Source organism: Oenanthe melanoleuca, chromosome 1A (genome assembly GCF_029582105.1).
Source record: "Oenanthe melanoleuca isolate GR-GAL-2019-014 chromosome 1A, OMel1.0, whole genome shotgun sequence".
Taxonomy (NCBI): Eukaryota; Metazoa; Chordata; class Aves; order Passeriformes; family Muscicapidae; genus Oenanthe; species Oenanthe melanoleuca.
Window position 1 is genome coordinate 37,288,030 of NC_079334.1, and position 132,058 is coordinate 37,420,087.

The 132,058-nt window shown below is 39.7% G+C and overlaps 3 protein-coding genes across 3 annotated transcripts; all 3 read right to left on the minus strand.

Annotated features, from left to right (window-relative positions):
* Window positions 1-15,740: 15,740 nt before the first annotated feature.
* On the minus strand, window positions 15,741-21,949 carry SLC35E3 (solute carrier family 35 member E3). The gene is made up of 5 exons (XM_056482575.1): window positions 21,496-21,949; window positions 21,298-21,408; window positions 19,606-19,764; window positions 18,641-18,723; window positions 15,741-18,199 (listed from the first exon to the last, which is right to left on the minus strand). The coding sequence occupies exons 1-5, from the start codon at window positions 21,883-21,885 to the stop codon at window positions 18,013-18,015; spliced, it is 930 nt and encodes a 309-aa protein (XP_056338550.1). The 5' UTR covers window positions 21,886-21,949; the 3' UTR covers window positions 15,741-18,012.
* An 842-nt stretch (window positions 21,950-22,791) lies between these two features.
* Window positions 22,792-43,916, minus strand: NUP107 (nucleoporin 107). The gene is made up of 28 exons (XM_056516414.1): window positions 43,815-43,916; window positions 43,302-43,387; window positions 42,207-42,296; window positions 41,393-41,508; window positions 40,417-40,552; window positions 39,785-39,888; window positions 39,191-39,318; window positions 38,809-38,857; window positions 37,498-37,569; window positions 36,931-37,019; window positions 36,087-36,165; window positions 35,020-35,133; window positions 34,041-34,131; window positions 32,815-32,891; window positions 32,238-32,297; window positions 31,755-31,900; window positions 31,595-31,643; window positions 30,432-30,501; window positions 29,875-29,993; window positions 28,357-28,395; window positions 27,787-27,937; window positions 26,693-26,799; window positions 25,694-25,796; window positions 25,353-25,513; window positions 25,035-25,160; window positions 24,265-24,378; window positions 23,833-24,000; window positions 22,792-23,132 (listed from the first exon to the last, which is right to left on the minus strand). The coding sequence occupies exons 1-28, from the start codon at window positions 43,820-43,822 to the stop codon at window positions 23,025-23,027; spliced, it is 2,760 nt and encodes a 919-aa protein (XP_056372389.1). The 5' UTR covers window positions 43,823-43,916; the 3' UTR covers window positions 22,792-23,024.
* Window positions 43,917-46,863: 2,947 nt separating this feature from the next.
* On the minus strand, window positions 46,864-80,181 carry RAP1B (RAP1B, member of RAS oncogene family). Its single transcript, XM_056512832.1, has 8 exons — window positions 80,008-80,181; window positions 60,939-61,023; window positions 59,497-59,565; window positions 57,363-57,419; window positions 56,150-56,290; window positions 54,860-55,003; window positions 53,120-53,235; window positions 46,864-51,686 (listed from the first exon to the last, which is right to left on the minus strand). The coding sequence occupies exons 2-7, from the start codon at window positions 60,993-60,995 to the stop codon at window positions 53,149-53,151; spliced, it is 555 nt and encodes a 184-aa protein (XP_056368807.1). The 5' UTR covers window positions 60,996-61,023; window positions 80,008-80,181; the 3' UTR covers window positions 46,864-51,686; window positions 53,120-53,148.
* Window positions 80,182-132,058: the final 51,877 nt, after the last annotated feature.

Genomic DNA, 132,058 nt, shown 5'->3' on the forward strand with positions numbered 1-132,058 from the left:
ACAGGGGTGCCCGGACACGGGAATATCCCGACACGGGGGTGCCCGGACACGGGAATATCCCGACACGGGGGTGCCCGGACACGGGAATATCCCGGACACGGGAGTAGAGCCATACGGGGGTGCCTGGACACGGGAATAGCCCGACACGGAAATAGACCCGTACGGGAGTGCCCGGACACGGGAATAGCCCCACACAGGGGTGCCCGGACACGGGAATATCCCGGACACGGGAATAGCCCCACACAGGGGTGCCGGGACACGGGAATAGCCCCACACAGGGGTGCCTGGACACGGGAATATCCCGGACACAGGAGTAGAGCCATACGGGGGTGCCTGGACACGGGAATATCCCGGACACGGGAATAGACCTGTACGGGAGTGCCAAGACACGGGAATAGCCCTACACAGGGGTGCCTGGACACGGGAATATCCCGGACACGGGAATAGACCCGTACGGGGGTGCCCGGACATGGGAATAGCCCCACACAGGGGTGCCCGGACACGGGGGTATCCCGACACGGGTGTATCCCGACACGGGAATATCCCGACACGGGGGTGCCGAGGCTGCTGGGTCGCCCGCCGCATCCTTAACAGCGCCTCTGCGGACCAGTTCCTTTTCCAGCGGTCGCTCGCGCCTTCTAATTTTTATTTATTTTTTTTTTTTATTCAAGAGATGGAACGAGGAGAAAACTCTGCATCCAAAACCTGGAGGTTGTCGTCCTATGTTCTTATCATCTCCCATTCTATAATTTTCTGTATCTTTTAAATGTAGGGTGTTTGGAAGTATGTTACTTTCACACGTAGTTATTGGTTGCTACACTTCAACTCGAACTGTTTAGTTTTTAGTCCGACTGCCTTTTCTAATTCTCAGGCTTTTTCTTTGCTCATGGTGACATTTTGAAATTATTTCTGAATGATGAAAAGCTTTGTCAGAGAACATGAGCGCTGCAGACAGTGTCTAAAGATAGGCTAGAGCAGAGGGAGCGTAATGCTACTTTTCCATGACAACTAACTTGTCCAAACAAGCAGTGGATAACTGCCTGGACTTGTCTGTTGGCCAAATACAGCTTCTCAGCAACCACGGCACCCTGTAAAAATTCCAGCAACGGTTTCAATCTAGGTATTTGTGTGATGATGGATTTTCAAGATGACCCTGTTATCCCTCTAGAACGTAAAGCTCAAAGTCTAGTGAGGGACAACCAAGAAGCTGCCAGAATTTTGCAAAGTCTGCTCACCTCCTTTTAGTGCTGGGATTTCAAGGCAAACAGAAATCTCTTTCAGGTGGAGTCAAGAATGTCCTGCAGCAGACAACGTCAGATAGCTGCTCATTTCTACCCAGCACCCCAATTCCTGAGATCCTTAGCTAGCTAATTTAATTGTTAGGAGAAAACTCCATCTACACAAAAATGCAAGAGGATGGAAGTGAATGGCTACTAAACAGCTCTACTACAGATGCTCAATCTTGTCCTTATGCAGATGACACAAAAGCTGTTTAATTCCAAATCAAAATGTATTTTACTGAACTGAAACCAAACCAAACAAAACTGTTTATGTAGTTCTTCCCAAGCTATCACATTATTGATCCCCGTCTTAAGCACAGTATCATTTTGCCATGGCTGTGTGGAAATCTAAGAGCTTTTTAAAATTAGCAATACATTTTCTGCAGTCCAAGACTTGCCAAACTCATAACTATGACTTTCTTTTTCCTCTTCTCTACCAATAAGCATCTTGTGACCAATGGCTTTGAGACTGAGATTATTTAAACAATCAATTTAAATTCAAAAATTCATTAACTGATAAGGATAAAAAAACCCCAACAGTTTCTATCTAGAATTTTTATCAGTCTTCAAGGACAATCTTATCTCTTTTCTCTGACAGACTGATCTTAAGGGAGACTGCAAGTAGGTAAAATATGCTGTCTGTACTATCTTAGGGAAAGAAGGGGCTATTTTCTGATATGCTGTGCTGCAATGCTTGTTTGTCACTAATATAGCTGGTGTTGCTATGCCATCAACATACATGATTGTTTTCTTGTGCTTGATAATTCAGGACAAGTATAATTTAAAAGTTTTACTTGAAGGATGAGTAACAAACCTGTACAGTTATGAGAGCTGACTTCTCCTCTATTTGAGGTTTGTAAAAAGAAAAGGACATGTCCCCACACCTATGTATTTTACTTATAATGATATAGGAAATATCTGTAGCATTATAAATAAATACTTATATAACTCACTTTACATTGTGGTTAACTAACATTGTATGAGATCCTTTTTAATATAGGTTCAGATTCTAGCTCTAGACATTTCACTGTTTAATGCTTACAAGCTAAATTATTTCCTGAGATGGATCTGGTCTATGTATAGGCATGTGCCAGAGAAAAGGCAGGCCCCTGTGCTGCAGGAGTGCCCAACTTAAATGAATGAATGAACCATTAAAACACTTCAATTTCTGCTTTTTGTTCCTCACTGTAATTTTTTTCACCCCAACATGTCCTACTTACCCCTTCCTGGCAGCTACCTATACAGCATCCAGCACAATATGGTCCTTGCCAGATGTGGATCAGAGGCATAGGTGGCCTGGGCTTGTCAGGTCTCATCTCCAAGCCATTTGCTCTTAATCAGATAGAATAATGTCATACCTCTATGAATTTCTCCCAGACAAAAGAAATAAATTCAAAGCATCCCTCCAGGGCTTTGCACTCTGCTGATGTATCCTTTCTGAAGCCTTAGGCTGCACCTCTATTACTGTGATATAAAGGGGATCTGTTGTGTGGTGCAGATTGTCAGGCACCTCTAGGAAAAAGGACAAAGGAAGAAAGATGCTGAAATGCCCCCATGCAGCTGGAGCATGTGTTCCCTAATGTGGCTTTCTGCCATGTCTGCCTGCTGCAGCTGTGACCCCACGTGCCAGACAGTGGGTCAGCACAATTCTGTACAAATACAGGAAAAGGAGTTTAGTTGTTTTCTTGACACTCCTGTTGTGTAAGAAAAAGACAGTGATAAGAAATCCTCAAGCCAGTAATAGCATATTTGATTCAGGGAAATTATATTTCACAATATAACACCTATCCCAATGGAGAGGTATGTCAGCACTTCCACCAGAAATTCTTACTAGAAATGACAGTCAGGTTCTAAGTGAAAAGCAGATGCAGCCTTCCTGGGAGCAAGTTTGAACAGACAGGGGTCAAGAGTACGGCTCATAGCAGCAGTGGGAACCCAAAAACCACATGCAATGCTACTGCAGTAGTTTAACAAGGAACACTAAACTCACCTTGCTGTCCAGCTCGTGTTTTCCTGGTGTGCAGGAGCCACGTCTGAGCTTCCCAGGGCTGCACTGCCCTTCCCAACTACCCCAGTTACTCTGCAGGCTGGGTGGCACAGCAGGCACTGTACAGCTTCACCTGGGTGCACACCCGGGGCTGTGGTGTCTTATCACAGAATCACAGAATATTCTGATGTGGAAGGGAACCCAAAAGGATCATCAAAGTCAAACTCCTGGCCCTGCACAGGACACCTCCAAGAATCACACCATGTACCATGTGTCAGTTTCCTACATGTCCATAACTTCAGATGTTTATTTTGAAAAACGTAAAATTACTTCAGGTGTATTGGAAAAGAGGGTCTCAAAAATATTTTCCTAGCAGTTGTTTGTGAGCTCTTACCTCCCTCCCACAGGCACTTAGTTCAGGTGTATCTTCTCTTGAGCACGTTAACTACAGCTGCTTCAAAACCACCTGGAGGTGGAATAATCCCACATCAGAAAAGAGCAGTTCTGCTTTTCTTTAATTGGTATATTTATTCCTTCATCTATCTGGGAGACATTGGTAATTGTCTGCCCAAATCTGATTCCTATTTAGTGGTAGTGCAGTTAGCCACAAGCACAATTAAACAAAATAATAGTGTATGCCTTCTGAAGGGAAGCCAACTGGCAAAAATAGAAACCAAGTATTTTGCATTTCTGCTCAATATCTAACACAGAATTAAAGGTGTGTTTTCCCCCTTCTAGTTTTCTGTTTAGTCCCCACTTTTGAAAGACGCTCATGGAACAATTCTAAAGAAGTAAAAGGGAGAAATCTCAGCAAAAGACTCCTCTTACTGTCAAATAGTTTTTGTTAGGCACATCACAGAGAAGAAACATGCTTTTCTTCTTAAGCAGGGGTGAAATATGTGATTAGGTTATGGCTATATCCTGCTTTACTAAACTGTGAAAATTAAACAATCTGGTGATCTCTCCTTTCCTAGAAGTACTTGATTGTATGTAATTAGATCAGAAAAGCCCAAGTATAATCATGCTCATCTGTTTTCTTTAATCAAACTAGGATGATACCAATTCAGTTTAGAATTGTTCTTTTAATTCAGTGCTCATTTGTCATTCAAATGTGCTGTTCAGTCCTGCACAAAAAGCCGTTTCTGTTTAAGGGAGTGGCCCAGAAGGGTGGGTGGCGTGTGCACAAACTCATGAGAAACACTGAGGTGTCTTTCAGTCCGAAACTGAAACGTATTCAGGGATAATCTAGCTCCAGGAGAAGCTGAGAGCAAACACAGCATGCAATCCAAATCCAGTCTGTTTGGAATGCTGTGCATGGAGACAACTACAGCTGATGATGAGGTCACGCCTGAAGTACTATTCAAGTAAGGCTGCAGTCTAGTTAGAGGAAGAAAAGACAAAAAATTATTTTAAGTGTCTGGCTGTTACTTGAACTGTTTGTTTCTAACAATAAAACCCAGAAGGGATTTTATTACACAACCAGCTCCTTAACTCAGACCCATTCTATGTTCCTGATCATTTATCTCCCAGAATTGTCCCAGTCTTGCTGACCCAGTTGCCCACATCTCCTCTGCATGCTCCAAACTTGCTTTCTAGCTGCCTGTTATACAAAGAATATATGCTTTGCTTTGGATCACAGGTCCTTCCTTGCAGACCTTCGTGGGGTCCACTCCACAATTTAATGTTTGGGATGCAGTCTTACTGACTGGTATAGGATTTCACTTGTCACAGGATGAACCATCCATTCCTGAAAAAAGCCTCAGCCCTCTTCCTTTCCTAAACAAATGATTTACTGATGAAATACAAAGGCACCTTTCTGCTGGCTCTTTATGTTTGAGAGCACAGCTTCTTCAGTACAACTTTTGGCACACAGTTGTAGTAGCACATGCAGTTAAACAACAGTGCAACAAACAAGTAGTTTGGAGCATTTATTAGAGGCATTAATGTCTGATGTAGCCTTGACCTGAAACCCTCAAGCCTATTTTGAGTAGTTTCCCTCCAAGAGTTTGTTGCCATCACAAACAGGGCTAAGTTATCAACCTTGGGTGTATATTCTGAAGCCCACTTTGAAAGCAGATTTGCTGCAAGTTTCCTTGAGATTAAAATGTCCCCCCAAATGAGGCATAGATCCATATATCTCCCAAAATAAACTGATTTGTCTTCCTAACTCATCCTTCTAAAAAACCACATTGCTTACCCAGCCTGTCTTTTTTCTTTTGCCCGTATGCCCTCTCTTCATTCAGGTGGATCCTGATCACAAGCCACCTCAGCACCCAGGAGCTGGTATGCAATAACTTGGTGCCAAGGGAGCACAGTGCCCAGTTGCCTGCCCGTGAGTTAGTACCTGTTTAAACACAAACATGAAACAACTGCATGTAAGGAGCACATTCATGACACTTGAAACTGAAACAGTTGTCTCTGCAAGGGAATAGCAACCTCAGCACAGCACTCAGGAGAGAGGTGGTGTAGAACTGGGTGTTCCTGGGAGGAGTTTTGTGACCCACAGAGATGCAGCACAGCTCCACTGCAACAGCAGTGATGGTTTACCTGCTTTTTCTGAGCTGGATTCCAATGCCCTGGAATACAACAGTCACAGAAATCAAGGGAAAATGTCATGTTTTCCACCTGTTTTACATTCTCACATCTGCAGTAAGAAACACTAAGGAAATGGAACTTTGGCATCCTGCAGTTCAGGTGCCAGACACTGGTTGGGATGACCAGCACTGCCTTGCGCTTTTTTTACACATTCACCTCTGATTTTCTCCACTTTGCCTCCAACAGTGTTTTCTTCCTGGTACTTGCATATTCCTGTATCCCTCTCTCCTCCACATCATTTCTGCTTTTCAGATTTTGTTAGTATTTCCACAGTATATTATATATATTATATATATTATATTATATATATCTGCAATTACTCTTATGTGTCCTGATTTATGGTAGTTATATGTGAAAATGCTTGTAGAATTGGATCAACAAAGAAGCATATAGCAAGAGGGTTTGCTCCTTTTAAAAAGTGTTTTGATATCCATGTATTTCACACTCTGCTTTTCTCCTTTTATTGTAGAGTTTTAATTTTTCATAGCTTCCTCCCAAAACTCACCTGGTAGCAGTTTCCAATAGTAACAGGTGGTTGTTTCCCAAGTCCATGACTTGGTTTTGTTACCAGAATTGTTGTTGTTGTTGTTGTTGTTGTTTTTGTTTTGTTTTGTTTGTTTGTTTGGGGTTTTTTGTTTTTTACTAAATATGAACCAGTAAACTTAAGGGAAATCTGCCTTATGAATTGAAACCTCTTTCTAAGTACCAGTGGGCAGTACAGATCAGGATAGCATCCAGAGTCTATCAGGAAGGCAGTATTTGAAGAGAGGAAGTATTAAGCCAAATGAAATTCTGAAGGCGGTGCGTGCCACTGAACCTGTTTCTGTGCCACCTGCCCTGATTGCATTAGCCGGTGTGACAGTCACCGCTGCAGTTTCGGAGCCTTGGGGCTCAGAGCCCCCGCCCCGCTGGCCTCGGCAGGAGGCTCGCTGGTGATTGCGCCATCTGGTGCAGAAAAGGTTTTTTTCCATCTACAGCGCCCAAAAAAGGCTCTTGGATAAAAGTTGCACAAACCCATTGATGCCACTGGAAAAGCAGGACACAAACTAAGTTGTGACTGCAGATGATGAAGCCATACAAAATACTATTCTGTGCTCTGCTCGGTTCCATTGAAGCATTAATATCTCAGTTATCTCTTGCCTGCACAAAAAGCAAGTACATGGATTTTTCGGTATTCCTTATTTGAGCTGGTTTTGCAATATCCATCCTAGCATCTTAGTTTAAATCACCTTTGTAGTTTAAAAATAATTTGGCAAATTCTTCTGTGTTTGTGTATTTGGAGAGATAAACAGGCACTGAGCTTTGACTTCTGACCTACCTTGTTTATCTTAACAACTTGTTGTTGTTCAGCTATGAGCCAAGGCCAGAGGGTAGGACACCTTGAGAGAAATATACCATGTAGTGCTACTCACAAGGGAGAAAAATCCCAAATCCACTGTTGTGGGACTGTAAGATATAACTGCAGCATGCCTTTGCTGTCAGAGGACAGGCTGCAATTTGCTCACATAAGCAAAACAAGCATCACACAAACATACCCTGAAATGCACTGCAGTGAGAACACATCATCTGAGAGCACAGATCTGTTTTTCATGCCAAAATACAGTTTCAAAAAGATTCTCAAAAACACTTGTTTGCCCCCCATATCTATTGAAGAGAGTCTGTTAGAATACAGACTTTACTTTTTGGCAGATAATTGCTAATACTGATCTTTAACTCATTCAATGCAGAGAATTTGACAATATCTCATTTCCTCTTTCTTATTGCATGGGGTATAAGTAGAGCAGGGAGTCATTGACTTGGGCCTGTCCTACCCTCTCTATGATTCTTAATCAGCCATATTATGTGCTCTGCTCAAGAAATACAACAGTTGAGGGGCTTACTTAGCTGCAGAGCCAAACTCAAATGGTTGTGTTTAATGACATGATGATGAAGACTCAGCATGCATCCCTTTGTAAAGGGGTTGGTAGCATGTTACTTCAGAGAGATCTGTTCCCAGCCATTTCTTCCATTCTCTTGCTGCCCCTTCTGTTATTTGTGCACCTATGGTATGAAGTGGATAAAGTGACCTGGCACACCTGAGAAATAATGTGATTTTTTTTTCCTGTAGATCAGTTCCCTGAGGTAGTCCTGAGCAGCTATACAGCAGCTGGCCCAGGACATCACTGGAATGGCAGCACAAAGGTAGGCAGGGAAAAGGTGGGATCTGCTTCAGCTGTCTTACACAGCAGCATTACTGAGGAGGAAGATTACATTAAGCTTGGCTGATTTCAGGGTACACCACTTCGAGAGAGGTGTTCCATTCTCCTCATTGTCTCCTCAGGGCTGCAAGCTGATGATGAGAACGTTTTTGGAAGAAGTGTGGTGTTGGATTGTCTCAGCCTCCCTGTACTGTTTGGTGATGCAGCTGAGCCCATCAAATACCTCACCGAAAGAATGTCCCAAGCTCATCCAATGCTCTATTGAAACAATGGCCTTGCCAGGAGCTGTGCATTCCTAGCCAAGTATCTCTTTGAACTGACTCTGGCTGCTTTGACCACAGATTTATCTGATTCAACACCAGGATATTTACTTGTATTTGCTGCTAGTATGTCAGCTTGCTTTATCAAGAACACATAAGACATCATAAAGAAAGCAGCAGGGACACACAGCTGGAAGCAGAGAACTGGAGATAGAAATGGGGAAATAACTCCTTCTGAAGGCACTGAGCCCTTCCATGGTCTTTTCCTTATCATCTAACCACAACTTGAATGTTATCTCCTGTACCATTCACCTGGGTTAATAAACCAGTTAAAACTGGGACCATTTTCCCAGAAGTTTCCCTCAGGTGTTACTCAGGGAGAAGCAAAGAATGATTACTTTAGCTACCCAAAGCCAGCTTTTCCTGTGTTGCAAAGGAGCTGAAAGGTTTGCAAGATGAGTTGTGTTGATGATTCCAAAGGAGGCACTTCTGATGGTAATTTGCAGGCCGTTGTGTTTTATAACTCATTTGCTCTGTACTTCAAACTGCAAGTGTTCTTTTCTGTGAAAGCTGATTTAAAAATAAGAGACATCACTCCCTTCTGCTGTTGTTGGGACTTTGTGGCAAAAATTACTGCTTTTGCAACACAATTTAAGTTGGAGGGATTGTTGGAAATTATACAAGTTCTAACATTTTTAATGTCAGGGGTTTGTTTTTGCCCAGGGGGAGGGGAATTGAAGTCTGTCTTCAAAAGACGCTGTTTGGGTGGGGTCAGCTGAGCCTAACATCTACAGACGGAGAGTAGCCAGAAGATGCACAGGACACAAGCGAACATGAACGAACATTACCCGCCCCGGTGCGGTAGGAGACGCCTGGTCAGGGGAAAGATTGCTAAGACAGCCGAAGAATAAGGACCAAATTAGCATCGAAAGTGAAGGGATCAACAACCAATAGGAAACAGAATATTAAGTTTTGTGTAAGACCAATGAACGTGAATTTCTTTGGGATTAGTCTGTAGAAATATGTGAATTGTGTGGTGATAAACCATTTGTGATGGAATGATTTTCACTGCACAACCCAGGCACGTATGACGAAATAATTTTTATTGCACATCCTGGCTGACATAACATCTTGTCCAGAAAAAAGTATTGCCTTGATTCTCTAACAGTGCAGAGATGTTGGAGAGTTTCTGTTTTCCCGCAGTCTCGGTGACAGGATCGTTACCCATATCTCAGTTCTCACTTTGGCATGTTAAACTGGTACTCCAAGGATTGTATCCAAGGGAGACCACGGCATGGGCACACATTCCTCTTTGCTGACACCGACAGGAAAAGGACAATCGTCTCTGGAAAAGCAGAAGCCTGAAGCAGCTGAGGAGCAGTACTGATACACACCACTAGCAAGCTCTGCACACGGACTGGGTCCTTTTGGTTCATGCAGCCATACAATTGTTTTATGCAACAGTAAAACAATGAGTGCACTAGAGCTAAGAAAACGGTATGGTTTTATCTATGTTTTATATATTGCATATCAGCTCTCCATTTTTACTAGATTCTGGTTCCAGTTTCCAATGCAAGCAATCCCTCTTTAAAGCCCAGTGTGTCTAGCTTCTACTACAATCCAATCCTGCCAAACCACTTTTGCAGCAAACTCTTTACATATTTTTTTCTTCATCTCAGTCATTTTTAGCACCCCAAATTTAAATCTCATTAGACAATAAGGACATCACATCATAAAATAATTTCCTCAGACATCTTTGCATATGCTGATTTACATTCATTTTTAAAAGGAAGCTCTGAAGATGAGGGGACTTTTTAATCTTACTTTTACACTCAATGAAAACACTGAGAATACTTAACTTGAAGGCATTCAAATCCTGGCTTGCTTAGGGACAAATAACTGATTGGAAAATTAACCAGCCTTTATAAATAATATCTCTGTGATTTGTGTGACATCCAGTGAATTGCTATAGGCTATCAAAGCAGAAACAGATGATGTAGCACAGCCTGGTTCAGCTAAATAAAGCACGTTGAAAAATAGGATCAACATAGAATTTACATTCCAAAGATCTTCCATTTATACGGGGGACAAGGGGAATAGAGATCTGCCAGTCCACAGGAGGCTGCAGAGGCTGGAAGCAAACCACTGAGGCTCAGAGCCAGTCTCCCAAAGACTTCCAGACCACTTAAAGACTCATCAATATCTTGAGTGCTTAAGAAGCTCTTTGAGGGCTTCTGTCTGAGAAGCTGGTAGCTGTCCATGAAAATAGTGTTTTCTCACCATTTCGTTTATGTGTGACACTTCCTCCTTCAAAGCTTGTCTTCTGAGTCTGGGCGTGTGGTCGGTACATCCGTACCGTGGAGAGGCGCACCCCGCTCCGCCCCGTGTCCCCCGATCCTGTTTCTAGCCGTGTGGTGTCACCCTTCCCCCTTGTCCCTTGCCTGCCTGCACAGGAAGGCTCTGCAGCCACTCGTGGCTGTTCTGCCTAGCAGAGCGCCTTATAAACTTCCTATTTCAGACAGATCAAGGGGCAGAAGCAAAAGCCCAAGCTAGGTCCATAGGGAGACACGGGACCTGTGTCTTTAAGCAGAAACAGGACATTCCACTGATGTTGCCCTCTCATATAATGTGTGGTAGGAGCGTGTCTTCAACTACATCTGCTAATTTCCCAGTGTTTCTGAATTTACATTTCTGCATCCAAGATGAGGTTTGAATTACATCCAAATACTGGACAGTCTGGTTCTGTAAACTTGCATCTATTTCTATAAAAACAGCTTGGTGCAGGTGCTCAGCAATGCCAGCTCAGTGCCAACCTCCCACATGTCTATTCACACTGCTGTCAGCTGGAACTCTTTCAGACTGTAGGTTTAGGGGTATTGAAGGAAGATTTACATATCCATCCCAACAGAGATGAAGCTATGAATGAAATGGAAAATGCTTAGTCTTGCTTAGGCTTTGTTTGAGAAAAAAAATCTACCGCATCTCTGGGGAATGATACTAGCTGAAAAACATTGCTACATTGCTAATCCTGATCAGAAGAACCACCTTAACAGAAAAGCAAGACTGTATGTTTTCAGAAATGTATCATAATTTCCTGGAGAGCATATGATCACCACTGTTGGTTTCTTCTCTCAACTGGATTAACAAATAGGAAACCAGTTTCTGACTAACTTAACAAGTAAAGCACTTTGGATCCCAGACTTTAATGCTGCTTTGGACTCCCTGGAGAGAATAATCTATTTCACAGCTGTTGATGCTGTTTAATAGGAGCTGGAGAGACTTTTTCCATTCAGCTCAAAGACAGAAGCTTGATTAAGAAGATCTTAATCAAGTTTTTAATACACAGCTTTGGAGTATTGTAAAACAAAATGCATTCAGTCACTCAAACTAGAAAATAAAGTGCACAAATGGTTTCTTTTTCCCAGAGAGTAAGGAGGATTAAAAACATTGTGGGCAGAGTAAGGAAACGTAAAAAGGACTCAATTTATTGGTTGAGTTGGATACCTAATTTAGTTGGAGACAAAAAAATGTCAAACTTCTCAATTATTCAGCTTCCTTTTTGGAAGTGCTGAGCCAATGCCATTCTCTATCAAGTTCTCTTGAAAGGGAAGAAGTTCACACTGACAAATCTGGCACTCTTATTGAGCTGCCTAATTGTGGAGCTAAGCATCTAAACTTAGACCTTATACTTAAAAACCTGCCTAGATGTGTATGTGCTGTTTACTCTTCTCAGTTGTTTCTTAATCCATTGTCTCACTTCCTTTTCTTTCTTTAATCACAACCACCTCTATTCTATGGCCTCAGTATCCATGATTATTACACGTGCTTCAGAATGCAGCTCCTTTAAAGGAGTTTGCTTCTCAGTCTCTGCTTAGTAAGAAAGTAAAACAAGTTTTTTGTGCCAAGGTCATTAAAAATTACATTCTTTTGCTATGCTTCAACCAGAGATCTCCTCCCTGCACTTCCTGGATGAGACACAGCCATCTATGATTCTAAAATAATCCTACCCTTTTCTGACACGGTACTTGGCCTACATGTGCATCCTGCATGTGCATGTTACCCACACAGCCAACAGCCATGCTGGACTTCTTTGAGCTCCTTGAATATAACCACATGCCTTCAAATGAATGGCTTGTATTCATGTTCTAGTGAAGCCACAAACAGATCAGAAAATATCTTTGCAATGCCAATCCTCCAAGCAGCCTTTGGATTGTTCCCCCTACTTGCTTCTAAATAGGTAATTTACTTTAATTACATTATGTTTAATCTGCCCATGTCTGTTCCTGCCTATCCATTTTAAAGGCAGCACATTGTGCCTGTTTGATACTGAGCAAGTGCAGCTGGGGAGGCATGTACAACTCCTGAACTGACTAATTGCCTCTTAATTCAGGTAAACCTGACTCCTCCTGTATTTTAAGCAAATAATTTTTTTCTGATTGGATAGCAGACAAGGGCCCCCTATGTAAAAAAACCAGCAGCAGTGGGTGAGATCAATGTATTTATGCAAGCAGTGATAAAAATTCTGTCTCAATTCCAGAATTCCATAAACTGTATCATAACTACACAGAAAGGACAGACTGGAACAGGAAAGGGAGCTTATGCACTTACTAAAGGGAAATGACAAAGACTAAAATTGGAAAGTGTTAGAAACTGTGAGGCAACTAAAACAATGAAAAGGGATCACATTTCCCCCTTCTTTAGCCCTTGTACTGTAGATTGTAACTATGACCTCTTGGGCAGGGCTGGATTCCCTACTGCTGACAGGACACTGCAGCTACACAAGGCAGTGGAGCATGCTGCAGTCCCCAGGGTCACAGAATCATAGAACAGAATCGTTATGTCCATTAGACCTTTCGGGTCATTTTACACACATAAGGAAGAGGAGAACGATCCACGTCAGTCGGATGAAAGCAGAAACAGCAACTTCAGTGAGACAAGCCCCACAGGGAGAGGCGATGTGTTTTCATTGGACCAACTGATACAGCAGAAAAAAAGCAGAGCAGCTTTCAGGAACACAAACCCTCCTTCACCAAGTCCAGCACCATTGGAGCAGGGGAGAAACAACAATAGCTCCCTTCTCTCAAGGAAGGTTAATCACTGCCGTGGAACAAGCTTGGCAAAGATCTTATACTGTCTGAATCCAGCTTGCTGGTTTGGTTTTTTTTCCTGGCGTTTATATTTTCAATTTTATGTTATTAAAAACTACTTTATAGTGAATTTGTCGACTACTACAGCACAGCAAGAATGCAAACAATTAGCCTCTTGCATTCTTTGAAATACCTGCTTGGAGATGATACCCACACTCTCTGCCTGCTGCTTAGCACAGGCCTGTTAGGTAAGATGTCTCTGTGTCTTAAAGTAGGATTTCTCATCACTCAACATTATATCAGCTCCTGCTGATAGTTTTTTCCTTTGTGTTCTTAACCCTCTGCAGCTGACATCCCAATCATCTTTTGCAACAACTGAGCTGTCAAATGGAAGGCTGAGACTGCAATCAGAGGGAGAGCACCTGCAGGAAGAGAATGAATTTGTATGAAGCAGAAAAGCCGGTGCTTCTTTTCATCTGCCTGATTGTAACAGTAAAAAAAAAAAAAAAAAAAAAAAAAAAAAAAAAAAAAAGAGCTGTATCTTCAAAATTAGAAGTGAAATTCTTTTGCAAAACAAAACATTTTCACTATATATGTACAGTAGTCTTTTATTTATTAAAATAATGTTTTGTTTTCTTATTAAACAGGGAATTTGTGTTTTGAAAGGCTAAAATAAAATCTTAAGAGGAAAAAACCCTGTAACACAAACACCTGCAAGTCTTTCATCGTCTAGATAAGACATAACTATTTAACCGGAAGCAAAACTGACATCTTGAAGAAAAATCTTAATGTGAAAGGTCATATGGGGGACTAAGTCCTGCTCTCTGAATTCTCTCAACCTGCAAGCTTATTGTTAAAAGCAGGGACATAAAAAGCAGGAATTTAAAAAGCTCTCACCAATCAGTGAGCCCTTTTCCATCCCCAAGTACATTGGTGAATTTCAGGCCAGATGTTTCTTAGTCACTGCTAAACATCTGAACATTGTGCCAGTGTCCAGTTTTGCTCAAGAGCAGGCCTCTCCTCAGCAGCCCAACTGTACCAGTATATACAGTCAGCTAGGAAATCCAGCATCTTTTGACAGATTTTGAGGATTTGACAAACTAGATGTGGGTTAGACATTAGCTCAACTCCAAAATGTTAAAAACCGCTCTTCTGAAACTCTTATATAATAAGACGTTATTAAAAATGGGATTTTATCTTAATATTTAACCAGCATTGACTACCACTAATATTTTTTAAAAAGTTTAATAAAAAACTATGGGTAGCCTAAACAAAGTTTAAATGTTGCTTTAGCCCCAGGCCATCGCTGGGCATTAATTTCATGAAATGAGACATAGAGAGGATATAGTCCTGCTGAATTGCAGTTCTGTCCTGAATGTTGTAGACTTCCTGCAAGACAAACCTCCTTTTCATACATGTAACAGCAGTAAAGCATGCTCCTTCAACCTCAAGCCTGAGAGAGCAGCTGTTCACCCATCTACAGGAAAACTCCTCTGGCACTCTGCCCTGGAGTCTGCAAGAACTTAGCAAGTTGTACAAAACCCGAGGCAAAAACTGTCAAACAAGCACCAAGTTACCAAAGTTAAATGCAACACAAAGCTTTACACTGAGTATCTCTTAAACGAAGACATACTTTCTATTGCTTTGGGGGAAATGGGAAAACCTTGTGGATGTTGTTCTAAAGTGCTTTTGGGTACAAGGCTAGATGACTTACCACTTGTCACTCACATTTTAATCAGAATTATCTGCTCATTTTTAGATGCCATATTGGTATCTACAGTTCCATTTGAAGTACATCAATGGTAGCTTTTTAAAATATAGAATGTTAATATAGCAGCAAAGCACTGCATGGCAGAAAAGGACCAAAGCCTACCCTGTTACCATGGTTTAGTCATACAAAGGATGAACATAAAGTAAAAATGAAAAGCAGAAGGGTAACACTAGGGTGTGTATGGTACAGCTTCAATTGCAACAGCTCACACAGGGTGATGACTACACACTGCTGAAGAGGCAAGTCTCCAGTTTCTCTTTCAGGAAAGAAATTGAAATACACATTGAAATATACAAAGCTAGCAGGAGAACACATTCAAGTGATGTAGTGAAAAATGAATAAGCAAGTATAAGTGATTTTTATAAGACTCCAGTTTTACCTCAGGATTTAAAGTTCCTCTCATTTGAGCCATGAGTCCAAGAAGTTCAAACTCCCCACTGCATTCATGTGGACAGAAATCCACGTGGTACCATTTTGTCTTATGCACACCTAGACCCCCAAAGTTATGTAATTCAAAAGGAGGATGAAAAAAGACAACTCCCCTCTTCTGCAATAAGCAGGCATCAGACAAATGATTAAAAATTTATTCCCACCCTACACATGGTATCTAAAGAAACAATACATACAAAGATCTATTTATCCCACAATTGCACAACCATCCTGGATTCAATATTTTGAACCATATGACAAAGTTCAATATACTTTATTTATCAGATACAACAAGGAGATCTTCAAAGAGTTCTTGAATTCATGAAAAAAAATCACATCACTTAAGTGACTCCCACACACACCTTCCAGCACCAGATTATATTAATAATGTAGTTTTTAAATGATGCTGTTAACTTTCTCTTGCAGATTTGCTCCTCTCCTTACACAGTCTTTTGTATTTCCAGGCATGGTTGTAGAGTTCATTCTATCACTTATATATATATATTTACATTCATCTCATCTCAAGTATTTTTGTCATACAGGCATGTAATTCAGTTGTTTTCTAGCTGTTTTTCTGCAGTCTATCTACATCTCAAAAGAACTTGTGCACAGCACAAATTAATGCAAATGGCCTTCTCAGTGTACATACTGAAGGATATGCATCCAGAGCTTGACATCTGAACACATCTTTCAGTAGTCCAGGCTGTATTTTTAAACTAATTACACAGATCTACAAAACCATATTTAAAAAAAAAAAAATTCTTGGGCCAGTACAATGTCCAAGAAACAGTTGGCAAAGATGTAAAATTATTTAGGTATTTGTAACTCTGAAATGATAGAGTGTTACTGTATAAACCTAGGTTACACAGAGGAATAACTTTTTCTTAAATCAAGAACTCTGTAATAGAATAAATATTTTACAAGCTTGTGAAAAGTTGCATTGTTTCCAACACAAAGACTTCTTACCTCTATTGGAAAAAACTTAGAGGAACTAAATATTATTTGTCAGTGGCCGCACAACTTAAATACTTGGTTTTGTTCATACAATTCCCCTCTTTAAACCTAATAGAGGTAGATGAAGACAAAACAAACCCCAACAAGTAAGGATTAAGATACTGCAATTAAATTCTAACCCTGCAAAGCTAGTGAACATATGTTCTCACCATATTTATGGTTTTCTTCCCTTTTTTAAACTAGAACAGCACTGAACTTCTTCAATCCACATTGTCAAAACAAGTGCCTGATACTGTCATAAAATAATTTTCAAAGCATTTTTAATTAGAGCAGCAGGTCCCTTCTTGCACTCTTCAGTCATTCAGATACATTTCTGTTAGGGAAATGCTGCCTCACACCCAGCAATGTCCAGACAGCCCTGGGCCTCTCCCTAAAGCAATGACAACAGACAAACCTGCAGATCCCACCCAAGGTAACTCCTGGGGAAAGGCGTGGGAGCAAAGGGAGGTGGTGCTGAAGCCAAGAGAGAGAACTGGGCAACCTTCACACCCATTAAAGACTGTGACCTTTCCAAAGCCTTCTCAAAAATATTTTTTAGCATGGGTGTCTGCGTGCAAAGGCTGCAAAACATTTGATTACTACCACAAAACCAGAGCTTTTATTAGGCTCACAGGTATTTACAAGATCTTGTGTAAAGTATTGGTTTTGGCACAGAGAAATTATAAAGCAATAACAACATTTTTCAAAATGTCAATTACTTCATTAATGTCCTGACAAATGAAAAGAAAAAATTAAGATGAACCCTTTAGATCTGATTTCCTACTTTTCCACAGCTTGGCCTGTGGATTCAAGTTTTCTGCTTTCCTCTTCACCTATAATTTTATCTACTTTCTTCATCTAAAAATCTATCCCTCTGTTGAAGCCATAGATAAGAAAGCATATACAAGAAATAGGAATGAGTATGGCAGCCTTTTTTCAAAGTACTGGACAAAGTATGTTTCCCTCTTCTTTGTTCATCAGACAAAAATGAGGAAGAATCACTACACACCAGAACATAAAAGCACCTCCGAGTTGCTTCACAACAGCAATACTGATTTGATCACAGAGACAGGATTCTTTTTCTTTCTCTCTCTCTGTATTATAACTGTAGCCATCATGATCTCATTTGGTATGCAAAAAAATAATTACTTCAGTAATTTCCACAGCAATTTGAAGTGTGCCTTTTTCTCTTTTAAGTTAATGTTCTAATTTAATGAAAATGACAGGACAGACTGAGATGGCAAAATCCCAGCATTTTACATCCTTCAGTTTGTTTGGTTTAGTTACAGAATAACAATCCTGGCAGTTAAACTAAAACCATAGATCTAAGTGGATGAGGCAATTTTGTGCATTCTAAAATCAATGCACATTGAAATACTTTTCCTTCACAACAGTCTTCAGAAACTCTTGCTCTATGGACGCTGGACCAATTTACTCTTATTGCTTTCCTGCTCACTAAGCTTGAAGTGGGTGTAGGCTAAAATGCCAAACAGCGTGCACAGAATCCCAAGGCCTTGGTTAACAGACAATGGATCCTTAAATAAGAGGCACCCTCCCAGAAGGGTGATGCAGAACTTGAAATGTCCAAACATGTTATACCTAGACATCTGTTAAGGATAATAGCCAATACCAGTAGTATTTTTTGTAAAAAGAAACACGGAATTTTCATTAGTTCTACCCAAAGCATGCAATGGTACACTGCATTGACTCAACTCATACAGTTTTCCCAATCCCTGAGGCTGCAGTTACCTCCAGCTAAAGCCTTTCAGCCCTTTTCACTGCAGTCTGATGGACATGCCAACACTTCCTCAAGGCAGTCAAAGTGTGAGTTAACATTCCTTGCAGGTATGAAGGTTAGTGAGTGAACACCCATTACCTGTACAAATCCCAAAGAAACAAAATACACTAAAACATGAACATGCTTTTCCAGCTCCATCATTTAAAATAAACCAGGAAGGTTATCAAACAATTTTCCCACATAAATCAGCCCAACATAATTAATCTGGAAACAGGAGAAGCAACCAATGTTACAAAGGATACGTGACAGGTGACGTATTTCCAATGATCCAGTAAATGGACAAGTTTACCATAAAGGCTATGATTCCAGACAGCAGTACCATTATCTGTGGATTAATGGATACAGTCAGTAATCTGACTTGCTTTTGGCAATTTGTAGATACAGTCCAAGTTATTTATTTAGTTTCATTTACTTTTAAATGCAAAGTATCAGGCAAGAAAAACATATGGAGAATAAAAATAGAAAGAGTTTCAAATCAGTACAGACACTGGTGATGGGTATAAGCAGCTCAGGGTATGGCATCCATAAATATACATTGATAGTCACAGGCCTTTTCTCCTTTACTCTTGGTGAACATTTAAAAGTGATTTGGAAAATCTGGATACTCATTCACATAGAGGTTGCATTCTTTGAGATAAAGTCTTATTTATAGCCACAACAAAAACTATTTTAGCAAAATATCTAATTTTATTACTGTGAATACTTGCTATCCTGTTCATAAAATGCAAGGCTACAAGAAATGACCCATCACTGAGGGACACAATCAGCAGTAAGAATATGCCACTGTCTCTTTTTTGAACAGAATGATACAGAGAGAAACTATAGTTTTCCTGGTGAAAATAAACTAGTAATTCTAGAGAACAACCAATGTTGTTCCCTAGAAGAGAAGCTGAGAGTGTCTCTCTAAATGGACAGTCAGAGCTAGAACTAGAACACTTAATACACTAGGAGCAGCTTTTGACAGATTTTCCTGTTGTTCAGATGCTCTCTAAATAGAAACAAGAATAAGGAGATAAATCAACTGACAGACTCGCTCCTCTCAGAGGAAGTGGCCAGACTCAACAAGGGGCTTTTTGTCCTGCATGTGCCCCTCTCATCTCCACTTAGCCAACAGCTGTACAAAAATCTGTTTCAGAGAAAGAGATCTTAATATCAAATTTAGCTACATCAGTGATAATTATTTAAATAAAGTCAATAAAAGCCTTACCACAGCAGAAAGTGTCCAGGGCCCAAATATTCCCCCTTCTCCAAAGACTGGCTCGAAGAAGGGTATGATGAACAGCAACATAGCTGAGGACATTGGTGCCTGATAGTACAACAGCTGCATGGAGTTTACCTGCAACTCATGCTGCTTAGCACCTACCCACTAAAACCAAAAGAGAAAGCTGTTAAACATGAAGGAAAAAAACCCCCATAAATTGAAAAACTTGAGCAAAAGCAAACTGGCTACTAACAAAGTGTCTCATGTGGACAATACTACTTGAGTAGGCTGTTGAGCCTCACCTTTGCCTCACTGGAGGCCCCATGTGTTTGTCTCTTTCAAGTGAAAAAGCCAACAGGAGAAAATAAAATTGTATGCAGGGGGAGTGAAAGGAGTGCCTAAACTTTCCTTTTCCCATAGCCTGGGTGTAAAGTATCATGCTTGAGGAAGAACAAGTAGGTTGTGGAGCTGGGAAGAAAATAGCAGCACCCCTTCATTTTCAACACAAATTCCAGATCCTGCCTGCCTTGGAACTGAGTATCCTTGCCTAAGCAGGGACTGGATTCCATTCCTTTCTTCTCATTTTCCTCTACACACAAGCTAACAAAACCAGTACACTTTTGTCCTTTGTCAGTTTATTCCAGATTTAATGGATTTAATTTCAATATTGATTATAATTGACTCTAACTTCAATTTTTAAGGTTGCATGTTTTCACAAATACTACTTATCTATGGCTATGCAGATAGATGTTATAGCCAAAAGGACGTGTCTTTGTGTTGTGCTGAAAACTGACATTTAATACTTACTTAAATCACATTAACTGGTAACATGGATTCCAGCATATAAACTTGCTCAGGCTTTTTTAATCTATATAATTTTACCCATGTACCATTATTTTTTCAGTACACACATCATCAATAGGTATTATTATACAGCACCTCTTTCCTCCTCCTGCCCCCAAAACAGGTCAAGAGATCAATACTTACCATCTTACACACTACGGGTCAAAGAGCCCCACTCTTTTTTTTTTGAGGCACAGTACACCTCATACAAAGAAATTCACATTTAAATCTATCACATCAATATGACAGGAGTTTCTAATTTAGGAGGCTCTTACTGTCATGGTCAATAACAAATCCAGTGAGCTGATAGTACAATGTTACAGCAGAAAGGACTGAGGCAGTCCTTGGACATATGAATTTTTAAAATCATAATTATCCAGGGAGTTTGTATTGTGTATTTATGTATTAATTCACCTTCTACAAAACCACCTTAGAACGTGAATAGTCAAAACTGAAGAAGGATACTGATAAAACGTAAATAGCTCAAGGATAAACCATGGGATTGAAGGACTGGAAAACACCCTTTCTAGAGAAAAAGCTCAAACGCAAGGCACTTGTTTCTGCAAGAACATCTGCTCTCTCTAGAAAAAGAGGAGTTTTACCGCTAAAGCGATCTTCGCCCCTTGAAAATAACGCTCACTTTAAAGATGACACCTCAATTTTTACCAGCAAGGACTTTCAATTCCTTAATTTATCAGGGGTTATGGTGGATTACGATAATTCGGTGGTGGTTTAAAAAAAGCAATAAGGGAGCAGGGCAGGTTTCCCGGGAGGCTGGGTGCTGCTCCAGGCGGTCCAAGCAGGGCAGCAGCGGGAGCGCAGGCACCCAACGCCCCGGCCCGCGCCGTTACTCACCACCTGGTACACGGAGGTCACCAGCACGCCCAGGGTGGCGAACACCATCCCCAGAACGCTGAACTTCACGTCGTAGTAGGAGTTGAGGAAAACACCCAGCGTGATGGGGACCTGTGGAGGGAGACAAGCGGTTTTAGGCAGGGTCGCCGCCCTCAGCCTCGCCCCTCCCCGCTCCCCGCGGCCCCGCCGCCTCCTCACCAGGGTCAGCTTGATGCGCAGAGGGAAAGTCTTGCCGTAAGCCACGCTCTGGATGACCACGATGACCGGCGTGGTCATGGCCTTGGCCAGCTGGTAGGTACCGATGGTGTTGCTCTGCAGCGAGAGGTTGGTGAAGACGACGAAGCCGCAGAAGCTGAGGGCCAGCGGCAGCACCTGCGCGGGCTGCAGGCTCTTGGGGGAGAAGGCGCCGAGCGCCTGGCACAGGTAGAGGCCGAGCCAGGTGATGGCGAAGTGCACCAGGGTCAGGCTGAGGTTGGGGAAGCCCAGCCGCACGTACAGCCACTTGTTCAGGAAGACGATGCAGATGGAGGCGGCCAGATTGACCAGCAGCCCCGCGGCCAGGCGGCCCTGCGCCGGCAGCCAGCCCATGGCTGAGGCAGCCCGGCGGCCGCCAGCCCGCCCCCGGCCGGGCCCGCCGCCGCCCGCCCCGCCGCGACACGTGGGCTCGCGCCTTCCGGTGCGCCGCCCGCCCCAGCGGCTCCGCCCTCCCGGCCGGCGGCGCGGAGCGGCGGGCAGGGCCTGCGTGTGTATGTGTGTGTGTGTGTGTTTGTGTGTGTATGTATGTGTGTGTGTGTATGTGTCTGTGTGTGTATGTATGTGTGTGTCTCTGTGTGTGTGTGTGCGTGCCCCCACCTCCTGCCCCGCAGCCCCGGCGCGCAGAATCGCACCTCGGCGTTCCTCTCTCACAACTGGACCGCGCATTTCCGCGAACACAAACGCGACCTCGTACGGACGGATGGACAGCGCAAAGTACGTTCTTTGTCAGGTGGCAAGAGACACGGACTCGGGTGAAGGAGACAAAGTCCTTGCCTGACTGCACTACGTGCCCTCTGCACTCGTTAAGAGAAAGGCAGCTAAACGTGTGTATACACATGTAAACGAGGACAGAACAAGCCTTCAAAATAAACTACAAAATCTCAAGCGGGGGCGTTTCAATGTATGATCAGTTTTCCTCTGGTTCAGGATCTCATCAGCATTTTAGCGACTCCTTCACGTACAGAAGAATAGCACAAGCCATGGAACAAGGCTTCCTTCACTTCTGAAGGGCTGGAAGTAACCCCTCACCTTTGATTTTTTGGTTTTCCTTTCCTTCAGTGTGTCTGTTTTCTTCTCCCCTATTTTCTCCATACACCTTCCCCCTGTATCCATGCACATTTCACTGCTACATAATATTTCCAGTCTACAGGAAGCTCTTTTTGGCATGCAGCAAATAGATTAAGGAAGTTCATACAATCACCAAATTTATATGACATTTTGTATTAGAATGAACAAACATTTTCTATTTTTCAAGCACTTTTATTAGGAAAAAAAAAATGGAAAAGGTTGTATAACAAATAACATCTTTGAAGTTGGTCATAGTTTTTCAAGTTTAAAGTTGAAATCTGAAGGTTGGGGTTTTTTACCCCACAGAAAGAGAACACTTTGTCCAAGTAATGATGCTGTTGGTGTCTTTTGTTTTGTTAATAATGTCCATGCTCAGAAGTTTTTGCAAGTATCTACATGAAAACTTATGACTGAATTTCATATCCCAAAGGATCAAGGTCCTGGTCCAGAAGTATCAGAGAAGATTCCCTCAGCTTCTGTAGAAGCTTTCGGAGTTCTTCTTTTGAAAATACCTAAGAATAAATAATAAAAAAAACAAACATCATAAAGTTATATTTATTTGCAATGAATAGCACTCATACAGAGAAGTAAGTGGTGGTTAATTAAGTTACTATTTTTCTATTTGATCATTTATTTCTATTTAAGATAGTGTGGTCATCAGGCATTTCAGAAGGACATTTAGTAAGACATAGGAGATTAGTAACAGCATCCAAAACCTGTAGGTAGGCTCAAGATAGCTCTATCTCATTTTGGGGTTATTTTTCAGGCTTTTGGAGGCAAAGATGGTCATGGGTAAACCAAATGCTCTAAACCAAAGCCTGCTTATAGCATGTTTGAAATGTAATGGAAATAAAGAAATTGATTACAATTCTACAGCTGAATTAGAGTCATAGAATCATCCAGGCTGGTAAAGACATTTAAGATCATGAAGTTAAAATTCAATTGCCCCCATCCAAAACCTAGTAACTGCAGTACTCAGAACCGGTTGTCAGAACACTGGCCATTATCCTCAATGTTTCAAAGTTAACTCTTTGACTTTCCTTAAGTCATAGCACAAGGAAACCTTTTACAACTGCAGCGAATGGGAAGCCATAAAGAAACTTATGATCTTCAGGAACATATGGTATCTCCCTCTCTATATAAAGCTGTTTGCACAGCCAGCCCACAGAGCTTTTGATGCTTGCAGGCTGCTTGCAGCCCTGCCTGGCTCACCGTGTAGAGCTTGTGGCGCTCCGAGGCGACCATGTCGGCGAGGCGCAGGCACTCCTGGTGCTGCCCCGTGCTGTGCAGCACCGTGTGCAGCAAAAAGCACATCATGGGCAGACACAGCTTGCGCAGCAGGATCATCTGGTGGCTTCGCTCCGGGTCCTCCTCGGCATCCTTACCAGAGCAAAACAACGGATTAGTGTTATGAAAATCTACCTCTAACAGGCAGCTCAGCATAACCACGCCATTAGTACTGTCAGAGGCGGAAAGATGGCCTAAGCAGCCTGGAGTGGACTGTCACATATGATCTGTATGGGAACTAACGGGAGCAAGGCCAGACCAATTAAACAGGAACACATGAAACTAAACGGCACAAAGGTACAACTACACATGATCTGTGCTTTGTGGACTGCATCATGACATAAAAATTCACTTTACCTCTCTGACATCAACCATCCATCCTCCATCGACAAACAGCAACACATTGTACATTTTCTCCTTAACATCAGCTGTAAGAGCATCCAAGAGGCCTTTCCAAATGCCGTAATCCATCTGGCAAAGAAACAGAAAAAAAATTACTGCAGAACAGGATAATCTCCAAGGCTATTTTAAAACAGACTGCAACAGGCAGTGCAGCTCCAATTCAAATCAGAATCTTCAGCCAGTGGCTAAAACTTAAAAGCCTGCTAACAGCTATTTCCATCCTTGCTTAATGTCCTGTCCAAAGAGTCAGACAGGTTCTGAAGCAAAGCCAAGATAATTTTAAACAATCTATTCTGCCATGCTAATAAAATAAATGTTTATATTAACTGAATATGATATATTTTTACTGGCCAGACCTCCAAAAACAACTTCAGTCAAAACAAAACTGCAGCATCTTTTAGAAAACAAAAGGTAATAACAGAGTTAATAGCAAAATCAACTGCTCACGTTTATTAATAATACTGATAATCAATATGTGATCTTACATTACAATATTACTACCACATTACAATATTTTATGTAAAGCTGAGTCATTAAAAAAACAGAATTTACTGTGCACTGGCCTTATTATTCCACTGTCTCATACTCTCTCAACGTAAAAGTAATTTATAATAGAGTCCTTAAATAATATGAAATAGCAGTCTTCTACTCTGCTTCATTAAACTAGACTGCCTCTAAAGCAAGAACATAAAAGTTTACAGTAATTAAGGTGGACTTCCACCTACCTCATACTTCTTTTCTTTATGTTCATGGGCCACTTTTTCAGTGAAGCTTGCTTGTGGTAACAAAGATGGCTTCTGTGGAGCTGAGTTCATGTGTTTAAACCATTCATTAAAGGTTTCATGGGCTTCCTGGATTGCATTGGAAACAGTGTTTGGGTATTTTTGAGTCATCTAATAACCAGAATGTCATTACATGCACAGGTTTAATGCATCAAAGAATCAGAAGTTAAAACAAATGGACAAAGCTAAAGTTTCAGCACCAAGGCAAAGCCACCAGTGTTTCTGAACAATAACGTGGAATACTGCATATTTTAAACTCACCAAATATGCACGAATACATAAATGTTCCCGGATAGCATTGTCGTCTTCAGCTGGAAGTGGAGTATCCATTCCCTGTTCTTCCCACTGGTTATATATTTCTGCTATAGAGTCTTGGGGAATCTTCACAAACACATCTTTTGCAGCTTCATGTTTCTTGGATGCTACGAGAATGTGAACTGGGTATCAGAGCTTTGCAATTTCCATACCTTATCTTCTTAAGCTGGCAAACCCATGCTTTTTAATATACTAGATCCAAAATTATATCAAATGTAGTGCCAAGAGCCAATGAGAACAAAACCAACATTTAAAAATAAGTCTACAGTATTTGTGACGCTTAGTACCCAAGAACTTCCTCATGATTGCATTGCTTTGCTTAAGTGCTTCTGCCCTCTGTGCAGGATCGAATACGAGCCAGTCAATTACATCTATTTTCAGCTGATCCGCCTGTAAAAACCAACACAGAGATTCACCACCACTTCAAGCACACAGCTGATCTAACACACATTAGATATAATTGGAAATACACAAGTTTGGAAAGCATTACAACATAGTAACAAAGATCACTTTAGTCAAAACTTAGAAAATCTCTGCCATCTGGAATAATGAAAAAATTAACTTCTGAGTCTTGCCAAGATGTTCAGAGCATCATCTCTCAAGATTTTCTATGGATTATGAAGCATTTTCCCCAAATTTTAATACGAACACACTGTAGCAACATGTTTTATGGAGCTTTTGCTATAATCTTCAGAGGCACCAATCAGCCTGCAACCACAGTTTTCCAACTCTTGTGGATAAACTACCTTTTTGTCGTAAGGAGCTTAAACTTTGTAATGGACAACAAAAACATTACCATAAATTTGAAAATGATCAGTTGCTTTCTAAACAGTACTTTGATTAGAGCCTATTAACATTACCTTGCTGTCCCCTAAAGCACTGAGTTGGATCCAACCAATGCTCAATAGCAGTGACAAGGAAACTGCAAAAGCAGTATCTGCTGTAGCTAGAAACGCCACTTCAGCATCTTAAAAGGTACATCTGAGATCCAAAGTATTAATCCTCATATATCACAGAGGCTACAACAACATCCTACTCCCAGATACAACATAGGGTGCTGCAGTCATTTCAAGGGACCTTATCTTCACTTAATGCTTGCATACAGGTAGGGCTGCTGATAAGCACACACCCATAGAGCAAGGAGATTTGTGCAATACCCTCACTTGTTCATATGAACAGCACATTTCCCTCACAGGCTTTTTCAAGGCAATTTTCACCATTGTTGAAAGAAAAATATGGCTCATACGTGTTCAAAAACTGGACTATCTGCTCTGCAAAGCACTCACCTCTGTTGTGCCTGTGTCCAACACATGGTCATGGTGGCTGAACTCCCCAGCATCCTTCTTGCGGATGTTTTCAACAACAGTTTTTGTTATGGTTGCAACGTCCAGACCTGGGTTAAAAAACAACTGTGTAAGAACTATCATAAATTCAAGCTTGACACAAATTTGATTTCAGACTCCAGCTGTTGATCTTATTCCTTACTACTGGTAATTTTTATCAGACTGTTCACACATACATTGTCAGAATAAATGATAAGCTTTTGCACTATATAATTTATTGCAGGTATTTTACAAGAACGGAATTTGATATAACAGAGAATAGCAAATATCAGAATAAGACAACTACTAAGTTTTTCAGTCTGTGCTGAAGACAGTGTACAGATGTATCTGCTAAGATCACTGATTCCTACAATTCTGACAGCAAGACTATGATTTGACAGGAATGTACCAGGAAAAGCTCAGAATAGTTCTTTTACACATACTTAAGCAGGAAGTTTTATTTTTGAAACCTTAGCTGAGTTTAAAAGAATATGATTGAAAAATAACTGAAGAGAAGTTAAGATACTGAAATCTCAGGAAATCTGTTTCTTTGTGTATTCTGAGTGGCCCAGAGTCATTGTCAAGCAATGGACAGTGTGCTGCTTCATGTACAGGCCTGGAAGGAAGTTTACAATTAACGCAAGCAACCCACCACAGCTAAGCAAAAGCACTATAAACAGGACAAGAAATTTAAGATATTATAACCTTACTAAATCCACAAAGAAATAGGTATTTTTATAATTAGTTCTCTGAAATAATATGATTGTGTCAAGCTTCAGGACATATATTTGAGACAGGCAGCTGGCATTTACTTCCTGATGCTTTTGGACATAACCCAGAAGCAGTGATATTTACTGTAAACTATTCCAGGCTAATGAAAGCACACCTATACACCTACTTGAAGAAGTGATTAGCAAATTGATTTTACTTAACTGAAAAACACAGAGATAGGGGAAGGGAAGAGTATCATATTCATAGCTAGGTTTTGGAGCAAAAACTGCTGAAAGAGAAAATAACCCAGGATACGAAATGATAATTGGACTATCAGGGTCTCTCACCTGCTTCTTTTGCTAATTCAAGGCAGTGGTGGCGTTGCTCGCTCTCAGTGACATCTTCAAGAAACAAGGCGTACTGAGCCACAGCCAGCTCTGGGGGCAGGTGGCTGACATAAAATGCTATTAAATCTGTGTGCTTCTCAGACACCAACCGCTGCACAGTACGAAGCAAACATACAGAATGAGAAGAAAAGATACAAGATGCAAATATATAGAAGATATCCACTATATAACAGATATGCATACTATATTCCTTAGTGTAAACACAAAAGTGTTTACACTTAAGTAAAAACATGTACTGGGTAAACCCCAAAAGGTTAACAAATTTCTGATTAATTTATTCTGATACCGGAAGATTCCACTCAGCTTCTAAACAAGGATCAATAAAACAGTCTCTTATTTAAGAACTGCTGACAGAGACTTTGCATATTAGGCAAGCTTCCATGTATCTCTTGAGAAAAGAGCATTAGCTGCATCATAGCTCTTATCATCCTGTAACCTTAAGTTTGCTTTTCTTTCTCCTTTACATCTAAATCACATCAGAGAAAACAAACAATATTTTTGAAAGCTTACCTGAATGTAGGTCTTCAGGACTTCAACAGAAACTTCCTCCTTATTGCAAACAAATATAAATTCAATTTTAAATTAGATATTGTGGAAAATAAATAAAATATACTTGACAGGCTATCACTATTAAAACAGACATAAGGTTCTTTCCCTATTCCTGCTTCAGTAATCTACATAAACAGGCTCAACTGGAAGAATTGTTTCTCTTGGAGCATGATTAAAAAAGCATGTCTTCTGATTCAAAGATTTAGTGTTCCAAGGATTTTCTTTTTCAGCAACTGAATAATGTAGTTCTTGATCTAACTGTAATGTTACTTTTTATGTGATTTTTAGATATTTCCATTTTATCATGTTTCTTTTAAGTTAATAAACAGAAATGTCAGGTACACAAATTAGTATAGTGTACTACATGCCCTGTTTTATTATAGAGAATTATAATGTAACAGGGTATAAATATCACCTAACTCATCTGGAATAGCCTATACTAAACAACCACTATAGTCCAAGCACCTGAAACTGCTTTAGCCAATACTCAAGTGTTTGTTGCTGTCAGGAATTATCATTTTAATTTTATATGTGTAAACTGAAGACCTTAATCTAAGCATATATCTATATAAACTATATACAATCAATACACAATAAACATCATAAAAGCTTGTACTTCTGCCTCTTCCCTGTGAAGTCTACTGAGGGTCGATTGAGTAATCATACAATAAATTAATCCACTCCAAAACTGTAAGGGCAGAATCAACTGTTAGAAATTCCCACAATGGAATTCATGTAGCAAATTGCACCTTTTTTGTTCCCCTCTATCAAACATATGCTAATGGCTATTTCTACTGCACTTTAGCTTAAAGTCCTACTCCATAAAATTTTGAGTCTGGCTAAAATATTAGTACGTATACATACACACACACACACGAGGTTACATTCAGAAGCTTACTTGATTCATAACAGATTCTGAATTTTAAAATAGTAGAAAAGGACTACTACCCAAACTACTTGTGATATTGTCAGAAATGAGTAATTATAGCTATGTGACACATCAGGGTATTCAGTACAAATAGGCCAGGTAAGTAGTAGGCTATACTTACTTTATACTTGGAGATAATAATAAAGTTTCAGCCAGTACTAATTACCTCAAGCAAAAGCATTAGTGAGCTTACAGCAGCAATAGGTACAGTTTCAGCATTGTCTATAAGAACAGGTAATATTCAAGACATCTTGGCTGCTATGAATAAGCCTAACACTTGAAGTTTGGCTCAGGACCTTCTCAACAAACGGCTTCTGACTAAAATCAAATATCCTCAAAACCCAATTTTTAAGCTGGGCTGGAAGGGAGGATGATGCTCGTTTCTCCTTTAGGCTCCAAGATCAACAAATACACTATTTAAGCATGCAGCCCCTCCTCAGCCTGGTAGTAATTTACCATCACTCTATGTTGTCTATGTATTTGCACACAAGTATTTCTACTTCAAAGACTGGCTACTGCTATAAGAGCAAATCAAATACAAGTGAGCTGACCTTAGTCTGCATACCCAAAGTGCGGAAAAACAGAATAAGATGGGTCATGAAACGAAGGAGGTGTCCTGGGAGCACACTTCTATCTTTGGAAAGCCACCTGCTGACTTCTTCCATCAAACCTATAACCACCAAGGAAATGTCTGCATTAGCCACACCACACAGAAAAACAAAAAACCACCTAAGAAATATTTCAAAATTTTGCATTTATTCAATAAATGTAATTTAGTCTCAGAAGTCCAACATAACAGGACAGCAACAATTTCAGAAAGATGTAGCTGTTTGGCTTAAAAAAGAACTGTATATATTCCATCATTTCTCCGAAGAAGTTATAGCTATAGTCTGACATATATTCTGAAACGTTCAGATGATTTCATTACTTCTTTGAAAACTATCTTTTAGGTCAAATTGAGCCTACAGCTCTTGATTAGAGCATAGCTTTAATGCAGAGCTTGCCTACTGTGTGCTTCTAAAAATCTGTTCATACAGAAGTTTTTGGAAAGGTCCCTCAAAATAATGTAGCCAGTCAACAATAAAAAATCACTTAGGGAAGTGCTTACCATCCACATCTCCAAGTATAATGAATTTCTGAATCACATGATAATGCTCTTGATTCTCCTCTATAACCCTCTGGAGACAAAAAAGGAAAATTCAGACTTTGAATAAATCTTCTAGCATAATGTATGAAGGAAACAAACTTATAAATAAAGCAAAGGTTCCTCAGGGGAAAAAAGCTATCCTATTTCAAAGGGTATTCTTCATAAAGAGCAAGAGAAAAGGCACTTCCTGTCTCCACATCAAATTACAAGAACATTGACAAACTGAAAGAAAGAACTGGAATATAGATCTGTCCAGTTAATACTTTCATGGAAGATATCCAACACTAAGGGCTTTTTGCTCTGGGAACAAGAATAAACAATGATGTTACAGATAAGATTTACAAAAATCACAGAAGCAACAATGTGTATAAATCCTGAAAGAAAAGGCCCCTGAAAGTTACTTCAGGAAGGAATTCCACCCTCTCCCCAGAGGAGTGAATACATTAATGCATGAAATGCAATCCAAACACATCTCTACATTTGCTTTATGGTAAGAACTGCACCATGTTGCAATGTCAAATACAGCTGGGTGTATCTGTAGCTGACTGCATGTCTTTGTTTTAGCAATACGATAAATTCTATGTGTTCATTCCATAAAAAAAAAGTAAGCATAGTTTCAATTTAATCACTGCAAAATTAACCTTTACATCTTACATGAATTGAGTGTTTTGGGTGGTAAAAGTAACAAAGAATCACATTCAAAAAGCAAATATGCTTTTAAATTTTGAAAGGCTTGTTCTTAAATTGCACACAAATCTCCTATGAAGAAAATCAAATGCAATCGATTTTGAACATTTTATTGAAGTGTTGAATAGTTGATTTACTATGTCTGCTTTGTATGTCCGACAACATTTGACAGTCACCTGCTTCTTTAGCACACCAGCTAGTTCGGCAGATACAGGGCAGGGCACAAAACCTGTATCACTTTCACTGTTAAGAGGTAGTTGCATGAAGAAAAATCTATCTGAACTGCAAAGTCACACATTTTTGGGGATAGAAAATATGAAACAAATTAGTCATTGTGCATATTTAAGTATTTAATTAAAGAATACAGTAAAAAGTAGAACCTAGTGAATAATCAAAAATGTTGAGCAGTGAGGAGAAACACTGCAATTATTACATACCCTTTTGTCTGTTGCCTGAAGTTCTTCAAAAACTTTTTCTGAAGTCCAGCTTCAAAGCAAGAGAGAAAAGACAAATAATGTTACCTTCAATATTCCACACAGATTCCATACAGGATGTTCTGTTGACTGTAGTAGTGGCATAGTTTGACTTGAAACTTACTTTGTTTCTAAATATTCTCTAGGGAGCTCTTCCACCTCCTCTGCAGTAACTACTGAGGTTCGTATTTCCTGCTCGACTAGAGTGTCCACCATGACCCTGAAATATGCCCAAACAGTATCTTCCCAGGTATCACAAACTGGAAGAAGCTACATATTAAAAAAAAAAGAGTAAAAATTACCAAGAGATGGAGAAACATCAGAACCCAAATACAGCAACTATAATTTACATTTTCAGGCACCAAAGCTGTGTAGTAATCACCTTAAACAGCAGCCTTTCCTTGACTGAAAAGCCTAAGCCTAGCACATATTTAATTAAGACATCATATGACAAAGAGCATGTCTACTAAAGCAGCAATGTTTGCTATTGTTCTGTTTTCTAGATCTTTAAAATTACAGAAACCAGTAACTGCAATATTTCTGATGATACCATTGTCACACAGGAGAAAGCAAATGCACAACTACCAAACTAGGGGGCTTGACATACCTGTTTGAGGTTTCCACTCAGGGCTGCATAGATTGCTCTTTCATATCTATTAAACTGCTCCTAAAATAAACAGTAAAAACACCCAAACTTAAAATTACAAAGCATTTAAGTTTTCTAGTCACTTTACATTTTATTAGAGATTAATCCATCTTGCAAAGTGCTCCATCTAACAGATTCCCAGTAAAGTTGGAAAATCACAGGATACACAAGGAGCCAAAGTAAGAATAGCGAGTGACTTCCCCTTCACTAGCATCCCCTTGTAAATCAACTGAAAAATTTACATTGACCTGGAAAGAAAGCAGTATTTTCTCTTTCCCATTCAATTAAGTCAAGATGAAAGTCAGTGTCAGTGGTTTTATTTTCAACCATAAAAAAAAAGCAGACGTTTCCTGAAAAAGCGATGCTGATTATGCAGATTTCTCACAATACATAATATGATATTTCAGAAGTCCTCTTAGAAGCACTAATTGCAAATCCTCTAAGCAGCAAACACAGAGTCGGTATGTTTACTTAAAATCCCATTTTCAGAAAAGTTCAAATTTATTTATTAATAAAAAGAAGAGCAGCATTGTCTTACCTCTTCAGCCATGCGCCAACAACTTATTTTCCAAATGCATCTGTAGGGATTGCCTTCAACAGGCTCCAACTCTTTCCCTACATGCAAAGAATAATATAATAATAAAAAAAAAAAAAAAAAAAAAAAAAAGGGGGGAAAGGAAAAAGAGAGAAAGTGGAATTAAAAAGAAAGAATTTAATAACATCTAAAAAGTGGTAAAGTCTATTTTCTTTTCTTTTTCAATTTCAATTCTTTTGGAACTCTTCCTAAAGCATTTTGATGCTTCTGACTGGACAGCAAGGTGGCTTTTCTGGCTATTTGGTGAATTTACATCTGTAAGTTACAGTAATTTAAAATCTTGGCCGCTATCTAGCTTTTAAAAAATAATGCTTTTGACTGTAACATATCTACAGTGTCTAAATTTGGAAAAAGAAAACAAAGTTAAGGGGAAAAAAAGAAATTTTATATCTTAATCAAAACTTCTTAAAAATGTCACTGCTTCAGTGCTGCTATTTTGCATGCATCTGCATGGGCATTATACCTGTGTAACAACAGCTGAGATAGGCAGACACAAAAAAACGCTAGGACAGTGGTGTGGCATGCAGATAAAAGCAACAGGGTATCAGGATTTGAAAAGAATGAAAGCATTAAGCCTTCCACACCCAGCTATAAACAACACTTAGACCCATTCCTAAATTCCTTGCTAAATTCTGCAATGTACTGAACAGAGAGAAGCAAGGTACTGTGTTATAATGTGGAAGAATGTGCTAGGAATCAAGGAGAAAACTACTTTACAATTTTCAAATATTTTAAAAGCATCTCTTTCTCCTGCATTTACATTTGCTGAACTCTAGTTTTTGAAGCTGCGCATATAGTCCAATTTGAGTCTGTAAGCAACAAAATGTGTGCATGTGGCATAAGCCAGATGTTAAGAAAATACAGACCCAAGTATTACATGGAAGTGGGGATGATTTGTACAGAACTCTGAGACAACTATTTCCTAGTGATTACGTCTGACTTGAAGAAAGAAAGTGGCTTTAGCATGTCTAGATGGATTCAATGAACTTACCTTCAACTAAAATAATTTCATGTTAGTTTTCACATGCTCAACAGACAAGGTAAAATATTCCAGATACCAAAAAAGGCTCATCAAGTGAAAAGAAAGAGCTAGTTATCTTTGCTACAAACAGATACTATGAGATCTTAGTATTTCTGTATCTGTCTCAAGTGCACTTTGGAGCAGATACCTCCATTTATGTTAGGATCGTGATACAATTTCCAGCCTTCCAAAGTTGCAGCTCTCCAGGCCTGACCACATCGTTTGCATAAGCGCTGTGCCTGAAAAACAATGCATTTTCTCAGCCACACACTTCAAGGCAGGAACACCTCCAGCTGCTTCTTTAAAAATGGGAATATGATTAAAATAGTTAATTTGTGTAGAGATTCTACTATGTGAAAAATAAGCACAGAGGATCTTAAACTCAAAACAACTGAAAGATTTCAAAGTAAACATCATCATTTTTTCACAGAAATGTTTGGTTTTTCAGTCAGTATGTAAGAAATGTTCTACAGCCTCATCTTTGTTAGCTGAACAGCTGTTATGCATCATTCTGATAAGTTTAGTGTAAAGTGTAACCCTTTTACTTAGATGTTTAATCGTTGCCTTCATGCAGTCATCTATTTTCCCAGTTCACTTAGCCTTCCCAACCCCAACTGAAGCTGCATATTTCTATTCACATTTCCCTGCAGCAACATGCTCACGTTCCTGTACCATCAGAAAATGAATAGATGTGCACCATATTGGAACAGAATATGAGCAAGTAACTACAGTCCTCAGTTAAGGTCTTTGGCAGGAGAATCTCAAATCCCCTTTCCTCTCATTACTAAAATGTCATTATGTATACATGTCTGATAATCCACTGATGATTAGAGACACAATTAGGAAGCTCTTTAAAGTATTTGTCTTGTGTTTGTCTTGGCAGTATTTAGCATCAAAACACAACAGTGAAAAAATATTGTCAAACGATCCATACACTCAAAATGATTTTTTTTCTGTAACATCTATTTTACACCCAAGTTTGATTAAAATGCCGATTTGGCAGTCAATATTGACAACAAATGGAAAACTGAATCACTACAAACCAAATTTAAACAGACATTTTAGTACACAACTTACTGCCTTTAACAGTAAGATATTTATGTTTACTTAATTAAAACTTACACTACCTCATCTGTCATTCCTGCTCTGATTAGAGTGAAGAGATACTTCAATAACCTTGAATCATCTTCTTGGTCCAAATCATCAAGTGGCAGTTTCTGTCGAATAGGAGCATCTGGATCCTGCAAGGAAAATGTCATTACTTGTAAATACGATATCTATAGGTCTCTTCCAATTATGTCCTGCCCTGTTTTATCATTTGGAGTCACTTTTTCATGCAGGCACAACAATCAGTACAACCCATATAATATTGACCATGATACTTCTGTTTTTCCCCTAATTTCTTTTATTTCTCTTCTGTCACTGTTCCTATCAGAAGGAGTCAATGCAATTCATTTACTCCACTGCCTTATTATTTGCCTCAAATTTCTTATCTTCCAGCCCTTCTCACCTTCAAACATCCTTTGCCCTTCTCTCTATCTGTCTACCACTGTTTCTCCTCCTCCACCTTCTATCTGAGAAGGTTTTTCACAACAGCTGCACTTGCTTCTATTTAATCCAAAGAGATTTTTTAAGGCAAATCAATACCTCAGATCACTCCCCAGTTGAATCAATCTTCTACAGCTGCTTTGCTGTCACTGAGGCAGTTCATCACCTCGTTCTAATGGACAAGGTTCTTTTTTTCCTTGACTTCTCTTCTATTAGCTTTTATTGTAGAGCTCTCCAAATATTGCATTAGGACTTGGTTTCACTGTACTAATTACTACATAAAGACAGCATTCCCTTATCTGCAAGGGTTCCCAAAGAGTTTTATAAGCTTTTCTGGTTAGGAACATTAGTTTGTTTCAGACATAAAAAGTCATAATGAGGCCATTACTTCATCAAATAGATGACAAGTATTTGTGAGGATGAATGGGAGTATGGAAGTGATTGCTGAAAGAAAACACAAGTCCACAGTGATCCCAAAAAGAATTTTTGAGGTGTTCTGCCTCACAATTTCTGCGGCAATTTTTAGATACTACAACTACTTTTAGATAGCATAACTATCTAATAATTGGTGGGAATCTGTGATGATAGCACATACACTCTCTCTAGCCCACTTTGAAGCCAAGCCTTATTTTCATAAGATACTTACCAACTCTGTTACCAGAGGACGAGAACTTCCCATGTATGAATTTGACTGTCGTTGCTTCAGGGCATGTAGTGTGTTATCCCTGAAAGCAGAGAAATATTTTATAGAAAAATGGCTTTTTAAGCAAGCATCTTTTAATAAGACAAATATTGAAAGACATATTTTGTTACATGGGGTATGTTTATAGAACAGGTTTGGTTTGGTTTGGTTAATATATCAATGAACTCTGCTAGCATTGTGAAAATGGAACACTTCACAATAAGTAAAATATTATAATTAATGCACATATATTTGGTTTCTTTCAAAATAATCCGTTATTTCAGTCATTCATGTATTCAACTATTAACTGTTCTCTGCATAAGCAAACTTTCCCATTAGCATTCACTATAAAGTCAGTCTAGGACAGAAAACTAACTGAGAATAAACACTTGATTCCAAAAGCCTGTATTCATCAGCCATCAAAAGCAGGTTTATTCTAGGCATCTAGCATGAAAGGTAGTCGTTAGTCCATTCTGCCATAAAACTCATCACTGATAATACAGGTGACAATAACAGCTTCTGGTGAAGGGTCAATGACATAAAATGATAAGAACAAAATGATAATGTAAAAACTAAAGCCAGACAAAGATTAAATTAAAATGGTTTGATGTTTTTTTCCTTTCATCTTTGTCTTCCAAAAGGCACTAACTGACTTCTGAGATTTACTTCATGGATGGGTAAGAAGTCTCTGTTTTTACATGTATGAATTTAAAGACGTGAATGAAGAGAACAACCTAAAATGACCACTTCTTTTCAAGAGTGATTCTGTGACTGAATCTTATACTTGAAAGTAAAAGTCTGAACTCACCAATATACTGTTTTGGCGTAAAACTCAATATTATCGGAGAAGTCCCCAATTTCATCCTTAGCAATGCTCTCTAGCCAATCCACCACCAGCTGGAATAAAAATAAATTGCATTTTTAAAACAAATATGTAGCAAATAATACTTTTACTGCCTTTCTCTCATCTCTGGATCCACTTGCTATCTAAGTGGCAACCAAAAGGCCAACAGATCCAGAAGACTATTTCACTTGCATTTTAAGTATCCAATATGAAGGTGTTTGGCACTTGATCTCTCTTTCTCACTGGATACTGCAGTTTGATACATTGCTATTTAATAGCTTATCAACCACCATCAACAGCAATAGATGCTGCAAACGGGAACAGCTCTCATCCTTTTGTCCTCTGCAAAGTAGCCTGAAAAACCTTCTGCTCTTTAGCAACTATGGAGCATCATTTTTATGCATACAATTAATACACACTTGAATGAATATAAAAAAAAATATTAGAAAAAAACCCAGAAAGTGCATAGAGCATTAGTGTTATGAACATTTAATCTGTTTTCATTCTCATATTAAAAACTTTCCATCTTACCTGACTCTGTCGAACAAGAGAATCTTTCTGAAACAAGTTGTCTACAGTAGTTTTTTCACTAGCAGTTAAAGCCTATTTAAGAAAAAAACTGATTATTACTTGGGAAAAGAAAGTTTCCACAAAACCAGAAATACCAAATCGAACACATACTAATTCAGAAATTTGCTACAAATTTAGTATGCTGTCTTTCTCCTCCCTCTTTTCAAAAAGTACATGCCTTATATATTGTTTTATTTATCTTTTACATCCAGTTACACTAAAAACTATAAAAATGAGACTTAGAATATAATTCACAAATATATGAACACAGAGAGATTCCACACAGTAGACTCATTGACTCCTTGAGTGCCTGCATATTATCTTAAATCCCATTTGTTACTTTAAATTAAAAAAAAAACATCTTTCAAGGTCATACACACATTTAACATTAAGAAGTGTGAAAGACAAACCAAAAAACAAACAAACAAACAAACAAACAAACAAGCAAACAACTCCAGAGCCCTGATTCTTCTAACTGATCCCCTGTATTAATTTAGCTTTCATTAGACTTACAATAAAAAGAGAACAAAAGATGCATGTTCCTAAAAAACATGGTAGGAGGAAACTGGGTATTTTTGGCATAACAGTGTTTAACACTGACAACCTAGCAGTGGGAATTATATTTTATGACTGAGAAGAAAGACCTGCAATTACAAATTTTACAAAGGCAGAATCACTTTACTTATTGCTTTGTTTTCCTAGAGCATATTCTGGCAGCAAAGGCTGGAAGCACTGTATTGACATAGACAAGATGACTACAACTCTAACAGTAATGCTAGAAGATTTGGATTTCTTGTGAGATAAATTGGAATCAGGACTGCAAAGGCTAGACAGTTTGAGACCACATATTCTTCATTTAAGCAAAGCAAAATTATCTCTGACCTACGAGAACATCACTACTGATGTTCCTTTTAAAAATAAATAAGTTATTTCTAGTAAATTTAGGGTTGTCTTGTGCAGAGCAGGAGGAGGACTCAATGATCCTTGTGCATCCCTTCCAACTCAGGCTATTTAAGGAAACAAAACAAAGAACACTTTACAATAATTCTACATTAACATTCTCTCTTTAGAACTGAATACTTACATTTACTCTTCACAATAGATTAAATAATTTAATAATTGTCTTGATAAAAATCAGTCTCATTTTTCACTTTAGAATTTTGAGTGACTGCCACTTTGAGTTTGTAGAAGTAAAATACAAGCATTTAGCCTATATTTTGCTTATTTAGCTTCTTATATAACTTTAAAAAAGCCAAAAGAGTCCATGCTTACAGGGATGTCAAATGCAGTTTCATCTTCCAGTGCAGACTGTATTCTGTCTCTAGAAACAAAAGTGCAAACACTAAAGATTAAAACAAAAGCTGAGAAAATGTAGCAAAATGCCTAAATATAAATGCTTAAAAAATTTTACAAAAATGTTCTTGAAAAATACTAGAAGTTGCAAAGGTAATAAGAACACTCCTATTTACAACTTTCATTTTTGTAAATAAATAATGAATAGATGTATAGACCAGAACCTACTTCTAGAAACAGCTTATTAAAGCTTATTAACAGGTACTTAATTGCTTGCCTCCCTATTTATAAACTCAAAAAATTTATCCAAGAAAGTCTTCTCAGTACAAAAATGTAGTAGTGTGCTTTTCAAAGGAATTACCTATAAAGTGAGGACAGCAGTCTCCAAGTTACCATCTCCTGCTTGAGAAGCCACAAGACACTGGCAGTTCTGGAAAACTTCTGCTGTCCAGGAGTTGCCCGATAAACTATTTTCCCTAATATATTTACCTGAGGGAAATAATTTTATACAGAGTTAATATTGCCCATCAGTGTATTTTTTTCCTAAGCCATTACAGCTTATTAACCTGAATGTTTCCAACAGATGGATTTAATTACCATCTCTTCAAATGATGATCTTATTTATAAAATTATGATTTAATTTACTTATATATGAGTGAAATAAGTACATCTTAATCCACCTTATTAATAAAAACATTTATACATCTGCTAATGTTTATTGCCACTTGACACTTTCAGTGGAACACCAGCCAGATAATTTTAGTATTCAGCAAGCTACACCATGGGTATTCCTGTGCCAAAACAGTGTTTGAGGAAAGAGAGATATTACTCAATGCTAGAGTGCATAAGATGGAAGATTTAAAGTAAGTATGTTAAGCACTGTGACTTCATAGCAATACTGCTTTGGGAAGAAAATGTAAAATAAAGTAAATAAAAAAAACAAATAACTACTTACCTGACTATTACAAATATTTTCATACTCATCCACAAGATCAAAAATGGTAGTTGATGTATGCTTCAGAAAGGAATGCAGAAAGTCTGAGTACATGCTCATAGTAGCTAGGACAGAAATAAGAAGAAAGAGCCATATTAGTGAGGCATAACTCAGTAAAAAAGCCACTGGACTATGAAAACATCCTTCTCATGACAAGATATCTCATTTTTGCAAATTCAAATGAGTACAATGATGATATGAACTATCTCACAAAATCAGAAGTATTTATCAGCTAAGATAGTAAGATATACTGAAGCTATGAGCTATGTCAGTTATAAAACTTTTGCTGTAAATATGCCACCTGCAGGAATTTCAACAGCAAACTCATTTCTGTATCTCCACAAAATGCATCCAGTTTGCTTCCCACATCACTAGAGCATCACATTTGCTCCATCAGAACAGGTTCCACAGAAAGCACAAACTCACAAAACTCCAATAAACTGGAACAGAGTAATTTTCTGAACTTTTAAAACTAGACTGCTTTTGACTAAGAAATACCAGCAAAACAACACAGAAAATTTTTAAGGACACATATATTTATACCTCACAAATTAGAACTGATCAATTATTAGTAAAGCTTCAAATTGTCTCACCAGCTTCCCCAGGATCATCCTCACGCAACAACACAGCGCTCATAGTGACATCTTCTGTCATGTTGGACATGTCTGCATTCAGAAACATTCCTGTCTGCTGAGGCGACAGTGCCATTGTCCAGTTGCTTTCATCCAACTAAAGCCACAACAAGAATATAAAGAAAATGAATTGTAATCTCAGTTATTACAAGCCCAGCTACACCTTTTTTCCTTCTATATGAATGGTATATAAACAGAATCCTCAAAAACTAATAGTGAAAGAACTTCCTTTAGATAAGGTACAACCACACCTTAAAAAGTTACCAGTGCTAAGAGCTCTGTATGCAACTTAATCAACTAGGCCCCAGAAGCTGATAATTCATGAAGAAACAAATGACCTCTATCAAACTACAGAAACAACTAAAAAGGAGAAATGTAGATAATAAAAACACCTTAACTTTGAGTTAATTTAAAAATAAATGGAGATAAAGTAATTCAGAGTTCCCTACTGGTAACTTCACCAGTCAGTGTTTTTCCAAAGACATTTCAGTAGAAGATAATCAATGTAATCTAAAAAGTCATCAGAAGAGCTTGTTCTTTGATGTCTAAACTTCAACACTACAGTGAAGCCTAATACTGTAGAATGCTAAAATAACAAAAATCCCAAAGTTTCAACTTGCTGACATAAAACAATCATCTTTAAAGAATTAGTAAACAAGCATAGATAGGATTTCTGTAGTCACAAACTGATGTTATGAGGACTAGCTTAACACACATGGTGTATTTGGAAAGTCCTTTTAAACCTCTATTTTCCTCACTGCATGATCTTAAAGAATAACACAGTAATAAATAACACCAGCAGTAAACAGCAACAGCAGCACTAGCAAGCTTGTACCACTCACAGTTTGTCTTTGGAGGAAACAACACAGAAACATTAAATTTGTAGTTTCATATGTTTCACAGGACAAAAGAGAAAAGGATGCTCTAACCATCTTACCATTGACAGATTGCCAAGAAGTCCAGAAGTTGGTAGAATGAGAGGAGATTTCCCTCCTGCTCCCAGGATGGCAGACATATCTGATGGCTTCATGGAGCTGCGATGTAACGCAGCACCTGAAAGAGAAAGAGGCTTCTCTGAAAAGAAAAAGTTTTTAAAACTACTCTGCTCTACCCAGAAATTCCAGTAGAAATTTTTAACAGAGACTGAAGTACTTATGAAGTGCAGACAGAAGCCTGAAAGCAGGTTGTATACATGCACCAAATAGGCAACATACCTCCAGTTACTAGAGTTCATTGTAAACACACACAAGCATAAAGAACAGTACCTCTCCACTCATTCTTTCTTGGAAATTGGTCTCCAAACCCTTAAAGCAAAAGGCAGCCCAGAGGTGTGTCAACTAGAGAAGATTGCTCAGGATCTTGTCCTTTTATTTATCTCCAAGGACAGAGATTCCATGGACTATCTGGGCAACCAGTTCTAGCATTCAACCCCATTAGAGTAAAAAAGGGGGTGGATTTTTATATTTAAACAGAATTCCTTGTATATGCTGTTGTGTCTATTGCCTCTTGACTTTTCAGGGCAGCAAGAAAAACTTGGTTCTTTTTTCACTCCCTCCCAAATACTTACACATATTTACAAGATTCCCCAACCTCTTTCCCAGGATAAACAATCCCAGCTCAGTCTCTCCTCATATGTCAGATATTTAACCCACTAATCAACTTTGTGGGTTTTCACTGGATTACAGCACATCCGTGTCCTTCTTATGGATTGTTAATTATTAAGTAGCAAGCAAACAAGCAAGCAGTCTTACCTGGCTGGTGAAGTAATGAGTTAGGAGTTCGGGAAAGAAAGTGGCTTTTGGGAGTCATGTTTCCAATAGTGTCATCCAGGGATGTAAGAACTGATTAACAAAAGTTAAGAAACACTCTTCTAAACACACTTTTGGATCTATTCTAAATGACTATTTGAAAAGGAAAAATATTTTTTTTTTAACTCAAATGTTATGAACATTACACATCTTGTCTTTCAGAGTAAAGCAGAAAGTTTCATAAAATGTTTCATCAGAACCTTAAAAGCTGAAGAGTTAAAAGGACTACCACAAAGTGAAGTTCAGAAATATGAACACAATAGATCTGGGACTCCTCACAGTGGCTCAGATCAAAGAGAGAATCCTTCTGCCCCATAAGGAGCTGCTTCATGCTACATCAACCATAACAAGAAAATCTGAATCTGAATGCATTTTTTAAATTGTTCCCTCTCTCTCAGTTCCAGGTGCTCTGTTGCTCTACTTTTCCTCTTCCTGTCAGCAACCAGGTTCAGTGCTCTAGGTATGATTTACTAAGAAGTTGTATAAAAGTTACAGTAGCTTGTGCTGTTAGCATTCAGAAACATCTTGATTCTTAGGCACAATATAATCAGGACAAATATCTCACTAGCTTTATTTCAGATGCAAAGCCCAGAAGAACAAGCAAACGTACTGGATTCCTTTGTTATCATAACCATTAAAATACCTTTATCATAGCTGTCAAACTACATGGTATGGGGGGGTCTATTATAGTAAAAAAAACAGGGGAGACAATTGCTATGGAAATTTAAATCTGTCTGTGCACTACTCTTGCTGTTACAATGGATGGATACAGTTGATAAAGTACACTACATCATCATAATACTCTGATATTACAATACCTGCACATAAGCACAACCCATAAAATTAAGATATAATGAAGAAAACTTTTTTTTTTTTTTTTTTAAAGCTGTGAAATGGAGTCAGCTATGGCTCACATAGTTCTCTGGGTGGACAACCACTTGAGTTCATACACCCAGGAAAATCAAAGCACTATTAAAAATACACACACTTGGTGAGCACAGCAGCTATAGACAAAAGTTATTTACAGTGAAAGGATACTAGAAACTCTTTTCTGAGAGCCTTGCTTCCGTCCAGGCCTGACCATCTCTGGATCATGGGGGGATGACATGTCGTCAAAACCATTTCTACAAAATAGCAAGACAGAAAACAATCAACTGAATTCAAGAACTACATGATTCTTCCCTTCGGACAAGGCAACCACCACAGACTGGGAGAGCCCACGTGCCCTGTCGGAGGGAAAATGCCCATTCCAGTTACTGGGAGCAGAGGACCCGCTCCCGGCGGGCTGCGGAGGCAGCTCGGCCTCAGCAGGCCTGGCTAAGGCCCGGCCCCGCGCCCCTCACCAACTCACAGCTCCCGGTCTATCCAAACATACACCAAAAATGCAACAGACGGACTTAAAGCTCCGGGTGGCAAAAAGCCTGCGGCAGGCTCAGAAGCGCGGCAGGCCCGCTGCGTTTCGCAGCCCGCACTGTGCCCCCGCTCCCCGCCCCCGGCCGCGTCTCACGGCGGGCGCGGCCCCGGGAAGGGGCTCCGGCCGCCGCCCCTCACCTGTCCATGGCGGGGCCCCGGCGCGGCTCGGCCCGGCCCGGGCTCAGGCTCAGCCTTCCCGCCGCCGCCAGCGCCCGCCCGCGGCCCGGAAGGACACGGGCGCTTCCGCCGCCCCGCCTGCGCCCCGCCCGGCCGCGCTGGGGCCGCGCTGGGGTCGCGCTGGGCCGGCGGGGAGCGGCTCCCGGCTGCTCTGCGCTGACTGTGCGCGGGCGTTGAGTCACCGCTGAAAAAAACCCCGTAGCGTGAAAGCGTCAGGTGCTATTGGCGTTATCTCGCCGCACAGAAAAGGACTAATCAGACGCGCAGAGTGTTTCATACATTCGGCTGGAGCAGCCGCCGTCCCGGCCTTTGCAATGATGAGTTTGTTTCACCGAGTTGCAAACGCGCGTCTGTTTCTTCCCCGTTTCTCCCAGTGTAACTCAGTCTGCTGGCACCAACGTTAAAGGGTAAAATAAGCACCATGCAGGATCACTCAACCCTGCAAGGCTGGATAAATTAATGGAATTATGAAATCAGCTCTTCCTTTCCTTCCCCGAATGAATTCTGCGTACTTTTTAACTACAGAAAAACCCTGTTACTACTTTAGAAGACCAAACCTACAACTCACCTGGTTCGTTTAGTTGTGCTCTAGGACAAGGAAAGCTGTCTAAACTGTTTCTTTTCATGTAGACAGGCGAATTCTGAAAAACACTTCAAGTACTCGGGTATTTTTAGGGCTACAGTTACAGTGGGGTACTTCAAGCACATTAGACAGAAGTGTTGCCATTTGATTAAATAAACCGTATTAAGATAGTAGTAAACCTTAATAGTTGACATTAGTTGACATTAGTAGTAGTTATGCTAAGGCTTGATAGGCTGCATTTAACCTGTAGATGAACTCTTATAGCCAATTTCGAAATGTAAGCAGTGTAGTTAAGAAATAATTACTTATCTTAAGGAGTGTATCCATTTATCTAGAGAATGTACCTTTTGGCAGAAATTTAAATGTCAGAGAGATTATGGTACCAGGTATTGAGAATGAAGTAAGAATTTGTTATGATGAAGAAATCATGTAAAGAAACATATAAAAACCCTGTGAATTTGCTGTGAGATGGGGCTCTGTCTTTGGACGTTAGTCCACAGGCTCCCGGGCCCTCAATAAAGCACCGCATAAACGACTTCGGTTGTTTGTGTCTTCTTCGGATCGGGCAACAGAAGGATACACCCGACAACAGCTGCAAAAGGCAGCAGAAGTGCAAGACATGTCCTGATGTCCTCAGCTTGCTTGAGATACTAATAAAATACACGATGCCCAAACATAAGGTGTCACCGAAGCTGACAGAGAGCCTAACTTCAGAAGGCTTCTCGAGAAGCAAGATAATGAAGACTAGGTATGCAAAACACAAGCAAGAGAAGACCTATAGAGAGTAGATTAGTCACTCCGGAAACGTAATTTTGGATTTAAAAAAAAAAAAAAATTAAATCTGAAAACAACCACAACAACAACAAAAAAACCTAACATTAAAAGCTTGTCCTTCTATCTTGAAGACTATCAAGAAAGCACAAAGGCAACAACCTTCACGATATAAAACTAAGAACGTTAAAGGAATTATTACATCCTAGTTCAGTACTATATATTGAATAGAATTTACTTCTCAACACATCCTACTGAAACAGTGTAGCATTATTGTCTCTAGTGCAGTGGGAAATTCAGGGTAATGCAATAGAAATCAGTATCTGGTTCAATCGTTTGCTAACAGCTCGCACCCTTAGGCTAGCCCTGCCTCAGGGCAGAGAGCAAACAAGTGAGAAATGTAATGACAGAGAAGATGCTTCCTTTGCGTGCCGTCTCAAGTTTACTCAAAGCGATGACAGATGAGAACAAAGGAAAGGAAATAAATCTGAAGAGAAACTGAGAGGGCAGAACGCATACTCTTAAAAAAACCCCAAACCCAACAAGCCTTTAAATGTATATGAAAAATTGGGGCCTTTAAGAGAACTTGCCTTAGAATGTACAGCCTCTCTTAAGCGCAGACTGGGGGAGCACCTTAGAGGCTCCGGTAAAGGAGGCAAGGCAGGGGCAACTGGGTAAAAACCTGGAGGTGTGTTTCATTACTTTTTGAAATAGCATCCCATTTCATATTTATCTACCAAGACAGAAATAGGGGGAAAAAAATGAAGAATTAACTGAAAATCTCATAAAAGCATCTTATGCTTCCAAGAAGCAGAAAGGAATATTTTTTTTCCAGTCAGTGATATAAAGGACTCTAAACTCAAATTTATAATTAAAATTCCTGAATCTTACAGTTTCGCATATTTGCATCAGACACACTGATCTTAACTTCCTTTGTTGCCATAATATGAAGGGAGGCAGCAACGCTCCTTGCTTAGAGGCAGGACACCCAAAGATGACCCTGCAGCCAGCATAACACAGAAACCTGGCATATTTATTGCCAATGCCTAAGGTTCCCCTGCTCCCTACTACCTTTCTGCAAAGTTAACAGAGCTTACAGGATGTACTAGGTTAATTTACATCTAGTATATCCTGTATTTTAAACAAGTAAACTAATTCAAAATTCCCATTACCCTTCACAAAATACATTTAAAGACAGCTCATAAATTAAATAGTTTTTCTTAGTGCCCTAAGCATACATGCCATCTGTATATACAAAATTGTTAATTCGGAATTACCAAAAGCAAGAGCTTTTGCAATACGTGACAAGGTCACAACTGTACTCAGTACAAAGAAAACTGGAAAGAAACTACACTATACCTTGCCTTTTTGTAAGAGAAGAAAAAACTTCATGTTTTAGCCCATCTTTTTCTAGCTGAAACACATTCCTGGAAGTGCGTACATTTTAATTTTTTTTAATTTAAATGCATGGAAACTTTTAAAAACTATCTCAAGAATTTAAGTAAACTGTTCATGTGATTGCTTAGTATTTAAATACATGTTGACTCTCACAATGTTTGCTCAGGTTCTTATCGAAACAAATTGATTCTCACGCTCTTTCTATTGAGGCATCTCAGCTGAAACCATTTTTTTTATTAAACAGGAAAAAGAAGGAGACAAATTTGTAACTCATTTTATTTGTGTCTGAAAATCATGACAGTACTGCCAAGGGTCTTTGTTGCTATTGGGTGCATTACAAGCAGTAAACCCAGCTGATGTGAGCTGGGATTTCACATGAAGAGATTTTTTTGTACTTAGTATAGGAGTGAAGCTACTCAGTCCTCCCTACTAGATTTGGAAGGTTAAAATGCCACATAGTATGAAAAGGTAAAGTATACTGACAAAAGAAGGAACTGTAACGCCCACTAGGATTTCACTCAGTATTCAAGGTTGCAGAAATGTCCCATGCCTCCAAGTTCATGGTAAACAAAAGACATTACAAAAACTAGTTAGAAATTACAATGATGCTCAAATGAAGTTCACCTCAGTTACAACTTCAAAGAAAACAAATCCTGGTGGTAGTAAACTTTCTTAAAACAACGAAGCTGTAGCGCTTGTTGTTTGGCAGAACTAGGATCTCTTGAGACTGAAGTGAGTACAGTGGAACTGCAAAGACATTCTTTCATCCATTAACAAATCTCTCCCTAAAGACAACTCTTTGAAAACAGGAAGTCACTCTCTGCTTGATGACTCAGACTTCTGAAAATAAATGGCTTTGGAGGTTAAACAAACAAACAAACAAACCCCAAAAATCCCAAACACAGAAAACACAGCAAAATCCACATTTATATGTTGTTTGAAGCCCAGATATTGAAACACTGTAAACAATAAGACTATGAAACAACTTTGCTTGTCTTTCAGTTCGAGACTCAGAATGTAGTTTTCCACAAATACAAGTGTCATTCCAGAGTTTACTTTATAAAATGGAAAAGGTAGATGTGGTTTTAGAAATCATCAAGTTGTTCATAAGCCTGTGAAAGAAAAGCATAATGTGCTTGAGATTCAGAAATAAAAGCCTAATTTAATAACTGGTACTCTAATGCTACCTTAGAGAACAACTTACAATTGCATTTGTTATATATTTAATCAACTTTTTATTTCTTTATCCTCCTCCCCACACACAGGCAAAATAAAAGCAATAAATTGAAATATAGCCTAATGCTGTTGGGACAGCAGTTTAAAATTGAACAAAAAGCTTTTTGTCTACGCTTGGCTGCATCATCAGATTACAATTTTAAAAGTGCTACATAGCTGTACACAGACTATTTTTGACCAGTCATATCTAGTATAACTTTCTACTGTTGGTATATCTAAACTGAAGTCTTTCTAGAACTAGTACAGTATTGTGGCCAAACTTCTTCCCAACTAAGCTATTTTCAAAACTGGCAAAGTTTAGAAAACTTCGGGACAAAATTCATGATTCATCCAGTTTGTTGACAGCATTTTAAAAGAAGAAAAATTCTCAACATTTTAATCCCAGTTTCAAACTCCTGCCACCCTTCATTTCTAGTATCATAGAATCAGTATGCCTTATGAAAGAACTGTAATATCTAACTCCACAATACTTTTCCAGAATTTAAGTCCCTTGTTCAGGACAGCAGTAGTAGTTTGAGCTTACACAGTTTATCTGGACATATGAAAACATCTTGCCATGTCTCAAAATAGTCTTCTAAGTTAGGCAAGTAACATTCATTTCACAGAATAATTTGAGAATAAAAAAGGGTACTAGGATAAGGTAAGATACAAGACAAATTTATATTGCAAGGAAAGAGTCTTAATAGGAAGAGTGCAATTCCATTAAATAATACTTCTGTATTTCAGGACATAAATACTACTTTTTCCATAGAAGGCTCAGACTTTAAATACTGACATCTATCAGTTTCAGATTAGAGAGGAAATTAAGCAGTATGCACTGTAGGCATAAGCTAACTATACAAGCAGTAACACATGTATTAACAGCAAATTTGCAAAAATGCCTGCATTACTTCTCAAAATGTGAGTTATGAATGTTTTCATTCAAAGCTCTAAGAGAAGTGTTCCGTTTCTGTACAAGTACTTCAAGCATGAACTTTGTAAGCATTGATACATAATGGCATTGTCTTGAAGATACCTACAAGTTTGTTAAAAAATCTCACCAGACAGGATTTTTTTCTAGATTTGGTAACTGCTTACATAGTCCCAATTCCCATAGGCAACTGGGTGCTCACTTCCACAGTGGAAACAGCTTTTTACACCACAATTATTTAGACATGAAGAGAATTCTTATGTGGTTTTTTGCACTTCATCATTTCATTTGCAACATTTTGTCCAGTAACTTCCCTTTAAAAATCAGGACTGCTCCCTTCAAGCTTGCCTAAATTTTCAAGAATATTGGGATTTAGGTGTTACCTGGGTTACAGTGTGCTGGCTTTACACGTCTGATGTAAGTTCTAAATATGGGGGAGGGGGAAGGATATTCCCCATCTTTAGCACAATCTTTAGATGCTAAAGCCTAGAGATTCTGAAAATTTTACTTCCTTGTCAATAGTATTCTTTGGCTGGACACCAAGACCAGACCAAGGCCCTTTCTACGACGTTCTCAAAGAATTTTCTCTCACTCCCACCCAATGCCATCTGTACAGCTGCCTGGAAAAGAAACACATTAAAAAGACCAATAAAAGGACAGCCAGGACATATAAGTGTTACAAGACCTGAAAAAGTAGAGGTTGGAAATGAAGGGAAGAAAAATTCTGATTAGCTCACCAAAGGTAGGTACCAAGTAAAAAAAGAACTAGGGCATCTAGTGCTGCAATCTCCTCTACTCTGGGGACCAAGAATGATGGGGATCATCTTACAGTTTTTAATGATAAATGAAAAATAATTTCAATCTTAAATCTGGCTCTGCACAGTAGAAGTGTATTACCTCCATTAAACAATGGTGATGACTGATGAAACTACCAGCAGAAAGGATCAGCTGGACTCCTTAATTCATTTTGGGCAACATAAACTATCTCAAAGCTTACCAGTATTAGCTAACCTAGTCTGATTGAATTTTCAGGAATGAACTTGAACAAGCTCTCTGATAATTCTGTGCCAGAGAAACAGGAGGTACCAAGTATTTGGGTGTGACATTAATTTTCAGCAGCACAGCCAAGATCAGGAAATCATCTACAGTCCATGCATTCCACTTCTCAGTCCAACACTATTAATAGGTATTTCAAGTCTGCAAAATTCTACAGTCAATACTGCAAGAATGCTCTTCTGCAGATTTCCTTAAAACCAAACAAATAAAGTTTGGTTCATGCAAAAATCATGCAGAAAAATCATTCTGTCTCCCAAGATAATTTTTTTGCTAGACTAAGTAAATTTTAACAATTCATTCTCCCTGGAAAGAAAGGAAAATAGCAGGCAACACATTTTCAAGTTTCCAAAACAGCCACTGAGAGTGTAACCTTTGAAGACAGCTATTTTTCTGTTAAGACTTTTCCTTTTGCTAAAGCTTGGAATATTCCAAGTCCAGAAATGGAATTTCATTCAGTCAGAAATTCATTCACACTAACACATGGGATACTATTAGAAGAAATATCTATGGCATGTATTTGTCAGAAGACAAAGACATAGGGGTTCCTCTTCATCCTAAGATGTACGAATCTGCACTGTGCAAGAGATTTAAAAATCAATATTTACTAGCACTACTAAAACACAAAACATTCAAGTAGTATAACTGTAATGCAAGCCCTTGCATGGCAATCCAAATTTATTGAACTACTGATGCTAAGTCATACAAAATTGCACCACTTTAATTAAGGCTTTTAGTTTACATTTGGCCACCTCAAAGCAGTTGTAACATTAGGTTGGTCAATTTAAATACTGTGGCTCCCTGTTGGATATACACACAATCTTTACACCCAAACGTTAATGCATACAAAGCAACAAGGCATTGTTAAATAAATCAGCAAAAGTTAATTACTGCAACTTAGGCCCTGTGACCAATTACACATGATTAAAATTACTTCCCACATTCACATCCACAGTACTCTTCCACCATTTAACATCTCAACCAAAACGTTACACATGTAAAACAATCACTAACAGGCAAAAGTACTAAACCTGTATATTTGGTATTGCAAATACACTTATGCATGAGCAAGCAAGGGAATTCACAGTGAGAATCTACAGCTGCAGAAGCCCGAAAATGATTTACAAAAAATTGTTAAATCATTAAAAAATTGTTTTAAAATATACACTTCTTGTTGTAGACCCCCACTGTACACACAACTATAAACATTGTTCCCTATGTAAACAAGGAAAAGGAAACATACAATAAAAGGTTGAAAAGTCTGGACATTTCCTTCCCAACAGATATTAAAGGCCATGTCTTTAGTCAGACGTTATACTGAAAGGACTCTTAAAGACTAGGTCACTGTCTCCACAGGTTTTTCCTAAAATTAAAAAACTATATAGCCGTTGTGTTAATCAAAGCGCTTTTGTACAATACGATGATGATGATGATCCTGTACTTCTTTAAAAAAGTTACAATAAGCTACAAATACCGATGAAGCAAAGTTATCTGGAGTAGTCTATATAGGAGCTCTTTGGACTTTCTTTTATTATGCTAAAATAGTGGTGCTTTTAGGATTTACATTATTGTACTCTCCAATAGAAAGTGGGGATTGTTGAAGTATACAGTACACAGTTTTCATACATGTACAACATTGGTGGATGAACAATGTCTCTTATCAGTAATACTGGATGTAGGCTCTGGTTTTACCAGTTGCATACACAGAATATTTAGAAGTAAAAATCTCTCATGACACTGGAAAGTGATAGAATGTGCAAACTGATGTAGCTTTCATCCATTTCTTAAAGGGTACCACCACAGGAAAGTCCATTTAAGATGTTGGTAGGTTTAATAAAGTTGGAATGCTGGCACTGTTGAATTGGGCAACAGTTCTTCAGACCTGTAACAACAAAACAAGGGATTAGTATTAGTAACAACTATTTGTCCTTGCTCTTTACTTAGAACAGCTACAGCAGGAACTAGCAAAGTTCTTGACAAACAGAAAACAACCTTAACACTTCTCTAATCATACACTTCCTACCATACACATACAAATAACAGACTATCTCAATTACTATCCTAACTGGATTAGAATACATAGAGAAATCCAGGCTGAAGTAATATTTGATTGATAGGACTAGTTTTGCTTATAGCAAGACCATTCCCATGGCTTTAAAAACAAACACAATTGAAGGATCAAAGCTCCTGAATCAGAAAAGTCCCATTAAGGAAATGGAGAAACCATTTCTGCCACCCTCAGCTAATGATTTTGGAACCATCTTAATCTTACTTTTAACTGATCTAAGCTGTTCAAACTGAGGAGGTTTTAATATACCAAAAAAGAGTTACATATGGCACTACCTGATTTTTAATAAAAGCCTATGATTTCTGACAGTGAGATGCCCTACTAGGATCCTTCAGTATATTCAATAGGTCTATTGGATGACAAAATAACAGATCACAGTACTGAAGTAACTGCACCACTGTACATTCAATAACTCTGAAGGAAAGGGAGGTAACAGGTAACTTTGATGATGTCAGGTCAATCAAGACAGACTTCTGTCCATACTAAGGCGTGGAGATGGAAAGAGGGAAACACCTGCCCAGAAATAAAAAATAAAAAAAAAATTGCAGAAAAAAATCCACTCCTCCTAACTAACTTCTGGAAAGGCTTGCTTAAAGAGCAGGCTGGAGCTTGCTTTATCCTTCAGCACCATTCTTTGTGCACATAGTAAGGCACGTAGCAATTTAGCCAACTGCAAACAAGTAAGAAATTGATCTAGTAACCCATAGCTTCAGGTCAAATATTTGAAGTGTTACAATGATCACTTCACCTTTCTCATCCAAATATAGTAATTACAATTTGGCCTCCAAAAATATATCCACACAGTCTCAAGAAAGGAATCACACAAGCATATGCAGAAGTTCAAAGCAGAAAGAGACACCAGCATGCAGACTATAATATTGTACTGTCTGCATTCCAGGTAACTAAGCTCTTGCAGTAAACTCTATCAGGCCTTAAAAGAGAAAACTCTGTTTCCTAAAGCTTTGAAGTATCTGAGGAAGCACTCTTAATTTGATCTCTATCAACACCTTAAAGCTTTAACCCCCCTCCCCCCCCAAACTATTGTGAACAGTCTATCTTGCACATTATTTGTAGTTCTGACTTTGAAATGGCAAAATTAAAATCATAAACATTTCTGTGATCGTGTAAATGAAAAATTTTCAATGCTATTCTGCATCAACAGCTACTACAACTGTTTAAGGTTCTTTTACTTGCTGTTTTGTTTGTTTTGAATAGCCATAATGCACAGAAAAGTCTGAAATGTTTACCTGGCTCAGAGCTACAGTACAGCTATGCATTAAAGTAGCTGGCATGATGACTTTTTGCGTGCTTTTCCAGGCACTGGAGTTTTTCTGTTAATTTGTCGCACAAGGTCATAAAAGATCTGAAAAGATAGAAATAAGTTGATTATGGATATTAGGAGGATATTCTCTTAAAACCTTAAGCCTCGAATCTTCACACACTATACACTCACATACTCAAGAACCCCTGAAAATATTTAGTTCCCACAAGCTATAAAGTTAAATTGTATACTTATTTAATAACTGGTTGTGTTTCTTTTCTTGCTTAAGATCATTGTCTGCCAAGGGTTCAGTTTCAATAAAGCAAACTGGAAAGACATCTATAACCCATAGCTATTTAATCTCAAGGTCAAACTCATCTGAACTCACATGAAAAATGCCACAGTGATCAACTACTCTATGGTATTACTTTGCAGGTTAGCAGTAAGGTCAAGAAACAGGTCACAGTTTTCTTCTAACTCAAATCACTCTTAGGATATTCTTTTAAAGAAAATTCTAGTAAGTTTTAACTACACACATGACAGCATAAAATTTCTTAGAAAAGTAACTCATTTATGGGACTCTCACACTTTGAGTCCCCTAGTATTCTAGTAAGAACATGATTTTTTTGAAAGGCTGATTTAAAACAAATCAACATGCAAAATTTCAACAGCATCTGTTTCATTAATAATTGACATTGCTCCAATTACTACTTCATCTTGAAAACTAAGGAAATCCTCATGCTAAAGCCATCCTGGCACTTTCCTAAGCACTGGCTGCAAAGCAACAAGGGCTTATAGAATTTGCTGAAAGTTCTAGTTTATTGAATGTATGACTTTTATACAGTTATGGTGATTAATTCAAATTTTAAAAAAAGTCAATAGCTTCCAGAAATTCCCAACTAATTAAACACACATTACTTATTTTAAAAATCAGCTGTGTTAACACCACCATACTGTTTTGATTACTTGCAAGTCTTGCACAGAGGCCCTTTCAACTTGACTGATGCTGCCAACAATGTTTTCCAGATGACCTAATGAACTGTAGGATTTATCATAAAATTCAAGCTGTTCCAGAAATGTAAATACTTACACAGCTTCTTTTTTCTAAAATTTTTGTATCCCTTTCTTTATACTGGCACACCCTACTGGATGAAGAGGCATGCATTATGGCAGATCTCCAAAATGCATGCATTTGATTAATGATCTATCTCCAGTTAAACAAACAAGTAAATACATAGTAGAGAGGCTTTTGCATCCCTTTTACTTTACAGAGCAGCTAATTTTAACTAAGCTTTTAATAGTTTTTGTACTTACCATCTCAAATAGTGTTTATACCAAATAACTTAAATCAAATAGTTTTAGTAACTTAACTCCCTTAAAGGTCTTTTTTTAAAAAAAGTCTAGCAGTATAATCTCAACTGATAGAGATTATATCAACTAAGGAATGGAACATAAGAGAAACATTTATCCCAAATTCATACAAAGATAATTTAAAAAGTACATTAACTACACTAAAATCAATATAGTTTGAAAGAAACCTCATGTCAAAATTAAGTACATCCCTTAACATAATCATCTCACAATAGCAGGGTACAGTTTTGTTCATTATGGTGAATATCATTCATGATTTTGTTAGTTTTTCCTTGACAAACAGTAAATGGTTATCAGGACAGTGTCCCATTCTTCTACCCTGACACCTCTCCCCACCACAGGTAATATGCCTTACCTCGTTAACATTTATCTTTGATTTTGCAGAAGACTCTAAGAATGCACAGTTATTCCATTGCCTTGCTAGGTTCTGACCTTGTTCCTTTCCCACAACTCTTTCATCTTCCAAGTCACACTTATTGCCAACCAGAATCATAGGCACCTAAAGAACAATTCAATGCCAGAAAAGAAAGAATTAAAATTTTATAATGGCACAATGCAAATGCACACCTAAAAGGCATCTGATTCCTTAGAGGATCTGGACTTCCAGAATAATTAACCTCTGGTATAACTGAAACTTAAGTTTACAGCTGTGTGATATTTCAATCTTCAAATGAAAGTGACTGCATTTTGACTGGCTTTTGGCAGGGCAATAATGGTTTGAGGATTTAGTACACTGCCAGTTGAGCAAACTTCATGGGTTTTTTTAGAGGACTTAATGAGATTTCATTTTTAGATGTTTGAGGCATCAAGAAGTCTACGAAGAATTTACCAAATGATTCTTACAAATTCCAAAATCCTGGAAACAGTGTCCTGTGCTGGGTACCATGATGACAGATGCTAAAGCTCCTTTCACCTTTCCTCTACTCTCATTATATCACACAGTTCTTATTAGCAAGCTACAGCACAGAAAGAAAAGGAACATGCTACCTTACCAGCATCCCGACTAATGGTGAATTGACCTTTGTAGCAAGAAAATGCTATAATCTACACACACTCTTACTGCTGATTTCACATTTGAAATATTTCTTTCCTTTATTAGGGGACCAAGCATTCACTTCCTCCAATTGCTGTAAGGTTCTTTTCACATTTATAAAATATGATGTTTTAGCCTCACTTTATAGCTTTAATAACGCAAAGGGATGCATAACAGAAATTGTGTGGAAATAGGATGACCAAACTTAATTGCAAGCAGACAAAATGTAGATGCTACATAATGTGCAAGTTTAAAGGCTACAACTTAAAATTTTATGCTTTTAAAATACCATAAACAGTAGGGATATTGAGCAGAAAACTTCACTGATAGTAATTAAGGCAACAATAGTTGCTTTAGAAATGTTTGCTGCAGTCTAATGAATAAGGTTGTACCCAGTTTCAATTACGGTATTTTAAAGAAAGATTAAACAATTCTCCATAAAACACATGGCAAGTTACATTTCTTCAGTTTACCTTAAGAGTTGCATTTCTTTACTATGCATCTACTAGTTCACACATTTTAACTTAAAACTTGGAGACCACCTGACCCCAGTGTGTTCACTGCAACATGCTAATGAAAACTTTAAGTATTAAGAATTTTTAGAGATCTTACATCATCAGTGTCTTTGACTCGAAGAATCTGTTCTCTTAGATCCTGTAAATCATTAAATGTGGACTGAGCTGTGATGGAATATACTAATGCAAAACCTTGTCCATTTTTCATGTACAGATCTCTCATTGCTGTAAACTGTTCCTGTAATTAAAAAAAAAGATACAGATGTTGCATCCAATTTGCATTTTACTTGCACAAATTTCTATAAACTTTACGTCTAGTTTAGAGAAACTAGATTAATTTCACAGGAGGGAAGTACAGTAGAAGGTACACTGTAATCTGTAGATTACAGAACCTAAACTCCTCCTGAATCTCTCCTAACACACCATCTTCTCCATATCCTGATAGTTCCTTAAAATGGATCATAAAGTAAATGCATCATTTTCACCCCAATTTTGTAGTCTAAGCTATTTCCTATGTTAAATTCTACATAAATTTTCAAGGAGATGGACTAGAGGATGGAGACACTCAATAGACTTGTCACATTTCTGTGACTTCAGTGACAACTGATATTGCATATAAAGAGTTGTTGGTGCACTCTTACCAGTACAACTGTAGAATGGCATGTGCCTCTTTCGCATTGGTGACTTGGCTATCTGGTGCCTGATCAATCACTCCCTGTCCCTTGCTGTATGTCAGATGAAAAGTGCAATTTATTTCTAGAAAACAGCCACTCTATCTTACTGCATATTTACAGAGTATTAGTCTAATAGGGAATTTAAATAAGTTATTATTGGACCAGATTACTGCCATACTTCAGAGAACACATATTAAAATCCTAGAGTCTTTTAAACTCACTGGAATCAATAAAGGAAATTACTGGTTTCAGTAATTTTTGAACTTGTCAGAGAAAAACCTGACCAGTATGCAAAGGGTCAGCATAACCCTTGTGCTTTGAGCTCCTATAAGCTGACGGAAGCAACACTATTTTTATCCCAATGTCAGAGTACATCTCACACACAAAAGAAAAAGGACATCAGAAGAAAGCATGTATTCTCTACAGCAACAAAAATCAAATCTCAGTGTCCAATGGGTCCTGATTTTTTTCTGGGCAACAAACTTAAAACAAGAGCATAATCTTTTTAAATGCTTTATTTCTTTCCTATTACAGCATATGAGCTCATGGGAAACTTGCAATTAGTTTTCTGCTGCAATACTCAAGTTTTTTAAAAAATATGCTGTATATCAGTATTTAGAAAAGTTTTTTACTTACCGTTCCTGCAGTATCTAAGATTTCAAGCATACACTGCTGTGCATCTACTTCAACTTGCTGTCAAGAGAGAAAGATATGGTTATAATTTTTTCCCCTTGTAACTCTCCCCTCCAAAGACATCAGAAATTGTGTGATTTTTTTATAAGCAAATTCATAATGCATAAAGCAACATAATGGCTTAAGAAGACTATGGATATACACTTTGAAAACAGCAGGAAGAAGCCTTTCAAAGAGCCCCAGTGACATTTTCAAAAGCAGTGTCAGCAGCCAAGTACCACTTTGCAAAGTGATTAGGGATTTTCGATTATTTAAAAGGAGGCTGCTAAATTTGTAATGATGGTTATCAGCAACTAGCACAACTAATTTCCACTTGTTTCATGGATCATCACAGATTGAAAGAAAAGTACAAGTGAAATGGAGAAAACTGGATTGGCAAACTGAGGCTCACTTAATAGTAATTTACATCAACAAGAGAGTAAGAAGGACACAGCAAATGATTAAACAGCCACCACTGAAAGTGGTGTCCCCAAAACAAGCCTTTAGGAACACTAATTAGAAAATTGACCCAGCTTGGAAAAGTTTGCAAAAAATGGAAGGTTTAAGAAGACAGAACAATTTTTGTATTCATTTCAGAGTTCCTCTATCTAGTGGAAATACTTCAAGGAACGGGCCCTGAGGGCATCAAAAGACATGGAAGTGCCCTCAAGCTGACTACCCACATTTAATTTTTTTTTTTTTTTCCTTTCAAGCTATTGGCAAACTTCCCTTGTTTCCATCTGCATGTGAAATTCCTAGTTAACAGATTATCTCTTCTCCATTTATGCACTGTCAGTAATTTGCAGCTTTTCTTCTGTAACTAGAATTGAGCTGGGAACAGAGAAGGGGAGTATTTCCCCTCCTTTCACACCTTTCCCATGTCTCCTATGGACTGTGATTCCTTAAAAATAATCACAATTTTAACAGGTATTGTTACTGAAGTTATTCAGCTAATTAAGCAGCATTTCTTCACTTTATGAAGAAATATTTAGGGAGTAAACCAAAGCATAAAGTTTCAAGACTACAAACTCAATTATTTAGATGAACAAGTCACATCCTCTCAATTTTAAATATTATAAAATTACATTTAGCATAAATAGCATAGAATTTCAGAAGATATTCTGGTGACTGTAGGCTGCAGCAGCTCTTAATGCACCACCTTTGTTCCAATACATATGTAGCTCAGTGCTGAAAGATGAGGTCTTGCAGTTTGCCCATTCCCAGCTAGGGTTTGTGCATCTTGCTTCCCTTGTATAGACACCAACATTTTTGTGGCCACATGATGAGCAACATGAGAGTATGTGAATATGAAAAGTAATTCAGCTAAAAAAGATAGATAAAGAAACTGACACAGCCAAGAACTTATTTCTTGCACCAAATGGTTAATGGTAGCAGTTAGGATATAAATTATCTTAGTCTGGAATCTTAATCATGGTCTCAGGTGAAACTGAAAAGTGAGCAATATGGAGATTTAAGATGATGCAAGCAGAATCAGACCTTTCAGCCTGTCATGATGAAGACAGGAAGAGAGAAACTAACAGGCCACTTGCTGTAAATGCTTGTTCATTTATGACAGGTTTGTGTTAACTTATTAATAAAACAACAACCCATCTAATGGAAGCATATATAGCTATCATTTAAATTGTTATGAGTACAGTATAATAGATACCCCCGGTGTTCTAAGGGTGCGAGGTTGTTTTTAGCTCTTTTTTCTAGTAGCAAAACAGCTTAGTAGCTCCAAGTCCAAATCCACCTGCATATACTAACACACAAACAAACTAATAATAAATATTGTAACATTGAAAAGTGGTAATGTTTTTTGCATTTTTTTTTCTTCAATCCATGTTCCCAACTCTGACAATGAAATAACCATTTTTTACTGACTAGCCAGCAAGGTATTATGCTTAAACATTAAAAAGCTAGTCTTGAATTATTCCTTTTAAACAAACTTTAGGAGAACATTTATATTTCAAACTTATTATCTGATTTAATATGGCATTACAAAGCATATCTATTTTCAAGCACTAACTCAAATATTTGACCATATGTATTACAGCTTTAAGTTTCTGTAACACTAGAGAGGGTCTTTTGTATATACCTTTCTGTAGGAGTCTTCTATCGTAGGATCGTATTTTTCAACAAATATTCCTTGAACAAACTGTACAGTCTGCAACACAAAAGTTCTTGTAAGATTCTCTTGCGTAGTGACATTTTTGTAAACACTGTACACAATTCACTATTCTAGGTGGATATACTCTGTTATCCATAACATTTTTAAAGCAAATCAAATGACTGTCATAACTATAATTTTAAGAAACAAAGGTATGTGTGTATGCCTATTTAACCATTAGATGAAGCAATACTACATTTTCCTTTATCCATTGTCACATGGAAGGTAAGAATTAAAGCATGCATTGATTTAAGGTTTGCTTAACTCTTAGAACCAGTATTAGTTTCTAGTTGACCAAGATACAATACAGCTGCACAGCTTTTACACTTGTATTTAGAACTACTTCATCCTCTGCTACTTATCTGCCAGAACAGGAATTAGACAAAAAACAGCTGCCAGACTTAACTACATTCAGTAGGCTGTTCCTGTGTACCTAGCATGAAGGACGTTTTTAGCACAAGTCAAATGGAACTTAAGACTCAATGGTCAAGTCAGAGCAGGCACATTCAAATCCAGAAATGCTGTAGTGAGATAAAGAATTCAGAAGTGAACAAAAATGTTCTTTCACAATCTAACATGATTTGTCATTTAAGTTTTTTGTTATGAACTGCTGTGTAAGAGAATACTTCTTACTCAAGGGAGTAGGTAATCTCTGGAGCTTACTTTATGGTAAGGTGCACAATTAAATGGAAAGATGCAAAATTCTAAGGTAGGCTGAGAACATGATACTTTGTGATTTTTTTCAATTCTAGTCTAGGTCAGACTAAACTGTTCTGTAATCATTTAATTGTAAATAAAAGAGGTAATGCATTTTAATAATCTACCTGCAACAGCTATTTACCTAGTCTCACAGAAAGAATGGAGCAAACACATTAAACTTCCTACCAATAGGCAGATATGTATTTCTATCCACATAAAAATATTAGTGCTAAAGACACTGCTATCAAACATTAAGCAAACAGCAGCCTGAAGACCTTTCTAGAGACAGGATTTACAGAGGCAAGCTAGTTCATATCCTTTGAGAGATTCACAAAGGAGCTTGATTTCCCACTGACAGATAGCTGGTTTATCTGTCAAAGCCAGACACCCCCATAATGCTGAAGCTCTGCACCTCGCTGCATGAGCCTGATGAAGCACCATCAACCAAACTCATATGAAAACAGCAGCATGTGAGAGTGCACCAATGGATGCACGCAGAAAAGGATCTGCCTACTAGTCATGATGCCTCACTGGGCATTACTAACACTATTTATTTGTGCACACTTACATAAAGAATCTCTACTTAATTAGAAAGTGTATTAGAGAAAAAAAAAAAAAACAATAAACCTAAAAAAAAAAAAATATATATACTTGAACTGCCTCATACTTACCAGAGCAGACTTTCCAACACCTCCAGAACCAAGAACCACTAGCTTGTATTCACGCATGATGCAAGAGATAAATCACCCTCAATACCTAAAACACATGAAACAACAGTCAGATTAAAACTTAACCTATATGCAGGAAGTACAATAATGACACCACCATCCAGTTCCCTAAGCAGGGTTTGATAAAAATTCCCTAGTTAACTTCTTTAATACAGCAGGTATTTTCTAACTATCAACTCTTAATGCAGCTACAATAAAAGGCTGCAAACCATCAGATGTGGTATTAGCTATACTTCATTACTGGTTCTCCCATAAATATTGAATAAAACCTACTATACTAAAGCTAACCGTTACTATTCATAAGAAATAATTATGCAAGAGGAGATAGCATGAATTTTATCATTCTGAAACACTTAAGCACTAAATAAAGAATCACAGAGACTTTTACAAGAAAATTAAAGCTTCTCCTTCCCAGCAAACAAATACTTCTTTAAAAGAACAGCAGGATCCCAGAAAGCATTTTTCCAAAAAAATCCCTTTCTTAGTCTGAAAACTGTTTGATGTTCCACTAGATGTATTATGACTCACTTCAAGAGCAAGTGGAAGCAACTAAAATAGTATTTTGAGGCTATACCTCTTCTACAAGCTAGATCTGCTTCTCTGTTCCACACTAGCTGAGGTGGCTACCAACAGTAAACTATGAGATCTGCTTGCTCATCTTTGTTGGAAACTGACCTGTCAAAGCAAAACAAGGCCACAGATTTCTGGACATGTCTTTGGGTCATACAGCTCAAAAACCCACACCACCTCTCACAGTCCTGCTGACAACTGAGCTAGCAGGGCTGTTACTGCTTCCCTGAGAGGAAGGTCTCAGTTCCTTTCCTGCAGGGACTCCAGCACTTACCAGATTGAGTTACCCGTTTTCTCCCCTCTCCACCCCCAAAGAAAGATGAAACCCTCCCCAACTAATGAATAATCTACAGGCCAGGGAAAAGAGAAAGTGTAAGGATCCAACACTTGTAAAAGGCAAGCAGGGAGGAAAGTAAGGTAAGAAAGATCCTTCTTATCAGCAGTAATTTGACAGCACCTCTGAAATCTCTGAAACACCACCTGTTAGGTGCTGAGCACAAAAAGCTAAGATGATTTACGTAGAAATTAAACCACCATGGTACTGACTTTACCATCACTGATTAAATCTACCGATTGTCAGAAGACTGAGAAATCAAGAGACCAGGTCCTGTTTCTTCTTGAAAATGCATAATCTTTCAATTTATCTAAACTGTCCCTCACAAGAGAAACACAAAGGAAATAATTAACGTGATGTCTGGCAAAAGAGATGCCTCCACAGGCTTCCATTACCAATACATTTTGAGACTCCTCAGTGATTTTCACACCTAATAGGACATCTTCTCACTCCTGACTTAGAAATGCTTTCCCTCCCTACAAAATTTTTTCAAGCACAGATCATGAGAACTATTAACACCACAAGTTTTATCTACCTGGCACCACTGTAAATGCTGTAAGGTCCACAAATCTGTAAATTGTCCAGTCTTTCTATAAACAGGAGTGTTTCTAACTGCCCTGGAAGACACCTCTCAAACTCATGATCAGTTAAGCCTATAACTACATTATTGTCACTTCTTTAAAACAAACACTCAATTACCCTTTTATTTTTAGAAGGGTATCACTAGAATGACATAGACATAGTGGATGTAGTGGGTATCCCAGTACAGTAATCCGGGTGAACTGCAGCAATTTCACTGTCTTTAAAAGAAAAGTTTATGAATTTTTCAGCCCTCAGACTGAAGTCAGCAACTAAGTATGGAGATATCAATAATGAAGGCTGACAGTAATTTAAAAGTAACAGAACTTCAGCAGCAGGTACCACATATCTGTTTTAAGTTATTTCTGACTTTTTCTTACTCAATGATCTAAAATTCCAAAGAAAATTCCAAATCCTGAAATAAACTAACTTGGTTTTAGTGAGAGACTGCCAATTTCATTTTTGGCTCTGAAACAGCAATTCAGGAATTTAATGCAAGCTGAAGCTTCTTTCAGCATCCAGATTTAGAAGTTCAACCCTAAATATTCAATCACTGTACAACATTCTGGAGCTGATTTTCCTGCTTTAGGTGGTGGCACACAATTAAAGCATATATACACAGTATTACAGCTTAGGCAATCTTCTTAATCAGTGAACACCTAAGCAAAAAGCTTTTAAACATCTTTGAAGACAAAGCCAAATTGCAGTAGAGGTTAAACATTTCTCTGACCTTGCCTCCAAACTTGGGCAATGGACAACACAAGTACTAACTTCTTTCACCATGACAATTTTTCGCCATTTGTACAGTTACTATTTAACTCACCAAGAGCACACAGTAATGCTTTATATATGCACACATCTATATAGCATAGAGGTAGCTTGGCATCCCTGCACAGGTGTTATCATCTGGCCATTACACCATGGAATGGAACACAAACAAATGTATCCTCTAAAATACTTCTAAGAAAGCTAACCTGGACATCCCTAACATAGCAGGCAGCAGAAGCACCATCTATAGTCTGCTGCCACTTACATCTACCACCCCCACTGCCTTTGAGCAACAGTACTAATGTCACTTCACCTTTCTCTTACTGTTTTCTAACAGAAAAAGAAAACCTCAACTCATAGCTAAAAGAGCTTTCCTAAGAAAATTTTCCTGCTTGCAGGTCTTTGCCTCCTCATCCAAGAAATCACTGGATCATGTAGGACACAAATAGTGTCTGCTACACTATTTGACATTGCTAAAGCCTAGCACACACTTTTTCAGTGACCAGTATGACTGATGGCTCCAAGCATGCCTCATACTGACCTTTGGCTCTGATCCTTCCTGAGCTTGCCTTTACAGTGCTTCCCAGATAACCTGACCTGGCTCTGCTCTTGATCAAACCTACTTTTCCATATCAGATCTTGTAGAAACTGATGACCTCTCAATCACACTCTTACTTTATTTTTCAGGTGACACAATGCTTGACTCTGGAACTAATAATGTATCCAGATTCATCTAGTGCCAACATAATTTCCTTTTGACTCATTAATGACAAGTGAGTGGGAGAAAAGCAGAAGACAGAGCCTAAGAGGAGGCTTAAGCCATAACACACGATATCTGTCTGGCATTTCTAGAATAAGTTAGGGTCAAGTCCAACAACAGCATCTGTCTGTAGTCCCCCAGTCACTTCAGCGATACAAAATGAGTATACTTAAACAGGCACAGCAGAAATAAAGATACTAAGATATGTGAGCAACAGATAAGCAAGATGTCCCCAGATTTATTGGACACTTGGGAAGTATCTACCTAACTACCCAACAATTAGATACAAGTAAGTTTAAACTTATTCCTAGTGAATAAGTAACTTGTTTGAATGCCCCTCATCATTTAATGGAGTTTATTTTAAAGAGAAATTTTGCTTTAAAGGCTGTCTACCTATAAGGTGATACGCAAAAAATGAGAGCAATGCCAACTTTCCTTTGCTTTCTTATTTTTCCATTCCCCCATCTTTAGGCAGGAAAATACTGTCAACTTTGGCCCCTATTCAGAAACTAAAGAGCAAGAAGATAGGAAGCATGCAAAAAATAAGACCTTTATTTCCATTTCAGTTGGAGAAGGTACTGCCTTTCAACAGCTGAATTGAGCATTTATATGCACAGATATAGGTGACATAACTGTACTGTAGAGATGCCTAATGTAAGATTTAGCTGGAAAAAATGAGGGAAGCTACTCTTTAAAAAACTGTACTATCACAAACTCGATTTTAATGCTGTCTCAAGTATACAATCTCTCAAAAGTACAGAGCTCAATTCTATATTGACTCCATTAACTGCCAGTGACGCCCTAGGAACTGCCTTGCACACTTCCTGAGATGCAACTGTCCATAAAATCACTGTCTGTGCAGCCTATCTCACTGGTCTGTTCATATTACTTTTTGTACTTAATGTATTAGTGCAGTGTATTAAGCTAACTGCTTAATTCTACTTCTTCATGGCATGCTTAAAATTAAAGTACTTGATAAACTAGAAGAGCACATGCACATGCTTGATATGCACATGGACACTTTCCCCAGTAAAGATTCCCTCTGAAGAATGAGCAGCACATCTTTGAATAAGCCCATTAGAACAGAAGAAAGGCTAACCACGACAAGTCACTGAAAATGCAGCATTTCCAAAGTTTCACATCTGACAAAGACTGTGAATAAGGAACTTGCTTTCTACTTCTGTCCTTCTCAGACAAACCAGGAAAAAGTGCCTCCTGGACATTTTCTTCAATAGTTTCTTGAAGCATGTCTCCAGAAAAACGCAAACCAAAGATGATGATAAAGAAGTTGAGAAAGAAGTAACCTTACTACAGAAGTGAATGGAAAAAACTGCACTTACTGCTTGTAAAGCTTTTCTAAAAAGCAACCACGCAATGAAGAATTCAAGGAAACTCATATACCATTGTTAATTGGGCTTGATATGATAGTTGTGGAAGTGGGGTGGGTTTTTAATTTTTTATTTAGTTTTCTTTCAATTCCTTCCGCTTCAAATTTTGGGTTCTAACTGAACTTTGTTATCTAAGGGATGGGAAATATAAAAATCCTATTTTTTCAAGTGGTATTAAGCCATTTGAAACTGTAACTGGAGCTCAGCCCCAGGCCAAAGACATGAACTAAGTACAGTCACTAAATTGAAGATATCCCCAAGACTTGCTTATATGAACTAGTTGTTTAGGTATGGAATCAAATAAAATGGCCCTCCCAGAAGCCTTATTTTCAGAAGGGATCATGATTATTTAGCATTTCATAGACACCATGATTCTTGATCAGACCCTGACATTTTGGTTGCGCTGTATTCACTAAAATTTCCCCAATACTTTTGACTCAGAACATTTACCTCTCTGGAAAAAAGACTTTGTTAGAAACACCTTGAGAACAGCACTCCTAAATCAATCTCAACTATTTGCATGAGAAAAAGAAGATTCAAACACCAGATTGACAGATGAAACAAACTTAACTGACTGGTTTTCCTGCTTACAATTAGCAGCAGTGGGGAAAAAATCCAATCTTTTTCTCAGAAAGAGGATACTAGTCCTGAGAAGAAACAAGATAATAATGGTCAGACACTTGGAAAAATAGCACTAGCTCAGTCACGAGACCAGCCAAGCTTAGAGGATTATGTCTTTCCAGAGATGTTTCCCTATTCTGATACTGGCGTAGTCTTAGATGGCCAAACCATCCAGATTCCACTATGCTTTGAATCTCCTGATTTAGAACCTTCTCTTCAGGTCAACAACTAATTAAGAGATGATGTGTGCTGTTCTTAATATTCCCAAATACTTACATGTGAGATGTCCTAAATTCTTATCTCTCAGTTCTGAGGAGGGTTCTGCCTCCCGAATAATTTCAATGCCTAAGCAGAACTTTGACAACATACCCCAAAGTGAAAGCCTGTTCATTTTCACCAACTTTTAGAGGCTTTAGAAATTAAAGCAATTCAGATAACCCTTACTCAACAAAGTAAGTGTATCTCTTATAAAAGAGAAATTAAAATACTCCATAGCTGACTTTGACACATTTATAAAAATTTATAAAAAACATTCAGAAATCAATTCTGAAAAGTTGATTGGGGTCTAATAAAGACTTCCATATTCAAGATTCCTATAAGTACAGCTATTTCATTACTAATGCAGATATTCTGGAAGCAAATCAACTGTTCAGTAAACAAAGCTAGAAGCAATTTTTATTTCTAGTTTTTACCTGCTTTTGATAGTTTCTGATCTTGACAAACATGTATTTCATCAGTTGAACAGCTAGTTCTTCTGGGCAATAATACTGTAGTTTTTCTGGGACAAAAATAGCTCTTCAATTATGTTAAAATATTTTAACTGATGTTAGACAATCTTCAGAGGATTTTCAAAAAGCTGTTTGGGTGGTTAAGCTTATTCAGTGACATGAAATCATACTAACCACCTAAGAAATAGTCACAGACCTGCAAATAAGCTACTGCAGCACAAACATGGCACCAAGGTTTAACCTGCTCTTTGAACACTCCACAGGGACACTTACACAGAAAAAGCTTATCTAAGTTTTCCTCCTTCCACTGAAGGGAGCTACCTTGATTAATATTGCACACAGGGACCATTTCTGCAAAGCAGCTAACAGCATCTGACCTTGTGAGACTAGTTCCACTGTCTATAAATAGTATAGCTGAATAAAAACTGATTTTTTTCTTAAGCCAAAGTTTAGTCCCAGCTAGATCTTAAATTTAAACATAAATTTAATGATGTTGTAAGGGTAAAAACTGCCTACTTAAAGTCACTGATATCTCAAGATGGAAGTTTCCTGATGTGAGAGACTAGCAATCATGTGCAACTTGCAGTAGATTCACACAAAATATAAAAAGCATCTTCAAAGCAAGTGATGTAATGAACATTCTTATGCTACTAAGAATATGCTATGCTTCAACACTTACTGAGTTCAAGTTTCAACTTCATGCAGAAATTCTAATGTGTCAATTCAAATGTGGAGTACTTCATAAGGCCTATGTTATAGAATCTATTTAAGTTCCAAATGGAATTTGCAACACTTATCAGATATATTCTTATTTATTGTGGGTGTTTGCCATGATTTTTCATTTTCTCCCTATTCCTGTCTAATATTTACCATCCCCAGGAAAGTTGTTTGTGAATGCCCTACCAGTCAGACTTACAGTTAAAATTATGACCTCAGAATTCCTGAAGAAACTGAATTGCAAATAGTTTTTATGCTTGAAAGAAAATCCAGGCAGGCAATAAACAGAAACAACACACAGATTTTAAAAACTACTACAAGTATATTAAATTCAGAGAATGTATAATTACCATGTTACTATACCCTGCTATGCATAAGCTAGATATTCAACTATAAAGCAAGTTCTGAGACCTGAGCCAGCAATTTGATGTTGTGAATTTGGCTCTATTGTCATTACAGAGAAGGATCAGTATCTACCACTACAATTTTTCCAAGTTAATGGATTGCCACATCGTGGTATTCACAACATGCTTTACCTGATATGCATCCTTCTGATTAAAAGCAGATGTAAATATTTGTTTGTCTCCATAATCATTCCACTAAATTTTATCTTTAAAGCTTCAAAACAAGGTAAAACCCAGCAGGATGACAAGTAAGGCATGGAAGTTTTCTGAGTTAAGGTATTTCTTTTGTAAGTGCAGTTTGAAAGTTACTTTAAGCTTGCCAGCTGGCTTAATATCTTAATATCTCTTCTTTGGAAAAAGGCATCTTAATTTCTCTTTCAGAAGCAAGACCTAGTCTCAGATTCCATCTGGTATCTGCTTAATATCTAGCAATCCTAGCTCTACTTTGATTGTGACACTGGCTGCTGAACGAGTAAAGCCTTGTATCAGGTTTCCTTCTACAGATGTAAGCCAATGCTGGGTTTAACTGCAATTCCAGGATCACCTTTTGTCTCTCCTGGTTATTTTTCTCCATAACCTACACATCATACACACCCCTGGCAATGCCAGAGCTTGCACGCCAATGTATCGTTACCTGTAGTGTATTCACTATAAGAAGTTTGGGTTTTATTCAGGTTTAGATTACTAACACATCATCAAGCTACAGACACAAAGATTTCCTTCATCATTATATGATGTTTTGTTACTGGCCATTTAAACACAGCTAGTGTAGGCCCTTTATGTACAAAGTACCCATCCACAGTACAATTTACAGTAATTCTATTACCCATTAGGTTGGTAGCCAGAGAGAAGTCTTACAAATTCCCATAAGTCATTTTAATTAAGATTAGTTTTATCTGTTGAAAAGACACTGATTCTGTGCATATTGAGACTACTCACTACTAGCATTCATTAACAAGAAAAAAATTAGCTCTTTCATGATAACTGAACCATACCAGCAAAGTCCCAAGTAATTGCAACTCATGTTAAAACTCTGTTTTGACTCTCAATTGACACTTCTCTAATAGACACACGGTATTTGAACATAAGCAACAAACCTCAATCAAAGTCACCAATGGTTCTTTTGTTACAGCTTCAGACATCTGTCCTGAGGGTAACCTGAAAATGGCATACACTGACACCCAGTAACAACTACTAGTTTCTGCCACATGGTTTTGCTACTTGTGCAATGATGGAGGTGCAACTTTAACTGCTTCTTTTCACAATTTACTTCATTAGCTAATAAACATGAGTCTGACATACTTAACTGAAGAGGGTGAAACTTGGGCAAAGCATTCTGTTCTGTTTCTGGCAGCAAGGCAGTAGCACTTTGAACCTAGGGATGGCTGCTCCACAGACAATGTCCAACCCAGAAGCAAACCTTAACTGTAAGATGACAACTGCAGATGTTGACCTTCACCCACCTCTGCCCATAAGGAGATGCACAGACAACTTGGTTGTTCCTTAGGCAAATAAGTTGCCACAAGCTTCAGAAGAGCGTATTTAAGAAAAGCTTCAAACACAAAAAACCTTCAACCAATTAAACCTAAATCCCACAGAAAAAAATCCCACCCACTTAACCAATTCTCCATTTCCATATCCCCCACAAAAAAAACAACCAACAAAAAAAACCCCAACCCAAAACACAAACAGCCCCATAAAAAACAAATTCTAGCTAATGCAAGGCTGTGAGCTGCCATAGCTCTGCATCTGCTCTGTGAGCGGCTAATACACCTTAGCTCCCCAGAACTCACATTTAATGGGTCACAAATTTTCAGGAGGTGAAAGATCTGTAAGTTAGGAGCATAACCCCAAAGGTAATCAATTCACACTTGCAAGCCTGAGCTCATGTCCTCTCCCATGAGGACATCTACACAAAAAGCTGAATAATTTTAACCAAATGAATTTGAATCACACTCATCCCCACATCACTTTCAATTACATGGACTAGATCTTTAGTACAGAGGTACCAAATTAATGAGGGTTAAGCTTGTTTAATCAAGTCTCCACAAGATTCTATTTGAATCTTCTTAAGATCACTCTAGTTCATGTTTAGACCATAATTCTTGGTTCCTCTGCATCTTCAAAGCTTGCCATTTTCTGGAGAAACCTGTCAAACCTCAAGACTCACTTTGCTAGAAGTCAAATTTTATTTGGTTTGCATGGCAATGTTTTGTTAGCTAGGTGGCTTCTGTGAGAGGCTGCCAGAAGCTTCCCCCATGTCCAATGCCAGATGGGCTCCAGGACAGACCCACTGCAGACCAAGGCTGAGTCCATTAGCAACAGTAGTACTTCTGGAACAATATACTTAAGAAGCAGGTTGGAGGGTTCAACTGCTGGAGCAACAACAGCAGCAGAGAAAGGAGTGAGAATATGTAAGACCAACAATTCTGCAAACCCCAAAGTGAAGTGAAGGAGGGGGAGGAGGTGCTGCAGGTGCTGGTCACAGATTCCCCTGCAGCCCATGGTGAGACAGGCTGTCCCCTGCAGCCCATGGAAGTGCACAGTGCAGCAGAGATCCACTGGCAGCCCAGGCCAGAGTAGATAAAGAGTTGAAAGAGGCTGTAACACTACAGGAATGACATGCTGGAGCAGTTTGTTCCCAAAGGACTGCACCCCCAGAAGGGACTGCCACTGGAGAAGTTTGTGAAGGACTATCTCCCATGGGAGAGACCCCATACTGGAGCAGAGGAAGAGTGTGTGGGTGTGGAGTCCTCCTACTGAGGAAGGAAGAGCAGCAGAGACAACATGTACATTACTGATTGTAGTTCACATTCCCTATATCACTGTGCCTCTAAGAGAGAAGTGGTAGAAAATGCAGGTGCAAAGTTCCCAAAGCCTGGGAAGAAGGTGTTATTAAGATTTGGGTTTATTTCTCAATATACTACTCTGATACGATTTGCAATAAATTAAACTGATTTCCCCAAGTTGAGTCTATTTTATCCTCACAACTGGCAAGCGGTCTTCCCGCTTTATCTTGACCCACAAAGTCCTTTATCTTGACCCACAATCCTTGTTCTGTATTGTTTCTATCTGTAGTGAGTTGACCTTGGCTGGATGCCAGACACCCACCAAAGATTCTTTACCACTATTCTCCGGCCTGGACAAGGGAGAGGAAATATAATGAAAGGCTGATGAGCTGAGGTAAGGACCAGAAGAGATCACTTACCCAAATCAAATCAGAGGCAAAACAGGCTGAAATTAGAGATTTTAACTGAATTCCTGGCTAACAAAATCAGAGCAGGATAATGAGAAGTAAAGTAAGACCTTAAAACACCTTTCCCACACCCCTCCCTCCTTCCTAAACTCTACCTCCTTCCCAGCAGCACAGGGGAATGGGGGCTATGGTCAGTTCACCACAGGTTGTTTCTTCCATTGCTCAGGGAGTTAAGTCCTTCCCCAGCTCCAGTGTGGAGTTCCTCCCCCAGGAGATAGTTTACCACTAATTTCTCCAATATGAGTCCATCTCACAAACAACAGATCTCCACAAATGGCTGCAATACAAGTCCTTTCCATAGGCAAACTGTTGCAGCAAGGATCACTCTTCCACGGGGTGCAGTCTTTCAAGCACAGGCTGCTCCAGCATTGGTCCCCCACAGAGCCAAAGGACCAGGACAGTTCTCCATTGAGGGCTGCTCTCTCCATCAGTCTGCAAGTCCCTGGCAGGAGCCTGCTGCAGTTGGGCCTCCCTTGGGCTCACAGTCTCCTCTCAGGAATCCACCTGCTCTGGTGTGGGTCTCCTGCACGTGCTGCAGGTGGATCTCTGCATCCTCGTGCTCCTCCATGGGCTGCAGGGGCACAGCAGCATCACCATGGGCTGCACCACAGGCTGCAAAGCATTCCCAGCTTTGGTGCTTGGAGCACATCCCGCCCCTCCTTCTCTACTGACCTTGGTGTTTGCAGAGCTGTTCCTCTCACATATTCTCACCCTGCTCTTCTCTGGCTGCAATTGTGACTGTGCAATAACTTCTTTTTTTCTTTCTTCTTCCTAAATCTGTTATCACAGAGGCATTACCACCATTTCTAACTGGCCAAGCTTTGACTAGTGGCATGTTCATCTTCAGAGCTACCAGAGACTGACTCTGCCAGACATAGAAGAATCTTCTGGCAGCTTCTCACAGGAGATAAGGCCCTATAGACTACACACTACCAAACCTTGGCTGTGCAAACACAACGCACTACCCCATATAGCTGAGTAATATAGCAACTTTGGTGGGCACCTGATGTCCACCCAGGGTCAACCCACAACAAATCAAACACACTGATAAGGTAACAAAAGATGTTCAAAGGATACTGAAATGTAAAATTGACTCTAGGGTTTTGGATGGGCAGACCTTTCTAAATAAAATCTGCATGTCTGTCATCTAAGAGTCATCTATTATTTAGGCTATGACAATCACAATCACCACAACATTTGAATGAGCATCACCACTACATCCTTAGTCTTTCACTGAAGAGTTTCAGCAAATTAAATACAAGCATCTCAAAACAATCTGTATTTTGGGCAAAGTCTAAGCAGAAGACCCTGACTGCCCTGACTGTTCCAGAGAAGCAAGTTTATCCTTCAGGAAACTAGTCTCTCATTCCCACATTGCTTAAGGTACCTGCAGTTTACCAAATGCTTATTCTGTTTAGGTTCTTGTGATCTATCACATCAACCTATAGGCAAGTCTGTGAACAGTTTATTTTCACTTCTACCACAGCAGATTCAGCATTCACCTCAGAAGAGAGGCTTCAGCTTTCCTCTGTGAAACTTATAGCACCAAATTTCATTTGAAAAGTAGTCTAACAATAAGATTAAGTAACAGACGAATTGCATTACCTGTAAATACAAATATTTTTAAATTGACATGTTTTTCTTTGAGAAACATTTTTGCAAACTGCATCTTAAAATCTTGCCTATGGCTAGAAGCAGAACTAGTTAGCAAGACTGCATATTGTTCGAAATATTGGTTACTGCAGTTTAATTATTTTCAAACTAATGTGTACTTAATGTTGTTTCTTCGCTAAACAGGACACATATTTTTAGCAAAAAAGGAGAACTTCAGGACTTTTTCGTTCTTCAAGCATAAAACTGGACAACCTACCAGATCTTTCTGTTCCAGGCTCCACATGAAATATTCTTATTTTCTCACTCTAATTTTTACTTACATTGATACAGCACTCTTCTTCTGAGATTACTCTTAAGAGTTTGATGAAAAGCAACACACAGATCAAAAGGATGCCAAAAACAAGCACAATACAGTGGCCTAAAGCACTTAATTGTAAGACCTCATTTTCAACTCATCAGTCTGCAGAATTTGAGCTACCACACTTAAGTTTTCTATGCAACATCTCTGGCTGAAGCTCAGTTTAGCTCTGGGCAATTCCTGAAATAAAAGGTTTAGGGAGATCAGGACAAAGAACAGAGGATCTTTAAAAATATAAGCAAATACAAAATCTTAAGCTCAAATATAAAGAAAAATGAAAAGGTAACAATAAAATAAGGACATACAATAAGTACAGGTATACATAGCTATGATTCAGAAATGCTTGCTTCCCTCTCTAGTATTCAGATTTAAAAGCAAGTAGAAAATTTACACAAAAGTAAGAACATTTGAAGACCAAGCATCCAGATAAAAAACTAGTTTTGAGTAGTTGCTTATTATAGTATTACAGCTTCTCTCTATTCATCTTACTCAATGCCCACAGAGATTAAGTGCCAGGGTGTCTCTTTTTTGGTGAAATCCCATCTAATCTGCGACTAAGTCAAAAAAGATGTATCAGAAAAATGGAAGAGTGATATTCTCCAGCATGACAGTCAGTTATTCTTGCTTCTTTCAGTGCTCCTTCATGCCACAGGACTACTACAGTCTCTTTGATTCCACCAAGTGAAAATTTGACAATTTGGCATCAGTTTCTAGAAGCATGGCATATTCTGAAATAACTCATCTTGGTAGAGGTTGGATTTTTGAACATACAATATTTCACAGCATGCAAAGAATGCAATTCCAAGGCATCTCGAACTGTATACCTGTGGATATAAAACTACCTTGGAAATTTATCTATGGATTATTATTATATTTTTAAGAGTTCTGGAGGTGAGTTCACACTTGCCACAAACTCATTTTTGATGCTCCTCATCATAAAACCCACAAAATCACATTGCATTTTCTGTATGCTTCTACCAATATAAACAGCAAAACAAGTAAAAAGCAAAAGGACCATCCCTAGAATGGCAATAAAATTGCACTCACAGAATGTCTACTGCCCATCAGATCTCCATTTTAAACAAGTCAGAAGGGTCACAAAAAGACAGTATGATATATCCTTATTCATACTAACTATATAAATGTAACTCCAGAAGTGCAAGAGTCAAGATTTTGAAAGCTGTATTAATTTATACACTCTCCCAACCAAAAGAAAATCCTTCAGCAATATTTTATGCAAAAAGCAATCATATGAAGCCAAGTAGGTGACATTTATGGGTCAACTTGTACATCGAGCTTTCAGAATGTTATCTTGTAGGTAGCTGCACAGTGAAAGATGACAGGAGGGTTACTGACCACATCTTACAAACTAACAATCCCCCATAACTGCCTCACATCTACAAGATTAATAAAAGAGGTTCCTGTACGTTGTTGGGCTGCCCCCATATATACCTGGACACAGCCACGCACACTGAATGGCTTGAGTAGAAAAGGACCTAAAAGATGATGTAATTCCATCAGCCATAGACAGGGATACCACCCCTCAGATGAGGTGGCTCAGGGCCCCATCCAGCCTGACTTTGAACATTTCCAGTGATCAGGCATCCACAACTCAGTATCAACAGCAAATGTCACCCATATAAATAAATCAATCTAGTACTAAACACTGTATTGCAGAGAGTAAGATTTTTTGGTAACTTTCACTTCTGCATTCCAGTTTACCCTTCTGAAACAGTTTGCAACTTTCCACTAGCCTTCTACCAAATCAATTCTAGGGGAGGTATTACACAAGATGTTATAGAAGTTTGATTAACTGCAAACAAGGATTGTACAGCTTCACAACTTAACTATCACTGTTATCTGGGTTCTGATGCAGTCTAACTGTTCAGCATGCTACCTTCATCTCAAATAAAAAATATTGACCATACATGAAACCTCTTAAAAAAAAAAAAAAACCACACACACACACACACAAAAAACCAAAATAAAACAAACAAAAAAATCAAAGTAGTTGGTCTGACTCTGCAATTACCAAAAACACTCTCACTTCTGTAGTGCTGAAGTGTCACTTCTAGTAACAGGTCCTAGTAACTATGTCCTGTACCTCCTCTCTGGAACTCCACACGGATACCTCACAATTGTCTGTGGCTCATCCTTGACAGAGATGTGGTGGTACCGTTTTGGTTATTTTTTTGTTTTTTGCTTCCTCCTGATATACAAAGCATGCTTTTAAGAACCTTTTCTTCACTGCAGACATAAAAAAAAGTGAAGGCACAATTGGTAAGTTTCAGAAACAGACTGTGAGTGAGAAAAATAGAACAAAACTTCAAACACTAAAACAACTAATGCAGAGAAACAAAAAGAAATAGTTACAGGGACTATCTGTGCTCACAAATTATTTCAGATTAACTGAAGATGGGGTTAGACTACATACATTATCTGGGCAATAGTTAAGTTAATTTAAGAAAAGACTTCTGCCATCTAATGTCACAAAAAGTCATAGAGTAAACCACACTAATGGAAATGCTGAATTACATACTTTTCTTTAATCCAGATTACCTACTGAAATTAGGTAAAAATAACAGCTATAATTACAGCAAGTAAGAGTCACTTCAATGTCAACAAATCCTGATGCAGAGAACGCATTCTCCTGAGTTTCCATGAAAAAAATTTAACTACAGAGCCTTGCTTTGTCTTCATGTTATAAAACTCTTCTCCTGTTCCAGGTGTTCAAGATTGTCCAAAATTTTAATGATGTAAGGTTTCTCACAGCCCTACAATTAGAGTTGCATTGAAAATTATTTCATGAATGAGTAATAGTGGCACACAATATCTTTTTCGCAGAAGACCTGGTCAAGTCATTCAGATTTAGGCCAGCTTCCTGTGTTGCAACAGCTGCAGGAATGATACCAAGTGATCTAAGAAAGTACAGATTTCCTGAAGAGAATTTCAAGCTGGGGAGAAACATGAGATGTTGCTTGTCTGCCATAGGATGCAAACACCAATCCACTAGGGCTAGGCTGTCCTACTCCTGCCCTATGGTCTAGCCTTTCTCCCTTGCTCAGGAATGAACTAACCAAGTGGACTTACTTGGCAGTCTTTTTCATAGTTGCATAGCAAGGATTTACTTCAAATAACATCAAGTCCTTAGATTAATAACTATAGAGTGCTGCCTGGGACAGTATACAATATGTTATCAAATGCCTCTTCTTCCTGGCTCACCTCTAAAAAGTTTCTGTAATTCTGTAATACACATTCCTCTAGGGTGTTATAGTGACTTTCACTCTAATGTTTCAGTAGTAAAAATCACTATTAAAACACCGTTCTTGAAAAAGAAGCACCCTGAATAGGTAGAGGGCCCCCATATAATTTTTATTTCAAAAGTTGCCTAATAGGCAGATTTCCAACCTGGTGTTTATAGCCTTCCTCCCTTTCCTTGCTGCTAGAAGAGAGGAACATGCAGTATGTCAGGAGCTTACAGCAGCATGCATGAGCAGGCACATATAAAAATAAAAAACTTTCACTTTTAGCTGTCCAGTGTTTCTTGACACATGCTAAAACTCAAGAGATAAGAGTTTCAAGCCATAACCTACTGCTACTTTTGAAGGTAACCTCATTCAACTGCTTCATGAAGAAACAGCCTTTACCAGAAGACAAGGTCTTTGACTTTCTCCAAATAGCATTTGCCCACTACAAGCAAACTTTATAACGTCATCAAAACATTACTTCTACTATGCCTGTCTCACACAGTTGCCTCATGGATGACAGGCCTTAAGGAAAAAGCCATACATTAGATGCTCTAAGGTACTCAAGATCTACTACACTCAACTGTTAAACAACTTTGAAAACTCACTCAACTTGAAAACAGGTCTATTAATGGCATTCAAATACAAAAGCACTTCTTTTTTTCTCCTGCTTTATGCAAGAAGAATATCTTAACCACATCTGAGCAGGAAAACAAAGTTTGCCTTGAAATATGAAGGTGTAGTTACGGTAGATACTCCTTTAATCTCTCTGAACAAGGAGGCTGTCTAAAATATCCCTCTACCTGACCTAGATGCAACAGAACACAGCAGAAACCTGCCCCAACTCAGCAGGGATTCAGCACACTGACACCACACAGTGCACTTCGGTCTGCTTTTGGATTTGTTCTGAGGTAAAGGAGTGGCAGCACTCACAACCACAAGCTAAACATGGATTTCTGTCACACAGCTTATGCTGAGGGATCTGTTTTACTAAGAGAGCAATTTTGATTAAAACTCTCAACTTGAGCCTAACCTGATGAACACTCTCAAATGTCAGCTAGGTATCTGAAAGTCATCTAAGCATTACTTAGAAAAGCCAATTCATAAAGGATCCGCCCACCCTCTCAGCATACATCCAAGGACAAGAGGACCCGTTTTTATCAGCAAGATATTCTTATCTTTAAGAGCACCTCTCTGTACCTAACCCTGAGCAGCTAGCAGAGCTCTGTGGATGACAGGATTGGCACGGTAGCAGTAAGCATCAAGTCCTCAAGTACTTCTGTGACTCTTGCACTTCCCACATCCCAGATGATAGGTGGACAACTGTTTATTTTAGTTCCCTGTCACAGTTACTAACTGTGAGATCACAAGCTACAATGTAGCCTTCAGCACACTTCCTTCCTCAGCCACAGAAGCAATTTCTTTCTCCTTTTGTAGTCCCTCACCTAGATTCCCATCTGTTTGCCTCTGCTCCAGAAAGGCTCTCAATTAAAAAGACAGTCAGTTTTACTCTGCAAAAACTGGCACAGCACAAAAAGAACTGTCATGGCTCACTTCAGATTTATTTTTGATGAACTGTCCTACAGGAGAGCTTTGGAACAAAATAGCACAATTTAATTCCGCTCAGAAAACTTATCTGGTGCACGTATATAGTTACAGAAGCACAGGTACAGACAGTAAAAATCCTATTGGTCTTTTCCCCCCATATAAAAGTTCTGGTTTTACTTTTCTTTTGGTCTTTCAACTCTGTTTTGCAGATTATTTCATCCCCAGGGAGACAGGTGCTCTGAGTATGATCATCTTTGCTGCAAAAAAGATCCATGGCACTTATATTGCAGAGTAATTCCAAACTGAGTTACTTGGGTACAGATAATAATATGGTTTTACACTACAGCTCTAAGTTAAACCTGAAGTAGCTCATATCACTACAAGAAGCATCCCTGAAAACACACAGGTACCAAAGGAATAAAACATTACATCTAATTAGTTAAAGCTTATTTCTGCAAAGCTTTTAATGTGAATAGTATAAGTATCCCCCACTATTCACTCAGTTTATTTCTATCTAGAATGAAGTCTACAGGATAGATTTTGAGCAAGAGTAAAAAAAAAATGCAATGAATAATAAAAATGAAAAGACTCAACTCTACCAAGTTTGGTTGGGTTTTTTCCATCCCAAAAGCTTGTGATTTTAATATAGAGGCAAGTAATCCAAAAGGTAATAACTAAAATAATGTTCAAAGTTTTTCATACAGATAAGAGAGTCTTTCCAAACGGAAATACACTTGTTTTTGAATGGTTATTCTTGAAGGCAACGTGATTGCTTCATTGCCTTTTAATTATAATTCATGGAAAGGAAGAGTGTTATTTGTCTCCTCTTCTTGTAACAGTAATTTCAACATATACTTCACTGTGAAAGAGTACTGAAAAGTCTTTGTCATACACTGTCTACACACCTCATCCTGGGGTAAGATGTAGCTGCTATAAGCAGAAAATTACAATTATACTAATCAAAACATCTAAATGCAAGAACTCGTACACAATCTACAGGATTTTCAGGCTGGGCATTTCCAATATACCCTCTCTCTTGGAACTGTTCTGCCTTACTATCGTACCCCAAAGCAGTATAGAGAAAGACTTTCCTTTTTTTGTTTAGTTTACCCCAAGCAGCATAACCCACGACTTCAAGATGGAAATGGGAGTAAAAGCACGCTGTTCTTTTTCCACAGAAAACCTTGTTTTCTCATTCTCTTTTGTAATCTAGGGCCAATGCTAGAACAGTCAGATTTGGTTTTATTCTCCCCTCTGCAAACTTTGTTTTCCTTCCACCACTTCTTCACCAACGCACGTAGAAGGGAACAAGGATCCCAGGCTCATTAGACGGGTTCGGCGCAGGAAGTGTCAGTCAAATTCTTCCATTTGCTTTGACACGGGTGATGGTGGGGTGTTCAGACGAGGCGCACATCCCTGTCATTTCCTTTTCATTTTGTGATAAGCAGGCAGGGAACTCGCAGGCCACCGCGCTGTCTACTTGTCCCGCTCCGCGGCCACCCCAGGCACAAGCCCCGGCCGGCCGCGCCCGGCCTGACCCCCCCGCCTCGCCCCCACACCGGCCGGAAAGAGCGAGCGGCTCCTCTCCCGCGGCCGGACTAGGTGGGGCTCGCCTCGGACTTCCCGCTGACAACGCGGGCGGCCGCCGGGCACCGGCCCCTTCCCCGCCCGCGGCGGGGCCGAGCCGGGCGTCACCCGCCCCTCCCCGCGCCCGTCCGGGCCCCACGTCGCGGCCCCGACCCGCGGGGTTACAACTTTCCGCTTCCGCTCCAACTTCTGCTCCGAGCACCGGCGGGCGGGGGGGCGGCGGCGAGCGGCAGGGCCGGGCCCCGGGCCCTGCCGCGACGGCTGCCGCTCAGCGCCCCGCTCCCCCCACCGCTCGGGGTCCCACCACGCCTGAGGCCGGACGAGGCGGCGGCTCCCGGTTCCCCTTCCGCCATGTTCCAGGCTGGTGCCCCTTCTCTCAGAGCGCGCCGCTCCCCGCCGTCGCCGCCGCCGCCACCACCTCCCTCTCGCCGCCGCCCCCACCCACCCCGCCCCGCCACCTGTACCGGAGACGCCGCGCCGCTCCCCGCCACAGCGGCGCGGTGCGGCCCGGCCCGCGCCGCCCGCCGCTACCCACCGGACAGCGACAGCGCCTCCGCTCCCCGCCGACCGCGCGCTGCCGCCTCGCCGGCCGATCCCGCTGCGCCGCGCCCGCCGCGCTCCGCTCGGCTCCGCTCGGCTCCGCTCGCCGCCTGTGCCGGGGCGCGGCTCGGGGCCGTCGCCGTGACGCCGCACGCCCAGCCTCGCTCTGGCGCGGCGGGGGCGGAGGGAGGGGCGGGAGCGGGGAGGGCTGACCCCGCGCGCCGCCCCCTGCGCACGCGCGCGGCCGCCCCGCCCCGCCCCGCCCGGCCCGGCGCGGAGCTGTGAGGGGCGCAGGGGGCCGGGGCTCGTGGGGGATCATCGCTGCTCCCCGAGTTCTTGTGTGCTCCAGGTGCCGGCTGTGCCTCGGTCACAGCTCAAAGGTTCGCCAAAAGCACGCTAAGGCTGCCTCGAGTCAATTAACAAGTAAAGAGCTGGAAAAGTAAATCCCGGAGCAGCATTTCTTGCGTCTCCAAAAGGGTGTTGAGATCCGCCGGTGAAGGGTGTTTCAGAGATGCCGCAAACCGCTGGTTTTATGTGGGTCATTGTGCCTCTGGACGTGAACGGTCTATCATTAATCTTGCCGATACAAAGCAGGATTCCCAACGCCTGCAAAAATTATTGCGGTATTAGCTTTTCTGTTATTTTAGTCCTAAAATATGTAAATCACTCCCCCCCCCCCCCCTCCCCAGCCCGAGTGTCACTCATATTTGCCAGTTACAAAGGGTTTCGCTGAGAAAGATTAGAAATAAATGAGCATTTGTGTTTCTAGGAAACACTTAGTAAGCAAATAGTTAACGTGGCGCTTTCAGATAAAAGTTGTGCTCAGGAAGTGCACGGCACTTCCACACTTACACAAGAGTGCATAAAACTGACAGGAAGTTGCAGTGAGGCTTCTGGCGAGGAGAGTGGGTGTGGAGGAAGCAGAGGCTTTCTGCCTGTGGGACAGAGATAGAAAAGGGACCCCATCTGACTTCAGCGAGTCTGTGGGAGATGCTAAAGCTCAGAGCAGGGTCTGAGGGTGACCAGTGAAATGAGCTGACCTAGGTAGGGAAGACTTCATCGAGATACAGGGCATCCAGAATGCGGTGCACTTCAAAAATATTTTTCAGTGTTGCTCCCAAATCCTGAACGTCATAAAACCTCTTCCAAAGTCCAGACAAATCTCTTGGTGTTTTACAGCTTAAACCTGTGTGCAGTCATTTGATGATGAATCCCTGTAAAGGATGGATAATGCAAGAGAGCTCTGGTTGTGAGAAATCAAGTCCATAGAAACCAGTTCTTTCTCAGCAAGGCATCCTATGCAGGACAAAAATCATTAATGAGATGAGTAGGTGAAATACAGCCTTTCAAGTGAAAATCAGAAGAGCATTTCTTGCAATTTTTAGCTGTGTAGCATATTAGCTCACCAGACAGAAAAATACCTGTGTTCTTATTTTTTTCTGTCACTAGATATTATTATCAGAACCCAGAAATACTCAGAGGAAAAGAACAAAGATATATACCCTCAGCCCCCCTACAACTTTCTTCAGTGAACTAAGTTAATCACAAAAAACCCCCAGTGTTCCAGGAGCAGATACATGACACTAATGTAATAGTATTTTAGAGTGTACCTTTAATTGTTCTGTGTTTTATAGGCTCTGGAGCAAATCTTCCTCTTCGCTATGTCATAAGAAAAGAGGAAGGTGCCTTTGGGAGTCTCGAGTAGATCTCTGTGAGCAGTTCCTGCTGTTTTGAGTTTCATGTAGGGGGATCTGGATCTTAGTATTTTACAAGAAGTGTTTAGACACATATATAAACATATGGTTTGCTTAATATAGACATGTTTGGAGATTGTTCACTGTAACCAGAAGAAATAGTGAATTAGGATTCATTCTAAGCAAGAGACCAAGCGTTCCCCCTCTCCAGCTCTATCAGCCACATAGCTTGAATGCAAATTGGGCCCTTAATTTTGGATTTTCCTATGAATCATGCAGCTAATCCTCAGCACAGTTCCTAAACCAGCTTTACTCATATCAGTATGACTGGCAAATAGCAATTGGTGTGCTTGTTAAGCATACTCACCTGGTACTTCACAGGGCTTGTTCTGCTCAGCTTGCTCAGAGTTTCTACATGCCTAATCACTGATGGTCACTGAAGCAGCTGAACAAGTGCTGAGGTTTCCCTGTGATAGAGCAGCTCCCCAGAGAACTAGGAGTATGGGTGAAATGAGGGGGACATGGCCGCAGTGCTGTTGTGTTGGATAGGAACAACACAGATCCATCAGCTTGCTTTAGTGGGCCTGCCTGTGCCCAGCACTGATCTGGAATTTTTAACAGAAGGAAGGTCAAATACTCAGCCTTTTACTCAACAAAAAGCAGTAGAGACCAGCTTATGCACAGGAACCTTAACATCAAATAGATGTTTCTTCTTCACCTTTCTAAAGCACTGTAGCACTTGTCCTTTGTACTGTAATCTCTGTCTCCCAATTTGCCAGTTGTCTGCATGTACTTCAAACCCCTTTTATTTCAATGACCAGGTAGTTCAGTCTGCTTATCACTAACACAGTAAGCCATCTGATAATGTCATGGTTCTTGTGAGGAGCAAGAGAAGATGGAAGATCCCCTCGAAGGGAAGATGAGGAGGAAAATACTGGCAGTTTCGTGGAATTACTGGCGGACTAAGGTGGGGGTCAATAGATTATTTGGGGGAAACAAAGTAATATTTTTTAAATGATTCTTTAATAGAAGCTTGGCAGGACAGACTTTGGTCTCTTCCATGTAATTTTCCTAACTTTGCCTGCATTGTTTTCACTGGGACTGCATGGGTGTTGGAGTGAAGAATGTGGCACTATGTGTATTGCAGTTTCATTACTGCTGAAACACAGCCATCTCTGGGACAGAATGCAGAGCTGGCTTGTGCCAGCGAACTCTAAAGTTAAATGGGTGTGTGGTGCCAGGGAATACAGTGCTGCCTGCATTCCAGCTAGCAATGAGCTTTTCTAGAAATTTGTCCTGAAGGGAAAAGAAGCATCATTTGGTAAATCCTAAGAGGATGCTTTGCTTTCAGAGGGGAAGCAAATTTCTCATCTTTTAAGGGGAATGCACTGAAAGGAGTCAGTTCTTAGCTCTACAACTCAGCTGTTCCAGCAAGAGAATGGTTACTAGATCAGAATGTTCTTTGGATTATAAGAGCAATAAAGAGAAAGCTTCTTCAACACTAAAGAAAAATAACATATTTTTGAGATATAGGTATGTGAGATTTTTTTTTTTTATTATTATTTTGTATCATTCAACATGATTTTCATTTGTTATTTCTCCATACTCAGAAGATTTAGTCACACAGAGATTTAGCCACACAGACAGACCTGTCTGTCTGGATAGAACCTTGAGATGTTTCAGGGATGTGTCTTCCCTTCCAGACTCTGTGCAATTTCTCTGTGTCTTCATATCTGTTGATACAGCCTGAGGTTTTTCATCTGATAATTATCAGTTCTACTCCTTCATCATCTTCCCTTCAGACATGGCTTCCATTATGCAGTTCTTAATGTCTCTTCATTGCATCTTCTTGATGTATTGCAATTTGCTAATCAAAGTTGTTTAATCATTGTTTTAATTACAAGCTTGACTGAAACTTAATATAAAGATTTTTTCTCAACTTTTTTTTAACTTCCTGTACATTTACCTCATTGTCGAGGAAAATTCTGTCACTTTGCTCCTCTTCCTCCTCTAAACTATCTTTAGTTAATGCTTTTTCTTATCTCTAAGTGATGGTCCATGAGTCCTCAATTTATCTGCCAAAATCTCTTACTGAACTAACCCTTTTCCTTATCCTTGGCCAAAATCCTATTATTTTTTCAAACAATATAGTCCTCCCTTTATCTTGTGATTTGTCTCCTTCCCTGTGATAACTGCTTTGAGGAGCAAAATTTACCTTTGTTTTTTTAAGCTGGGAAAGAACAGGGAATGCACACTACTGCAATTTGAATTGTAAATGTCAGCATTTATTTACAGGGGTCTAATTTTTAAATCGATTTTCTCTGTCTTTGAGGGACTACTTTTATATCACCGCAGTTACTTCAGATAAAGCAAGGAATAGTTATTTCACAACATAGCTGTTGTGAAAGCACAGTCCTCTGAATTGCAGAGGGCTTCAAGAAAATGTCCCGAGCTCTGGAATTTAACCTCTTAAGAATAAGGATTCATTTGGTAAAAGGAAAAGCCTACTTTATTTTATCCTCTGTGGAAAAGATCTTTTAAATTTCTTTGGACAACCAGCTCATCAGATAAGGAACAAGATTGTCACAGCACTATAAGTGCTTTAAAAGTGTAAATGAGGAATAATGTATGTACTTTAAACTAGAGAAGGAATGTAATTACCTGGAGGAAAATCTGTCCAGGATATGGATGACTATTTCTCTCAAAAAAAGGCAAAAGTCACTCACGCATTTTCAGTTTCAAAGCTTCAGAAGCTTTACTTCCCTGCTTTTCCAGGAGAGCACTTCTAGCAGTGCAGGATGCAGAAAGGAGGTTCCTATCTTCTGAATCACCAGCTGCTCTGATACTTGGATAGTTCTTCAAAGTCTTCCCTAAAAGGGCTGGGTGCAATGGCATTGTGATGACTGATGACAATGTGCCAGTATAAAGTTGTAAACTAACAGTTTCCTCATTCATAATTCGGCACTATTCCCGAGAATGTCCTTCTTCACCCCATTACCAGATATTTTTGAATAATGCATTGAGCAAAATAGAGCAGCCTGATCAAAGATAGCACTGGGTCCATAGTGCTAGTACTATCAAGAACGGGAAAGTGGGTACTTTTCACTCTGCTTTATGAGAACATGAAACTACAGAATTTTTACTTGATAAAAACATGTTTATAATTATAACCGAATGTCAGTAACAACATTTTAAGTGTTGTACCCTTCTTTTGTTTTTTGATTATTTTTTCCTTTTTCATTGCTACTTGTTTTTAGTATACTCATTTATATCCAGATTCTGACTGCTGGAAATGGAAGAAAGGTTCCTGTTGATTTTAATGAGCTTTATACCAGGACCTAAATTCAGCCCTTGAGGAATGTGCAACATTTAGTAACACTTGCATTTAAAATATATATTCACTTCTGGTTCATGTCAATATTAAGACAGGAACAAATATATTTAACAATGACAGGCCTAAAAATAGTCCATGTTTTTGTCCTGCTTTCCCTAGCAGCCAAATTATATCCCAATTAATACAGCAATTTACACTGACATATAGACATGGAAGTGACTTTTCATGCTTCTTTTTTGTTTCTGTCCACTTCAGAATCAAGTCTTAATTAACACAATGGGCCTAAAGCATTAATGGGAAAGTAATTGTTTACATTAGTAGTTCATTAGTTTTGGTACTTAATTTGGTTAGAAAAACAAAATGTACAGCACAGGAAGGAGAATTTATTTCATAACTCTGCCAGATCATTTTCTTTTTAGCTTTCTCTGGGTATGTGGCCTTGTTCTGCCATATCTTTCCTCTGGCCATGGAAACTGTTGCTGAAGCTACAATCATGAGAAGGTCTTAATGAGTATAGTTAAAATCTACACCAAGGGATAGCCTTTTAAAGCTAGCCAAAAAGCAGGTTAATTTTTTCCTTTCTTTTTCTTCAATATGAATTCATTGTGGGTTTTTAGCTGATAAAAATATATTCGTTTTACTCCTTTCTTAAAAAGTCCCTAAATTGCAAACCTCTGAAATAGTAATTTTATTAAGGTGTTTACCACTAATCCAATGGTATCTATTATAGTTAGAAAAAAATATTTTAGTGAAATTTTGTATACTCTAAATAACCAATGTAAAAATAGGAAAATGTTGCTTTTGAGTAAGTGCATGTATTCAGAGCATCTCCAGATAAGACGTTACATCCAGCACAGGCCATGGTTCACAGTCTGGATGTTTTTTCCAGCTGTGCAGTGGGTGCAGTGATAATCAATGGCATCAGACCTGTGCAGAGACATAGGGGTGCCCCACTTTGCCTCCTCTCATCATACTCTGCAGCTTGTTTGATTCACCTTAGCCCAACTTTCAGGGTGGTTTATCAGCTAGTAGGCCTATAAAATATTTGCCCATTTCTTTTGACAGCTTTACAAGGACTCAGGGGTTCAAATCCCTTCTTGTTCCTTAACTGTCCTGAAAGACTGAATACAAGATCTGTGCAATAGATTTATTTTATAGATACTTTCATTTTACTTCTGCTGTTCTATGCGATTCTGTTGAACTTCAAATTGAAGATTTCATAATATAATATTCACATGAGATATCGTTGTTATATTCACTTTTTGTCAATAAAAACATGCATTTGAAATGAAAATGCTGTCCTCTCCCTTGCTTAGTAATTCAGGAGACCCAAGATTTTTTTATTGCCTCTGCACTATACAGAATCTTCTGTTTCAACCTCAAGCAGCATAAAATTTGAGCTCCAGACAGGATTTTAACATTCAGAGAAGGCTGGTGAAGAGGAGGCCTGTGAATCACTACCAAAGATAGGGGCAGAATGGAAGCTGTTGTCCTGGTGTTACATTTCCTTCTGTGAAAATGATACTCCTGTTGCCCTGGTGCTGTGTTTCACATGCTAAGGTGATACCCCACGGGCTATGCTAGTTGTGCAGCCTGTTTGTGTACCTTGTCTGGCATTTCCAAATTCAATTCAAATTAAAGAAGACACAGGGCCATGATTTTAATGATGTGACAAAATAAAAATTCTAATTTGTTTTAATGGTGTTGCCACCTGAATTGTTAGTTTCCCTTCCTGCTTTTCCTAATTTTTGTTGTTTTCTACATTTTTCCTTTTCTATTCTTCCTTTAAAAAAATCATCAAATTATATGTGTCTCAGACCCCACTGAGGCCACAATGAATTAAAGTAATGGTTTTCATGCTCTCTTTCTCATACTCCTATAATTGTGTCTATCCTTTATTCTACAGAATCTTATTATTTTATAAAACAGCAAGTTTTCCTTTCTCCCTTCTCTTTATCTTTTGTCTCCCTTTTTGCTTTAACACAGTAGTTTAAAGACTTCAAGTTAGTTCTAGGGTGGAGTTGTGTGATATAATCAACTTCAAAATAGTATTTAAATTTCCTTTCCTTCACTACAATACTGAAATTTCTGCTCTGTATTTTTTAATGTTCATAAAGAGAGGAGTGTAGCTTTTTTTTCTGCCTGAAAACACTCTTATATTAGTACCTTGTTATTTAACAATTCTGGTACATAACAGGATATTCAGAGAAAGAGCAGTGCCTTGTAGATAACAGTCATTTTATAGCCAGTTCTTGTGAATAGCTTTTTATCATTTAAGTGATTTTTTTTTTCTGTCTCTGACATTCAGTAATGGAGGAAAAGTCCTCAGGGGGTAATCCTTCCTTTTATAAAAGAAATTCTGAGGTGCTTCAGGCCTTCCCAAGTTAGCCCATTTCCTACTCTCCCTGCCCTGTTTCAGGCATAACATTGTATTTTAGTTCCCAGAAATATTCAGTGCATGGTTTAGGCTGCTCATGAAGGCACATGGACTCCAGAAAGTGAACACAATTGCCTACAGTATTTAAGGTACAGAGAATGCTGAGTGCCAACAAGTCACAGGGCCAGTAATTCTCAGAATTTTCCACACACAGGATTTTTGCTCATCTAGCCAAAGTGTGATTAGATGGCTCTCTCAGATGATGATGTAGGGAGGGCACTCAGTCATAACTCCTTGCCACATACGTGCCACCCATGATAAGAAGCTGAGTGTGTTCTTGTCCAAGTTACACTCTGGGGATATATTTTTTAATGCTCTATAATAACCTACCTGTGCACAACAGAGTCATGAACCATCCTGTCATAGAGATGCCTCTCAGCTTGCTACAGCTTGTTCCAGGTTTGCTAGTATATGTCCAAGGCAGCTTCATCCACAATTAGGAATCCTAAACACAGCTAATAAATCTCAGCCCCGTTTTCTTTCAGAGTATATCAGTGACAAAAAGCTCGCCAGCTGAATCCATACAGAAGCTACAATTACTCTAAAAGACAATTAAAAACATATTATATACTCAGTGTCCTGTGGTTTGGTATCAGTATCTCATAAAACAGGTTCCATGTAATAACATGGAATTTGTAAGATGAACAGATGAACTTCAGTTCTGCCCTCCCATATAAGCAATAGCATAATATGTAAGCGAATTACAAAATTAAAATGATATTTTTAAATACGTCTACAAAGTGAAATTGATTTGGTTATTTGCTTACCCACACACTTCATAAGCATATACATGTAGGCAAAAGAACAAATGCACAATTTTGATACATCAGTTTCCTAATAATTTGTCTGCAGTCTAATAGGTTTTCAGTGACAACATAATAATATTTGGGAAAATGCATTCTACCTATATAATGTAAACATTTAGTTAGAATCGTTCTGGGAATCCTATTTTTGAATTTCCACCCTTCTTTGCAATGCAATGTTTGACCTTCATGATGTATTAACATAGAGGGTTTTTTTTAATTTAATATACCGATGAAATTGGGGCAGAGAACACAGATGACTGCCTCTGAGCCCTCAGGCTCCTGATTATCTCAGGATAACTGTGCCTTCCTGGAGTTGCTCAACTGCTGCATTAACAGCCTTTACTGTGAAGAAAGCAGTGTTAGATAAACATCATTCAGAAGGGTATCTCTAATTGTTTGAGCCTATGGAAATGATGTGCCCCAAGCATCAGCAGTAGATAGGTGTGGTTTTCACATCATCAAGAAATATCTTTGGCTAGTATCAGCTCAGTGCTGTGTCATCCTCCTGCTTTAATTGACACTGAGTGTATCACTTGCTCATTCTAATGTATTTACAAATCTTGATTAAGTCACAATAGTTAAATGTCAATATATTCCTAGCAGCTTTATAGGCTAGGGAGTTACCTGCCCTTTTTTGTGTTTGAATACCTCATGCAGAGACAGTGAAAGACACTTATTTATGCCTGAGTATTGGCTAGTGCCAGCAACAGCTGCCAGCAGCTGAGGGTGGCACTAGGAAGTTGCAACACACAACAGAGGCATCCCAGCAGGTACCGTCACTGCCCAGCTGAGCAGCTTTCAAAGCCGCCATCCCTGTGCTTGCAGTCATTACAGCGAGCAAATCCAGGGAGTGAGGAGCAGAAGCCATTCAGAGCCACCACACGGGTCTGAAACGGGGCAATAACTCCACTGGAGCTGTGGACCTTGTGGTACCCTCTCTGTGTGTTGTTGACAAGGAGTGTGTTAAAGATGACCTTCTTTGCCTTTTGCATCTTCAGTGTGTTTGTTCTCTTTTACAGATCCACCATCTTATCCTCCTGCATATGTCACCACAAACTTTTCATAATTATCCTGCAATTCTTCTTGCTTGACTGCAGAGGCTGTGCACCCTGTGTCACTACATCTGCAGTTCACACCTCCTGTAACTCCAGCACAGAAAATAGATATATATACCCTGTAGGAAGCTTGGTGAAATTAAAGTTTTGGGGTGCTTGGAACCTCCAACTGGAAGGTCTGTCCCACATAAATGAGGCCACTATTCCAGTAAATTGCATCTATTTCTGCTGTGCAAAACTAGGGAAATGTGGTTTCTTGGGACCTTGCCATCCTTCCAGATTAATTGCATCCAAATTAAATAGAAGGTGCTGATATTACACTGGCAATATCAGATGGTCATGTTTCATTTACTGAATATACATATACAAGTTCTGTTATATCTCCTCATGAATGACAAGTTCCTAAATAGGTTGGAATCTATCTGAATACAGTAAAAATTAAAGTTATTCTAAGGGGAAAATAAAAGAAAATATAGCTTGATTGTTGATTATGGTTTTATTTTTTTTGTGTAGTTTTATCCTAACTTGTCATCAAAAATACTTTATCGTTAGCAATTTGGATATTGATAGAGTATCTTTACCATAGCTCCTTTTTCTTATTTCTCAAATTTTTATTCATATGTGCCTCAAACTGTGATACTCTGTGTAGAAGTACCCATCACTGCCTTGTGCATATATGTATCAAATAATATATATATCCACTAATATTTACTATTTACTTATACAACACTTTATATACATTAGTACATTGTTACATAATACATTATTGTAACAACATCATACATATACTAACACATACCTATACCATATGCAATTATTATACAGGGCTATGTAATAATAATAATTGCAATTGTGTATAAATTGTGCGTGACGAGAAAGATCATAAAAGGATCATATCGACATCCTAGCTATTGCTAGTGGTACTTCTTTACAAGGAGAAAGCTAATTAAAATAGCTGAAGTGGATTATGGGTGCCTGAAAAAGTCGTTTGGACTTGGCATAATTTACTTTAATCCAGAAAAATGTTACTAGGTACAGAAATCTCCTTGTTATTACTAATAGCTTCCCCACAAGTCGTGGAATGGATGCAGTGAACATTTATCAGCCGACAGAAGTTACTGTACTTGTTACCAAGACAGCACAGAACCACAAAAAGGCGTTAACACTTCAGCTCTAACACTGTGGTCTGTGAACACTGATGGTTTCTGAAGCCTCTCCTCTTTCCAGGGCAAACACTGCTGTAAGAAGAGATAAATACTTCAATCCTAGCCTGCTTCCACTCCTCCGAATGGCTCATTCAGTAGCACTTGGCTTTACAGGCATTTTATCCTGAGGCTTTTATCGCTGAAAGGAAGGGGGACTTGATTTCCCTGTTCCCACTGCCAGCTCCCCAGTTGCACACAGATCTGCTGCTGCAGTAGGCTGTAGTCATGTTTCAGCAGCAAGCATGAAACAGGCCATAGCTACAACTAATAGAGAAAGAGGAATAATAATAATAACAACCCTGGCTGTTCTCAAGCTGAAATAGATCCATGAAGTGCTGCTGGTATTTTGGTTGCAAGATAATGATACATGAACTTGTTAAAATGATACAAGGTAATCCCCTGTAATTATACTGATTAAAATGGGAAGAATGCAGACCAGGCATCTTGCATCACAGATATTGTGTGTGAAGTTTTAAGGTTTGAAAAGAATTTGTTCTATCTTAAAAAAAGAGTTTCTATCAGTGCAAAGTTTAGCAGTTTAATGACACCTTCATTCTATGCAGCACACAGTCCTCTATTTAAACACACCAAGGGTCTGATCACATATTTACAACCAAGCTACAACTTTCAGAGCTCAGAGTGCACAAGGAATGTATAATCAGATTTTGGGAGACTCAGTTCTACAGCTCACAGCTGCCTTGAGTATCCCTTAACAACATATATTCCTAAGCCTTCCTCCCTGCTCAGATGGAGAGGAAAAGATTTTAATTAAGGGTGCTATGCCAGCTCGTACCAGACTGAGATCCAACCTAATAGTTATAGTCCACAATAGAAACAGGAGTCTTGATGGAGATCTCCAAGATACAGATGCTAATTACCCTGAAGATAATTACTGGGTGCAATGGTAGAAGATGATGAGTATTCTTAACTCACAGGAACCTGTGGGCCAAATGTAAAATGGTGCTGGCTCCATTCCTACAGTTGGTGAAGTATGAGAATCACAGATACTCAGCAGTGCTAAGGAAAAAGCCCTGTATGAAAACTGCATATACATTAACCAGCAGCTCTTTGGAGCAGAGCAGGAAAGTTCATATTTATATTGATAGTAAAAATGGGTGCAAGAAACTGCCTGTTGGATTTTAAGTAGTGAAAACTTTATCCCTTTCTCCTCCCATGTCACAGTAATCTAGTAGTTTTTCTGTGTTTCTTCAGTCCTTGTGTTCTATATTGTGCTCACAAGGTTTTCTCTTGAAATCAGAGATGTCAATCTGCTGAAAGGATTCCTCTGAATGCTCATGTAAATTGGAACCTTATTTTATTAACTGAGCTGCTGAAAACATATCTCCTTGTCTGCCATGCTCATTTAAAGGATTCTGGCAAAAAATAAAAAATCACATCCAGAATATTTTCCACTCCCCAGGGATCACACAGCACCTCCAAAGTCTCTTTTACTGTCATTCTCCCAATCTATTTTGCACTTCTGTTGAACGGAGCTGGTAGCTAGGAGCAGTTCTTCCAGGATATTACATGACATGTATAGGTTCTCCTGTTGTTTTGTTTATCTTGAACTTAATGCTCCAGGACATAAACAGATTTGCCATTGAGAGTAAATGCAGTAGAAGGTGATATCAGTACAACTGCAGGAAAAATTAGAAATAAATCTACATTGTAGGAGAAATGAAGCTGTAAATTATTTAGAATTCATTGCCTGTGTTGGACAGTAGAACTTTGTGACTTATTTAAAGGTTGATTTTATTTTTAATTTTGTTTCCAACTTAAACAATTATTTCAATCACCCCTATAGGCCTTTCAGCCCCACACCCTGCACACAGCTCTGCCCTGCAGGCGCAGTTTCAGGGAAAACCACAATCCTTTTATAAGCTATATATTATTGAAAGATAAGCCTACACCATGGGCAGAGTTCTTCCTAGTTTTGCTGTGTGTGAGAAAATGCCAATGCTCTCAGCTTTTCAGTATCTCCTCCATTGCAGAGGGAAGTTGGACTTGAGTCCTTGTTTCCTCCCCAGTGAGGGAGCATACCTGCTGCTCCATGCAGTAAAAATAAATACTCCCTGTGCAAGACCTTCTTTTAATTTTTTACTAGGGTATCATGGGAAGGTCAGATGAAATCTGGCCCTACAGCATTTAATCTGACTCATTTTTTTGTACAGCTTCTTTCTTGTAAACAGTACAGTAAAACACTTTGCAGGACAAAGGAGTATTTGAGAGGCCTGCTAAAGATGTTGAGTTCATTAGATTCACATAAGGCCAAATTCTGTTCTTCAGGACACACCTTTCACTAGGAGTTAGATCATGCATCTGGGGAATGGAAATGATCTTTTAATGCAGTCATATCAAAGAGATTCCATTTGACAGTTTTCTCATTTATTTCCACAATTAGAAATGCTAGCAAAAGCCCTAGAACAACTTCATTTTTCCTTTGATTTATTCCATGTCTCAAGCTTGTTGCTTAATTTTTAAATAATTCTGTATGACCATAGGAGAGCCCTGTTTCTGTTGGCAACTTGCAAATGGCTGATTTTCCTCTCCTGCCTTTGCTCTTCCACAGAAACCAGTTCTTCAGTGTCAAACTATTTCTTGGAAGAAGAAATGTTGCAGAACAGGAAGGAAGACATTGTTCTGGGAAGGGACCCATATGCTCTCACTCATGTCCCAGGGTCAGTCTCTGAGTCAGCTGGGCCTTCCTCACAAAGATGATGGAGTTGGGAAGGACTGTTGTGCTACACAAGGGATATGAGAGGTTGAAAAGGTGGAATATATCAGCAGGACAAAAAGAGATGAGGCAGATTTGCACATAAAAATGTCAGTAAACATGCTAACAGCACCAGGCAATGCACCATCAGATGTGCTACAACAACAATTCTCTTGGTGGGAGACATAAAAGAATGGAAGGCAGAAACTGTCTAGACTCACATGTCCACCATGAAGAACATCTTCCAGTGAAGGCATCTTCCACTGGAGACAAAATACTGAAAAGGATGTGTCATTAATTTGACTTCATGGGACATTTCTGGTGTTTTTGATTAGGACCAGATATTTGAAATAATTATTGTTTTTCAGTGAAATTTTCATAGAACTTGGATTGTAATAACCATCAGGAATCAAATAGCCAAAAGTTGTGTTTGTCCTAGTTTTTATTGCCACAGGATGTATTTCTGTCTTGTAGGTGTTTTGTACTCTTCATTTACAGCACATCATGTAACAACTATAGAAGCCTCAGTCTGTATTTCAGGGGCAGGGTAGTGGTGCTCTAAAAGCCACGTCTTGATGGAGAAGAAGGGAGAGTGAGAGAGCAGGAGACAGATAATGTACCAGATGTGGGCTCTTTCTTGTAAAATCCAAAATTTCTATTCCAATTAACAGAAAATCTATGTTTTATTCCAGGTGGAGGGTGATCTAGTCTGACACACTGAGTTTTTTCAGACTCGTATTCTGTTATCAATTTGATTTACCTCACTTAATCCCTTTGGAAACTGTATCTGACCTAATTTTTTCTGCAGTGACTCTTACGGCAGGAACAAATAATAGGGGTGACCCTGTGCATTCCTGCCATATCTCTTTCTCTGTAATGTGGATCACTCTAGTTTCAATTCACATTTGTCTATGAAGAGACAAAGTCAAAGAGCAGTTCAAAGCAGCTGATACATTCTCGCAAATTCACATTTGGCAGCGCCCTAAGTGGGTAAATATTGCCAACATGTATTGATTGCTTTTTCTGCTTCAGCCAACAGACCCGAAGTTATCTGCCAAATATTTTTTTTTTTTTGTAAAATGACACCTCATATTGCCTGATGTTGCATGAGCTGTATCAATTTACTGTGAACCTCACCTGCTCTGAGAGTGTTGGCTCTATAGGGGATTCTTCTTTTTTTGACAACAGATTTTGTGATTTCCTCTTTAATACAAATTTAGCAAAGAAACAGTCTGCTAGCAGTGAGGCTTCCAATTATGGCCATTTGCCACATTTTAGGAAGCTGTCTGTCTTTGAATTTGCTATGACACTGCAAGGTGGGACATTATAAATTACTTTTTTCTCTCTTGGGCCTCTGTTACTTTTCCTGTGTGTGTGCACTTGTGTGTGAGAGTCTACGTGTACTTGTGTGTGTGTGTGACTGATAGGACGCCCTAAAGTCTGTTCTGGTAATAGCCTTGTTGCTCCTGCTGCAGCCAGCAGCCAGGCTGCCCTCACTGCTTGTGGTGGGTGATGGAGAATGCTTAGAATGCAACAAGTGTCTGCTGGCTCAGCTGCTTTTTTATCCACAGCAAAAGCAGGCTTGCAGTGTGGAGAAAAGTGTGCTGTGCTCCAAGGAGCAATATTCCAGGCTGCTCGTGGTGTTGAGGGAGAGGCTCTCTTGGATTCAATGACAGATGGAAACAAACCAAAATGTTCTCCCAAAGAAGTTCCTTCTCTTTGTCAGAAACAGGTCTGCTTAATGAAAGAACTGTGGGGCTGGATGCTGTTGCATCACCAGATATGAAAGCTTAGATAAGGAAATAATTTTTATGCAGTTATAATGTACTTACAAGGATTATAAAATAATTACTCTTTCTACTAATGAGGTCTAATAGGTCTAATATCAATATCCTAGGAACTACAGAGACATGGCAGAGACATAACCTGTTTTAAGGAAAACACAGGCCATTTCAAGAAGATGTGGAAATCCATTATTGCTGCTTTTGACATGACATTAGTGGTTATTGTGAAGACCTATATGAATAAACAGTCAATAATGCAATGTGAATGCCTCCCTTTAACAGCAACCACTGCATGAAGTAGTTTATTTCAGAATGCTTTGCCAGACTGGAAGGTATACAGTGACTTATAAATGCTTTCACTGCTGGTTCGTTTTCTGCCATGATCATTAATCAACTAAAAGTCTCATTTAGCTTACTGTTATGAGGAGAATTATGCCTCTTGTATTGCAATAGCTGCAGTTTGATGGGGAGCTTCAGACTGTTCCTTCTCTCAGCAAACTCTTCCTCTGTGGCTCTGTTCAGTGACTTAGTAGCTCCTGGCCCAGAGACTATTACTTGCATTAGTTAGTGGTACTGAGAATTACCCATCAGAGACATCAACTGGAAAAGGCTTGAACAACACCCCTTCACCTCACCCCACAGTTTTTCTGTTCCCCATTCCCAACATATGGGCTTGAATTAGCAGCAGTTTAATTCTGTAATGACATTCCTATTGATTGGATCGGTCTCTCAAACAGAAAAAATATCATCTTCAAATTTAAAATATTTGTAGTGCTAAATTCCTGGGTTTGATTTTTATTTTATTTTTAAATGAAGGGAAACTGAGGCAGAAGGGAACAGTAGCATGAGGGACAGAAGTTCAAGGCTTCAGTAGAGTGGTGCTCCCTTCATTTTTGTGCAGTGGGATACAGAGCTCCTCATGTGGGGTCCTTGTGATAGGATGGATAGTGCAAGCTGCTGATTGACTGTTTTGAACAGGCTTACATGTCTGCAGTTGGAGGGCTAATGGTAAGGAATAATTACCTGCTCTTGGATCTCAATTATGCAAGTTTTTCCCCTGGTCTTCTGTGAAGCAAGAAAATTGAAGCAGAAATGAAATTTATTAGCTGCTTTATGAATGTGGTAAATGCTGATGTCTTATTGCAAATGAGGCATTTGCTAAATAGAAATGCTTTTAAAAGAGTATAATCCTTCACTGTCCCTCCAGGACAAACAACTGGAGAGCAGTGATTGCAGAAATCATTTAGGCCATGCAAATCAAACTCCAGCAGCAGTGTTTCATGCAGTGAGAAGGGAAAGCTAGACTGTCTTATTAAGAACCCTTACAATGATAAACATTATTAAAATATCTTAGGAGAAATTACCAAGTGGGGGTCAAGAAGGGCTAAAAAGGGCAAGTTGATCATGGCAATGTGTTTTTAAGTGGACTAATTCCAAAGAAGTATGTTTATCATAGTCACACATAAATGGCTGAACAACAAACACACCAAAAAGATGCAAAAATCATAGCCCTTATAAATTCTGAGGGTAGTTTAGTAGCCTTTTATAGACAAAGCTGATTTACATCAAGTGACATAGGGGCCTAAAATTCTCACGTAATGTTTTCACAAAAGATGACAATCAAAGCTTTCTTCTGGACTTAAATATAAATGTCACTTGGAGGAATATCAAGTTACCCAATATTGTACAGTGTAAGCAGAATGTAATGAAATGTACTGCAGTTAATGCTGCTGTACTAAGCTGTATTGTACAGGGGCCAGCTCTATCATTTGGACATCCTGGAGATGAATTCCTTTACAGTGGTTCTGGTCCACCAGTGCAGCTGAATGAAGACAGTAATTGTTTTCTTTGATGGGGCTAAGTAATCTGGGGTAGTTTTTATGTGTGAATGAAGACAGTAATTGTTTTCTTTGACGGGGCTAAGTAACCTGGGGTAGTTTTTATGTGTGGTAGTACCTGGAGGAAATGTATCATCAACCAAACTGTTTGGTTACAACAGGCTGTGCACGGATCCTTTGCCACTTGGAGAGCACTGAATCCTCAGTGATACTGCACAGCAGAGCTGGGAAGTACCTCTTTATAGGCTAATGGTTAGAAACCAGATTGAACAGCAAGCTGTCTCTTGGCAAGCACAGAGGAGCATGTCTGTTTCTTCTCCTGCCTCCTTCCCAGCCACCCCTTGTTTCACTTCTCAGAATTATTTCTATTTCCATCTTTCACAGGTTTTGGTCCTGTGGGCCCAAGGGTGGTTCTGGTGCATGCAACTCCCTGAAGTCAGCAGCACCAGCCTGAAATCACACGTGCACACAACTGCTGAAGCTCAGCTTCAGACTTGCCAGCTCCAAACTAGGTTTTGAGGAACGCAACATTTTTTCAAAGCAGGAAGCTGGCTGGCTCTAAGGCTACATCAGCTGCTTTCCAGCCTTCACACTGAAGACATGTGGATGTAAGGGAGAGGAAACATTTAGGAGGACAATAGTGACTGCTAGTACGAAGGGGAAGGGATGGCCAAGGCTTTGTCCTTGGTCTGGCCATGGAGCTGTAGCAGGGAAATTGAGAGGCCAATTAGATCTCTACCCTACAGGATGATTAGGAGCACACCAGCTAATTACAAGGTGTTACTGTGACAACCCATGAGGCAGCAGCATACTGAAAACAAAGTACGGAAATGTAAAGCTGAAACCAGGGGAGGAAAAAAAGAGAAAACAAAAGACATGAAAGTAAGGAGAAAACAAACACAATAGAAACAAGAACAAATGAAAAGGTCAAAATACATTTTGAAAGGATAGGGGAAAAAATAGTAGGTAGTGAGGGGGGCACCAAGAGAGATGTGTGATCAGAAGTGAAGCGTCTGATAACCTGGTTAGCAAACAAGATGCTAGGATGTGGTACCTTCACATCAAAGTCTCAGAGATGTTTTGGATTGGGTTTTTTAATGTGACTTTAACCATCTCAAAGTTAGATGTTCAGCCTGAGGAGGTTTCCTAGGCTCTGTCAAGTAGTTTGCAGAGAGAAACAAGTAGCAGGGGAGGTTCAGTCATTCTGCAGACAGTGTGGACATGGTGGCTCCACAGATGTGTCCTTTGCTGTCAGTTATGGCTTTAATTAAATTGCAGCTCTTTTGTCTTCCTGCCTTCTCCCTCCTCTGCCCTTCTGTATGACTGGTGCTAGTGAAGCTGCTGTTGAGGGACACAGTGAATTATGCTGGGAAATCAAGAGAACTCTTGTTAGTTCATGTTGGTTGTTCAATCTGGTGGTTACAGAGCAGCCACATGGAGTTTCGCTGAACTGCTGGGAGAGTTGTGTGGAGCCACAAATGGGTGCCTAAAAGAAATGGTGAGAGCTGGTTAAGGTGTCACTTCCAATGGAAAAGCTGGCCACTTGCTGACAATGGTGACTTTCTCTCTGGAGGTGTGTCAATAGGGAGAGCTCTGATGGCTAGTCTGGCCTGGCAGCCTCACTTCTCCGTGGCCTTACTCTGCAAGTGGCACTTTAGGTCAATTACTCATTGCAGTAATGGTATATCTGGACTGCTATGTGTATGGCAGCAAAGTTAGCCTTGTGACAGAGGGGCCAGGAGAGTGTGAGGCAGCTGCTCCCAAGGAGTGTTGGCTGGTTGTGGTGGACCACAGCGTTACTCACAGGGAGGGTGCTGCACACTGTGTGATTGCTGCATGGCTCTGATCAAAATCATCACATGGCATTTTGTATTGCAGGAGTTCACTTGTTTTAGTCTTCCATGTTCCTCCTTGCTCATTTTCCTACTGGGCTAATCACTTTGGCAGCACCAGTAGGAAGACCACCAGTGTCAGCTACCTTTCATATTTAAACACTGCTCATAAATACAAACTAATTGCAGAAAGGAAACTCTGATGCAGCAGTTGTCAGACAGAAGTGAAAATTAATGGAAACTAGTTCAGTAAAACAGCCTTCATTTAAAACAGCTAAAAAGCTCTGTTGATTTAAGTATCTGACCATGCTGGAGTAAGTAATCTACGCTGGGCACAGACCTTCAGCAATCACTGGACCACTCATGAGAAACAATTCTCTTATTATAAAATCATTATCGGTCAATAAAATGAGCTCAAACCACAAAATAGGAGCAAAGTTCAGGGATCTAAGAATTTATAGTTTAGCCCCATCAGTGAAAATGTCAGGAAGTTAAAAGAAGCTCTATGTAAGTCTTCACACTGTGGAACCCAAGGCACAAAAACAATCCCTGAATGCCATGGCAACTCTTATGGGCTCTTCTGAAACAAACTGCTGTTTCTAAGGTGAAAGAATGAGGGCTTAATCTTTGCTCCCAGTTCTCCATATCCACCTTCATCCCATCAGTATGGCTCATGCAGCTGCTAATTATCTAGCAAAATGCAGGCAGGGAAGACAGAGGTCAATGCTTGGCTTGAGGGAAAAACAGAAGAGCAATGTGGTACCTAAATTATGGTTTAAAGGCATAAAATGGTTTAAAGAAAAGAAAACTGCGAGCTAGCATTATGCCTACAGGTGGGCACAGTTTCCCTACTGCCTCTAGTCCTGACCTGAGCTTGTGCAGAGCTGTCTCATGAATTACCAAGAGCAGGATGAATAATGATAATTAGTGATGGCCAATTGACACCTGACTCTTGTAGCAGTTTACAGTGAAAGTAACTGGTGATTTTTTTCCACAAAGGTTATATTAGAGGAAGAGTTCATTACATTACACCTCTCCTTTGGTTAGGATCTGCTTCTCAGGACTTGGCTTGACTGATGTTTATTCAGCACCTTCTTTCCCTTCAATTTTTCAAAGGAAAGAGGTCACTTTTAGGCAGCTTCAACAGCAGCATGCTGGGACTGGTCTGATCCCAGCTTCCCAGATGGCCCTTGGTCTGCCTGGCTCTGCCTCCTGCAGATGTGGCTTTCTGGTCACCTGGAGAATGATCAGGCAGGGCATTGTGCTAAGCAAAGACTATTTGCAGCCACAGAAGGCATTACTGCACCAGTTGATGATGCCATCAGCTTCAAGGTTACCTTTGTGACCATCAGGAGAGGAGAAGGTATCAGGGCAATTCAGACTCTAAACCAGAGTCCCAAAAAGGGAATCCTTGCAAATTCTGGAGCATGTCAGCAGAAAATATTGAAAATGCTTTCAAAATGCACAAAATCTGCATAAAGTACTAGTAAAAATAGAGAAAATCTTTGAATCATAGAAGATAGATGGATAGATGGATAGATAGACAGATAGATAGATAGATAGATAGATAGATAGATAGATAGATAGATAGATAGATAGATTTGAGATACAGCAATTGACTTACTTTGGATAATAGTACTTAACTCTGCTGTACAGCTCTTTTATTTGTAGATTTTAAAATGCTTTATAGAAATGAGGGAAATGTACTTTTGTTTTGCATATTACAGATATCAAGGGGATTGAATCACAAAGAAGCTTAATGACTAACTCATGGAGAAACACTGGGTCTTTGTCTGTCTGGGCCTAGCCTGGACCTTTTTGTATGCCAAAAATTATCTTAATCTGTAGGTTTTGTTGGAACCTGATGCATATCAGAGACTACTGTAAGAAAACTTTGGGTCTCTGGTACATTGCCAAGGCTGTAGTTTCAGATGAAACATATTTAAGATGCCTCACAAATGGGCTAAACTTGTAATAGATACTTACAAACTCTGCAACTAGGCAACTAAAAAAACTAAAAAGACCTCTCAGGTGGTTATCAAATTTGTCTTTGGAAACCCTTGTCCTGCTATGCAACTTAAACCAGGAGATGGTCTTGCAATGTAATTACATTTTATCTAATTAAATTGTCTCATAATTCATATAGCTGTATTATCCGAGTTTTACTCAGAACCATCAATCTGCATCACAGAGCCAAAATGCTAATTTTTTATAGGATTTTGCCTCTTGTTATTAAATAACTCTGTTATCTATATAGTAAAGCAATCTGGTTGAAGTAGACCCATTTTATTTCATTGCATCTGACTTCTCTATTGTTAATGAATGAACACTAAAGGAGGAAGCATAGCTCTGGGCTTTTTCTGTTCCTCTTTATGTATTCCAGTTTGTAGATCCCAAGAGTCATTTGGATTTAGTGTTTTGAATATCCATGGTAATACACAGATCACTTGCAGTGACTGCAGTCCTTGTCAGAAAGGTTCTGCAGAGGAATCTTCTCTTGCTTCCACCCACCAAGCTAACCCCTAGTTACTACTCGCTATGCTGGGTCCCAGTGACCTTCAAGAAGTTTACATGAAGCAGATGTTGTGATGCAATGCAGTGGATGAGCTCTCACAGAAAACTCAAGAAATCTAAAGCCAAATTTCTTACACATCTTTACAAACAAGCCACAGCAAGACACATAAAGTAGTAGGGTATCCTTATTAAACCTATGTATCTCAATACTAAGAAATAATAACTATTTGGCTGTTGGAATGATGACATTGAAGATTGTACAGAAAAGTCATATTCAAAATATAATTAAATGCTCTGAACTGAACGTGATAAAGGCCATAAATAACATAATTATCTGACGTAGTAGATCTTCAATTCTGATGATACCTATATGGCTTTTAAAAAGAAAAAAGATCACAGTATAATGTAAGACATCCCTTCAAGAATATTGTAGAGAAATGCAGCATAGACTCATCTGTTTCTGCAGAGGGTTGTAATACCTCCTCAGGGAACAGCAATTCCTAGGCAGAAGTGCCAGTGTGAAATGCAACTGGATGTAGGACGAAAATCAGGCCTTTTTTTCTGGCTATATCTGAAGTAATCTGTGAACAGTTCAGAAATCTATATATCTTTCCAGAAAGGGATTAATGATTGCCTGTTTTCCAATCATTTCTTTGTAAAAGCCAGGCTGTGTGGAACAACTCTTATGTGTTACATCCTGAAAAGTTTGCTATTTGCAAAACATTTTACCATTTTCCACTTCAGAAGCATCTAAATTTAGTAATGGTGCATAGCTCTGTCTCCCCAGGGACCTGCAGTTCAAAAGTCCATCTCTGTTTTGAATGCAAGTTTAGAGCAAACAGCACAGCACAACGTAGTGGCTGAAGAACAATCTGTGTCTGTTCCTCGGTGCAAAATCTTTAACCACTCAACCTGAGGGTGCAGGAGCCCAGGTGGGCTACTTGGGGGTGTGACAATTGACTTTGCAGACACGTGGGATGTTCTGCTCTCCCTCGGACAGCGGTGGCCCTGTGCCTGCTGGCAGCTCCCCCCTCTCGTTGTCTTGCTGAGCAGTCGGTCACGGAACAACAGCCCTATGGTCTGGTCGCCCACTCTGCCCCTGCAAAATCCTGCTTGCTGGGCTCTATGTATGGAGTCATTCTGTCCCCTCTCCTGCTTATACCCGTGCTGTTCCCTGCCCCATTGCTTCTGAAGCCTTCATGTCCTTGGAACAGAAAGCAGATCTCACCCTCCTTGAACTGCAAAAGCAGAATCTATTAACCACTGCAGCAAGCAGCAATACACTGGAGAGATGGACTTCTGTAAAGCAGAAGAGACTTGTATGTATTAGTGCAAAGTCAAAAGTATGAGTCTTTGACCCTTTCATTTATTATTGTATTTCTTCACCTAGATCTTCAGAGAAACCATTTTGGAATTTATAAAGGATTTTGGATTGCTTCCACCCACTTCCTGTTCCCAGTTAGTCTCACGCTGGATCATATCATATTGAATGTCTGCCATCATACTAATTTCTCTTTCTGCTCCTTCCAGCTCCTTTTCCTCTTCCAGGTTCCTGTACAGATTCCATGGGAAAATTCTCCCTGGTCTTCCCTTCTTCCTGTCTGCCTTTGACCCAACATAATCTCATCCACCTACACAAAATCAGGTGACATCCCTGTGGGTATCTTGGACTTCCATCTCTTTGCCAGAGCTTTCTGTCCAGATCTCAGCACCTCATTCCGCAGCCATTCCCAGACGATGCCAGGTAAAACTGGGTATGCCAGCAGAGTGCAGTGCCTATTGCCAGCTGGGCTGTCCAAAGCCAGCTTGGTGCTTTGGTGTTTCCTCTGTTTCACTCTGTATTGACACAGTACAGAATCCTAAATGCTTTAGAAAGCTTTTTTTTTTTTTTTTTTTCCCCTTTCAGTCTTCTCAGCAGCATTAGTAACACCAATAGAACAATTTCCCTAGGAAAAAAATTAAAGTTATGAACTCTGGATTTAAACAAGGAGCGTTTATATTAAGTAGAAAAGAGAAGGCCTTTGTTTGAACACAACAATCAGGCCTAAAGAAAATACTGATGTATGCGTGGCCAAAACTTTCAGCTTCATTTTCTGTCAATAAGCTAGTGGTAAAAGAATTTTTCTTGCTGAGCTTAAAGCTTGTGGTGTATTATTTTAGATATGCTCCATTACCTAATGGCACAAAGGATTTGTTTTTCTCAGTATACAATAGAATTCATGCTTCTGTTGTGAATTCCTTTGGACATTATGAGGAATGGCACAGGGAACTGTCTCCTTTGGAAAGAAAGAATGGTGGAAAACAGGAAATGCTGATTATGAAACTCCATGGGACAGAGTCTGTCTATACTGCAGCATAAATTCAGCTCAATACTTATCAAAACGCAATATATCTGCACAGTCCCACTATGCAGTCAAGTGTAGGTTACTTTTTGATAACTTTTCTAATTTGATAAATTTTCTAATTCAACTGTGCATGATGAAAAGCTTGCACCTGAAACCAGATTCAAGTACTTTCACTGTTAAAAGATATGCTACTCTTGGGTTTAGTTACAGTGGATTTTTTTGTTTCTGTAAAGGCAGAGGTACATTTGTCTGATCTTCTGAAGGGGAATCATATCTGTCTCCACCTCAAGGTCAAAGATCAACCTTCATTCGTCAATTCTTGAAATATTTCCTGAAATGTCTTCTTCGTAGGTTAAAGTCAAGAACCATAAATAACAACATAGAGGAGAAAATGCTGAGGATGTGACCTCCCTCACCACAAAATGCTGTAGATGAGTAAAATTACGTGGGTTCCAGAATGACTAGACAACTTAATGAAAGATGAATCCATTGGGGGCTATTAAATACAAAATCACCATGTCTGGTTCAGGAGTCCTCTGAACCACAAATTGCTGTGTGCTTGGTAGATACTCTGGGAACAACAGGATGCACTTGCTCTGTTCCTAATTCTTTTCTAGGCATGTACTGCTGCTAGAGCCTGGGTTGTGCTGATGTTGCTTGAATTGGTGTCCCTGTTTCTATGTTTTGAAGTATTTCTGTGGATAATTTCACATTTCTTCACAGGAAAGGTGGGAAGAAGAGAGGAATCAAACGATAACTCAGAAAGGAAGGTGAATAGAGGTCACAAAATTGTAAGAGAAGAAAGTTGTAAATATTGTCATACTTTTCACATACTTCTACAACATAGTTATGATGTGGGGAGAGGCTAAGCCATTTTTGGATACACTGTGTGTAGCCCTATGAATCTTAGAGGAGTGAAGAGCTTGTTGCAAGTTCTGATCCTCTCCCAGTCCAAACAGTCTGCCTCAGAGCCAAAAGAAAACAATGTGGTCAATCTCTCTTGCTCTCTTTACATTCCCTAGTGCTGCTAAAAGGGTAATTTGAAAAGGCACTGACTAATTCTAGTCAGCCATATTTAGTTAATTAATTTAGGAATAGGGTACCTGTCCCCTGCTTTGCAACTTTCAAATAATTTTCTTTTCTTGATCATTTTTGTGGTATCCCTGTGTGGTCATGAAAGCTGAATATTTTTGTCCCCCTGTTGTTTCCACTCTTTGTCTGCTAAACAATAATTTTAAAAATTCTGTTTCATGAGTTATGAGTTCCTCATCCTGCTGTTCTCTCAATTGGCAAAAGTAAGGACAGAAACTCTAGCCTTGTTTTCACAGAGTAGCATGGACTAAGACCTAAAGTTTGGGAAGCAGTTGAGTTAGTTGGCAGCTATTGACTGATACTGACATGCAGGATAAATCATATTATGATTACAGAGGCAGTTTGGATCTGACAAGGCTCAGTAGTTTGGTTAGTGTTAGCAGTAGTTTGATCAGTTAGATATGGCTACACCATACCTAAAGTAAGTTTGTCACTGGAGAAGCTCATCCAATTTTGTACATTCTGTACACTGAACTACTTCATCCCACCAGAATGAAGCTTGCTCTGAACAGAGGCAACTTGGGTGTCCAAGCACCCCATGGCCCAGTGTGGCTTTGTACAAAGCCAGCTTCAGTTTAGCAAGTCTGGCACTAAGTTTGAGGTACGAAGTCCAGCTGGAGCTGAGCTAACTCCTGCAGAGCCCTGAGTACTGCACTGTGCTTCTCAGCCAGCTCTGAGCATCCCTGCAATGTGGAACATGGACAAAAGGCCCCAACTGTGTGGTCCTGAAGGAATCAACATGCTCCAGAAGGGCATATTAGCACTAATGTGGCACCAGCCATCCTGGCTGGCTTCACAGCAAACCATTCAAATGCCTTGGCACCAAATTGCTCTGTGCCATATTGCCTGCAATTTTCATTAGCTGGGTTATTTCAGGCTTTTATTCCTGTTCTTCTCTCCTGCAGCTCTGGATGCTGGCAAGTTGGCCACAGCATGAAAGCAATGATTTTGCCATAACTGTATGTATTATCAGACCCTGTAACTTTTATGGCTATTTAATGCAGTCTTTCAATTTTTGTCCACCCTCTTTGGCTAGGCAGACTGCATTTTGGGATTCTAGCCATGGAGCACAAGGAAATTACTGGTTAACTCGTCCCTGTAATAAGCTCTACTTACAAGTCCTGTCTGTGGAATATGTGGAAGGGATGGGCTGGAGAGCTGGAAATAGGACTTCATAAAGAGAACCACAACAACAAGCACAACGTTGCTGCTTAGACTGTTAAACTCTGTAGCATGCACACAAAATGAAAAACAGTTTTGATAGAGATGGCTCCCACCAAAACATGCAGTGAATTATCTGTGGGGATTTTTTCCTGAAAGGAATATCAAGGCTAAACATGTGCTTTCAGATAAAAGATGTAATTATAAAGTAATACATTAAAAGTAAAATCAGTGAAATGAGTAAACACTACTTTAAAAATTTGTCTTCCTTTATGTACGCTCAATCAGATTTGAAAAGTGTCCAGCACTGTGTTCTTCCTTTTAGATGGTACAGTACCTTGGCAGCATTTCCTGAAGGCTTTTCGTGACCTCCTACCATAATTGCTTTGAAACCTCCAGCAATCTCTGTAGAGTCTTCTTAAAAGAATATTACAAAAGTTAGAAATGCAACTATTTTTTCATGGATTTAAAGATGGAAGGATCACATTTTCTGATGTTTATGAGAGTAAGGTGTCTGCTTTTTAGATCCACCATAATTTTCCCCTATTGTCTTTCTTTTTTTTTTAATTCTTTCTTAAAACATAATAGGTACACCAAATTGCACAACTATATCAATATTTCAAAAGCTACCAAATCTTGCACATGCAAAAAAGGAAGCTTAACAATCTTTGCTAATCTCTAATGCAAGACGCATCCATTATTTATGAAGGCAGAAAACAAAGGGGAACTGCTCCTGAATGGAATCTGAAATGCTGCACAAGAGGAGCCCACAGCACAGGACTCCCTGTTATAAAGCTACTGACCAGCCTCTCTGGAGATTAACTCTGAAAGTTAGTCTCCAGAAAATTTGATACTAATTGTGTGTGAACTGGATTGGTGTTTGTAAAAGATGGAAAGAATGAAGGTGGAATCCTGCTATATAAGCATCATTTTGCACAAACACTGACCAAGTTACAGCAGGTCAGCACTTTTTCCCTCTCATTTCATATTTTCTGCATCTCTTTTTTTTTTGGTGTGTGTGTGTGAGGAAGTGGTGGGACACTATGGTGAAGACCCTTACATGGCAGTTAGGGGAATGTCTGGATCCAACAGCACCTATAATTTTTCTTTCCTCTGGGTGGGTATTCACTTAAACTGGTGCATCTGGTACTAGCCTTAATGCCTATTAATGCTCACAAATGGCACAATGAGGCCAAATTGCAATTTCCTGAAAGCTGAGCTTAATAGATCTTTGAATACTATTTGTTTCTGCCGTGGCTGATGAAGATTTTCCATATTGATATTCTATATTGAGTTGGAGAGGAAGGGTTTGACAAGGGTGGGATCTTTTTCCCATCCATGCAAAATCCATTTTGGCTTATTCAACTTCAGAAAAGGCAGAATAAATGGCAGATTTTCATGAGATGAGCAACAAGAATGATCAATGCTCAAGAAATAATGAGGGCACAGACTCTGAGGAAAGGCAGGTTATTTTCTGTGGAGAAATGAAGAGGGGGGAGTGACATGATGTCAGCCTTCAAATGTGTTTTTTTTCAGACACATCGAGGCCTGCCAGGGAGAGGACAGGAAATTGTCTGACCTCTATGTACATGTTGGATAAGACCAGAAAAAATGTGCTAAGGGGGATAGTGCACATGCATCACACAGTTTGGACGTTAGTGAAGGTTTTTAATGGTAGGGATAATGAAGTATTAGAGTATATGTCCTAGGAAGCAGATCTCTAAGAGGAAGCTGGAGAGGCATCTGTGGGAAGTGGCATAGGTAAGGTCTATCCTGCTGTAGGTAACAGGATGGATTAGAGGACCTCCCAAGCTCCCTTCCTGCCTGCTGTTTGTGAGTCTATTACTATATATAAATATTTCCAGGATATTTCAGATGGAAACATATTAAAACAACATCTGGGACATAACTGAAAATACTTTTCTTAGCTCTTTTTTGTGCTGAATTTTCTTCCATAGTCCACACAACAGGTACAAAACACCTACAAAGTCCTGAAACACCTGAATGGGGGCCCAATATGAGGACAGCAAGAAGTATGATGCCACACCACTGAAAACAGTGGAAACCTTTCAGAACCTTTTGAGAGGAGACTGGTGTCAGTCAACTCAAGAGCTCAGTTATGGATCTGAATTAGTTCTTCATTTCCTTCTTGCTGTATTACGTTCAGTAAAAATAATAGAAAATAAAAAAAAAAAAAAAACAGGAAGAAAACCACAAATGTAATAGAAAATGCTTTCATCTCCCTAAGGTTTTGAAATGTTCAAACTTTTTAAGAAAAGGGGAATAGTTCTCCTCAGGGAAACTGTTTTCACCATTTCCCCCTTGTCTCATTTAGTAAAAAAATTCAGTGCTTTGAACTTAAAAGGGCTCACATAGAAATGATGGGTTTATGAACATGACAAGGAGAATGGTGTCCAACATGTTTTTCCCTTAGAAGTATGTTCAGTTTTCTCTCTGTGGATTTAGACATGCTAAATTCTCCATTCTTTGTTTTAACCACATACTAAAAACACTGCCTTTAGAGCTTATATCAACATTAAGTATAAGCCTGATCCTTGTGCTCTGAGCAGAACAATTTTCTAGTCAGAGCCTTACAAAGAGTTAAACTTCAGGGGAGCAAGTTCTTAAAGGAAAACTACAAAACACAGAATGCTTTTGAACAATGTAGTGAGCTAAAGGGGAAAGGTGGGATGTACACTGCATTCTGGGGGCCATGGGATAATTCTGTAAGTCTTTTTTCCCTTCCTCACCTTCTGCTCTTTTCTCCTCCTTCCCTGCTATACCTTCTCCCCAATTTATGTCCTCCCACAGCTGCCCTGTTCAGGTGCTGCATTCTTGGACTGGGCTCACCTTCAAACAATTCTTGAAAGTGAGTTTCTAATGGTCTTGAGCATTTTGGCTTGAAATTTAAAATCTCTTTTGAAAAAATATGAGCATGTTAGCTTTACTGCTAAACTAACTAATGTTTTCAAATACACTGGACTTTCCTTCAGTGTTATTTTTGTTGTGGTTCTAATTTGCATATCTTTGTCCGTACCTTTAGATTAGAAGACCAAAAGTGGCACAAAGACTTGGAATCATAAAACAACTGAACATGTTGGCTTGTATCCTCCCTTTTTTTTCCTTTTGTTTTTTCACCTTAGGTTGATAGCACTACATCGACTTAGTGTCTTACTTATTATTGTGTGAAAAATTCAAATTAAGGAAATCAGACAGTTGTAAATTGCTGGCATATGTAGTAGTAAATTAAAGAGCAGTCATCAACATAAATAAAAGCCTGAAATGAAATTGAGTTCTGAGGATGCACTGAGAAACTGAAGAAAGACATCAAAGCCAGCAGGAAAAAAAATAAAATTAACAGCTTAGCAAGGAAAACTGGCTTTTAAGAAAAGACATTGGATTCAGCAAAGTGGTGCATGGCCCAGAGAGGATAAAAATAATGAAGAAGAACAGCAGGGATTGCAATAAAAATGGTTAGAAATGAATACACCCTGGAAAGTAGTTTGTATAGTCTTTGCCAACAAAACTCACAGCAATTAAGCAATTATAAGTGCTCAGGAATTGCCTGAAGATGAGATGATTTGCTACTTAATATTGTTATAATGCTGCTTACATGTCAGAGAGCAACTGGCCTTTTAAGCCAGTCAGATCATGAGATTCATGAAGCAGCTTCAGAGGGAAATCACAAGGAATCCCCCAGTAGTTTTTAATAGTTGTATGACAGCCTAGAGAGTCAGAATAAAAAGTGTAAGGCATTAGCAAAGTTATGTCAGGGATTTATTTTGTAACCCTTCCTTGTGCTTGTAGTCTCATTGCTATTATGGGTTGCACACATTAATTGTGTGTTTGAGAGACTCTCATGCACCCTATGTTAAAGCAAAACCCATTTCCCAGGCTGTAGATCATTTTGTTGTATATTCTTCCATGTGGATTTGGGCTCTTCTTCAATTCTGAGAAGTTATTGTCACTCTGATGGTGAAGAATTAGATGGGGGTTAACTTTAAAATACATGTATCACCAGCAGCACCTGTAACACCCTTGCACAAGTTTGTGAGCCTAATTCTGATCCCACTTAGCCTAGTTTTATGCCAGGGAACTTCAACAGAGTGACTCCTAGTTTGCTGCCATTTAAGGGAGATTGGACCCAGTATGACTCAGCCCATCACTTGCCAGTCTATTCTAAGCAAGACTATAATAAGAGTTTCCACAAAGGAAGCTTAGTTTGCTAATATGCAAAACAGAAAAAAGAGTAGCAAAAGAGTGTCTATATAGACATTTGTTCCACATTTTTTTTGCTTTTGAACTGGATATGTCTACACAGACTATAAATATTTGCTCAAGGCAGATATGGCATACTTATGAGCTGCCTGTGTTAATTTTAATATACTTCCTGCAGTGGTAAAGATATGACAGCACAGGCTGGCAACTGGAGTACAAGTATCCTGGGCACACATAGTAGTTGCTTGTCCATGCCTCCACTTTTGCTTCACTTGCTAACTATGTTTACACTAGTCTGGATGTTGTGAAATCACTTTGGATGAAGAGGAATGGGATACATAGAAGCCCTCCTGAAGATGAGGTTTTGGTAGGAGGGGTGCAATTGTCTCGGTCTTGGAGTCACTGAAATCCAGTTGTTTCCTAGTGGACCCCAAATCAGGACAAAGAATGAGTTTGTGCTTGAGGAAAGCACCCCCAGTGCACAGCTAACATCACATTACTGCCCTGAGAAACATTACTTTGTTACCTCAAACAAAGGCAAAAGTGTTTGTAGTACCTTATTAATGGAACAGTTTATTAACTCTGTTGGAAAGACAGGTTGTAGAACAGCTTCCACAGTGGCTGCAGCTCTGGGGCTCTACCCAGCAAATGCCTTAGGCATGCAGCTTACCCACCTGGGGCTGGTTTGCTCAGGTGACTGTTGATACTCGTGTTCCACAGCAGCAGCCCTGTCACCTCTGCAAGGTCAGGCTATTTGCCTTGCATGCTGCTTTTAACATAAAACAATCTTGAATTTTAGAGGATGCTCAGCTGCTCAAGTAAGAGGTCATTCTGAAAGCAGTATGTTATAGTAGAATATAAATCAAGTTATATGTGTGTATAGTTCACTCATCTGAGAAGATGATTGCAGCTATTGCCTTAAGGAGTCACTAGGGTCACTGTTCCCTTTGCTCAAATTCCTTGTTGAAATGTACATCTTTTAGAAGGCCAGTACAAAGCCAGACTATGTATAATAGGCAAGTAAAAGAGATTTGGAGAATGTGTAGAAGACCAGCAATTCACATAAATCAGAAGTTTATACTTCTCTTCCTGTATTGCTTCCCTTTTTTGAGCTGCTGGACCATGAGTAGAACACTGGCTTTGGTGAATAAAGGATTTTTTTAAAATTAAAATATGTGGGCAGTTTTTACTGGATCTTTTTGATCAGTCATAGGACAAATGGCAAATGCATCATGATAATTTGTCAAAACTTAGAGAAGAACAGAATGCACTTGTAGCCTCAGGCTTCCTATCCGAGCCATGGGTCAGAAAAAGGGTAGTTTTATAAGGTTGCCTTTAGAGGCCTTATTTTGTCTGTGCTTCTGTGGCTTCTTACTATGCTTTGTGGACAAGCAAAGAATTATTTCCTTTTCATTCAGAATTTGCAGTCTCTGCTCTGTTTTTTGGTTAAGTTATTCTTTTGGGCCTCTTACCATAGCATCCCAGAGCCAGATTCCTGGGATGAAGGTGTAAAAGTTTGCTCCATTTGTAATTTCTCCTCCAGGACATTAAGGTTTGTTCCTAGAAAAAATACAGGACTGAAAGCTTTCCCCATCTCCCTACACCCAGTGCTGTAGGATCCTCTTTGTGTGCTGGTAGGTGTTCCTCAGAGCAGCACTGGCAAAAACTATCCTCCTGTTGTTGTGATGCCTCCAACAGGGATGTGATGGATGGGAGGATATGCAGAAAGGTACCAAAGTGTGAGGAATTTGTGAGGAAGCAGTGACTCTGGAGGCTGGCAGTGAGTCTTTACTTGAGGTCACCTCCCCAGGCTGATGGTGAAGCTCTTGGTGACCTTGGATGTGATATATGGCATGATTAGCCAAGTTCATTGTTTACCATGTGTAGAAAGAGGTAATTGATAGTTCACCAACAGACTGCCCTGGCTCCTGGCAGACCTTAGAGGGAAAGGCATTGCATTTATCTCTGGCTATTTCTGAGCTAAATAAAGATAGATTTGTGTCATATAACATCCTGGTATTTATATTTCAGGAGCCAGAACTAATTTCCTAATTAACCTGAGTAAATAATTAAAATTGTCCCAAACACTTCAAGAGAAAAAGCATCAAAAATATCTTAGTGTATGCTACATAAAAAAAAAGCACCTACTCATGCATTGCCATTTGTTGCTGTTGCTGCCTTTTCTCCCTTGTTAAGTGAAAAGAACATTTTCCCTTCTTCTAAACCTTTCTTGTTTTATGTTTATTACATCTTGTCACCTTGTGGCACATCCAGCTAGATTTGCTAGAATTGGATGTTGATATTAATAATTACTTGTCTGAACTAAATGAAAGTGCTAATTAAGTCAAGGCCCCTCTGGGGGTGAGGTCTGGGCTTCCAGTGCTATGAAGGTGTAGCTGGATTTTTATGAAGAAAGTTTACATTATCTCCCCCAAAACACTTCTCTCAAGTGATAATACACCATATAATCTCCCTTAGCAAATAGTAACAAGTGCTACAGAGCAGCAAGAGATTTTTGAACACTGAAGAGGAGAAATAAAATTGCCACAAACTACCCAAAGGCTATGGAGCTTAACTCAGCGTGTGGCTGAACTGAAGGCAGCGCTATTTTAAATAATTGATAGTGTTGTAAATGTAGATGATGTGGTACAGTGCCTAACATGGAGAAAGCCCTTGCCCTGAAGGGTTTGTAGGCTGATGGTGCAAGGGCAGGAGAGCCCTGGTACCTGATCAGAGGAAGGGGCACAGGTGCTGCCCCAGAGATGAGCCCAGCAGCCAGAAACGAGCAAGGGGTGCCAGCACCACGTCAGATGCAGCTCGGAGGAGGCAGTCAGACAATCCAGAGCTGTGCCATTTTAAGCAGGCTGACTAAGACACTTGGGTGATTCAGCAGCAGTGCTGGCGTGCCAGCAGAGCTTCGGGAGCTTGTGTGGAACGAGATGGGAGACTCGGAACCCAAGGTCTGCTGTGATCGGTGCAGATGGAGAATCCTGCAGCTCAGACCTCCTCAGCTCAGATGTAGGGTGGCCAAGGCAGTGGGTGGAGGGCTCTGAAGATGACACTCCTTATCTGAAGTATTAAGATGTAGGGAGTATTAAACCACAGGAGTGAGAAAATTAGTTGATATTTCTCACCACATTTCCCCTGGATAATGTGCAGTTTGACCTGTGTTACTTAGTCCAGAGGGAAATAGTGACACCCAGAAAGCTTTTATAAGATAATCTCATTTTGGAGCTGTGAAAATGTTCCCTCCCTAGATCTTTCTTCTGCTGGCTCTCACAGTGAGTGTGGGACACCTACTGAGTGTATGGAAGCCTCAGGGGGCAGGGAGAGGGCTGCCAGTGAGACAGCTGGTTGCCATTACATTATTTACTCCTTACCCTGGAACATAAAAATAATAATGAAATGAATGTTACTTGAAAGAGGCAGAAAACAGCAAGCAAACAAGATTTTTTTTTGATCTGACAGGTTCAGCTCTAACACATTTGCATCTTAAACATCTGTCTATGTGTAAAGAATTTCCAAGCATTTGGATGCACAGAATCAAATCCACTTCAGTGCCATACTCAACAGCTGCTATAAGCATTTTCTGATACAAATAACTCATAGTAGTTAAGTAATTTACCAATATTTTAAGAAGAGATGCTTTTGATAAAAACACCCTTCTTCTTTTCCTTATTTAGCAGAGATTTTTTTGAGGACAGCTTTGAACACCAGTTTTTAAAGAGAATTCCCCATTGCTGTCCACAGAATCCCAGTTCTGAAGAGTGGCGTGGTACCACCATATGTCAGTTTCTCAAAAACGTTGTATTTAACCAAGCAACAAGAAGTCAATTTTGTGATACAGAACAAATGTAAAGACATATGGTGAGTAGACCTGCTGGGGGAATACCAAACTTTCTGGTATACAGAACAAAAATGTCTCAGTATTTTTACTGTCTACTGCCTAGTCTGCTTCCAAGAGAGCCTGTAGAACCAAAAAGACATATGGGGCAGAATACATCTCACCCAGCTTGAGTCATCCACAATACAAAGGTCTATGTCTGAACTAAGCACCTTGGGCTGTCTTTACTATCAACAGAGAGACAGGCACTTTGAAAGGGCTTGATGTATCTCTGCTGTGTTAAGATATTTTTTTTTTTTTTTTAAAGAAAGTGTTTTAAGATATTTTCTTCTTCTCCTATTGGGATTGGCTGTGCAGAAATCTTAGGTCACTAATTCAGATGAAGACATCCCCAAAGTAGACATGAATGTTCAGAAGAATCCCACCTATGCATGAGATTTCTGGACCTAGAGGATTCTGAAAATGTCCAAAAGTGCAGATGCATGGTATGATTTCCACAGAACATGGAAGAATCATTCTTGTGGGAAAAAAACATGCCCTGATCATTGAAAATATTTGCTGAAATTTTTTGTTTTATCAATATTATCTCTCTTAAAAAAACCCCCAACAACCAGGAAATAGGTGAAGTGGATGCAGCTTTACAGTGTTTGGTAGAATTTGGTGCTCTGATGGAATACAGGCCCCTGTGTGTTTCTCTAACTCTGCACTTTGCAATGTAAAGCCTCACTGTTTCAGAAACATTCATATTGCTGCTTGAACTTTGCAAGATATCCTAATGACAAGATGAAATATATGTAGCATGAGCTGACTTTGGGAAAGTTTGGAAAATGTATTTGCAAAGAATGTCTTTCCCAGTATAACATTTTGTGTCATAAACTCAGTCTCTAAATTGGAAACCCTCTTTATTCTGTTAAAATAGCACAACAATTTCTCTCTTTGAGCTTCATTTCTCAGAGCACTCCCAGACATGCACATTGTTCTTGTGATGGTGATGGAAATTTAGCATTCTTGGTAAAGAGGACTTGTCTGGAGCCAAAAATAACTAATGAGGAAGCAAGGAGGAGGCTGATAATACCTTCCCCCTGCATGGAACTAGTACAGGCACTACTGTGGCTTAAGCTGATATATTTTGCTTTATAAAACTGCTTAACTCTACCAGCTCCCCTCAGCCTCTCTTCTTTAAGGCCCAACAACTTAGATTTTACTTTTTCCAAACAGTGAGGGAACATTAGGAGCTCTGTGCCTCCCTCCCCATGAACAGCCATGTGTTCTTCATTTCTGAAATTGTATTTCAGCATAACAGGGAGGAAGAGGCCACAATATTGATTTGGAAAACTGCATTACATTAATGGCAGATATTCTCTTTTTGGTTTAATTATCAAAAGCAGTCATGAATACAGATCTGTTCTTGTATCTGTGGAAAACTGAAACTTCACTGAAAGCAAAATTAAAGCTCTGATTGCTTAGGCAGTCAATGGAATATCCATTTACAACTACATTTCTTGTAGCAGGAGTGAGGAATTCTATAAATAAATGAAAATACAAAATGTTGCACTTTAAAATAGAGAAAGTCAGGAAGGCAAAAGCCTCTGCAGGTGGGAAAACAGAGGTGATGTGCAGAAGGCACAAAGGTAAGGCCCACACCTGCTTTCTTTGCAAAGGAGTTTCTTGCAGGATTTTGGCATGAGGACTATGGTTGAGATGTCTAGATTGTGTGTGTTCCCTGAACTGCACTTTCTTGGTGGTAACTTTATATAAATGGATTATGCACTTTGATTTTCCACCTTCATGGGATCCCTGAGAGCATCAATAAACTCTCAACATCAAGGGTGTCTGGTCTAATCATCTTGGAACCAGAGGTGTGAGAGCCTGTACTGTTCAACATCAGTAGAATAGCCCATTTACAGTAACTTTAACATCCCCTTTTCAAATTCTAGATGAAACTTCAGAGTTTTGAAGTCAGAAAACCAATCCACAGTCTATCTGCACATTGCATATACTACCACATAAACTAAACCAACACCAGGAAATGACAAAGCAGCAGCTCTTCAACATATGGGTAGAATGATTAGCTAGGAGGTTATTTTTAAATATAAACCCCCTTTATCTGTCCCTAAAGTTCCCAGTTGTTTAGAGGAACATTTTCAGATGCTGCTGACTTTCTTCTGAAAAAGAAAGTGCCTGTGCACACTTCTGGACCATCCATGTGACATTCAGAATTGTATACTCCTGCCTAATTAAGTTGCCTGCTGACTGTTTCTGCCACACACAATTCTTCAACATAGCAAATTCAGCAATAAAAATATATCAAAGCAAGTAAAAATCACAGAATGAACTCTTAACCCCAAATATGAATAATTCAGATTTAATTGGGAAAAGAACACATTTAATTTCTTCCCATAGGATCAACCACAAATAAAACACAAATATAAATATTTGTTTGAAAAATGGTGCCTTTACTAGCATCTAAGACAAGATCTTGCAAAATGCAGGGCAAATTTTGATTTTAGTTTGCAGCAAAATCACTGCTGAAGTCAAAAGGAATACTACAGGTGGTAAAAAGGGTCTTTCACTTTAGTAAACAAATGTTGTGTGCAAGGCTTCACCCCACTGAACCTGGAGTGATGAAAGAGAACTTTAAAAATAAGAGCTTCTACAAAAAATCCAGGAGACCATCATCTATAAGAAAGGCCCAGATAAAGTGTCTGACAGCCTCCTGGATAACACTTTTGGAAGTGAAATATGTTTTAGAGATGGAAGTAACCATGACCCTCTCCTGGCCTGCCAACAGAGGGACAGAGATGGTGACAACACAAGTGAAAGGACAATGCTTAAACAAGCCCTGAGTAGAGCCTAGCAAAAGATCTATTCTTTCACTCACAGGCAGCAGAATGGTGACTTGTTTGGAAAATTCCTAAGTATAAACATCTGTCTTTTAAAGATGTTTGAAAGTAAAGAAAGACCTAGGACCTTCTCCAAGGCTTCTTATCAAATCAGCAAAGACATTTTACTTTGGGTAATGGCTCAGGTCAAGAAGTCATAAGCAGAATCCATCAGATTATTGCTTAATATTTCAGTGAAGATCTCCTCAGACCACATGGGCCAGCAATAATGCAATGCATGCTCAGAGCTCCTGTCATCCAGGTATCAAAATTACTTTCTTAGAAACTAAATAAGCTACATCAGCAGACAGGCACTATCATTTAAAAGATGGACATGGAAATGTGCATGTATGCTAAGAGAATTGTACAATTAAACAGCCATTTAAAGACAGAACCAGGACATAGCCCAGCCTTCCTTACTCTCAGTCTCCTTTCAATACCATCTGGATATTTTTCTTCTTTATTCTTTGTAATAAATAATTCAGCAGTTTGTCAATATTTCATGGCAGTTGTTTCCAAAATTTGTGGATAAAATACTGTGCTGGATCTCCAGGAAACAGGATATAATGCCGTAGGCCTGGGAGCGCTCACTTTTTTGTAAACCTTCAGTGGCATGTACTGGATTTTCAAAGGTACTGCAGCTTAAGCACAACTGAGAGCCACATTAGCTTTTCATCCCCTCACCAGTCCCCTTCCTAGCATTTTTCTAGGACAGTATTGGCACATGTGTACAGGTTTTACTACTGTCTTCAGCAGTGCTTTACCCAAAGGACTATTTGCTGCTGCCAGTTCTGTGGAGTTTTTTTTCTCTGTGTTGTCAACACTTCATAAAGGGACTGAAACATGGTAAAGGATCTTACCACCATCTACTTTTGACTCATGTGTTTTTTCCTCTGAATATTTGTAGGTTATACATTAGAGTCAATAGGTCAAAAAAACCATGAGGTGACTAAGCCATTTTTAAATACTACCCTTTGAAATGTCTCCTGTAGTTGGAGCAATGCTGGTTAACAATTAGCACTTAGACACATAATGATGAGAGTGGGCTTCCTTTTTGAGCCCTTTGCATGCACACTTCCCAGAGAGCTCATGCAACCCTCTAATGGTGAACTAATGGGACAGAGCTTGTGGTGCCCAGCCTCCTGACCTGCCACACTGCCCCTGCCTCCTGAAGGCCATGTACCACAATTACACATCAGGAAATTTTTTTAGAAAAGGAACTGTGGTACTTTAATCTACATAATATGATTTTTAGCAGAGGACAAACACACTGTTGATATAGGTGGCTTATTACACACACTCACATTGCATGTGATTGACCCAAGTAGCACAAATACAGATTCTGACTGAAATGTACTAAACTGCGTGTTTCTGGCCCATCACTACAGTTTACAATTGCTAAAAATATCCCTGCACTGCACAGATGGTAGACATCATTTAGTCCAAAAGAGTAATGAAGAAACAAGTTTAATGATAATATGGGATTATTTTTTGCTTGTATGTTCCAATAGGCTCATAAGGTGACTATAACAAACAGAATTAGGAGAAAAGGTGCTGATAATCTTTGTGTGGATGGTAATGCTGTCAATTTTTTTGATCCATCTGTGCCTGAACTTTAAGAGAACTTTTTTCAGGACAGCATCCTGCCAGCACATCAGCCCTGCACAGCAGCTCCTCAGAGGAAACACAGACCTTTTAGATTACCTCTGTTTCTGCAAGAGGGATGAAAATACACACTGAATGTGGTGTCCCTAGTGTGACATGGTAAGGTTGTCTCTTCCTTGCAACTCTAGTTCCCTCCTACTTGCACTTTCAGTGATCTGGGCTATGCTTTGACCTGGACATCTGGCAAACACATGGATAATCAGACTAACAGGGTCAAATCCAGGCATCTATCTGGCCTGACTTCAGGGTTGTTTCTGGAGCTGGAAGAATGTGGAATAGTGATGACTCTGACACAAGTTTTCCCTTATAAAAGACAATAGAGATAATAATCAGAACAATTATGCAAAACTCACTAAAACTTTCAGGAATTTACAAGTAGGTACTGGTGAATATTCAAGTAGCAATTGGTAGGATTGCAAGAGCAAGTCCTTCTTTTTTAATCCAAACAAAGCAGAGAACAAACACCAAGGGACCATGCAAAAAGTGGTTATACCAATGCAAAAAAAAATGTGCAGCTGAAGCAAGAAATGGTTGTTGTATGTTAGAAAACCCACTGTGGTAAGGAAGCTCTATGAAAATAAGTACCAACAAACAACAAAAGGGTAAATGGGGAAATAAAATTCTCAAGTTGTAGTTAAATCTTTACAAACATCAGAAGGCACATCCAGTACCTTCTTATTGAATCACAGGCAGAGAAGAAGCTGCTTTAGAATCATCGGAAGACTCTGTGTTTATACTGCTTTTATGGAGTCCTTTTCATCAGCAGTTATTTGTCCATCTGTTTCCATTTCAGTTTTACAGCTATTTTTGACTCACAGCAGGTCAAAACTAAGGGGAGCTTTTGTTATCAGAGTGTTTGTAATGCTCTAAGGGAGTGTCTGTCAGTACCTCAGCACCTTCCCTCTGTGCCTGCCTGGGGCTCAGGGACAAGCAGGGCTCATCCTCAGCCTGCCTGCCACCTCCTTCAGGGCTGAGAAGCCCATCTGTGTCTTTGGCTGTACCAAACCCATGGTAGCTTTCCTAACACATGTCTCCATGCTTGCTCCCATGCTGTCCCAAACACTCAAGAGAAGCTCTCCCTAAACAGTGCATAGCTGCCTCATAATGTCTCTTCAGTTCTCCTTTAAAACTCTCCTTTTTTTCATATTATCTCCATGAGTTTGCATTAAACTGACTAGACTGACAAATATTTCTTTTATCACTTCCTTAAACTTGTTGTCATCTTCTTTTCTGCCTATCTACTGCATCTCTTCCTAGCTTTAATCTGTAGTGTGTTGAGAGACAGAACTGTTTTCTCATGTTCTACTTAAAGAAGATCTGGTACAAAGACTGTCATTCCTGGCATGAACACCTTTTGTCTCTCTGGCATACTGAGGATCAGCTGTGGTAGTGGTCAATAGATTAAATTAATTTTTTTCTGGATTTAGACCTCCCCATAGAAACATGCCTATGATCAGTATCAGTTTTAGTAAGGGCTACTGAGGTCCTGAGAGATGAATCATGGTTTGGTGTACTTGTAACACCTGGATGATGCAGGAGGCATGTCTGTCCTGCAGAGAATCCTCCCCACCATGCTCATTCAGGATTAATGAATGTAGTGTCAAACTCATGCCATACACCCCTGTGGGCAGGCCATTATCTAAGAAGCATCTAAGGACTAGACCCTAAAGAGCATTTAGGTTCCTATTTAAGTGACCAATATACCCAAATTCCAACAGGAAAGGAGGTTTCCAAATATGAGTTGTTTTAAAAACTGGTACTGTCTTGTCACTCAGACATTGTATAGTCAGAGAATAAATTGAAGACTTGTAAAATGTTTGTTTTCCTAAAAGATCACAAAATTTTCTAGTTGCATTACAGCCCTTGTGCTAAAAGGGCACACTTCCCCTTCTTCTCAGGGGTGCATTAGAAGCTATCTGTAGAGGATTCCAAAGCAGTCACTGTCATTGCCTCAGCAGTTCTTTTGCAATCTGGTTTTGCATTCAGAAATGCATTTGAGTCACAAAAATCAATTGTTAGAGAAACTGTGGTGCCTTGTGGGAAGGACACAACAGTGAAACAGTATTGTGGGTGAGGGTGGTGGGAGGTTAGAAGCAGAATATGATCAGTGAGAAATGGACCCTCTGGGTCCTCATGAAGCAATGAGGGAGTTTTTGTGGATGGACCATGTTACTGTCAACACCACAGGCTCTAATCTTATTGTGCACCCTTGTTTATCAGATCCTGCATGCTAATGCAAGATAACTGTCCTTAGATCAAGCAGACACAGATGAGCAGCTTTGCTAAAAAGAAATAGGTCCAGCTGGAGCAGTTTCCTTCTGAATTATGGCAAAGTGGTGGTGAAGAGCTCCAAACATTTTTAATAAGAAAAATTGTGAATCTCTTCCCTAGCGATCCATCTATGAGCACAGACATGATGTGTCTGTGAAACCAGCCAATTAAGATCTATCAGCCATATTTATTGACCTGCCTGATTAGATCTCAGATTCACTTGAGAGGCACAGTGCACACTGCTGCAGCTGTCAGCAGTGCCTGCAGCCCAGCCCTGCTGAGCTCAACCTGGGGGTCAGATTTCCCAGGTAAAAACAAAGACCTTCTGGATTACCAATCCCTTGCAGAGCTGATACACCTTCTTTTTATGTGCACAAATTCACCACTGAAACCCGACCCTTGCAGTGTTACTGCTCATTAGAACCTGAAGGGCTTGCTGTTAGGTAAATAAAAGACATTTGTATCTGGGACTGTTTGACCCCTGCTAATATTTTTCTGAGTTGAGTTAAACTTTGTGAGCATAATCAGCTGCTTTTTCTCCAGGATAAACCTAAAAAAAAGCCACTAGCTCATCTGGACAGGAAGAGACTTTCAACCCTAGTGAAGTCACAGTGGAGCTGGAGTGGGAATGCCCAAGGGTGAGCTTGAGGATGCTTGATGCAAGAGATGCAGGAGATAACCTGTTGTGCATCTGTGTGCCTCAAGGACTTCACCAAGAAAAATTGCAGAAATCCTGGAAAGACAGGAAAGGCATGAAGGCCTCAGGAAAAGCCCCAGATGCTTAAGGAGAGCAGAGTAATCAAGGTTTCCTGGCTGATAAGCATCGTGGATGCACATACAGCCTTACTGTCCCTGCCCTGCCTCTCCAGGGACCAGACCTGTACCCATGGGCCCCAATTTAGCCTGAGCTTTTAGATTTCATCTGAGCTGTGATGCTGCTCTACAGCCATGCCTGGTCATGAACCCTCTTGACCTTCATGGACCCTGGCCTTTAGACTGGCTTGCCCTTAGACCTGCCTCTCCACCACAGAGTGGTCTGAATTCCTGGTGGAACCCAGCTGTCCCTTCTGCCCTGCTCCCTGCCAGGGGTGAAGTCTTGTCCCAGTTCCCAGGGAGGTGCTGGCCCAGCAGGATGCTGGGGAAGCCCTGGCAGGACCATGGGACAGCAACTCCCCAGCCTGATTGCAGCTGTGCTCAGGGAAGCACTGGGCAGGATCTCTGTAAACAGGGACCTCTTGCATCTGGAAATGGCTGTTTTTGTCAGTAATGAATTTTATGTAATTCAGAGTAGAAAAAGCAGGTGACTGCAGTGGTACTGTGGTGCTGTATGTGCATGCTGACAAGAATGTGAGAGGCACATGCTTCAATGGGAGTCCTTATTCTTTGTCTCACAATGTTCTGGCTTTGGTCTGTCCTTGCTGAAGAAATGTAGACCCCCAGTTCTTCAGCCTAACAATAGCTGGTTACCACTCCTGTTAAAGAACTGGCACCTGTTACTCAGTAACGTCTTAAACAGCATGAAACACAGGCAGAGACCAATCTTTAGGCTGAGGGACCAGCCTAATTAGCAAACCAGCAGAAGCCATACCTCCTTCTGTTCACATTTTTTTCCTTTTGAAGTTCATGGTACTTTGCAAAACATTGGTAATTTTTTGTATTAGATTGGAGAAAAAGGTGGGGGTTTTCCTCCTTTTTTGGATAAATTGGGTCCTCTTTTTCCTTTTTGTCTAGTTAGAAGTGATCTTTAGATTTTCATGCTCATTACAAACTCCCACAGCACTGAGGTCTTTGCAGAGGGACTTCATAGTGCTGATACTTATTGGTGCAAACTGTATTGGTTTCTTGATGTCTTCTCCTTACTACTTTACTTTTAGTAAATGAACTTTTTAAAAATCATGTTAGGAGTGTTTTTATAAGCTGCTTGGAGCTGCAAAAAAAGAGTTGGTCAACAGTAAGGAGAAGTGGTGGAAATGACAATGCTTGTGCCTTGCATTGCTGGGAAATTTTCAGATAAAAAAAAAAATATGGCAATAGCAGTCCTTGAAATACTTGAAGCCATGGAAGTTGAGAGAAAGGGGGACAGGCAGCAGAAGGTGAAAGAGATGATCAGAGCTGTTCAGTGAATTCATAAGAGAAAAGCAGAATGAGGATGTTGCCAGTTCACTGGTACCTGGAGCATTTCATGCCCGCTGCTGGAGTCCGAGCTGCTGCTGGGACTTGAATTCTTGAAAACTCTTTAGTGTGCACTGTGTTGCTTTTAGCTGGATTAAGGCATTTAGACAGAGATCAGTATGGTGCATTTTGTCAGAAGGCCTCTAAATAAAAGGGTTTAGATATGTGGATATTACGGGTTTCTGCAATTTTTGTCAGGGCAAATGACCATAATTCTAAGGGAGAATTTTGCTTACTGCCTTGGGCTGTGTTTTGAAAGGTATTTAGGTGCTGACAGATAGTTTTAAGCTTCTACTAAGACTTTCAGAAATATTGCCTGCTTCATAAAATCTTACTTGGCACTCATCTGGTTTGTTTGGTACCTAAATATCTTGGAAATCTGGCAATGTGCAGGCAATAAATGGAGAAAAATAATGGGAGTTCAGATTTTAAAAATAGCAATTTTTAAATAGTATTAGGCTTGGTACACTGTTCAACTGTTAACACAAATAAGTCAGGATCTCTTACAAGGTGCATGGAACTAAAAGGAAAATAAAAGGACACCTAAAAAAAAGATAATTAAGAAAATGGATCAAATGCAAAAATTCTACTTTATAAAGACCCTATCATGCAGATTCAGATGATTTACTTTTGCCTTTTTTTCCAACCTTTTCTCTTGGGAATTATGAGACGAATGTAGAATTGTAAATTGAGTATACAGATCTTTCTATATTTGCAGAATGAGAGATCTGAAATCACATAACCAACATTCTTCAAACTGGTAAGGACAGTTACTTGTTCAAGAAAGTTAAATATATCCTGTAATAGTGAGCAAATCAAACTGAGGTGTTCTAATAATGAGTAAAAACCTCCAATTTGGTTGGCTTTCTTTTTTTTTTTTTCTTTCAAGGGTAAGAAATAGCATGATTCTTGAATATGTAGATCAGTATAATTTAATTAGCTTTTATGACCAGGAATCCTCAGAGATAACCATAAAAGTCAATTAGACTGTATTAAAATGCAACCATTCTCCTGAAGGGCTGTGAAACAGCCCTTACTTATTCAAGAAAATGATAGAAGTCTAGATATCTAAATACAAAGAATAGCCACATAGAAAGACATGGCTGTTATTGTTTATAATATAACTGACTCCTCTCTCCACTATCCCAGTGAAATGCATTGCAAGGTGCATATCATACCTGGAGTTAATGCTGCCCTGGCCAGCCAGTGTTACAGTGTGGTCTCACAGTCTGCTTTAAATTGGATTTGAGGAAGATTTTAGCAAGTGTAGTGCCTCAGGGCAAGAGTGGATTATCTGCAGGAATCAGGAAAGGACCATGTCCCAGCTGTACTCCCCCTCCCAACTCCAGATGTTACACACACAGCTGGCTGAGCACACAGGAAGATGTGCAGCCACACAGTCAGATATCACATCTTAATTGGTGCCTTCTTTCCTCACCCTTGCCCCTCTGCACTGTAATCAGACCTTCTGTGCTGAGTTAAAAGCAGCACTGAGGTGGCCCTCAGTGACCATCCAGCTTGGTCTGTGCCCACCCACCCTCCCACATGGCCACAGTCAGTCTTTGCATGATGGCTCTCTGCCCCTAGATGAGGTTGCCTCCTATGAATTTCCAGTGCACCCCAAACTTCAGGTTTCTCTTGAAGTGGAGGCTTTTGAGGGCAGGAATCACAATTACATTTTGGTATCTCTAATGAACATTACAGACATGTATGACTACATAACAGAACATTCATCATTTACTTTTTTAATTTGCACTTTTTCCTCTGAACAACATGTTCTGGCCATCCAAAGAGCATGATTCTACTTTTAATTGTCCTCATGAAGTACACACTCTCTTAAATATTAGTAAACCTATTTTTTTAAGGCCTGGAATGTCTATATTATTCCTGCAGATATTACCCAAAGCAGAGGTGGGGAGGGGTCAGCAGCCCAAAGCTTGCCCACAGTATCTTGCCCACCAGAAGTTTGATCTTTAGAGGAGTGGCAAAACAGCTGGGCAGCTTCCCCATCGCTGCCACACACATCTGGCCCTGAATTCCAGCTCAGCCTTATTTATTTCAATTAGCTCATTAGACGTTTCACGCCTCCATGCTTATCTCAAAAACAAATATTTGCTGTACAGCACGTCACACTACCCAGTATTATGTTCTCTGCATAAAGAAAGTCCTTGCAAAATACACCACAAAGAGCTTGTTTTAAATCTATTGTGCAAATCTTCAGTCTGTCTTTGCCTGATTTTATAGGATTAAAGTCTCAGAATTGATGCTGCATTAGTGTGGCGTTTCTGTGGAAATTATTGCATTTCATAATTATGTGTTCAAGTTCTAAAGGAGAGAGACAAGTGTGAAGTAAACAGAGCTCTTATCAAACTAGCAGCACATAAGAACAATCATTGTCTCAAAATCTCAAGTTCTCTCCTTTTCTAAGGCATAAGGAAAAATATTTGAGTTAGCAACTGGAGTGATGTTCCCTTGCATTGACGTAGTTAATCTATCAGCAATTCCATCAGCAAACCTATTTTTCAGACCTGTTAACTGTGGTCTGAAAATCAATTTCAGACTTAATCATGGACAAAGGGGTGCATTCCATGTTCTTCATGCCAGCGACACACATATATCACTTGGAAAATATATTCCAAGGTCTCAACTACAACAAATTTAATGCTTGCAATATTTATGACAGAATAGCACCATTGTGCTAAAGAGTGTGGAAAAGTAGACAGAATAGGTGATATAAATGCAAAATAGTTTGAGCATCTGTTTAAAATTCTTTGTCCTTCGGCTTTATCGTACAATATGAGGCACGTAAAAATTGTGCTGGAATTTGCTTCTTGTCATATCTCATTGCTTAATTATTAAAAGTGTTTGGTATGGTACAGTTGCTCTATAATAAAGTCTGCCATTACCTGAGCAAACAAAATTCCTTGTGCTATTGCCCTCGTAGGCAGCCAGTGCTGATAAGGGCCAGGGCTGCAGCTCCAGCTGAAGCAGGGCCATGCAGCTCTCCTGTGTGAGATGGTATCACTGGCACTCACAGAGAAACCAGGCACTGCCTCTTCAACTCCTTATTGCTTTCTTCATGAAGGAGCAAATCCTGCAGCTTTCTGTCCAGCTGGACAGACCAGGGGAGGAGGGCAGGACAGTGAGCCTTTGGCAATAGCAAATGCCAAAGCCTTTGGAGCAAGGGGCTGGAGATAAAACTGGTATCAGGTCAGACACCAAAATTACTGAGGTTCCTGCACTTCTCAGTACACTCAGGGAAGCAGACAGAGAGCAGAGCTTAAAGAACATACTGCATGAGTAGAGAAAGGACACCCTTCCTCCTCTACCCCTGCTTGCCCAAACTCGGTTTCTCAGGATGGGTGTGAAAAGAAAATCTTTTTGAGGCACATACATTAAGCATTTCAGAACCTGTTTATTTTTAGGCTTTCCACTTGATTTTAACCAAGGACCCCCCACACCAGGATTAGTGAAACAGACAATGTCAAAAATTTTCATCTTGTAAGCCCTAGGCTTAGTACCAGTGCTGCCCTTAGCAGACACAGCCTCCCTCAGTTTTACCATCACCACTAGATTTGTGTGCCCCCACTTTTTGTTACTAAATTTGGGTTTGCTTGCCTGTTTTCCCAGATAGGGTTTGTGAGGCACCAATTTTCCACTGATGCTCGTTGGAATGGTGCCAGCTCCTGGCCATGAGTATCAGTCACAGTCCAGCACCTCTTTGTAGGTACCCAAAAACTGAGACGAGATGCATCCAAATTAATGGCTTTTCACTTCATCGGTTTTATCATTTTCTGGGCAAGTGCAAAACAGCCCCTTCAGTTAAAAGGGATGAAAGAGGTGTGAGGCTCAAATACTGATGAGAGACACTCTCTGTCCACCCCTTGGTCCCAGCCACAAGGTGTGAACCCTCCCATGTGAACGTGCAGCCCAGCACAGGGCCAGGCAGTAACTCTAAAGCTGTACAATGATGTGTCAGGAATGCAAAGTGACCTGAGAACCCTGCAGAGCCTTTACCAAGGTGCCTTTAGCCCCAGGGAGAACAAACCTGAGTGAGCTCTGCTCTGGGACAGCAAAAGGATTGGCTCAGGGACATGCTGAGCCCCAGGAGCATCACTGAGTTCATTATGAAATGCAGGGTTTTCCTAAACAGAAAATTGTACCTGGGGGCTGCCTGGGAATGTCTCTAGGGTGCTTAATTTTAGTTTTGCTCCTGGGTGAGCCTGAGGAACAGGCAGGACAACAGCCTGGGAAGGAGAGAAAGGTGGGCTGGTGCTGTGGGTACTTCTGTGGATGAGATGCTGCTAATTTATCTTCCTCTGTGGTTTGTGTCACACAGAGCCAGCAAACTGGGGCAGCTGAGGTGCAGGCAGACCCTCTCAGCTGTGAGAGCAGCTCCCTGCAGCCAGAGCTGCTGCTGGCAGCTGGGAGCAGTGACTGTGCTGCCTGAGCAGCCCTGCCTTGCAGCGGGGTCCTGCTCCTGGCTCAGCTCCCTTGGGGCTTCTCCCACTCCTCACAGCACTGTGGGTCCCTCGGGGCTGCTGTCACTGCTGTCAGCTCTGGGTGAGCTCCCTCCCTGCTGCCTGCAGGACAGCACGGGCTCCTGACCCCCTCTGCCGCAGAGGTCGCAAATTTTGGCAGAGGACAAGGCAGAAAGCTGGAGGGAGCTTTTATGTTGGGGTCTTATTGATGGGGATGCAGTTTTTCCAAGGCAGTCAAAAAGCTTATACTGGAATTCTAGAGTTCTATCTCATCTCTAGTGCAAGCTGTGCACAGCAATGCCATAGCTTTACAACCATATAATCCAGCAGTATTTTCTAAAGAGACAGACTGAGAGTATTTAAAAAAAAAATAAATCTTAGAAGTTAATTTCTTTTGAAGCCAACTAACTGAGCACTTGCAAACCTAACCTTGTAAAAAGAGCTGTATACTTAACCATGGGACATCCCACCCCACAAAGCTTTTAAATGAACTGGAAATGATTTCTCTTCTATGTCTTGACCTCACAGCTCCAAGGGGGATCAGGCAGCAGCAGCATACAAAAGCCCAGGTTGGAAACATTTAATTTCCCGAGATGTTTCTCCCATGGTATTCATGAAGAGGAATTGCTTCAGATATTGCAAGTTGAGTTTTTTGAACTGTGGAGCTTAGCCAAAGTAAGGGTGAAATACAAATAAATAAGTAAGTAAATAAATATGTCTCTCTCTCCTTTATCATGCACTAGTAGGAGGATAGTATGGACAAAAATAAAGGTCCTATAGAAAAAAAGCTATGTGAAAGCCTAGCTGAGAAATGCTTTAGTTTTACTGCAGAATCTCTTGTGCAAACACTAAAGGTCTGTGTAAGGCCTGGCTATTTGCTGTGCACAGGAGCCCTCTGTTTGCAGGGGGAGGAGAGGGTCTAACCTGCATTGCCTGGGGTGGGAGCTCACACTGCTGCAGCCCACAGCCTGAGAGATTCCCCTGCCTCCTGTGCAAACACATTAGCTCTTGGGCTCATCTGTGACCTCTGGAGATAGTCTGTCCTTACCAATATGCTTTGCCCATCCCTGTCCTAGGAGGAAACCATGAGTTTCCCATTGTGAATTAAGTTAATGGAAAAATAATCTAGGGAAAATTGGCTGTTCTTTGGCTGATTACCTTTAGTTATCCTCCTAGCCATGCTGGGGTTCAGCACTACTGAAAGACTGAACAGTAATCTAATTAATATGCTTAGTGTACTAGACTAGAATCTAAAGGCATATTCAGCTTGCCACAGCATGCACTTTTGAATGTTTTACTCTGCAGTAACATTAAAACAGCCAGACTTTCAGCCCTGCAAACTGTGGATAATGAATTTCTTTCATCCCAAACAATTTACTCCCCGGTGTATTAAAACACTTAACCAGATCAGTTGTGTTTTTACCAATGCATGCTCTTACATGCAGAGCAATGGAAAAAATGAACAGCGTGCAGTAATGATTATTTTCTTGGTAATTTTTTTTTCCCTTAAAATTATAGGAAAAAAGTCACATATTTCTCAGTCACAAGTGAGCACTGTGTACACAACCAACATGAATAATGATAACAAGTATATTCCCTGCTGCCCTCACTCTCTTTGGATGCTATCCAGCATTGACTGAAGTCAGGGAGAGCTCTCTGTTGAGTTCTCTGGAGCAAGATGGGATTTGCTGCCTGCAGTCAGCATTCCCCTCAAACAAGCATAGTTCTCAAAATGCAGTGCAGATGGAAAAGTCCCACGGAGATGGCAGAGCTCATCGTACTCAGGGTTAGTAGGTTCACCCTTTGGGCCCCAAAACAGGGTCAAAGTCAGGAAGAAGGGAAAAAAAGAGTTTAAAAATAAAAGTTTGCATGCTTTTTCCCCTGCCATTCTAGTTTCTGAGGCATTTAGCTACATTTGGTTGTATTTTTAGGCTCTGTTCCAAGAGCAGAATGAAGAACCAAAAACTTTGTGAAATGAAAGTTAGGATTTCTGCATGATCACTTCACTTCAAAAGCTTATGTTCAGAAAGAAATTCCCTGCCCTGCCACACTTGTTAAAATACAAATGTTTTGTACAAATGCAATTTTAAGCTAGCCACATGAATCTGGTTTCAAGAATATAATTCTCTACTTTCAAAATTTGATACAACAGCACAGAAATGACATTGTAAGGAGCCCATCCTTTCATCATGAGTGTTCTGGGGTTGAGCTCCATGTTCTTTTGCAAACATGCAAAAGGGTGAACAATTACAATGCACACACACAGTTTTTCAAAGCAACTCCCAGAAATGCAGTTGATCATTCCAGCAGAATGGAATTTAGGGACAAGCCTTCTGCCCTTAAGATAAATGAAGAGGAGCAGGGTTTGGCCCGTGGGGGTGGGATTCATCCTGGGTGAGGCATGATGTGGGCTTGAAACAGGCCCAGGTCAGCCTTTGGCTGCAGTGGTAGCTCTTAGCAAGCAAAACTCCCATGAACTTTCCATTTGTGCATCCATAAGGGAAGAGATTTGGCTTTGGCTGCCAGCATCTTCAGTCCTTCGGGCTCTCTGGGGTGGTTCCTCTAGATTTCCAAGTGTGTCAGCTGGGGCTTTTCATGCAGTTGTAAAAACAATCTGGGTTGATGAGAGTCACTCCCCATGAGATGACCCCTGGAAAACCTGCTCAGTCCATGTCAAGAATTTTTATCCCATTTTGGCTGGAGAGAGATTAAATCATTAGACTTCTTCCCATCATCAGCATCCTTGTTGTGGAAACAGAGTGGTCAATTTTTATTGTGGTTCAGCAGGGCTGTCCTCAGCACTGTGTATTTCCTGCTTGGCACCCACCTTCCTGGCTTTTAAAGTTCATTATTGGTAATTTGCTGTGAAAGAATATCGAGCCTGTGTTCAGCACCCAGGTCTGTACATTCCTGTTGTCAGATCTATACACTTCTCTGCAATAAAAGCACTGGAGAGCAGAGCATATGATAAAGTGCTCCTGAGCAGATCACTGAATCTTAATCTTTGCCTTACACCCTGTTTAGCACTATTTCTTCCGAAGCTGTGCAAATATCTGGGCAGCTGTATATTTTCAGCACATGCCACTGCAAAATAAATTATTCAGGATTGTTAGATTACTTATAAATGACACCAATCAATTAACACCACAGCCAGCAGTCTTTGGGGCTTTTGTCACAGGCCAGGATGGTACAGCTCTCAACTCCACGTTTCCCAGTCTGAAGGATTATGGCAACGACAGCTTATTTTTATTGAATTTTTAATTGATGAGTAGTATCTCTGGGCTCACTGTGCTAACATTAAATCTAGGGAGAATTAATCTCTTGAAGGAGAGCATGATACAAGCAGAGCTGCCCTTCTGCAAACAAAAAAACCTCATTTACACCTGGCATGAAGCAACCAAGTGAGTTTGCTGCTGTCAGTTGTCAGAGTCTTTCACAATCCCTTGCGAGGAAGATTTGTGCCTTTTCCTTACACAGGGCTGCACAAGCCTTTGAGGACACCACACACTGAGTGCATTTCAGTGCTGCCCTGTAACAAGGTGAAAAAAGCAGGGTGGTTCCAGGTCATGTGAAACAAAGCCAGCAGCAGCCTCTATTGATCCCTGGGCTGAAGATGCCACGTTTCTTTTTGCAGGCTGGAAAAGCCCCAGGTCCCTTTCTTCTGCATCACTGGCATTTCCAGTGTTTCTGCTGGTGCTACCAGCAAGGCTACTGGATAGCAAGGTCTGCAGCCCTCTGACACAGAAACAAACCCTAATGCTGGCTGCAAAGCCACAGAGCCAGGAAATAAAATATTTGATTCCTTTTCTGGAACAAATAAACCTGGGATCCCTTCATCCTCCCGAAATACCCAGCTCTTGGGCAGATCATGCTAGTGCATTGCTCATGGTGTGGGTAAAGGGTGACCCATGCAGAGAGCTGCACCTAAACACTGGCAAAGAATAACAGATGATTGGTGTCATCCATGTTGCTTTAAGGAGCAGTAAAGCTGCATGATGATGGATAAATACTATTACCATGCACTAAACATGTGTGGTTTAAGGACAGAGAGTAGTCCAGTACCAAGTTTTTCAATACAGGTTGAGCATGTTTTATATTAAAATCTTCCTAGCCCCACAAACTAAAATTAGGCTGTTCAGAGTCCAGCTGATTTAACTTAATAAAGTCACTAAGAATAGTTTAAAAAACATGCATTGTATACTGACATGGATTGATTCATTAAGGATGATGGTAGAGCCTGAATTGGAAGGTGCAGTGAAGATGATGATGAATTTTAATGTGGCCAGTGGCTACTGTTCAGCAGATATGAAATTGGAAATCAATGTTAGCTATTAAATACAAATGGATGCTTTACATCTGAAGCAGTCTTCCATTCCCAGTCTTTCAGTGTGCCAGGGGGATGCTGGAATGAAGGAAGGAAGCCCAGCCTTGCAAGGGTCTGCCAGTGCTGCTGCCTGTACTTTCTGTTCATGGCTGAGGTACATCCCACCCTCTGTGAAATGGATACAAGCAAATGCTCCCAGCTGCCCTCATGCCAGATGTGGTGGCTTTACTGGGTCTAAATCTCAGTATCTCTGTATTGGAGCTGCATGATTGCATCTGAACAGAAGCTCATACATATCTCTAGATCTCATGGTCAGAAGGAAAATCTGTGAAGGGCAATGAGTTCATAATGGATGCAATGATGCCCGAGCCTGCTGGCA

Excerpts from the sequence above, each read along its gene's own strand:
- RAP1B (XM_056512832.1), bottom strand. The coding sequence starts at position 60,995 with ATGCGTGAATACAAGCTAGTGGTTCTTGGTTCTGGAGGTGTTGGAAAG. Across the intron at positions 59,566-60,938 it reads GTGTTGGAAAGTCTGCTCTG|ACTGTACAGTTTGTTCAAGG; the intron begins GTAAGTATGAGG and ends TTTGTGTTGCAG. Across the intron at positions 56,291-57,362 it reads TCTTAGATACTGCAGGAACG|GAACAGTTTACAGCAATGAG; the intron begins GTAAGTAAAAAA and ends TTTTAATTACAG.
- NUP107 (XM_056516414.1), bottom strand. Across the intron at positions 28,396-29,874 it reads CTTTGGGTATGCAGACTAAG|GAGGAAGTTTCTGTTGAAGT; the intron begins GTCAGCTCACTT and ends GTTTGCAATAAG. Across the intron at positions 25,797-26,692 it reads TGGACACAGGCACAACAGAG|GCGGATCAGCTGAAAATAGA; the intron begins GTGAGTGCTTTG and ends TGGTTTTTACAG.
- SLC35E3 (XM_056482575.1), bottom strand. The coding sequence starts at position 21,885 with ATGGGCTGGCTGCCGGCGCAGGGCCGCCTGGCCGCGGGGCTGCTGGTC. Across the intron at positions 19,765-21,297 it reads TGACCTCCGTGTACCAGGTG|TGGGTAGGTGCTAAGCAGCA; the intron begins GTGAGTAACGGC and ends TTTTGGTTTTAG. Across the intron at positions 18,200-18,640 it reads GGAAATACGTCACCTGTCAC|GTATAACATGTTTGGACATT; the intron begins GTATCCTTTGTA and ends ACAGATGTCTAG.